General features: G+C 37.2%; 1 pseudogene; it reads right to left on the bottom strand.

Moving 5' to 3' along the window:
• Positions 1-97,860: 97,860 nt before the first annotated feature.
• Positions 97,861-99,408, bottom strand: LOC138807631 (protein enabled homolog; annotated as a pseudogene).
• Positions 99,409-144,179: the final 44,771 nt, after the last annotated feature.

The following is a 144,179-nucleotide window of genomic DNA, read 5'->3' as shown; positions in this document are numbered from 1 at the left end:
TGAAATTAATTTGGGTACATTTCATAAATACAGAACACAGATTGTCACAGAAACACAAATTTCACCTAAATCAGGAACTTTCAATGCTAACTCTTTAGTTTCCAGTACATGGTAGAAAAATGAGTCCCTTTAACTTGTAATTTCTAACAAAAATATGCAAGTTTTATATAACTTCTAAAATGATTATGTTAACTTAAAGGAAAGTCTCTAATTGCTTAGTACAACTGCTAATGAGAGGTACTGGCTTTTAAGAACATCTAAACAGCAAACAATCATTTGCCAAATCCTCTGGTATGAAGATTCAAAGCATAAAGATGTGCCAAATTTTCATCTTCCATCTAAACCCTGGTTAACATGTACTTTGAAGGAAGCAGTTAAAAATTCAGGGAGGACAGGATCCATAGGGTGAGCATAAAAGATCAACATCTGCTCCAAGAGTTCTTGTAAGCAGGCATCCAAGCAATTACACATATTGAGCAACTGAGAATTGATTTTCTAATTTTACCGCAAATGGGTAAAGAACTGTGGACTTCAGCTCTTTCATTTCATGGAACTCAAACTATGTTCATGTTACCAGGAGTCCAATGAATTCTACAGAGCTGATTTATTTTTCTAATGTTACATGTGCCTCAGGCAGTGTCCAGCTGTCCGTACTCTGCACACCTAAGGAGCTAATTGGTGGAACTGCTTTCTATAAAATATTCATACCAGGAACTACTTCTAAGTTTCATTGCAATATTATGTCTCTCTCCATTTTAATCTCAAATATTGCTGTGGAAATTTTATGTGGTATCTCTACTCACAGACAAACCCGAAAAGCATTGCAAGTTATGAACTTTCCTTAGAGGAAAAGAAGGCAGGAGTTTACTATCAGTACAGTACTTACTCCACCCAACCCCAGAAGACATGATGAAAAATTAGACATTCACTTTCTTTATAGGGCTTCAGTAATCCCAAGTAAAACACCTTATTTTATGGAAGAAAATAAATAAGATTTCTATAGGTATTAATATACCTGTTTAAATTTTCATATTAAGTTATAATGATCATATTCTGACAAAAATTTTACACACACTAATGTGACATTGTTCTTATATACTTTATTTTAAGTTTTAGTTAGTATTATTTTAGTAAAACAGGATAAAGCAGGGAGAAATGGAAATGAGAAACATTTCCAGCTCCCAACATAATAAATGGCTCTAATAAACCATCATAATAGGACATTTGAGAACCTGGCTGTAACAAGCTCTCTCATATAAGATTTCATAGAAAATAAATTTCCAAATTCTCTGTACAAGACAATCCATATACATATATAATGTTTCATACATTATTGGTCTTATAACATTATATTATTATTATTATTATTATTATCATTATTATTATTATTATTGGTACCTTTGAAGCCAACAGTTCATCTCTCATCTAAGCAACAACTCCATCATTCAGTATTTAAATAATTTTATCAACATAATACTAATAGTAAAATATTAGAATCATAATTGAATCAGGTTATATATTTAAGATTTCTCAAGAAATTCAAGTTCCAATAAATACTAACAATATGACATGTAGATTTTTATTACAAACTTCAATGATTTTATGTGCTTATGTATCAGTCAGAGTAGTTTTTAGTATAATAAATAACAATATTTCACATATCAACAAGATGAATGTAACAGAAGAAATTTAACATAGATATCATCTGTAATTTTCATCTCCTTAATGTTGTTTAACAGCTTTTGTGATGTGTAAGAAGTGTGTTTTTTGTGAACTAGACAAAGAAAATGACATTTAAAACTGAAGATGCTTAGGAAATTTACAGTTAAAGTTATGATTTGGACCTAATAGTTTTCATTAGGTATGCTATTTCTAATAAATAAAAATTTAAAAAATGCAACTTTAAATTGTTGAGTTATAGAAAATATTTTAAAAGAGGAAAATGTCATTTACAATTTAGGAAATAGAGAAATATCAAGAGATATTTTGATATTGTTTTATTCATTGTATTTGTATATACTTACAATAATGAAATTTCAAAAATTACCATTTAGAGCCACACATTGCTGGGACACACATGTAGTCACAGTGACACAGAAGAAGTCTGAGCTGTGAGTACTGAGGTTCAAAACCAGTTGGGGCAGATAAATCTGACGAACTCAGGTTTTACATTAACCAGCAAAAGTTGGAGTGTTTCTGAGGCTCAGTAGAGCTAGCTTTGAGCAAAAAAGCCAAAGGAGAGCATAAGACCCTGAGTTCAAGCTCCAGAATCAGTACACACACACACACACACACACACACACACACACACACACACACACACACACACACACACACACACAAGTCAGCACCATCACTACCAACAACAACTATTTGATCAATTATTTATTAAGAGAGTTTTGGTACAGGATGACCCATTATAACAATATACAAGAGATTATGTTGAAGACGAACTTTACAACTTTGCAGGGGGGCGGGGAGAGGGGAGGGATGAGTTAGGGAGGTGGGGAGGAAAGGGATGGTAGTGGAGGGTGTAACAATGCTCAATAGGAAATCCACTGATTGCCTTGCTAATGTAAGTGTAACGCCTCTGGACAATATATTTACAATAAAAATACATATTAAGAAAAAAAGAGAGAGTGTTTTGGAACAGAGAACTGACCATAAACACTTTTGGGAACAATTCAGCCTTTCTTATGAAATAATTTCCATTTTGAAAATTTAATTACTCTTTAAAATATTTAACTATTTTTATTAGTAACATCTTGCCTTACTTTTAAACTCTTGTCTGATAATTATACCATTTATCCTGTTTAAAAGTATGTCACGTGCATGATCGTGTACGGTGATTCTCTCTTGGAAACTCCCTGAACACATTTTTATTCTATAATCTGGGTCTTGCTCCTTTCTTGTGATATTATTCTTTTTACCTTTGTCACTACTAAATGCTTCTTCAAGCAGATCTCATTACCGGGAACATGGACCCTGTAAAAGCATACTATGATGGATGTAGAGAGGAACTGCCCAGTGCATCTCACTTCCTTCAATGAATCATGCATTAGCCCAGCTGTCAGAAATCAGCCTCCAACTGTAAACGCCTTCAAGCTGCATCTTAGTTTCAGAGAGCCACTTAAAGGGCATATGTTAATAGGGAAAGTTCACATCCAGTAGATTACTGAGGGTTTTAAAAACAAAACAAAAAGCAAAAACAACAACAAAAAAACCCCAAAACACTGCAGGTTGGCACAATATGAGTCTATTCTAATAGCCCCCTTTGCTCCTGATTCGCTAACATAACATTAACAAATTGATGAGCCTGCTTGAGAGCCTATCTTGTTTCTCTGTCCTAGGAAACATCTTAATTCCACAAGCTTTTTTTAAAATTTATAAACTTGTGTAATTTTATCTCTAGATCTAACTGTAAAACACAAGGAAGCAAATATGACATGGAAGAAATGAAAAGATAGGGGAAGAGCTGTGTTAGAACTTCATGCCAGGCATTACAACATTCTAGGTATTCTACCTGCAAGGATTTGATGTACTTACATTATCAGAAAACCTGATGGTGAATTTTCAATATTCAAACATTCTGTGTTAGTTATGTTGTAAATATGCTCTGCAAGAACCACAAAAATCTGAAAAAGACATGAAAACAAAGAATTGTATCAGCAAGGCAAAATTAACTTCGGTCCAAAAGGGTGCACCTTTCACATGCAGGCATACAGAGTAGGAGGGTTGCTTCTTATTTAACCCTAAGACAGCAAGCCAGGCCCCTCTGTTCTTATTGGCCGAGCTCAAGTTCTTACTCTGCTCATGATTGGTTAGTTTAAAAGGGTAGTCCGTATTTGCATAAAGTGACCATTTAATGACTTTGAGATGAGATTAGCAGTCTTAATTTCACATATCTGTATCTTTCTTGGACAATCTGATGTTAGATTTAACCACGGCACACCCTCTGCTACTTTCTTTACTAGCTGATATTGTCATAGTAGAATAGGATAATCTACAAGAGCCTAGCCACCAGAGCAAAGTATTGACTTTTAAACAACCCATGGACCTTGATAGGAAAGAGGGCATTTTAAATTATTTTTCTTGTTTTTTTTTACAGTTGAGCCTGATTGTGTCAAATGAGCTTGTTAATGTGGTGACTTGCTGGTTGTTGAAATGCTCAACTTCATATTCACTCATTATAAGAAACATGTCTGAGTACTAAATATGCCAAATGATAAGAAAAGCAAACTTTAAATGAAATTGATTTTGATATACATTGAATTGGATATATTTTCTTTCACTTAAGGATCGGTGAAAACATCAAAGTAAATAAAATATATTACTAATAAAAATATTAAATATTGCACTAATGAAATATTACATTTAAATGACAAATATAGCTTGACTGATGGTCTGTATTAGCCCTGACTTACTCACCCTTAACATATTTTCTCACAGTGAATAGAATCCATAGCCCTTCTACTTTATGAAGTTATTCACAAAATAATACAAATACTTAATATTTTCTTGGTATTCTTTTGTTTCACTAATTGACTAGGTGTATCACTAAATTGCCTAGGTGACTTTCAATTTCTAATCCTCCTGTCTCAGCCTCCCAATTGATGGGATTATAGATATAGCTATATTGTTCTTTGTTTTATATGTATATATATATACATATATGTATATATACATGCATATCTATACATATATGTATATATACATGCATATATATGTATATATACATATATGTACATATATATATATATTTTGTAGGTCTTGAGACCTGAAATCTGAGCCTGAGCTCTGTCCCTCAGCTCTTCAGCTCAAGGCTAGCACTCTACCACTTGAGCTACAGCACCACTTCCAGTTTTCTTGTGGTTTATTGGAGATAAGAGTATCACGGCCTTTCCTGCCCGGGCTGGCTTTGAATCTTGATCCTCAGATTTCACCCTCCTGAGTAGCTAGGATTACAGGCATGAGCCACCGGCACCTGGCTCTTTGTTAGAATTTTGACTTGCTTGGTACATAATATATAAGTTCTAGGAGAAAAGGGAACCCATAAATTAAATGTATGACGGTATCATCTTTTTTTATTTTTTGGTCAGTCATGGGGCCTAAATTCTGGGCCTGGGCACTGTCCATTAGCTCTTCAGCTCAAGGCTAGAGCTCTACCATGAGCCACGGTCCATTCCCAACTTTTTCTGCTTATGTGGTGCTGAGGAATCGAACCCAGGGCCTCATGCATGCAAAGCAAGCACCCTACCACTGAGCCACCTTCCCAGCCCTGACAGTACCATCTTGTAATCACAAGAAAAGTCCCAAGGCATACAAGTCTTTGAGCGCTCTAAATCCAAGGAGGAAATAAAGAAAAAAAGGCCAATGGAAGAGTAAAGTTCAAATAATAGATCATTTATCTAAAGATGCTTAATTTTATTAGTTAGCAAAAATTTTGTAAATTTCAAGAATTAAGCTTTAGATAATAAATATTAAGGAAAAGATATACAATAAGAAAGTTCTGCTGATGAAAGTATAAATAGGCCTGAACAGTTAGTAAGTAGTTTAACTTTACAAATGTAAATGAAAATTTTCTTTACTTCAAAATCAGAGGTCTTCCTGTTAGGCCTATACATTTTTGCATATCTGCTCCGGGAAACCAGTAGAGTCATATTCAGAGAACTGATAAATGTAATTATAAAAAAGGATAATTATGAGCGTGGACAACTCTGTTCACAGCTATAGAAATGGATGATAGACAATTATATCTATTTAGCAAGGTACCTCTGACAACTGTAAAATGACTAATTGAAAGAATATGATAGAATATATACTGCATGATTCAGTTCATATACTATTTATAATGTGCTGGAGTTTTCGAAGATGGTTTAGAGATCTATTTTCAATAGAGCATTGAGAAAGACATCCAGCACTTTAGAACAGTCTGCTTTTGGGCAATAAAGAGAAAGAATGCAATTGAAGAGAAGCACCCAAACGCCTCTATTAGTGGTAATATCTTCTTTTTAATCTGTGAATTTTTCTTTTTCTTTTTCTGAATGTACTAGAGATTATAGAATCGTATACTTTAATAGGTAAATTTATGGTATGTGAATTGTATCCGGGATAATAGTAATTATTATGACAATTACTAATATATTACTACATATAGCACACATTATATCGCTAATATATTATATTATTGTGATATATTATCACATTATTATATCATATTATGTTATTGTGGGATTTTTTTATTGTGAAAATACTGTAGAGAGGATTACAATTACATGGGCAAGGTAATGAGTTCATTTCTTATCAAGCATTGTTGTCTCCTCCTTTGTTTCCCCTTCCCATTCCTTCCCATCTCCCTCCATCCTTCCCCATACCAAAGCTGTAAAGTTTATTTTTGACATAACATCTTTTACATCTCATTGGTGCAATAGGTCCACCTGTATCCTGACATAACATCTTATAATTTTCATAACATCTTATAATTCTAGTCATACACATAATTTAAAAGAAAATGAACGTTTTTTCTCATAAAGGTGTTTATTCTCAGAATGACAAAATTACAAAAATGTGAATATGTCTTCAAGGTTATGAAGAAATATTTTTGTAAATAATTCTTATGTAATAAAAACTCATCTATAAGACCAATTGTAAATGTTGATGTCTCTTTATATGTATACCCTTCTTTCACAGAAATATTTGTAAAGTCCTGCATACAAATTTAAAACAAGTTACATAGATATAATATATTGTCATTAGTGGCATATAGAAATGATGTTCATAACACATCATTAAGAGTATAACAAATGCGTATGTTCAGTGTCTGAAAAGACACTCTCAATGTCTGCATGCAAACATTCAAGATAAAATTACAGAAGCGGATCAGAACACAACAGGATGGTGTGATGTCCTCTTTCAGGACCTCTATGTTAATTGGCTAGTAATTATTCTTACATTCTTGGGACAACCACAACAGATTAACACATTGTTTTTATCCTTAGAAAGAAGAATCAAAAAACTTCATGTTCCCCTGCAAAGGACAAATTATGCCCTAATCATCACATGCATGCCTGTATGAGCTCTTCACATGGGATATAAGCTTTATGAAGTTTCAGAGCTCTATCCTAGTGCATGTTTGCACAGCATCCTTAAAGCCAAGTGTGTATTATTGCTTCTTCCAAATTTACCATTGAGAGGGAATTACAATGTTGGGTGGCATAGAAGGCATTCATTCAAGTATGACTACTGACTACTGACATTGCTATTAGGCTCTATAGTTTGGACATATCTCTCAGGATCTCCAGTTTAAAATAAATAAGACAGGACCCTAAATTGTACATGGAGGCCAAGGCTGTCTGCAGCAAATATTATAGACTATTTGAGAAAAAAAGGCACCAAGCTATGAAAATTTATTGGATAATAAGGTTGGATAGGTCCTGAGGTAATCCAACATAAAATGTGAAAATACAAAGTGAAATACCCCCAATACCCCAAAGTGAAATAAACCCAAATTGGGTTTGACCAGAAAGTAAAAAAATAAATTTCATAGACAAGTGTCTAGGATTTTTTTCTTAAAATTAACTTACCAGTTCAGACGTCACAAGGCAAACTATGGAACAGAAATAAAATGCAAATTGCATTTTATAGAAGGATATGTAGTCCAATCAGAAACAATCTCCAATATGACAACCAGATATGACAAGACAACCAGATATGACAACCAGACTCAGAGTCCCTATCAGGGAAATCCTCCTCTTGTGCAATTCTGTAAGTAGTCTAGCAGTGCCAATAGTGCCTTAATTGTTAATTGGAATAAAAAAAAATTAAGCTTAGAAATTATGATCTGGAGAAGCATGAAAAATGCAATTGCATGACCATTTGCTTACTCAATTTGTTAAAATCATTGCTGCATTTGTGCACATCACAGAGTTCTACTTTATAATTCACTATTATAAATATTTAATGTTGGAATTGCTGCTTTAAAGGCATCTCATAGGACATGAATCTTATTCTCATTTATTTATGTACATTTGATCTAAATTTCCTTGGGAAAAGTCCTCTGTGACCTACGTATTATGTAAAAGTGGACTTTTAACTTCTACACATCTTCATCAAATTTTTCTACAACAATCCAATTATTATGTAAGGATGTCTTTTTATGATTTCTGTTCTTTTGAGGCTTGAGCCTTGTTGCATGGCTCAAAATATTCTTTCTTATGGAGAAATACACACATAAACATCGAAGGACATAGGTTCTGCTGTTATTGATATAGTTTTATGTAAATTTTGATTTGATTTAGTTGGTTTATATTTTTCTACACACTTAGTAATTTATCCTCCACTACTCTAAGCAATAGTGAAAAGAGTTGATTTTTCCCAACTTTAGATATGTATGTAGCATGGATTATATCAGTTACTATTCCATATATTTTGAAGTTCAGGTTTTCACTATAGATAATGTGTTTATTACACACACATGTAATAAGATAGCAAACTTTATTGTTGGAAATAATATATGTCTGATTGCTCTTTTTCTGACATTATTAAAGATACCTAGCTTACGTTTGCTATTAGTTACTTGAAATTTTTTAATCTGCATTTTTCCTGATCCCTAAATTTTTGTTTAAGGTATATTTAGCATATGGAGAACATGCCAGTATCTTCTGTTTTTGCATAAGTAGGTTCTGACTTTTCTAATTCCCTTGCGTATCCTCTGTGCTATCATTAATCACACTCCTTGACTACAACTTCATTAGGAGATGGCAGTTTTCTGGATGTCCAACAGGCATGCTGTAGAGAAGAAAATGCCAAGTTGGTCAATTAGACTTTCAGTTTACCTAAAGAGTCAGTGTTGAGGTTTTGAACAAGAGCTGGACAATTCAGTATTATTTTTTAGAAAATTATCAGGCATTGTTTTGCAACATTTCTTCTTAAATGGTGATCACATATACATTAGCACATATATCATTCCATATATGTTGAACACTCTACTTTTGTTCTAGACTAATAATAAGCATGAAGGTTCAAACTGTGATTTCTACAGACACTAAAAGTTGCACAGTGACTGAAAAGCACTTTATTAGTGTTTAATAAATCGACTTAAATAAGAACAGAGATTACCTCCTTTCTTCGTGTAAAATGGATGTGTTTTTCCTGTGTTTATTTGGCTATCAAGCTCTTCAATGAATTTACAAAGTTATAAACTGACTTCATTTTAAAAACCAAGATTTCTTTCAGATTTCCATATTCTAGAGAGGAAATTACTTACAGTGTCTCTTTAAATTCATATGCTATGATATAGGTAGTACATATGGAAATTGAATTATGGTAATAGGAAAATTTCCTAAATTATTTCATAAAATGATTATTATTGCTTATTTTCCTTCGGGAATTTCTCAATGTCATACATGTTGCACAGTAGTAAATTAAGAAGTTAAGAGATTAATAACAAAACAGTTACTTTTAATTAACAATTAAAAGTATTTGAAATGCAAATCAATTTTTAAATAGGAATTTAGGATACATCATTTTCATTTCAACAATTGAATGTGTTCTACTGCATCCTCTAGCCAATGAAATAATCTGAACATTTTGACTTTCATTCAGAATGTGATCAGCTAACTGGAATTATTGGTAAATGTATTTGGCTGATAATAATGTCCTAATTTTGAGTGTCTTTTTCTTTTTTGTAAATAAGTTTTGACTGTCATTGTAAATAAAAATTGCAGAATTATAATTAACTCAAAAATATTCATATATATACATATATTGCTAAGTAATAAAATCTCATTCAAAATGTATTCAAACCTTGTCACATAATATTAGACTATGACAAATGGAAATCACTGGCTTATAGTGACTTCCTTCAAAAAAAGAAATGTATGGAGGGGAAGGGCCAAAACAAACTGTTTAAATAGGGATACATATGGACCCATTGCAACAATGAGATGTACAGATTGTTATGTCGAAAAACGAACTTTACAACTTTGGCGGGGAGGGGGGGATTGGAATGGCTCAGAAGGGGAAACAAAGAGGAGGCCATAATGCTTGATAAGTAATGTATTCATTACCTTGCCCATGTAATTGTAACCCCTCTGTATGGTATTTTCACAATAAAAAATAAAAGAAAAGAAATGTAAAATCAAAGACAGTTTTCCTTTTCAATTACCTCTTAATTTTGTAATATATATATACTTAAATTTAATGATTCACTGTAAAAATAATATACACACATGTATTTCTATTAATACTATTAATAATAAGTATTATAGGACATATTGATTTGTAGCAGTGAATTTGTGTAAACTCTCTTATATTTGCATTACTACTTCATTCTTTTCTGGAAATTATGCCATAGCTGTTCTAGTATTAGCCCATGTGTTCAGGAATGGGAACGGTCTTTCTAGAGATCAAAGAACTAATTAACTGGAGAACTAGAGGGGATAATATAGGATTGAGTAGGCTAATATCTAATAGAGGTCTTACTGGTATAATTTAGGTATGCCTTATTATGATTATTGAGCTGGACTTTATGATGGCACCCACCCTTTGCAGTAGTATTGCAGAGGACACAGAATAAAGATACCTCAATTCTAGTATGCATTTGTTAAAAATCAGTGTTTGAAGTAACACAGACTGCTGGTTTAATCAATGGAAAAACAGCCACATCAAGTGTGCATGGAGGTCTCCTAGGTGTGCCACAACAAAATAGCACAAAGTAAGTGATACACCTCACATAAAACATACAGTGAGAGTCTGACTTTGGATTACAAACCAGGATCTTTTGTTCCAGTTAGAGATCCTTTGGTAACTGCTTACTACATTTTCCCAGTAATTATTTTCTTCATATTTGTGGAATAGGCATCATGGCTCTGGTTTGTATGTCTTCACAAACATACTCATGTGACTGACAATAAATGCTATATGTAACTAAGAGACTGTGAGAAACACAATTTGAGACCTGCCTGGGAAATGTTTGCAGAACTTTATCCTAATATGTGGTGGTTTCATCTTTCATCTCAACTGTATAAGAAGATCATGGTCTAGACTCACCCTGGTGAAATGGGAGACCTTATTTTGAACCATAACCAGAAAATAAAGGACTGGATGTGTGTCTCCCATGATACTGTGAAGGCCTGGCTAGAGTTAACATCTCAGATTTGGAGAAAAATAAACTGAAAGAGGTTGGGAAGATGAATGGAAGGATGTGGGGGAGAAGGGAGGAGGAGCAGCAGGAACTGAGTTGGTGGCTCATGCCTGTGAGGGATCTGTGGGTCACAGTTTGAAGCTAACCTGGGCAGGAAATTTTGAGCTGCTTTTCTTCAGTTAACCAACACAGAGGCAGGAGTGGAGCTGTGGTTCAACTGGAAGATCACCAGTATCTAGCAAGAAAGTTAAGAGACAGGTCCCCAAACTTGAATTCAAGCCTAAATTCAGGATGAGGACACACACACACACACACACACACACACACACACACACACACACACACACACACACACATACACACAATTGTTATAAAAATTTAATATAACTTCCCCAAAGAGGCTATTGACTATTAACCAGAGAAACTCCAGGTCATGATATTAAGACCTTGTCAACAATGTCTGCAGTATACTAATTCATAATAACTTTTTACACATTAAATTGGCATTTAGAGTATGTATAAGTTTTAAGTACAAAGTGGTATAATTTTCATCTACATGTGTTTGATGATCTACTGTAACTTATCTGCCTGTTTTAATCCTAATGTCATTGTATAGTTGAAATATATGTTTCCAACTTTCATAGAAGTCCCAGTTTTCATTGAGTAACTGATTTTTGCCATGGTAATATCAATTGAGTTTCAGTAGGTCCTAAGAACCAAAATGATTCATAAAGAGAAATGTTTTTTTTTAATTTGTATTAACTTAGATACAAAAGCCTCCATTCATGTATTAGAGATTCCACTTTAATTCCTTTCCACATTGCCAGCAAAATAACAATGGTTTATACCTAAATCAAAAGGAATCCCCTTATTGAAATGAATAAATATGTATATTAACAAATGTTTTGGATATAATGTACTTTGAGATGCTACTTATATGCATATAGGTAAACAGACACAAATAACTATCTGTACCACTTAGATTTTTGGATTGAACAAACACTTGGAATACTTACAATAATTCATGTTGTCAATAATTTTTTCAAATCCTGAGTGAGTGAATCAAGGAACTTTTGAACATTTCAATACCCACATAGGGAACAAAATTTTTGGGAGTTAGAAGTTCAATTTATACTCTAGGACACTGAAAGAATCTGAATGACAAAACTGAAGAGAACAGCTGAAAATAAATCTAGTCTGCCATTCACTAACCTATCCCTGCCAATGGAAGCTTGGTATGCTTATCAAATTTCTAACATCTAGAGCACATTGCATCTCATTTCTAGAATTTCAACAATTCAGGAACAGAGATAGGGAGGATTAAATTTTAAAGGAATCCCAGTCAAAAAATTAGTGAGACAACCTCTCTATCTCAGTCAGTAAGAGTGTGATTGTGTCCACATGTCATCATAATTATCCTGGAGACTCTAGGTAAGAGGATCATTTTCTGAGGCAATGCCGGTCAAAAGCATGAGAATTTGACTAATAAATAAAAAGCAAAACAATGGATAAGGGTACAGGCTCAGGTTGTAGAGCAGCTGTCTATCAAGTTTGAGATCCATAGTTCAAATCCCAGTACCATTAAGAAGAATGTACAAGAAAATAACCATAATCTAGTAGAAGTGGAATCTTTACATAGGGGATATAGTCCTGTCCTGAAAATCAATGAAGCTGAAGAAAGCACGGTGTTCTTCTCTGTAGTTTATTGCTTAATATTGCCCTACTGTGCCTCTCAAAATACAAATATAGAGCGAAGGGCACATCATTATTTTTCTTTGCCTCAAGCGACAATGGACATGATTCTAGATGCCTCTAATCAATTCACTCTTGCTGTCCATAGTCAGGATGCTTGACATAAGAATTCCAGTGAGGGGAATCATTATAAGACATTAGCATCTCACTTTCTCCTCTTAAACCTCACGCTGAGATCTAACTTTAGTAATAAGAATGAGGAAAATTAAGAGCTGTAAGTGTCGGGAGTTAAGGATTGTCTTTGTTAACAATTACAAAGTAATTTCCTTATATGCAGGAGTCACATCATCCTGTAATAAGATGGGATGATCTGTTTCCATTTTCATATTCTCAGTGTGCCTTGCTGTTTCACATGCTGTGAATGTATTTTTATAATCTATACGGGATCTTAAGACCTTTCTCTCTTATTCTATTTCCAATCTTTTCTTTAAGCACTTTCTCTGTACTATGAATTTGATAATGTTTTAATCCGGTCAACAGTAGAAGTATCTTTGTGAGCTTTTTTCAGTACTGCAGTTCTGGAAACAAGCATGATTTTTTACTAAATGTGCAGAAATCCTATTGAATTCATGCTGTAAGCCCAGATTTGTCCTGTAAGCTTGTCACACATTTAGTATACTGCCTAAGACGGCTAGATTTAGTCACCACATCTCATAATAAAATGCACCAATGAGCCCTAGAGAGAATAGTAAATGAAAAGTCAACTTTGAAAACATAAACAAAGTGTCAATCTCAACAAATATATGAGAAATACTTAATTTCAAAGCAAACAGAAAGATTCAAATGAAAGCTACAAACTAATGTTTAAAAGGGTAATATTTCTAAAAGCAGGATGGATATGGAATATTACATTTAGCCTTCTGGGTGGCCTGGCTTCCTGTTATTAATGTGCTTGCAAAATGCCATGTAAAATGAATGAAGGATGTCCTATCTAACCAGTACAGTGACATGCAAGTGATTTTGGTTCCCTTAAAGAAGACTGAAAGGGCATTTCAAATTTTTCTTTCAGTGGTTCAATGCATGGAAAAGCCACACCCCTATTTGAGAACACTGAAGAAATCCACGTGGACAGGACAACAAAGCTACCAGCCACTCTCAGTTTGCCTTCCACTGGCAAATGTCTCTAATTTACCTTCTGATCTTTCACATGCCAAGTGAATGAAACACCTTCGCAGAGGATTTTCCAATTTTTGGTACGGCTTTAAGAGTAAAACTCACAGGTAACATTTCACTGTACTTCAATGAGAAAATCTGGAGCGAGCAGTGCCCAGTTGAGCTTCTCCTCTGTTCTTACCCACAGAAAAAGTGAGGTGATAATTTTCTATTGCTTTGAGTTTTTCAGATTTAGGAAAATTTATATTCAGTGATAAGTTACCAGTAAGTGGTGGAATGACTACTTTCAGACATCTGGTTTGATTGACAATATAAGTTGGTGAAGACAGACTGAAACACTGATGAATAGTATCTAATAAAATTGAAAATATGCAAATCCATGGGGGCTGGGAAGGTGTCTCAGTGGTACAGTGCTTGCCTTGCATGCCTGAGGCCCTGGGTTCGATTCCTCAGCACCACATAAGCAAAAAAAAAGCCGGAAGTGGCGCTGTGGCTCAAGTGGTAGAGCGCTAGCCTTGAGCTGAGGGACACAGCCCAGGCCCAGCGTTCAGGCCCCACAACCGGACCCCCCCAAAAAAAAACAATAAGAAAATATGCAAATCCTTTCATGTAGCAGATCTAATTTTTTTCTGATAAACACATTTCATGTAACAAAAATATCACAGCCTTTTTAGTAAAATAGCAAGTTTCAGAAGACTAATAACAAGAGGACTAATAATATGTAGTATATTCATCAAAATAAAAATACACAGAGATATCTGTGATAAATTTTCCAGACCTAAGAAAAATCTAATGATATTAGGTCATGTTAATTTTAGAGATACATAAAATTGTATGGTTTAATGAGTATGTATGCAAGTAATTAAAAATAATAAGTTATAATAATAACAGAAAATAAACTTAAAACTGGGGATTCACACCTATACTCTTCAATACTAAAGAGTCTGAGATCTTAGGATTCAGGCTCAAAAATAGCCTGACAAATGACTGAGACTCTTATGCTTGATTAACCACATAATAATGTAACAACAAATGGGCCAAACGGAAGGGGTGGTTTGGAAGTAGAGGGTAAATGTCCAGACAAAAATATATTTTTTAAAAAGTATGCCAGGTGCCAGTGGCTCACAACTGTAATCTTAGCTACTCAGGAGGCTGAGAACCAACAATCACAGTTCAAACCCAGCTGGGCAAGAAAGTCCTTGAAATTGATCTTCAATTAATGCAGAAAACCAGAAATGGCACTGTGGCTCAGGTGGTAGAGCACTATCCTTGAGCTGAAGAGCTGAGGGACCAGGGCCCAGGCCCAAAGTTCAAACCCCACTACCTACCAAAAAAAAAAAAAAAAAAGAAGAAGAAAGAAAAGAAAGAAAAAGAAAGTGTTAGAAGTACTATCCCTGAACACAATAATTAAGCAAGAGCTCAAGTTTCTGAGTTCAAGCCCATTATAGTAGTATTAATTAATTAGCTAATACATGAATTAATAGCCAGTAGTTGAATAAGTGCCAGGAAATTTGTCAGGGAAAAAATGAATTTGCAATTCAGTTGTGTGTAGAAGCAACCACTGGGATCCTAGAAATGCTTTGTATTATTTGCTTTTTTTTTTGAGGTTAAATTATATGGCTACCTGGTGTGTGTGTGTGTGTGTGTGTGTGTGTGTGTTTGTGTGTGTGTGTGTGTGTGTGTGTGTTTGTGTGTGTGTGTGTGTGTGTGTGTGTTTATATATATTTGTGTGTGCTGACACTAGGTCTTGGACTGAGGACCTGAGCACTGTCCCTGAGCCATTTTTAATCTTAGATTGTGATCTACTACTTGAGCTGAGCTACCGCTTCACATGAAACTTTTTGATAGTAATTGGAATTCAGAGTCTCAGAGACTTTCCTTGTTGGGATTGCCTTGGAATTTCAATCCTCAGATCTCAGCATCCTATGTTGCTAGGATTATAGGACTGAGCTATTGATTCATTGCTTCAATTCTTATTTATTAAACTGAATTCTGTATAATTTCACTGTATAGACATGAACAGCTCAATGATGCAGTAACATTGTGAGAAATGCATTTTAGGTGATTTTGTCATTGTGTAAGAAACACAGAGTATACCTAACCAATGCTGGGTCGTATAGGTTGAACATCTGCTATGGCCTCTGTATATAATAAGAGACAATACACACCAGATGTACCAGACTGTGCAATATTGCACAGTGCTTTGTAGTATACTTTTTCATTAATGGTTTATAGAACACTAATTCACAAGAAGTATAATGTAGCAAATATTTAAGCCAGTTAGATAGTCATTTACTATCTTTTATTATCAACAAATAACATCAATAAATAATGGGCTACAACTCCATCCAACTACCCAAGCAATAGGTTTGGACACAGTAACATAACATGTATTAGTTACTGAGATCTCACAATGCAGCATAAAATGGGGTTTCATAATATAAATTTATTTAGCAATCACTACTTAGCACCCACTTTGTACCAACATTAATGGCTTTTTTCATAGCAGGAGTTTTCAGTATGGTAAGTATTTTTTATTACATGTAATTTACAAATTATAAAACAAACAGAGAGATATAAACTAAACATCTAACTAAATTATTGATAATTATGCAACTTTAGGGACTAGATTATTTGCGTTTGTCTTGAATTTGATTCTCTTGTTTCATTTATTGGTTGATTGGAATAATTTTTTTTGTTTAAAAACTAATGAGAAATTTATATTCTCATTTTGTGTAAGTGTATGTATGTTTGTGCAAGAGAGAGAGAAAGTGAGAGAGAGAGAGAGAGAACAGTACTATTAAATCTTCTACACTTCCAAGAGAAAATGACTTGTATGGCGAAATATGTGAGTAAGGGCTATAAGAAGATATAAATGGATGAGATCCCACACGTTTCAGAGCAACATTACCTGACTAGTTTCATAAGTGGTACTCCGTTATAAAATTATATGGAGAAAATCCATTTATATTTTAAAACCTTAGAAAATTTAGGGAGTCTTAGGAGTTTCTCTGTGTTACAAAAGAAGTCACCATTTCACCACTAAGTTCTCTTTCCTGAAATATCCTTTTACGTTATTTTTAACCACTGATTATCCTCAGGGCATTCAGATTCTTTTACTGGGCTTCAATATGAACTATATATATAAAAGCTTAAAATTATATATATATATATTTTTTTTCTGGTAGCACTGGTTTGAACTCAAGGCCTGAGTTTTTTATGCAAATCTGATGCTCTCTGTGACTTGAGCCAGAACTCAAATTCTAGGTTTTTGCTGGTTAATTCATTAATTGGTTAGTTGTAAATGAACTTTACAACTTCGGGGTGAGGGGAGCAGGGGTGGTCAGGGATGGAAGGGCTACTGGGAGAACAATGCTTATCAAGAAATGTACTCATTGCCTTACTCATGTAAATGTTACCGATCTGTACAGCATCATTACAATAAAATAAAATTTACACAAATGGTGCTACGGAAAATGAAAAAAAATAAAAGCATCTTCTGAACTCTGTACCCACGTTGGCTTTGAACAGTGATCCTTAGATCTCAGGCTCCTGAGTAGCTAGGATTTTAGAGTTGCACTACTTGCAGTGGCCAGCCTGATAAAGACATTTTAAATGAATATTTAAAAATTTAAGATTTCCTAGTAAAAATACTGAATTTGGGATACATAAACATTAGTGAAATAAGTTTATATGTTGTTATCTCCAAATTAAGTTAATAATAACTCTTTCTGTTTTGGAACTTTTGGGACAAACAGTCTTATCAACATCCTTTGGAAATGTTAACTCTCAAAAAGCAAAAGGGCAGCATTTATATCAAGACATAACAGAATTTCAGTAACAGATCTCTAAATAATGTTTGACATTTATAGAGACAAAAGCCTTTCCATCAGTATGCATAAATGTGTAAGAAAAGTTTACTCATCAATAGGTAGACAAAGGAGAAGTTTTTAATGTCAGAAATATACTTACTAAAGCAGCACACAAAATTAGAAATGTTGTGTAGATATCTCTGTGTATATTTGAATGTATTAGGCATGTTGAGATTTGATAGCATGTGACTCATATAAAATACATCTTTGCTAGAAGCTGCGCAAAATATACTTTTCTGGAATTTCTGAATTTCTCATTGCAAAGGAAATAAAACCACAAAGTAGATATGGACAATGTAGATGTATTTAAGTGATGTTATGCATCAAATTCTCAAAAACAATAGAGTATACAAATATATTCACTACAATATGGTAGATTCAAGAGAGACTGATTAGGGTAATTCCTAAGGAAGAAAAAACAGAATTCAGTAAAATTAAACACCAGGAAGCAGGGACTCAAAAGAGGTGGGGTGGAGTCAAGGCGAAAGGAGTAGACAAGATGACAAGAGGGACAGAATGGAGACAAGAATTCCACAGGGTAAGAAAGTGGGAAAGTGTGAATAGGGGAGAATACAAAAAATATTGAAAGGGTGACATTGATCACAATATATTGTATTCCTACACTCTTTGTTAAATGGCAATCAACAAACATATAAATGAATAATTCATGGACAAATTTTAAAAAAGAATATTTAACCAACCAAGCAATAGGTATAAATAGTCTTTCTAGCACCTCTCCAGAAAATAAAAAGTTCCTGCCACAAGAGGTGACCAAAGTCGGTGTCTCTCCAAAAAATAGTCAAGAAGGACCAGAGAAATATTGTGTTAAGACTTGGAAAAATTATATTAAGTTAAATAAGCCAGATCCAAAGAAACATAGGTCTCATGGTTTGCCTTAGTTAGAATAACTAATACACATCAAGGATAGTCATACCAGACAAGCAGAAAAGGTCAAAAGCTATCCATATATGACCATATAAGATGATGCTACGTGAAATGAACACCAAGATAGTGACCCAAGAGGTTTTATTTTTGTCGCTGTTGTTTTTAATGTACTATGTGATATTTTTGTTTCTTTTGTATGTTCTTCCCCCTTAGTATAACCTCTGTTGTCACTGTATTTGATTCTGGTGCCCTGCATCTTGTATATGCAATTTTCTAATTTGGGGAGTGGAGGGGAAATAACAAAATGCTGAAATCTGGATACAGGCTGATTCATTGTAACAATGAGATGTACAAGACACTATGTTGAAAAGGAACTTAAGACTTCCTAACTGGGTGAGTGGGTATATCAGTGTCGTTTTGATATGCATTTATTTTATGGCTAGAGAGGTTTAGCATTTCTTCATGTGTTTATTGGCCATTCTTATTTCCTCTTCAAAGAAGTTTCTTTGTAAGTCTTTAGCCCACTTATTATTTTTTTATTAAGGACTTTTTGTGTGTGAAAATACTGTACAGAATGGTTACAATTACATTGGCAAGATAATGAGTACATTTCTTATCAAGCATTGTAGTCTCCTCCTTTGTTTCCCCTTCCCATCTGATCCTCCCCCCAAGCCCTACCACCCAACCCTCCTCCCCCCCACCAAAGCTGTAAAGTTTGTTTTCGACATAACAACTTGTACGTCTCATTGTTGCAATGGGTCCACCCTTGTCCCTATTTAAACGATTTGTTTTTTCCCTTCCCCTCCACAAATTATAACAACATCAAATACAGTGAAAGCAGGAGTTATATAGTCGGGGACGGACATACAAAGCAACAAAGTAATAATCTTAGAAATGTGTTAGGGACAATCACATGAAAGAAAAAAAACATTTGAATACATATCTTTAGTTTTCATTTCCCTAACATCAACTTATCTGACCTTTTCTGCTTAACTCAGACATATACTAGTTATTGCAGATAAGGGAAACCATGGGACCTATGTTTCTTTGGGCCTGGCTTACTTCACTTAATATAATTTGACATTGCCCCATTTGTTAGGAAAGGGAAAGACTTGGAAAAAACTTATAGCCCACTTATTTATTGGTTAGTTGTTTCTTTGAGGATTTCTTGTTGGGGGATTCAATTTTTTGATTTCTAAGTATATTTTATATATGAGACCTTTGTACATTGTATGGCTAGTGAAGATCTTCTCCTAATCCGTGGGCTTTCTATTGATCTTGCTAGCTATGTCCTTTGCCATGCAGATGCTCTACAGCTTCATGCAATCCCATTTGTCCAACCTTTCTTTGATTTGTTGTGTTTCTGGGTCTCTATTAGGAAAATTTCAGCCTGTGCCAAGGAGACCTAGGGTTTCTCCTATTCCATGCTGTAATGTTTCAGAGTGTCTGCCTTGACCCAAAGGTCTTTGATCCATTTGGAGTTGATTCTGTTGGAGGGTGATATATAAGGAGCTAGATTTAGTTTTCTACAAGTAATAAACCAATTTTGCCAGCACCATTTACTGATGAGGCTGTTTTTTCTTCCATTCTATTTTTTAGGTCCCTTTTCGAAGATTAGGTGGCTATAGGTCTGTGGGTTCGTTTTTGAGTTTTCAAATCTATTCCATTGGTCCTGAGGTCTCATCACAGTTAGAATGGCTATACTCAAGAACTCTAATAACAATAAATGCTGGAGGGAATGTGGACAGAAGGGAATCCTACTGCATTGTTGGTGGCAGTGTAAACTGCTCAACCACTTTGGAAAGCAGTGTGGAGGTTCCTCAAAAGACTCCACATAGAGTTTCCCTATGACCCAGCAATCCTACTTTTTGGCATTTACCTGAATGATCACAAACAAGACCATACTAAAGCTACCACCACAACTATATGTATTGCAACATTATTTGTAATAGCTAAGACATGGAACCAACCCAGATGCCCCTCAGTACATGAATGGTTCAAGAAAATGTGATATATATATATATATATATATATATATATACATATACATATACATATATCATATATAAATATATGAATTCGATGCCTCCATCAGAAAGAATGACATTGCCCCTTTTGTTAGGAAATGGAAAGACTTGGAAAAAATTATATGAAGTGAAGCAAGCCAGGCCCAAAGAAACATAGGTCCCATGGTTTCCCTTATTTTCAATAACTAGTATTAAAATAAAAGCAGATGAACTGTTAGCAATGTAAAAAAAAGCCATATTGTCTGAAATTCAAGAGAATTTTCTTTAGGAAATAACATCAGGGGTGACTAACATAACAGGTGTAGCTCCATGTGCGACAACTGTGTGTGGAGACCATCTGGAACCTGCTGTTGTAAAGTATCTGATATTTTATTAATAATGAAAGAAATCTAGCTAACAGTCTTTATTAGGATGATTACGTTTCTTGGAGAATAGTGGTGATCACCTGCTTATCTACAATCTGTACTGCATGGAGAAAGGTTTTGCATGCCCAGGCCCATGTAAATAATCTTGGAGTTCTTCCATGAAAAGACACATAATTCAGTTAAGAAATTTTTTCCACAGAATTTTTTGAGAGATTTCCTCATCTGTAGTGAAGTCCCTGGCTCTCAGAAAATTTGTCTGTGCTAATTTTATTATAGATCATGTCAATACACTTGGAGCTAATTTCTCTCAGAATATAAACACTGACCATTTTGATCCTTATCCAAAATTTTTGGCTTTAACTTTTTCTAAAATGAAAAGCAACAGAAGGAAAAAGAAACCACCAACAACACAACAACAATTCCTCAAAGACCCTACTTGAAGATCACATTATATCTCTATGTAACTTCATTCAAAATTATTATCTCACCATCTCAAAGCAAATTTGAAAAGGAAGGAAACAATGTCTGTACTTCACATATTCACTATCCTCAACAACAATAATAACCTTTTGTAATAATGACCTTGGAGATATTCTGAAAGTTCATTTATGGGCATTGCATGTATGCTGAATGTGGTAGATTTTAGCATACTAGGGTGAGTCAAGAAAGCTTGCATACAAATAGACAATGTGATATATATCTGAAACAGTAATCAAACACAAAAACAACAAAAATGGACCATGTCTTAATAATCACAGAACTCAATAAATGAAAGAGGTATGAGCAGAAGGGGAATATTCCTAAATTGTATCTAAATTTTATTGCTAGTGCCTTTACTACAAATCTGGGTGACTTTATTCGTACATTCCGAAATTCTAACATTATCAGAGGCCTATTATGATACAATTGGAGAATCTTAGATAAAATCTCCAGGAACCATACTTATTATGGATGGCAAGTGAATGATATGTTTTAGAGTAGAAAATGTACTTGTCATATCAGGATAATACATGGAAATAAAATATCATGAGAATAAGAACAGCTCATATTTATTGAAATTTATTTTGTTGACCATATGATAAACAAAGCTAGTTAACTTATTTTCTGAAAATCCCAAGGAGTTCTCATAGGACAAACAAACATTATAGAAAGTCTTTCTTTCCACTTATTTGAGGATGTGCAGGACAAGAGTTAAGTCACATAAAGAACATCAAAAGAGAGGAAAAGGTGAAAAGGATTAGAAAGGGAGAAAAAAAGATCAGAAGTTCAGTAGAGCTAGACAAAAAAACAAAAAGATAGTTAAGAAAGAAAGAAAAAGAGAAAGAAGACAAGAAAAGAAAGGAAAACGCACATTCATGTATTCCTATAATAAAAATTATAAGAGGAAAAAAATGTTACTGGAAAACAATTATTTTTTCAAAAAAGGCAAAAATTAAAGACTAATAAAATTTTTAGAAAAGGAAAAAAAAATTATATATATATATATATATATATATATATATATATATATATATATATATATATAAGGTACCCAAAACCCCACAGTATAACCCCTGCTTTCACTATATTTGATGTCAGTATAACTTGAGGAGGAGATGGGGAAAAACCAGTTGTTTAAGGATACAGGTGGACCTGTTGCAACAATGAGAAGTTCAAGTTGTCATGTCCAAAACGAGCTTTACAACGTTGGTGCGCGGGGGGGGGGGGGGGGAGGGGGGGAAGGAGAAGGATTGGGATTGGGATTGGAGGGGAGGGGGGAGGCTGGGCAGGGATGTGAAGGGTAAACAAAGGAGGAGGCTGCAATGCTTGGTAGTAAATGTACACATTATCCTGCCCATGTAATTGTAACTCCTCTGTACAGTATGTCCACAAATAAAATAAAATTAAATTAAAAAAAAAGAAAAAAAAGAAAAAAAAAGAAAAGAAGAGGAAGAAAAAAACAAGTTCTTTGATTTTTTTGGGAGGGGTGGGAAAAATCCTGTATCTCCCTTTTGTCTGTAAACAGCCTCTTGTTGGAGTCTCTGGTCAGCTTGAGATCCTGTGGCTTGATTGGTTTAAGTCAGTTTGTTCGAACAGGCAGAAAAATGCTCTGCTTTACCCAAGATTTTGAGATCCCCCTCCCAGATTAGTTTACTTGGAGGGTGATCTGCTTTGAGAATCACAAAAGAGGGGGATGCAGTGGTGAGGCTAGGTTCTGGGTAAAGTTGAGGCCTTTCAACAATCAGTAGCTTTTTCCTGGGGCTATTTTGTGAAAAAAACTCACAGAGCCCAGCCTGGAGCCATTCTCAGGGTTTCTGTTTTTCAATTGATTGTTGAGGCTGCTAGAGGGAGGGGCAGCCTCTGGCTCTGGTTACCCAGTGAGGAAAGCCACTCCAATGGCTTTCGCCTGAGCTGGGTGACTTTTCCCTGGATGGAACCAAGTCTGGCAGGTCACTTCGCCGCCGTTAAGTTCTTGTGACCTGCTAAATGACTCGTTTTATTCCAAGGCCTGGGTTGGAGCTGGCAGCTCCTCCGAGCTTTGTTGGTATCCAAGATGGAGATCTCCGGTGCTGTGGGGGAGGGGTGGCCTTCCCTCCTCTGCTCCCTGAGAAGGAGTGAGGACGTCGGGCTTCTACTCAGGTTGAGTCTTGGATCCTGGGTCGTCTCTTGTCTGTACACTGCAGGATGAAGATGTCTGCTCCTTGTCGGTTCTTGCTGGTGTTGAGTAGAATCCGCTCGCCAGCTGCGTCTGGCTCCTTCGTCCCAGACTCTCTGTCTCTTTCCACTTATTTGAATTAAATCTGTCCATAATATTTTACCTTAAAATTCAAGGTCTTGCTAAAAAGAATTGTTTTCATTTAATTGAAATAATATATTTTCAAAACATAACATTTCTCATTAAAGTGTAAGAAAACCATTATGTATACTCTCTTGAAATCACATATTATTCAAAAAATGACTGTATGGAAATCAAAATATAGATGAAATAGGGATCTCTTGGAAGATAAAAAAATTAGATGGAACTTTTACAACTTTTTCTGACATAGGATTTGAAAAATAGAATAGTTTTCTGTCAGTTTTTGTTAATCATATGCATATCACAATATATAATATATCAATATAGAATAAGCCTTCTGTATATAATGTTAGTGTAGATTATAGAATTAGCATTCTTTATTCAATATTTATATAGCTTATTCTATATTCTATATTTATATATTACATATTATATAAAAGTATTATTACAATATATTATGCTATAATTATTTTATAATATATTATGTTAAATTTTCAATTCTATATATCCTATATTACATGTTTATATGCATAGGAGTGATACATCTATGTGAACTTTTACATAAGTTTTTATTAATCACGTATAATATATTCTATTTTATATTCTATGCAATAGTATAGTGTTCTGTAAATGGGGAGATATGGATATATATGTGAATAAATTACATATAGATATATAAATATACAAACAAATGTGCATATATATTCATTCTCTGGTACTGGCACTCACATGGCCCCTTAGCTTCTTTGCTCAAGGCTAGTACTCTATCACTTAGCCACACTTGCTGTTAACTAAGGATAGTCTTGTGACATTTCCCAACTGAGCTAGCTTTGAACTGCTACCCTCAGATTGCAGCCTCCTGAGTAGCTAAGAATACAGGTGTGAGAGAATAGCACCTTGCTTCATAAGGCATTAATTTATAGATATATTTTTAATGTATAGATTTTTATTAATTTATAGAATACTATTTTGAAGAGAGATGATATAATCATTGATGAAATCATAAGATTCTATTTATTGACAGCATCAGAAGGCTTATAATTCCTTTTTTTCCAAGGAAAATTATTTTATCTGACTTGCTCATTAGAGTAGATTTTTAATATTTGCATATTACTAATTTTCTGCGTTCTACTTTCATATCTTATCTCTGCATGCTAAAATGTTAATTCATCCTTTTAAGATGGGCTTTTGTTACTTCTGTTGAAGCTGCATTCTCTTCTGTGATAGGTTCTTAATCCTTCAAGAACAATCTTTTTCCATCTTGCAATTCATTTTTTTCATAATTTCATAGTTCAATATTCCTGAAATGAACCTTCTATCATGTCATGTTCTTGCTCAAATGTTTAGCTGTTTCCTATTACCTACAGGATAAATTGCACTTCCAGACTGATATTCAAAGTTCTCACAAATGAAGACTGATCTTTCCAGAATCCTTCAATTGTAAAATATCAACTGATGCTGAAACCTTTAGTCACTTCCATAGAAGGTATTTAAGTCTTCCATTTTCAAAAACTCACAGTGAATATCATTTTCTAATTAGTCAATATAAATCCAAAACTCATTTCAGGAACAATACAGAGTTCTTCTCTTGGTAGAACACAGTAAAGCCTTCTCTTACATTTCTCATATAGTAATATAGTCTATAGTACAGTCTCATATAGTCTGTAGTAATTAATTCTCATGAATTTAGATCAGGTAATTTAAAACAAATCTGACCTCTGCTATGTCTTTCCATTGTCATTTTAAATATATTAGTTTTATAAAATTCAGAATACCCACAGATGCCACAAATACATTAGATATTAATACTTTCAAAAATACCTATATATCTACAATAGATTGTGAGACATTGTAAATAATAAGTCAATTTACTGCAGAGAACTACACACACATACACACACACACACACACACATACTATAAGGCATAAAAGGAGGCATCTATATAGCATTACAGACTTGGAAGTAATAAATCAGTATTTATATTTTTTACAAAATAGCTTCAATAGTATCATGTCACATTGTCCAGTAAGCAAGATTATTCCCATCACTGGCTGAAATTCCACCTGTAATTACCAATGGAACAATTTCCTCTTCTTAATCTCATGTTCGTTTCTAGAAAAATAAAGAAATAGATGTTTTTGCTATCTCTAACCCAAGAACCTTGGCCTATAGTACTTGAACTCTTAATCCAACTGCAATATAGTTTCCTACTTATTTTGATTATGGGAGACACGCAACAACTTAGGAAATGAGAGGAAGAATGTAAACATAGCCAGGACCTATCATTGAACATGAGACCCATGTGAAATATAGTCTTGTTAAATTAGTCAAAGCATTGTTGAAATTTTCACATCTATGGAATTTCTTTGATGTAAGAAATGTTGTAAAATATTTTAGTGAAAATATTAGTAAACTTAGGAAGAACAAATCAAATGAATGAACATAGTGAGTATAATAATTTATCAGATTTAAAGTTTTAAAATCTAGTCTGTGTGGTTAAAAGTGTGGAAAAATAAAATCTGAGTAAAATAGGAGAAAGTTATATCACACAGCTGTTCAGTTTTTATAAGGGATATGATTAGAATCAAAGAAATACTAAATTAAAAGATGAATGTAATCATCACAGAAATAATGGATAACTTCTATATCAAATAGAAAACACATGAAATTAAACAAAAGAAACTAGGATCATTGAAATAGAAGCATTAATTGAATTTATCCGATGACACACAACCTGAAAGAGTTCAAAATCTTCGATTATTATGGAAAAAATGATTTTAAAAAGCTTGCAGCAGGAATGTAAATGTCTCACAAACTTCAATGAAGACAATTGCAATAAAGTTTACCGTTATAGTTTCCAACTTGATTTTTTTCTCCTAAAACACAGGCCAAAAAGAAACCAGAGTAAAAAGAACTTCTTAAACCTGCCAACCTTAGGTAAGGAAAGAATATTTAACAAGTGTTGCATTATATGTTTTGAAAAATAGTGATCTTCACTGGCGATCCAGCTGCATTTTCTCTTGTATTTTCTAATTCACTAAGAATTTAATTATGTGCACTTTGCTTAAGATATAAAGGCTACCCATTTGCCACATAGGCTACTCTCTAAATTTCCAACATTTTTATTATTTCTTTCTCCTTTTCTTGATTTTCCCTTTCTTCATCCTCTACCTCCTCCTTCAATTTTTCTCACCCTTCTTCCTCTTTGCTCTTCTACTCACTCCTTTTGCTTCAGCTGTCATTGTTCTTTCTGTCCCATAAACAATCTGTCTGACCTCCAACATGTTCTTCTTCTTTCCCTCTTTTTCCTTCTGCTCATCTTTGTCCTTCTTCTTCCCTTGCTTCTCTTGTGTCCCTTCCCCTCCTCTCCTCTCTTCTCCTCTCCTCTCTTCTCCTCTCTTCTCCTTTCCTCTCTTCTCCTCTCCTCTCCTCTCCTCTCCTCTCCTCTCCTCTCCTCTCCTCTTCTCTTCTCTTCTCTTCTCTTCTCTCCTCTTCTCTTCTCTTCTCTTCTCTTCTCTTCTCTTCTCTTCTCTTCTCTTCTCTTCCCCTCTCTTCTCTCTCCTCTTCTCCTCTCCTCTCTTCCCTTGTCTTCTATCTCTTCTTTTCTCTCCTTCTCTATTTTGTCTCCTTAACAGTAATCTTATTAAGATCATCTCTTTAAGAATAATCTTGTCTCCTGTGCCCTAGATTTCTCTATTAATTCTTTAATTCACTTAATGCCATTTGTTTGTGGCATAATTTTATTCAAACAAAAACCTATTTTAAATGTAACAGAAAAAATAGCAATACAGTAACCAAACTCCTAAAGAATGCTTTCCACTTTTTACATTTCTTCTACAACCATATCATCCTAGAGTTAGTACTATCAACAAACTCTAATATATATCACAATCTCACTGTTTGGATGAGAATAACTAGCATTCAGTAAGAACACATTTAATCATAGGTACTTCGCTAATAATTTTACAAATACTAAGTTGATTTACTCTTCGTAGCAATCATAGATATTATTGTTATAATCAGGTTAAAGACAAGAAAATTGAATGAAAGATTAATTAATATCATTACAGATAATTAAACTATTAATCCAGGCTATGAGAGTCATGAAAGTAGCACATCCTAAGATGCATTACATTGTCGTATAAAAATTAATCAGAATCTGTAGGATATTTTACTATTCTGAGATGTTAGGATGTTTATTGTAAGATTTTCATAGGTGGATTTTGAAGATAATATCTCCATGACAAGAAACAGAAGCTGGATGCTGGTGACTGGCAACTATAATTAGAGTTATTTGGGAAGCTGTGATCTAAGGACTATGGTTCAAAGCCAGACTGGGCAGTGAAACTCTTATCTAATTGACCAAAAAACTACTGAAATAGGGCTGTGATTCAAATAGAAGTACAGTGTCAGCCTCAAGTAAAAAAAAAACAAGCAAGATCCTAAAGCCCTGAGTTTAAGTCCCAGTCCTGAAACATACATACATACATACATACATACATACATGAATTAATTTATGTTATATATAGATATATATGTCATATGTACATAAATATGTTAATAAAGAAAGGAATAAGGAATTGTGGCATTAAAGTATCTTAACATGGAATTTAAGCACTAATTCTGCAAAATGAAATGAGCATGAAATTTCAACATTAATGCTAAATACAAAATGTTAGGTGATACGACAAAATTAACAGGACTTAAGAAACAAAGAACTCCCACTCATGTGGTTGACCCACTACTAAATATCCCCATGCTGCTGATCACATGTATGGTGTACACCATTATATGTTATAGACCGTGATAGACAATTTGCTCCAGGAAAGTTAGAATGAACGTGTGACTTTAAATGAGCATGTTTATTCCACAATGCTGTGAAATTTAGGAAATTATGTAATCACTTAATCACAATTAAAAAAAAGAACCTTGGGAAAAGTAGGGAGGGAAGGGATGGTAGGGGGAAAACAACGGAGGGGGTAACAATGCTCAATAGGAAGTGTACTCATTACCCTGCTCATGTAACTGTAACCTTGTGTATAGTATCTTTACAATAAAAAATTTAAAAAAAGAGTATATGTATATTTGAATTAGGGAAGGGAAGGGGAGTAACAAAATGGTGAGAGAAAAGACAAAGGGTGATACAATGCAACAGCGATATTCATAAGACAATATGTTGAAAATGTTTTACCAGTTGGTGGGGGACACTGGAGGCAAGGGATGGGCAAAAAATGAGGCAGGGGAAAACAATATTTGACAAGAAATATACTCATTACGGGAACTATGCAACTATAATCATTCTGTCCATGACCTTTACAATAAAATTAAATTAAAAAAAGAATTGAAGAATGAAGCTATAATTTGTATTGAGTAAAATACTCATGTTGAGTATTCACTAGGAATAGAATGGAACATTAATAGAAGACTTTATTGTTCTCTGCTTTTATGTATAATCAATGAATGACTGAGTTTATATAGTTTCACAATTTAGGAGAGCTAGTAAATTTCTTAACATTTAAAAAATCAGAAAATTATGTAAGCAGTGTATTTTTCACTGAAGAGTCATATTTAATATTGGAAGTCAATTAAATTTGCTGTTCCAAACTATTAAGCATTCTATCAACAATATTCTTAGAAGTCTATTTTATTTGGTTCCCAGAACATAATAGTGCTAGCCTGGAGCATGGAGAAAATAGGCTGAGTCCTCACTGAAGCCAGAGGGAGCAGAGATCTGTCACTGGTATCTGTATTTTTACTTCAAAATGTTGCCTAAAGAGGACAAATCAAGTTTATAGACTATTGAATGCTATTGATCTCCAATAAAATATTATCAGGCCATCAAAAAGAGAACAAAAACTATTCATTTCAAACATTGCGCTTAATTCTTAAAACTATAGCTCATATACTACAGTGAGTAAGAAAATATACTACAATTTTTTTCAAACTTTTTTTGGGGGGTCCGTTTGTGGGGCTTGAACAATCCGGGCCTGGCCTCAGCTCTTCAGCTCAAGGCTAGTGCTCTACCACTTCAGCCACAGCACCACTTCTGGCTTTTTTTTCTTTTTGCATATATGGTACTGAGGAATCGAACCCAGGGCCTCATGCATGAAAGACAAGCACTCTACCACTGAGCCACCTTCCCAGCCCTTTTTCAAACTTTTAATGCTGAAGAGCATAGATGTTTGTAGTATGTAAATAAATATACAAGGATATTTTAATTCATTTACATTTCTAGGTTTCCTAACACTGAACATATTTGTGTTTAAAACACTTAGTTGGATGCTGATAATTAATTATGGTAATCCTTGCAATTTAGGAGACTGAGATCTAAGGATCCTAGTTCAAAGCCAGCCTGGGGAGACAATTGAGAGACTCCAATTAACTAGTAAAATAATAGAAGTGGTGGCGTGGCTCAAGTTGTACAGCACCAGCCTTGAGTGGAAAGTGCTAAATAATACTGTAAGCCACTGAGTTCAAAACTCAGTACTGGCAAAAGAAGGAAAAGGAAATATTCACAAACCTGGAAAAATTGAGAAAATGGTGTATATTCCTATGTTTCACTTATAAGTCATAATTCAGTCCCTACTCACATAGATAAATTTCAGGGTAGAGTTTTTTTTTTGGTGTTCTGAAATGCATGATCATATTTCCTATTCATTCATTGAGACTGCTATTTAAATTTATTAAAATATTTAAACTAGAGTATTTTCTTCAATGCAGGGCTGGGCAATGTCCTTGAGCTTCTTATGCTCAAGTCTAGCACTCTAACACTTGAGCCACAGCTCCACTTCTGGCTTTTTCTGTTTAAGTGGTACTGAGGAATTGAACCCAGGGTTTCATGCATGCTAGACAAGTACTCTACCACTAACCCACTTTCTCGACCCTTGTACATCTTTAAGAATGAGAAGAAAACTAAAATTTTTTGAATAGATTCTAGAAAATCATGGTTCCTAGAAACATATTCATGAATGCCATTTTTGCCACACCACTATTTTCTTTACAATTCACAAAGAATTTGTATTACTTATCTTCACTTTATATATAGATATAGAATATATATATAGGTATATATATCTGAACTTTCATATATATATTTACATATATATGTAGATCATGTAGGTTTTAACATGTGAACTCAGGGAGTCGTGCTTACAAGGCAGGCAATATAACACTTGAGCTTATTTGGCTCTTTCTTACTTTATTTTCCAAATAAGGTTCTATTTTGGGTGCCTAGGGCTGCTGAGCCTACACCTCTTACCATAGCTGGAATCACAGTTGCATTCTACATTGTACAGCTATTTGGTGTGACAGGGCCTCACTAATTGCACAAGCTGGCTTCAAACTACTTCTTACAGTCTTGTCTTCCTAAGTAACTGGGATAGCAGGCAAGAACCACCACAGATGGCCCTGGATAAAAATTCTGATCTCTCCATCTCACCTCAGTGTTTCTTATCTGATTTTTTATTTATATAGTTCGTTCTCCATTTTTGGTGCTTGCTTTCCTCCAGAGACCGAGATCAGAGGATCATGGTAGGAAGCCAGCTTAAGAAGAAATGCCTGTAAGATCTCATTTCCAATTAACTAGTAAAAAGCTGATTTAGAGAGATGCCTGAGGTGTTAGAGTACTAGTTGTGGGCAAGACAGCCTAGCAACATCTGGATGCAGGGGCACATACACACACACACACACACACACACACACACACACACACACACACACACACACAACGAGGTTGAACCAAATTCAGGCTATATAGCAACAAAATGTCAGAAAGAATAAAAATTTTCTTGATTCATTCATCTACTGAGGGGATCAAGAAATTGTACACAATGGAATTCTATACCTCTATCAGAAAGAATTACATCACCCCATTGGTTAGGAAATAGAAAGACTTGGAAAAAAATTATATTAAGTGAAGTAAGCCAGGCCCAAAGAAACAAAGGTCCCATGGTTTCCCTTATTTGTAATAACAAATAAGTATATGCTGGAACAAGCAGAAATGGTCAGATAAGATGATGTTAAGCAAAATGAAACCCAAGATAAGGACACAAGTGTCTTTTTGGTTTCTTCCTTGCTATTGTTTCTAACATATTTAAAAGATATTTCTTTTTTGCTTTGTATGTCCCTCCCCCACAATATAACCCCTGTTTTCTCTGTATTTGATGTTGGTATAATTTGTGGAGGGGAAGGGAAAAAATGAATTGTTTAAATAGGGATACAAGTGGACCCATTGCAACAATGAGATGTACAAGACAGGAAAACGAACTGTACAATTTAGTCAGGGGTGGAGGGGTGGAGGGGTGAGATGGGGGATGTACCCTGGAGGTGGGAGAGAAGGGATGGTAGGGGAAAAACAAAGGAGGAGACAACAATGCTTGTTAGGAAATGTACTCATTACCTTGCTGATGTAACTGTAACCCCTCTATACAGTATTTTCACAATAAAAGAACTTAATTCAATAAAGAAAGAAAAAAGTTTCTTAATACTAGTAAACATTTTTCCCTTTTTAAAATTTTCACATTCTTATTGACATGTCTTTCTAAATGATCTTTACTTTTATGGGTATCTGATTAGATCCAGGAAGAGGGAGTTAAGGCCCTACATTAGTAACTCTGAATGTGAGCCAGAAACTTAACTTTCCACTAGTCCTACAGGCGTCCTTGCTTTCTTTCTGCTATACTACACTGATTCAGAGTATCATCACGAGGTGCTGACTCAAATCCATTCAAGCAATAGTTGATATATTCTAGACCTTTTGGAACTATGTGTAAATGGAAGCATTTTTCTTTATAACCAGCTTCAACTCTTTCATTATTACATTGTAAAATAGTACATGATGCTGTCCTAGCATCCAAAATATCTCATCTTCTATCTTGTTATTTTTCTGTAAACCCTATTGCTCATTGGTAGGATTGCATGTAAGATTCCAATTCCATTCCTCTCCCCCTGCTGATGGGACTGGGGTTTGAACTTGGGTACTTGTGCTTGTTAGGTGCTCTGGTACATGAATCATCCCATAGCCCATAAGACTATAAATCAAGTGACTCCTTTGAATTAATTTCTATTGGCTTCTACCACATATTTGTACCACGAGTAAAGAAATGAACTCTTTTTTTTCCATACTCTTAATCTGTGTCATCTCTAACTCTGATTTCTTGAACTCAGCTTTTTAAACTAAGATGTTAATAGGAAATTATTTTTTCTTGTTTATGTATTTTGAGCCTGAGAAAACCTGGATTCAAATATCAGACCTACAGTTTATTGGCAATATAATCATAGGAAAGGAACATAGTTTCATTACACTGCTTCCTTATCTGAAAATGGATACTATAATATCTCATGAGGTGCTCAGAGTATTGATAGAAAAAAATATTCTCAGCATAGTCCTTATTACTCAGTTGGCATTTAATTAGTTTTAGCATTATTATTGGCTTGAAAGCAAGAGAAAGCCATTCTTCTGTATCAAATGACCTAGAAAAAATACTATCCTTAAAAAAAAGTTAGACTATCACCAAGCAGAATGAGGAGTTAATTAATGTAACTCTTAAAATGAGAAAATTGAATCATAAAACATCAGTAATATTCCTTGAAACCAATTTTAGGTGCTCAATAAATGTTAACTTAAATGAGAAGAACCTACCCATCAACAATACAGTTTTAGTATATGAAGTAGAAAATGTCCTTGCAACATATTCCAACTAGTCAAATGCAATATTTTAGAAAAGATTTTATTTCTTAGAACCCCCCCCACCAGATTCACATTTTACTTCTTAAATCATGTGCTTAAGTAGCTACACCTAAAATATATATATATATATATATATATATATATATATATATATATATATATATATATATATATATATATATAACTTGTGCTAGGTGCTGGTGGCTGATGTCTACAAACTTAGTTATTCAGGAGGTTGAGTGGAACCTCAAAAGGTTGCCCTTTCAAACGCAACCCAGGCAGGAAAGTTCATGAGACACTCATACCCAGTTCATCACCCAAAATCAGAAGTGGATCTGTGGAACAAGTGGTATAGCCCTAGCCCCAAGCTAAAAATCCAGGCTCTGCATTATTTTAAATCCAATGACGATGGCATCTAGAGGAATTTTACTCAAGTCTGTTTATTTATTTTCTACTTGGGAAACTAGACCGTACAACAAACGCTAGTTTAGCAAAGAATATTCCAACTCAACTACTAGCACTCTCACTGACATATATCATTCAATGCAGAGGTAAAAAAAATAAGCCATTTCCTTGGTGTTAGGAAATCTAAAATTCCTCCGAACTTCACAGAACGTTAAGATTAATTTAAGAAGTTTTCTGCCAAATTCACCCATAAGAATAAATATTTCATAGCAGTAATATGGTTCTTAAAACTTACATCATCAAATTATTATTAAAATGTCCTTGGGGAAGAATCTCATTTTTGGAAAACCATCGCTCATGTTTGATTGATGAAACTCAGAATATTTTTCCGGGGTCTGGTGGTGGGGCCTGAACTCTGAGCCTGGGCGCTATCCCTTAGCTCTTCAGCTCAAAGCTAGTGCTCTACCACTAGAGCCACAGCACCATTTCCAGCTTTTTTCTTTTTGCTTATGTGGTGATGAGGAATCAAACCCAGAGCCTCAGGCATGCAAGCCAAGCGCTCTACCACTGAGCCACCTTCTCAGCCCAAAGCCACCTTCCCAGCCCTCTAATAACTTTTAAACATAAAATATTGAGCAATATGACTTTGAAGATGGCAAATAAGATAAACGAATGTATACATGACAAATTTAATACACTAATATTATTTGTAGCAGGCTAAGATTTGCTGATTCAAAAAGCAATTACTGGGGCTGGGAAGGTGGCTCAGTGGTAGAGCGCTTGTCTTGCATGCCTGAGACCCTTAGTTCGATTCCTCAGCACCACATAAGCAAAAACAAAAAAGCCGGAAGTGGCGCTGTGGCTCAAGTGGTAGAGCACTAGCCTTGAGCTGAAGAGCTGAGGGACAGCGCCCAGGCCCAGAGTACAGGCCCCATGACTGGACCCCCCAAAAAATGTTTAAAAAAAGCAATTACTGTTCTAATTAAATTTATTACCATACTCTTCTTGCAGCAAAATCTATTTTCTTATAATACTGACATTTATATTGATGTCTGACGGTTGGCTTAATTACAGCTAACGTGCTAATAGAACATCAGCTCTGCATTGTCTTTCTATATAAGTTGCCTTGTCCAAGTTTCTGGAGTTGGTCGATTCAACTAATTAAAAGACTGCCTGTTTCCAGAGAGGTTGCTGAATGGATACTCTAAGTCAGCCATTAAAAAGAAATGCATCCTTAAATCCCATAGATCTTTCTTTTATAATGACCAACTCAACTTTACTTTGAGGAAGTACATTAACTAGGAATTTATCCTAGTTAAGCCAGATAAAACAGTAACAAATCAAATAAGAATTACATGTTCCTTTACATAGAAGTTTCTAATGTATGCAGGTTGAAGACTGTACTGTAATTTCTAGGTTTCTCTTTTTTTGTGCTTGTCTCTGCTCTCAGAGGGTTAGCTAAACTGATTGTAATTCACAAAGCATGACGGAAGCAAGATCAAGCAGAAAGGGTCTAATAAACCTCAGTATTTGCTAGCTAAAGAACTTTTTCTATAAATTTTGCCCAGTAACTCCTTTTTTAATTGTATTGTATTGTAATAGCTTGTCCATTACTAAGAAGGTCCTGTGTGTGAGATAGAAATAACAGCTCTTCAGAGATGCAGACACATGTAAGTCCCACATACTTGTGAATTCCTTACAGTATGATGACAAATTTTCCTTGCCCGTGTGACAAAGGTTAAACATCTTGAAATGGGAAAGTTAACATGGACAACTGGGGTGAGCCTAGTCTACTTATAAATCTTTAATAGTTGAGAATCCAACCCTGGTGATTCAGAAAGAGATGTAACAATGAAACACAGGTGAGGCAGATGTGACATGCGAAGAAATGGGTGTGCACTTGTTATTTTTGAATTTGGAGGAAAATAACCAGGAGGGAAGTAATACCAGAGATAAACAGAAGGAGATAAGAATGGAGTCAAGGTCACTAACACTTTGAGATGTGCAATGTATGCCAAATTTTTCACTATAGGATTATAAGACAGTGAGTTAGTGCTATTCAAAAAGCCACTATTTTTGTGAGATATAATTCTCTGAGAAATATATTTAGCATGAGTGATGAGTTCCATTCAATAAAATCACCCCTGGTATAGAATATAAGGGAACACAAGATAGGAAATGCACTAATGTTGTCAATATCCCATCAATTTTCTCATCCCAACCTGTACTCTAAAAGAGAAAAAAAACACTATAAGATAGAGTTAGTTAATATCTCAGCCAACTTATGATATTACAATCCAAATACTTAAAAAAATAATTTCAGGCTTGGCACTGATGGCTCATTCCTGTAATCCTAGCAACTCAGGAGGTTGTGATGATTAGGTCGGGGTTCAAAGCCAGCCCAAACACGAAAGTCTGTGAGACTCTTATCACCAATTAACCACTCCCCAAAAATAGAAGTAAAACTGTGGCTTAAGGTGGTAAAGCACTATCCTTGAGCAAAAAAGCTCAAGGAGAGTGCCTAGGCCCTGAATTCAAGCCCCATCAATGAGAAAAACTATAATAATCAATCAAAATATTAATAGTCAAGGAAATAGTTCTGGATATTGCATGTCACATAGTAATAAGTACATCAACTCCAAAGGAACTTCTCAAGGTGAAGTGTGTGCCTGCAGAAAGGCTTGCTATGGACAGTAGCCAAATAAGAAAATAAATTGGGTGGGTGGGTACTCCTTAATGCATTATTGTCCATCATTCTGATTAGTCAGAAGTTAGGTTCACAAACTTGTGCTATTGGCTGACTTGAAAAATATTAAAAGTTTACCTGAGCAATCAACCTGAGCCAAAGTACTAACTTATCAGAAAAATAATTCTCACTCATCTGGCTCTCTGTCACTTTGGTCAGGCAGACCTTCAGGTCCTAGAGAGAATAATTCCTCTGACATGATTTGGCTTAACTTAATCAGTTTCTTGCAAGATGGTGGTGCTTACATTAAGCATCCATTTTGATAGGAAAAATGCAAGGAAGGATGGAATAGAATAAACTATTCCAAAAGAAGAGAGCAGCTACAATATCAGAGCAGGTCACCTTTCAGGCATTGGTGTATATCACTAATGTCATGCCAGTAACAATAGAAACTTCTCTACAATCTCCAAGAGTATGGAGAGATAATGTTCAACCGCCCATACTCATAACTGAGACCTTTAATTCATTACATCTGGCACTCTCTTATAAGCTCTTACCTCTTTGCCTATTTTAACCTATAGCTCTTGCTTATACCTCAGGTGGCCCAAGATTGGCTGAAGTGCATAATTGCTATTTTCCTGTGGATGCTTAGGCTGTGTAATACATTTTCTCTCCCTGCTTTTAGTAATTATCATCTCTATGCATGTATGTATGTATGTATGTATGTATGTATATGAGGGCAGGTGAGTAGACCACAGGTACAGAATCCTTGAGTTTGTGCCTAGAGCCTGACACTCCATTTTTAGAAGCCAGTGGTCTGTTAAGTTTAACCATGCATCCTAATTATGTTACTTAATAGTCACAATAATGTTAGGCCAGAAACAGAGCTTGAGAATAGGTGTCTGTTAAAAGGGACAAAAAGATAACCAAGTTAATTTTGGCTCTGATTGCATCAGCACATTTTTCTACATTCAAGCTAAACAGTGGGTGGGATCATCATGACATATATGGAGCCTTGAAAGAACTCAGTTGTGGATTACTGCATTGTCTATTGGGATTCCCAGATTTAAGCTCTTTTTGTAAGCCTCTAATAATGGAATCATATAACATTGAAGCATCAGAGTTCGAGCCACTGATCTAATTGTAATATGACTCACCTGTGTTTGAAACAGCTCATCAGTTCTCTAATTCCATTTTGTCCCTCTCTGGCTTCATTCAGTCTCTTCAATTTTTCCCCCTTTTAAGTCTTTTCTTCAATATTTCCCTTAGATTTCAGAAATGGCTGGAGTGATAGATAAATGTCTTTATGACAAATAACTGTCAGCAACCATAAAGTCCACAGAGCAAATCTTCCCATGATGAGATTTCTCCTCAAGGGAGAGCAATAACTCCAGGATAGAAACAGGTTTCATCCTCAGCAAAAACAATCATCTCCTGGGGCACAGATTACTCACCCAATCAAGTACTCATAGCAATACAGAGTTCTCTAAATCCAACCTTAATACTGAGACAATGGTCAGGCAGATCATAGCCTGACAACACAACATGTTCTCAAAGCTAATAGCTCTACAAAGTGCTAATTTTTATTTTTGGTTACTCTTTCACAATAAAAGGTCAAAATTATGAAAGCCCTTCATAGATAGGCCTGGGATAACTGAACACTTTGATCAGTTATTTCTAATGTTACTACATTAATTTCAGCTCTTTTCTCAACCCTTTCCTCATTGTTTTTGTCTTTGAGACAAATAGTCTAGCCTAATCTGTGGAGCTGCCTGTAGATAACACATTTGCTCTAGTGCTCTGGTGACATTTGTGAAGGTACCATTACATTAAATAGAAGCTTTGCATTGTATTAAAAAGAAGCTCTAAAGAGCACTTACTTAGTTAATTAATTTTCGTGTCAGTACTGATCCTTAAGCTCAGGACTTTGTACTCTGTCTAGCTTTATTTAGGCAAAACTAAAACTCTATTTGAGCTACACTTTCAGCTTCCTTTTAATTCATTGAAGAAAAGAATCTCAAAGACTTTTTTTAATTGGGCTGGCTTTGAACTACAGGGCTAATTTCTCAGTTTCTGCAGTAGCTAGGATTGTTGGGATAAACCACCAGTGCCCATTAGAGGAACAAAGGTGTGTGTGTGTGTGTGTGTGTGTGTGTGTGTGTGTGTGTGTGTGTGTGTGTGTGTGTGTGTGTGTTGCTGAGGCTTGAACTCCGGACCTGGGTGCTATCTCTGAGCTTCACTGTTCAAGGCTAGCTCTCTACCACTTGAGCCACAGCTCCATTTCAGACTGTTTGCTGTTTCATTGGGAATAGGAATCTCATAGATATTCCTACCGAGGCTGGGTTCTAGCTATTTTCCTCAGATCTCAGCCTCCTAAGTATCCAGAATTGTAGGTATAAGCATAGTAGGTCATAATTCTGTTATATCTTTAATATGTGTGCATGTGGAAATACACACAGACACACAGAGTCACACACAGACACACACACACACAAACATATATATATGTATACATATATATATATATGTATACATATATATATACATATATATATATATATGTATACATATATATATATATATATATATATATATATATACAACTTAAATTTCTCTGGACAAGTATATTTGGAAGTTGAGGATGACTCATTTCATCTATCAGAGACTAAGATATCCTTTTCACATCTTCAGCCATTCATTATGTAAATATATACTGAATAGAAATGTTTATATATGTGCACATATGTAACAACATTCTTACAAACATATAGACACAAATGCAAGTCTGCAAAATAACAAGTATATAAATTCTACAAAATGGGCACATTTTTAAAATCTATTTTGCTCAGTTTTGATAGCAAAGAAAAAGCAGATCAGCAATTAATCCATGATTATCTTAAAATTGTACAGCAATTGACTATTGATCTAAAATGAAGAACAAGCATTCAGATAGTTCTATGAGACCTATACATTGAACAAGTCACTTCACCGTTCTTTGGTTGATGGATGGCACTAAGTAAAGCTGCCACTTGGTGGGAGGTAATGTCCCACAAATCATAAATTTGGAAACAATTCTCGTGTTTATTGATTGTGCCTAAACAATAAAGTTAAATGCCCAGAAATTATTTTGATTTTATGGAACACAATATAACTAGAGGAGAAATGCAACCCAATTCTGCTTACAGTCAGAGTGCTGAAATCACTAAGTCTCAGAGGCTTTGTTTATGCTCTTCCTGTGAGTGTTGGAAAATCAGCCTTCTGAATTTGATACAATTATGCCTTTTTGTCTTGCATCTATCCACTCTTCTAGACCTGTGCTGTGTACAGCAAATCCCTCCAAAAGATAAAAAACCTAGAAAATAGAAAATGGTATGAACATAAATGGAAACATTTATGTCCAAGTTCACAAGAGACCCATATCTTTCCCAAACGTGTTCCACAGTCCAGAATGAGTCACATAGTTATAATTATATACAGCAATTGTTACAAATGCAGTCAAATTTTTAGTGAAGAGAAAGAGAAGTAAATTGGTTCCACAACTAACCAGCTATGGTACATTCTGTCAAAGCAAGGACTCTGATATGTCTGTTATAGACTGATCCAGGATCATAGAAGTAATTCAAATAGAGGTAAATTTAACATGGTAACCTTTTAGGGACAATCTCCACAAATGATGCAAAAATATAAAAGAAAATCCAAATGGAGTTGCTTTCCTGATTTCAGCCACGCTTTTCTCTTTGTTGGCATACAGAAAAGCCATTGACTTTGGAGGGTTAATCTTATACCCTGCTAATTTGTCAAAGTTTTGAAAAAAAAAAGCTAGAAGTATGGCTCAAGGAGTATATATAGATATATACCACTAGCCTTGATTGGAAAAAGAAAAAAAAGCAATGAGGCATAAACTCCACATTCTCCACAAAGATGGACCAGGCAGAGAATGCTCACTGAACATTACAAGCAAATAAAAACTTAAATAGCAAAAAAAAAAAAAAAAAAAAGAAAATTCAGATTATATAGCAGGTAGATTTCCCTGACAAAAGTGGTAAGTTTACATTGTTGAGGGTTCAATTCATCCTATTATTCATTCCATTTTGCCTCCAATCTCATTACTATGGGAAGAACAAGGAATCATTGGACTCAAAAGAGTCCTCAAAAAATATCTCCCAGAAGAGTTGTCCAACAAGTGGGAGAACTGGATACCAAATTGTTGATGTACAATATGGCCAAAAAATATATCACTACATTAAACAACCAAAGGTATAGGAGAAAAATTGTACATAAATAGGAACAGCAAATTTTTAGGGTAGACAAGGTGAATTGAACATTGATTCTACTGACTCCAAAGTTCATTCTTCACTGCCTTAAACATTACCTCATTTACTTTGAAATTAGTAACTAAAATTAAAGTCTCCTAAGATTTAATATTAAATATCTGAATACACCTTACAGTTCTAGAAGTCTAGGAGAAGATTTCATGCATGAGTACTTTTTCTGGTATTGGGGGACAGAGGGAGGATGAAATCCCCCTTTCATACTGCCCTTGATCTTTTCTTTGCTTGGTTTTAGTGAAGTTCTCTGTGAAGAGATGTGTAATCATTGCTTTTCTCCTCTGTTACTGATGTTGCTTAATATTTGACACATAGTAGCCAGGTATGAACTGGGATGTACTTGTGTAGGTATATATTGTTAGGTTCTTAAAGTGCCCTAACTTTCCCAGTGTTCTAATTCAGAGGATTATAACAGCGTAACTGCCATTTTCTTTTTTTCTTTTTTTCCTTTTTTCTAAAATTTGTAAAGGTTATAGTTACTTTAGTAAGGAAGTAAGTATATTTCTTTTGAATAGTGTTACACCTTCCCTTGTTTCTCCCACTTTCCCTTCCCCCAACTCCCCTACTGCCCAAGTTGTAAAGATCCATTGTAGTGTCTTGTGAGTATCACTGTTGCGTTGGTTTACCCTTTATCCTTTGTCTCATCATTTTCATATTCACCTTTCTCCTCCCTGAATCAGATAAATTATATACAAGGCAAAGGGTACCAAAATTAAAAACAGTGACCACAGGGAATAAGCCAAAGGAAAAAGTGAAAGAAAAAAAGAATAAATGCAAACAGTACACTAAATGAAATAAAACATCTTTTACCATATCTTGCAGCTCATTTTGATTAGCATCATTTTATATGGTCATATGTACATAGCCATTGAGCTATTGTGATCTTCTGCTAGGAATATCCTACACACATACTAATTATTACAAATGAGTGAGGCCATGGAACCTGTGTTTCTTTGGGTCTGGCTTCCTTCACTAACATGATATTTCCCGAAGTCTTTCCATTCCTTTCTGAATGGGATGATGTGATTCTTTCTGATGGAAGCATAAAATTCTATTGTGTATATCATATTTTCTAGATCCAATCACCCATTGAAGGGCATCTGGATAGATTCCATATCTTGCCTATGGTAAACAATGCTTCAATGAAAGTAATTGTGCTGGTAGCTTTAGTGTGGCTTTGGTTGTGGTATTTTGAGAAGGGGGTGTGCATCTAGATTCCAGACTACGTGATTAAACAATTACAAAAAGGCTCTGTAATGCCTCCCTCAAGTGTGGTTTCACTTAATTAAGTTATTTGTTCGAACATGATCAAGCAGACTAATGACTCACATCAAAGTGAAATAAGAAAATGAAACTAACTTTTTCTGAGTCCCGCAAGTTTGAAGATGAAATAAAACTTATCATTCTAAAAACTAAGACATTTAACCTCACAAGTGGATAAGGTGGGGATGGGAAGGTGGCTCAGTGGTAGAGGGCTTGCCTTGCATGCCTGAGGCCCTGGGTTCGATGCCTCAGCACCACATTAGCAAAAAGAAAAAAGCCGAAAGAGGCGCTGTGGATCAAGTGGTAGAGCGCTAGCCTTGAGATGAAGAGCTGAGGGACAGCACCCAGGCCCAGAGTTCAGGCCCCACGACCGACCCTGCCCCCCCAAAAAAGTGGATGAGGTCCAAAGGCCTATAACACAGTGGAAAATGAGAGCCAGATGGGATTGAATACAAAGCAGACAAACTAACAAGACAGCAAGCGCGGGCAAACCAAATAAAATGAGTTATCTTGAGGGGCAATTGAAAAATTAAGGCCATTTTTGTTCTCTCCCCACAGCCCCAATAGTAAACAAGCATATTAGATCTGGTATATTCAAGTTTAAACACCCGTGTCATTTAGGCAATTCATTTAAATCCTCATTTCCAAATAATTAGACTTGATTTGACTCACTCTTAAACTGTTTTTTGTAGACAACATATATGGTGTCAGCCTACTGAGGCGTGAAAGTATGAAATGAAAAAATCTAGAACTAAACAGTGTTTTGATTTTTTAAAATTACCTTTATGTGGTTGTACAAGGAGTTTCACTTTAACATGTCAATTTGAGAGTATGATGCTGTTTGATCAATGCCACTCCATCTCTCTCAATTCTATTCATCCCCTCTCATAAGTATTACACTGCATGATGTTCTAGTTAAAATGATGAAATCTCACACTAACCTGCTTCATACAACCACACTGTTCCTGCTGTGTACCTGTCAGTCAGTGAAGACATGTATCAGTTAACCGATTACTGGTTGATATCACGAGGCTTGGGTTTACTTATTCATATTTCTGAAGTGATGTAGAAGTTTAAAAATACCATAATAGTGATGGAGTAAGTTAGAAATTTTCAGAATGTAGATATATCAAAGAAAAGTCATGATTTGCTTCCTGTGAGGAAAAAACATGATTATTAATCTAGGGCATAAGTATAGAGTGAAAACCATAACATACAGAGAGTCCAATGTCCTTCAGTATCAAACATTCACTAGTGTTCTTAGAAAGTAGCTCCCAGGCAAGAGGTATTATTTTTTTTATCGCCTATATCTTTTGTTCTTTCTTTCTGCTAAATAACCTTCATGATCTTGAAGACTCAGTGTCTCTTTTTTTTTTTTTTGGTCTGGTCATGGGGCCTGAACTCTGGGCTTGGGCACTGTCCCTCAGCTCTTCAGCTCAAGGCTAGCGCTCTACCACTTGAGCCACAGTGCTACTTCCTGCTCTTTTCTTTTTTTGCTTATGTGGTGCTGAGGAATCGAACCCAGGGCCTTGTGCATGCAAGGCAAGTGCTCTACCACTGAGCCACCTTCCCAGCCCCAACTCAGTGTCTCTTATTGCAACAAAATAAGAAGAAAAGTTTCCAAATCACTACTTGGAAAAATATACACAAAAATCTATAACCTAAAAGACAAAACACATTGTTTGGGGATAATCCCATGAATATTTTGTTACTTTACCATAGAAATTAGCCATGTTCTACTTAATGGAAAATAAAAAAGACCTGGGGGTATCTTCAGCATAACTCTGGAATATAGTGTCTGAGAAACCATGATGACGGGAACATTTGTGAAAAAAGGAATACAATTATTTTCATGTTATTCAAGAATGCTATGAGTTCTTGGGCTTCTGGTATTTTTATTTCTTTTTTGTGGTACTAGGATTAGAACTAAAGGCCTCATGAACTCTTGGATTGTTTGTTTGTAGCACTCCACTACTCGACCATCATATTTTTTTGAGAAAGATATTTTATTAATAAATTATTATTTTATTAATAAATTATTATTTTATTAATAAATTATTTTTATTGTGAAAATACTGTACAGAGGGGTTAACATTACATGGGCAAGGTAATGAATTCATTTCTTATCAAGTATTGTTGCCTCCTCCTTTGTTTTTTCTGTACCATCCCTGCCCTCCCACTTCAATGACTACAATCCCAATATCCCCCACAACGTCCCACTTGCCAAAGTTGTAAAGTTTGTTTTTGACATAGCATTTTGTACATCTTATTGTTGCAATGGCTCCAGGTGGAGTTAAACAATCCCTAGTTAAACAATTTTTTGTTCCCTTCCCCTCCACAAATTATGTCAACATCAAATACAGTGAAAACAGGGGTTATATCGTGTGTTGGCCTTCATATTTATTTCTGCTTTATGCTGTGTGTTTTGGAAGGAGAACCTCACAGATTACCCAAGCAGTCTCAAATTGTATACCTTAAAGTCTCCACCCACTGTGTTGCTAGAATTACAGGATTGTGCCATTAGCAGCTGGATCTTTTAGGAAATATTAATTTTGTATTTTAAGCAGTAACTCTCAAACATACCTGTTAATTAGAATTATAGGAGTATAACACATTAACCTACATATTATAAAGTTATTTAAACGATTTTAATATCACTAGCTGGGACTTAATCAATGGACTAGTGGTATAAATTACTATATTAAATGACTTCAGCTTTTTGTTAACAGTTATATTTTTATATAAAACATAACAGGTAATCATACTAAATTGTATTTTTTCAGAATGCTACAATTTTAAGTAGGGCAGTAGTTTCTGTGTCTTTATTCATTAACATCTTTCCCCACTTCATATTTTGTGTGTTATTTAGTAAAACAACATTTTATCAACTTCTATTTTATATCTCATTCATTGGTCATTGAAATGTTTCTTTACACAAATACTTGTGCATTAAAATTAAATGTCATCCACTCAGGTGGATTTACAAATCCTCCCTCCAGGATGAAATTATTATATTGTCATGTAATAAAACCCCTGATGTAGGCATCATTATATACAAAGTGATGGATTTATAAGCTCATAATTCTAGAAATACAATGTCCAAAGTACAAAGGGAAATCTCTCCTGTGCTCCCACGTACAATAGGGAACTGTGTATATTTTAGTATCCATGTGTTCTTCAAGACACAGTTACAGATCCATTATAGTGAAATAATCTAATCTAATTATTACTTAATGCTTCATTGGTAAGCATTACTCTTCATGCCACTGAAATAAGACTTGAGTTAATTCTTCCATGAATTTGGAAGTTCAATACATAATCAAATAATAATATATGTAAGATCAAATAGTACAGTAATTTGGTCTGGTTTACAAAATAATAAAACTCCTGTATTCTTATCTTTTTCAATAAATTTATTGTAGTTATTGGGGTTTAAATTCAACTATTATCTCCATTGGTACTCTTCTTCAGCCACAGCTTCAGGCCTGCTTTTTAGTTGGGCATAGTGTACAATCTCCCAGGAGTCATTGGCTAGGTCAGTTCAAAACAGTAATCCTCAAAATCTCAGCTTTCAAAATAGATTATGAACCTAATTCTCTGCAGTCCAGAATTAATAATTTTTTCTTCTTCATTTGGAAATTAACATCTTATGGGGGTAGAAGTAAAAACAAGCACGTGTGTTGTGGGTGAGGGAGTTAGGAAATGGTAATACTAGTGACAATTGAGGCAAAGAAAAATAATTAAAACAAGCTTAAAATAGAAAGACTTTTTAGATGAAGGAAAATGAATTTTAGTGGGGATTTGTACTACCAGGGAAAAAATGTTTGAGCTGAGATCTTCAGTAGAAACACAGTTTGCATGAATTATATGAGGAAAGGACCCCAGGCAATGAGAATAGAAATAGGGCTATGTCAAGGGCCTGTTATGCATTACTAAGAATGAGCCAGAGATAGCAAATAGTTGGAAATTAGGTAGGCTAGTATTGAAGGGCTAGTATTGAATGCTAACTCACTTTAAAGTTTGTATTCATCTCTGGATGATATGAGACATAAACTTCTAGCAAGTGAGCATTAAAATTGGGAAAATATTCATTGTGGTTTTAGTAAACCTAGGCAATGTGCTTCACAAAGAGGTAATTTTGGATATAATAAAACATGTCATGTTCTGGCTATATTTTGAAAATTGTTAAATGACCAGCAGTTGAAAAAAATACTATTTGAAAACACTAGTAAAATATTTATGACATTTCCATGGAAGAACTGTAAGTGACTTCTGTATGTGTAGTTTTCCTTCTAATATTTAAAACTATGCATAAACAAAGGAGGTAAATGACATAAATTGCTAATGTGTTTTATGAAATTCTTAGTATCTACCTAAACAGACTAGATACATAGGGATATATATACCAAAATGTATTAAAACACATATGTTTAAAAACTGGTGTATAATAATACAATATGTATACGTTGAAAAAAACCAAATTCATTTTACCATCTTTCTGAAATTTGACTTTTCTTAACATTCATCTATAAGATACAGACTTTATTTCTCATGAGTGAATTGAATAACCATCAAGTTTGATATGCTTAAACGTATATTCAAATAAATTTTCTCACTTGAAAAAAATGTAAATAAACACTAATCTTTTATCTTCACCAAGAAGAGTTACTGAAAATAAAAGAAATACATGGCTGTGATTTCTAGACTTTATTTCATGTCTTCTAGAATTAGTACTAATCTGTACTTCAAAATATTACCATAAGAAAAATGACATAAGCTTTAATGGGATTGCATGAAGTTGCAGAGCTTCTGCAAGGCAAAGGACATAGCTAGTAAGATCAATAGAAATCCCATGGATTGGGAGAAGACCTTAACTAGCCATACAGCGGACAAGTGTCTCATATCTAAAATATACTTGGAACTCAAAAAATTAAATCCCCAAACAAGAAATCCTCAAAGAAACAACTGCCCAATAAATAACTGGGCTAAAGACTTAAAGAGAAACTTCTCTGAAGAAGAAAGAAGGATGGCCAATAGACACATGAAGAAATGCTCAACCTCCCTAGCCATAAAAGAAATGCAAATCAAAACAAGTTTAAGATACCACCTCACCCCAGTTAGAATGGCAAAAATCAAGAACTCTAATAACAACAGATGCTGGAGGGGAGGTGGACAGATGGGAACCTTACTTCATTGATGGTGGGAGTGTAAACTTGTTCAACCACTTTGGAAAGTAGTATGGAGGTTCCTCAAAAGACTCCACATAGAGCTCCCCTATGACCCTGCAATCCTACTTTTGGGCATTTACCCAAATGATCACAAGCTAGACCACACTAAAGCTACCAGCAAAACTATGTTTATTGCAGCATTATTTAATATAGCTAAGATATGGAACCAACCCAGGTGTCCCTCAGTAGATGAATGGATCAAGAAAATGTGGTATATATACACAATGGAATTCTATGCCTCCATCAGAAAGAATGACATTGCCCCATTGGTTAGGAAATGGAAAGACTTGGAAAAATTATATTAAGTGAAGTAAGCCAAGCCCAAAGAAACATATGTCCCATGATTTCCCTCATTTGCAATAGTTAGTATATGTATGAGTCAAGCAGAAATGGTCAGATGAAGTGATGTTAGGAAAATGAACCCTAAGATATGTATTTTAAATGTTTTTTTTTCTTTCATGCATTTGTTTCTAACGCATTTGTATGAGTATTTCTTTGTTGCTTTGTATGTCCCTCCCCCACAGTATAACCCCTGATTTCACTGTATTTGATGTCAGTATAAATTGTGGAGGGGAAGGGTAAAAACAAGTCATTTAAATAATGATACAGGTGGACCCGTTGCAAAAATGAGAAGTACAAGTTGTCATGTCGAAAATGAATTTTACAACTTTGGTGGGGGTGTTGGGGGAGGATTAGGTGGAGGGGGGAGGCTTGGAAGTAATGGGAAGGGTAAACAAAGGAGGAGACTACAATGCTTGATAAGAAATGTACTCATTATCTTGCCCATGTTATTGTAACCCGTCTGTACAGTTTTTTCACAATAAAAAAAGACACAGAAATAAAGGACTCAAAATCTCCAGAGTACATTTAAGTAACATATAAATGAAGAATGGACTTTCTCTAAGTTGAAGATTAAAGTATCTTGTGATACCCAGGAGTAAAATGACCAGATTTTAAAATACCCGATTCTTTAATATCAAATGATTTTCACATGGGTAGCTCACACATGTAATCCTAGCTAATCAGGAGGCTGAAATCTGAAGACAGCCATTCAATACCAGCCAGACTAAAAAGGCTCTGAGTCTCCTATATCCAATTAACCAATAGAGACTTAGGTATAGCTCAAGTGGTAGGGTGTCAGCCTTTATCACAAAACCAAGCGTGAGCACAGGGATATGAGTTCAAGCCACAATACTGTCAAAAATGTGTGTGTGTATGTGTATATATATATATATATATATATATATATATATATATATAGATAGATAGATAGATATATATATATATATAATATATATATATATATATATATATATATGAAAATAGATAAAATATTTTTCAGGCTAATAAAGTTATACCACATAAACAATTATATTACAGAATTGCTTGTATATTAGTGTAAATATAAAGAGTATAGATTATAATACCTCAAAATTACAGTCAGCAGTTGTTACAAAATTAGACTATTCTAAAGAGTCGTTAATTACACCAAGCACCTGAGGCTAAATCCTGTAATCCTAGCTGCACAGAAGTCTGAGATCCCAGAATCACAGTTTGAAGCCTCCCGTTGTATTTCTTCTCTCTTGAGCCCTCCATTTATTCACTAGATTTTTTTAAATCCCTCCTGGGCTTGGCTTCTTTCCAAGAACTTAAAAATCTTCTTGCTACAATACAACTTTGATGGTGTACGTACTTTTCCCAGCAATTTTTTTTTTCCCTTAGATATATGACTTGCTTTGCATCTCATTTTTGTGGCCATCTTCTACTCACAACATGAAGTCTTCCCTCTCTTTCTATGGGCAACCTTTCTTCACATCGTGTTAGTTTTCTTACACCTATCACTATATGTGAGTTCTATTTGTTTCAATTATTCTTTATCTTCCACGAGAGGAGCAGTGACCTTTTGCTTTCCTGTTGAGTTTCATCTTCTCACCCTCTCCCACTGTTGGCCACTCTGTAAGTGCTTAGTATATACCTGCTGAAATGAACTGGAATGAACTGGATTAGTAAAGTGGTTTCATTGAGATTACAGGGACAGACTCCATGAACAGTGACAGCCAATATCTGTGTTTTCTAAAAATGCTTTAAATAAGTGCTCTAAACTTGAGTGTTGTAGAGAAACAATAGTGACTAAATGGAAATTGGTGTTATTTGACACTAAAATCAAGAGTGACTGAGATACAGACGCCTTTAAAAGTTTCAATTATTACTATGAAGTTATGTTTTTTGCTAACTAAACCAGAACAATACTAAGTGGAAAGTGTATTGTTGGTATGCTTCTCTATGGCCATTTCAATAAATTTTCAGTTCACACATAATTTTCATTTTACTTCTGGTCCTCCTTCCCCTCCTGTTTTACTTTTTTATTAAAATTATTGCAATTATATCATTAGAAATCTTCAAATTGATAGTTTCATTTCGATAGGTTAATGAAAACCTCTTCTTAATGTCATATGGTGGATAGTTGCATATACTTCTGACATCAAATTAATGCAAAACTGTCCTAATTCAAATAAAATATGTTTCCTTTTTCCTCTGGGTTGATGTTAAAATGCTGGAGTATATTAATAAGACATTAAATAGAGCCATTATGTTCTGGCTAAATACAGAAATCTTATTCATTCTCTACCTATAATTTCTACTGCCTGTCAAAACACTATACTAAGCAAGTTTTTGAAAATGGCTTTTGGAACAAATAAATGAACTCATAATTTTTCAGATATTGAATGTAATTCCTGATGTCTTTCCCTCTCATTTTCTCATGTACATATGATCTCAGTCCTTGAAGACTTCTGGACCTCCTCAGACAGGAGGTGGATACTGCCAATAATCACCCTGCACCAATGCCCTTGAGTTGCACTATTGAATGGACCATTCAAAACACAGAAAGAAATTTGATTTTTTAAACTATCCTTGATTGTATATAGTGTAACCTAATCTCCATAGAAAAATAAAAAAGATCCACTGGTAGATTCATCTTTAGGCACATTTACATGACCCTCTAATAAACTCAAAACAGGTGGACTCTGGGACCAAACACAGCCTTTGAGAGGTAAAGTGTGCCTTAATCTAGATGAATACTGACCCAAATATATAAATACATAATAAAAAATGGTTGAAATCAATGCATCGTCCATATGTTTTCTTAGTGATGATTCACAAAATTTAAATTGGCCATGTCCTGGAAATGTTTTCACCTAAAAATAGATCTGAATTTAATTTACTGAAGAACTAATCTAGTGGTACAAATAGACATTCTTTCTTCTTCATAAAAATGTGACTTTTGAACTCCAAGTACAGTTTGATTTCATGTTCTACATAGAAGAAGAAAGTCTAAAGGAGACTTATTTTTCTCATTTGACTCCACTGTAGGAATTAATATATATGAATTTATAACATATAATTATGTACATAAATAAGAGGCAAGATTATATACAATAAAATAAATAGATATTAAGTCAGATAGAAGCAGGGAATGACCACAAAGGGAGCAAATATTTTCTTATATTAGTGCAATATATTTTTTTTGATAGTGATGATGGTTTCCTGGAATACAAATCTTTCAAAATTCCATGATATATAACAATTACACATAATTATGTATATACCAATTTTAATTTATGCACCAATAAAAATGTGTATTTTTTCTAGTGATAAAAATCATATGTTCCTTATTATCCTATCTATTATACATAGTATACTAAAGATGATAAAATTTATGCAGAAACAGCATCCATTTTATATAAATTTTATATTTTTCTGCTATGCATACACATTCACTAAAGTACTACTTTTTATGTCCCAGCTAATTTTGTTTATATGCACAATTTTAAAGAACAGCTGTAAATACTATATAAGCCTCTTGAAATCACAAATGTTTAAAGAAAAAGCACCCAAAATCACTCATTGCAAAGATATTCTCTTGAACAAAACATTTAAAGATGGGCAATATTCAAATATTAAAATTAATTTTGACAAATAGTCAATGTATATTCTAGTAGTATAAGCTTACAAAAATCAAACACATACAAATAGAAAAAATTTCTTTTTAATGGCACTTGTCTATATTTAACAAAAGCCATAAAAATTCATTCTCTTTTTACAACAATGTCTAATGACCAAAAGAGTTTATTTTTATAATTAATTAATTTATTTATTTTTATTGTGAGAATACCATACAGAGGAATTACAATTACATGGGCAAGATGACGAGTACATTTCTTATCAAGCATTGTTGCCTCCTCGTTTTTTCTCCTTCCCATCCCTTCCCATACTCCTCCTCTCCCTCAAACCCCCACCAAAGTTGTCAAGTTCGTTTTTCGACATAACGACTTGTACATCTCATTGTTGCAATGGATCCACATGTATCCTTAGTTAAACAATTTGTTTTTCTTTCCTTTCCCATCCACAAATTATACTAACATCAAATACTGTGAAAGTATGGGTTATATTGTGGGGGAGGGAGATATAAAGCAACATAGAAATCATCTTATAAATATAATAGAAACAATTGCATTAAAGGAAAAAAAAACATTCGAATACTTAATTTAGGGTTCATTCCCCTAGCATCAACAGACATTTCTGCTTGTCTTAGATATATACTAGTAATTGCAAATAAGGGAAACCATGAGACCTATGTTTCTTTGGGCTTGGCTTACTTCACTTAATATAATTTTTTCCAAGTCTTTCCATTTCCTAACAAATGAGGCAATGTCATTCTTTCTGATTGAGGCATAGAATTCCATTTTGTATATATACCACATTTTCTTGATCCATTTATCTGCTGAGGGTCATCTCGGTTGGTTCCATATCTTAGGTATGGTAAATAATGCTGCAATAAATAGAGTCATGCTGGTAACTTTAGTGTGCTCTTGTTTGTGATCTTTTGGGTAAATGCCCAAAATTGGGATTGCCGGGTCATAGGGGAGCTCTATGAGGAGTCTGTTGAGGAATCTCCATACTACTTTCCAAAGTGGTTGAGCAAGTTTACACTCCCACCAACAATGCAGTGAGGTCCCCTTCTGTCCGCATCCCCTCCAGCATCTGTTGTTATTAGAGTTGATTATTGACATTCTAACTGGGGTGAGGTGGTATCTCAATGTTTTCTTGATTGGCATTTCTTCTGTGGCAAGAGAAGTTGAACATTTCTTCATGTGGCCATTTAGCCATTTTTATTTCTTCTTCAGAGAAGTTTGTCTTTAAGTCTTTAGACGACTTATTTATTGGGCAGTTCTTTCTTTGACTATTTGTTTTTGGGGGATTTAATTTTTTGATTTCCAAGTATCTTTTAGATTTGAGACCCTTGTCTGTTGTATGCTAATGAAGGTCTTCTCCCAATCCATGGGCTTTCTATTGATCTTGGGAGCCATGTCCTTTGCCAAACTCTACTACAAAGCCCTAGTAATCATAACAGCTTGGTACTGACACAAGAACAGACCCCAGGACCAATGGAATAGACTTGAAAATCCAGAAATGAACCTAAAGACCTATAGCCATCTAATCTTCGATAAGGGAGCTAACAAAATAGAATGGAAGAAAGATAGCCTATTCATTAAATGGTGCTGGCAAAATTGCTTAACTACTTGTAAAAAACTAAAGCTAGATCCTTATATATCAACTTACACCAGAATCAACTCCAAATGGATCAAAGACCTTGGAGTCAAAGCAGACACTCTGAACACATTACAGGATGGAATAGGAGAAACCCTAGGTCTCCTTGGCACAGGCCGAAATTTTCTTAATAGAGATCCAGAAACACAACAAATCAAAGAAAGGTTGGACAAATGGGATTGCATAAAATTGCAGATCTTCTCCATGGTAAAGGACATAGCTCCCAAGATCAACAAAATTCATTCTTTTATTCAATTGTCTGTAACTATTGTCCAATTACTTTTAAGGAGTAATAATCTTAAAAAGTATGTAATTGTAATGTTTTGACTACTTTAAATATATACATAAATTATTTGTAAATTCGTGGCAAATTAAGAACAAAAAAGAAGCCTAGAGTACAATACAGGGTTTTTGAAAGAGGTGGGTATTTCTGTTTATGCATTGCTGAGGTGCTGATTCAATTGGTTTCTTGTTGTCTCTATTTTGAATTATTTTTATAGCCCACACCAAAGATTAAGTAATAGGGACTGGGAAGGTGGCTCAGTGGTAGCGTGCTTGCTTTGCATGCTTGAGGCCCTGGGTTTGATTCCTCAGCTCCACATAAGCAAAAAGAAAAATGCCGGAGGTGGCACTGTGGCTCAAGTGGTAGAGTGCTAGCTTTGAGCTGAAGAGTGGAGGGACAGCGCCTAGGCCCAGAGTTCAGGCCCATGATTGGACTCAAAAAAATTAGGTAATATTTAATGTCTTCTTGTCTTTTGCAAATACTATTCCTCAATTACTTCTCCAAGTTGAGATTCCATTTCTCCTTTCAATTATGAACCATGCAGATTAAGTTTTTTGTTCAATGGCTTGGTCCTTTAACATAGAGTTTGAAAGTTGTGCAAGAGCATATCTAACATTGTAAGATATTTCATAAATCAGTGGAGAGATCATTAAACGAATTCAAAACAACATGGAAACATCTAGAGTCATTAAAATGCTTTAATGGTGTGGTGGTTATACACATAAAATATATATAGACAGGGTGGATTGATAACATTTTAAGCATGATGAGTTGTGAAAGATGCATTTAACTTTACTGTTAAAAAAATAGCGTAATGCAACAGTTAAGCACACTATGCTAAGAAATGCCTTCTTACAGTCACAGTAATCATTTGTTTAATCTGATACTCATTTTTCAATTTGACTGAAATATATAGTTAAAGATGTTCAATATAAAGAGTCAGTATACTGTCAAGTCTCTGAGCAACACTCGTGTTATTAGGGTAGCACTGATTTCTTAAGGAGGCCTGAGAAATTTGAACAACTTCAATCAGAGAACAAAGCCAGCTCATTATTTCAGGAAAAAATCTATTACCAGGTCATTGTGGTAATTGTGCCAGTATACAAGGTGAGTAAAGAATGTTTGAAGATACTAGGGAGGAATCCATTGCAAAATCTTACATGGAAGGTGATGGAGACTAGCCTGAGATGCCCATGGAATAAATAAGGACAAATAGTGAAAACTGCAGGAAAAAGAGTTCACATGAATGAAATGCTCATTAGGCCCATGTATTGTTTGTGCATGGGTATAGTGAATAAATATCCATGTGTAATGTATCTGAATTCAAAATATAAGAATGCATATGTATGTTCATATGGGTATGTGTGAATGCATAGGCATGTGTATGTATATATATATGCACATATGCATTATATATGCACATACACATATATAAACACACATACATTACACAGACATACGTATTTACTTATTTAATCTTCATTAATACTTATTTAATCTGCATTAACTACTATTATTCTTTGTGATATATGGTTGAGAACACTTCAACATGGATATGTTGAATAATTTTTTCAAGAACTCATAGCAATCTAGGTTTACAAGAGTGACTTAAGCCTACTGCTGTTGACTCATACTTATAATCCTAGCTACTCAAGGTGCAGAGATCTGAGGATTGTGATTTAAGCCAGCATAGTCAGGAAAATCCATGAGACTTTTATTTCATTTTTTAAATTTAATTTTATTGTCAAGGTGATGTCCAGAGGGGTTACAGTTACATATGTAAGGTAGTGAGTACATTTCTTGTTGAACTTGTTACTTCCTCCCTCATTTTTCTGCCACTTTCCATTCCCCTGTATTCCCCCATCTCCAACATATTGTCTTATGAGTATCACTGTTGCATTGATTTACCCTTTGTCCTTTGTCTCACCCTTTTGTTGTTCCCCTTCCCTTCCCTAATTCACATAAACGTGTATCTCCAATAAATCTCTCAGAAAAGTCAAGAAGTAGCACTGGCTCAAGTGGTAGCATGTTAGCCTTGAACAAAATAGAAGCTCGGGAGAGCACTCAGGCCCTGAGTTCAAGCCCCAGGTTTGGCAATAAAAACAAACAATACCACAAAAGAATGATTTAAAAGCAATTTTGTTCCAAAGTTCATGCTCAGAACTAGTCTGCATATGTACTTGCTTCATAGAAGAGATACACAAAAAAGACATCTCATTGTTTGGTGTGGATTCTCAAGACAGGCCACAATTTATCACATGCATTTAGTTGTCAACAAAATCTATAATATTATTTAAGTCCGTATGTGCAGGGAAATTCTGTCAAGTTAAGGGTCATAAGGCATAACCTTGATCTGAATCCATCTAGCAGTGATCTATTCCAACTCTGAAAGAGGATTTCTGATTTAAAAAGGAGTAATTGCTGTACAAATTAAAGCCTATAAATGGTTGTAAATGTCATTGATATTAGACAAGTGCACTTTTATCTAGACTATAAAAATGACTCATTCCTTTGACCTCTTAATTTTCACTGGTTCCTAGGGTTATGGCTCAAAAATGCAAAACAGATGTCATATCTTTCACCTCTCTCATTTTCTAGTTACCAGATAAGGAATAGAGACTAGTACTCAATATTTTACCCAATATTCCTATAGCTGGATTCATCTGTTAGATAAATAACTAGGAAAAATTAGAACAAGAATGATAGGCTGCATTTAAAACTAATGATTTCATCGCTGATGTACACATAGCTTTTTATTACAGCCTAAGCTGCTAGCATTACACAATCCTGACATCACCACTTGGGAGAAAAAGCCACACATACAGTTAACTTCACAAAAGAACAGAATTGCTTGTCATAAAATAGCTGTAGCAAGAGTGGGGAAGGAAATGTCCCAATCTTTAAAGTAAGTTCAGAACAAACAAGGCTTTATTTGTACAAACTGTCATCTTTGCTGTGTACAATGTTATCATAACCTGTTTCCAAAGGCATTGTGATTAAATGGTACCCGAGCGGTGGCCTAGATTTCCTTAGAGCCTCTTCCCCTTCCTGTCTCACCTTTCCGCTCCTGGCCAGAGCTTCAGAGCTGTTTTTTCTGTGCACTTCCCTACCTGATTACATGTAATTTTATCTTCCCACTTGGATACTTTTCAGACTGCTGAATTGGAGTCACACATGTACACCAATACTATGCAGATTGCTGCAGTGCCCTCTTCATTCCAACTAGTAGCAACTGTTTGCCATTTAATTTAAAATCTACCTTCTGGCCTTTAGGACCCATGTAAGCGTGTCTGCCACAAAGAACACGGTATTATCATCTCTTCACAGCCTTCATCATGGTCAGGTGCTGGAGGCTATGTGGATGTTCTATTCTTGCAGCCTGTCTCCTCCAAGCATATGCTGTCTTACTTGTTGCTATTTTATTTTTTCTAGTTATTTATCGATCAGATTAATGCTGCTTGGGATGGAGTTTGTGAGAGATGAAGCCTGGGGCTCCAATCAGGAAGAGTTGAATGAAACTAATACCCTGAAAACTTCAATCTGTCTCCTATTAACATCTTACGTTCCAACGGTATACATTGTGGAATAGGTAAGGTGCCTACAGTGGAAACTAAAGAAGAGATTTGTTTAGTCATTGTTGGTGTGTAAGCTAGGTAAATTCTACCACTCCCCTGAGAGCTACACAGATCTGTATAATGCGATATGGCTTCACTCAGCCATATCACAATTACCAAATCTTTGACTCTACTTCTTTCTTCCATTACTAGATTCAAATATGTTATATAATGAAGTATGAAAAAAGTAAGAACACTTAGTGGCTGAAGCAACACCTTTAAAACAATAGCAACCTTCTGTTTATGAAATGAAAACTAAGGGAAAGTTAAATGAATTTTTATTGTCATACTCTGACTATACATTAACATACACAAACCAAGACAGTTTGTTATTTTGATTTTGATTTTTTTCACTATCTTTTGTTCAGATGACTTTTATTTCTTGCTTTTACATTGTTTCCAAATTATATGTAGTTACAGTGATTGTAGCAAAATATCTGCTAAAAATCCGTGGGAAAATAATGTTGTTTTGCAAAATTAATGTGTGTGTGTGTGTGTGTGTGTGTGTGTGTGTGTGTGTGTGTCTGTAAATACAGAATCATTTATGTTAAGAAATTGGTCCTCATAATTGGAAAGGCTTGGTAAGAGGAAACCTGCAAGGTACACAGCATTTCAGAGACCCCAGGAAAAGCCACATGTGTAGTTTATTGAGGAAAAGAAAATACTCTTATGGAAAAAGAAAATGTCAAGGACCTAGTGATCGTCTGTGTTCTGTAGAGGTTTTCTATTAAACATGGGAAGTCCAAAGAACTGTTCTAAAATTCTGCTGCTTTAATCGTTAAACACTTCCTCAGAAACAAATTTATAAGTATATCCAGAAGGATGTTTGTCAAAATATCTAGTCACCATTTTCCAGCCAATTCATCAATATGAATTTCAAAAATGAAAATAGTCCATACCTTTTTAATGCTGTATCGCTATCATGTTTATTAAATTATTTGTTATAGTTTCCAACTGAACTCCTAGTATGTTTTTCTTTGGCTGAAACATGTTTAATTACTTCATATTTTGTGGCTATTTCAGTTTAATGTAACTAAATTATACACACACCCACAGCAATATAAAAGGAAATATGAGTTAACTTCTGTTTATTAAGGAGATGTCTTTTTCTTATAAGTTTCTACAATATTCTGAATTATTAAACGCATCAAAAATTCTGAGATATGTGTTAGTCCTCAATTCATTTAAATCTACTAACTTTACCCAGATCTAAATTAAGCAAGGTGAAGTACATTCCTGAATTAATTCACATTCCCACCAATAATGTAAAAGAGCTCTTTTTTCAACCCACATTCTAATCTAAATTTGTTACTTTTTTGATGCTTAAATGAGATGTGATGGGATTTCAAGGTAGCTTTCATTTGCCTATTTTTTCTTTTATTTCCTTTTTTATTGAGAAAATAGTATACAGAGGGTTTACAATTACATGGGCAAGATAGTGAGTACATTTCTTATCAAGCATTGTAGCCTCCTCCTTTGTTTACCCTTCCCATCCTTTCTCAGCCTCCCCCCCCACCTAATCCTCCCCCCCCCACCAAATTTGTAAAGTTCATTTTTGACATGACAACTTGTACTTCTCATTGTTGCATCTGGTCCAACTGTATCCTTATTTAAACAACTTGTTTTTCCCTTTCCCCTCCACAAATTACACAGACATCAAATACAGTGAAATCCGGGGTTATACTGTGGGAGAGGGACATACAAAGCAACAAAGAAATAATCTTATAAATGCGTTAGAAGCAAATGTATGAAAGAAAGAAAAAACCATTTAAATACATATCTTATGGTTAATTTTCCTAACATCACTTCATCTGATCTTTTCTGCTTGACTCATACATATACTAGATAGTGCAAATAAGGGAAAGGATGGGACCTATGTTTCTTTGGGCTTGGCTTACTTCACTTAATATAATTTTTCCAAGTCTTTCCATTTCCTAACAAATGGGGCAATGTCATTTACCCAAATGTTTGCAAACAAGACCATACTAAAGCTTCCAGCACAACTATATTTATTGAAGCATTATTTATCATAGCTAAGTTATGGAACCAACCCAGATGCCCCTCTGTAGATGATTGGATCAAGAAAATGTGGTCTATATACTCAATGGAATTCTATGCCTCCATCAGAAATAATGATTTGCCTATTTTTTCTGATGGCTAATTACATTATACATTTCTTTGTGAATTTACTGGCCATTTGTATTTTTTTTCAATTGAAAGTACATTGATTATTTGCCCATTTATAATTTTTGGTATTTAATTTTTTGGTTCTTTATATATGCAGGATGTTAAATTGCCCTTCACCTTTTTCAGTCACTTATGAACTATCATCTCTCTTCTTCTTTATTCAATAACACAGCAATTATATTTTTTCTCCTCAGGTATTATTGTCATTTAATTTTTTTGTTGATTATAATATCTTAATATTTCCAATTCTGTCTACCTTCTTAGTTTAGAGTATTAATAAAATGCCAAATAATATGATCTGCTTGGATGTTTATTTTGTTGATCTTTAACAACTTCTCATTGACTTCTATTTTCCCATGATTTTTCACACACATTACTTGGTTTGTATTGGCTTATACTAAATGAATTACCTTTTTATGGAGCAGAAATGTATTCATAATTTTTATTAGCAAAACTAATGTGCAGACTTGTTTAATTGTGATATTTACAACATAAATGTAGCGTACTTCAAATAGTTGGGAGGTTATTACTACTTTTTATCCATAACGGTTACAACAATAAACCTATCACTCTAGCTAGCTCATAGATTCTTTCAAGCTTCCAAGTTAGTCGACCTGATTCAAAACTTTGGCAAAGTAGCAGGATACAACATTAACCCTCAAAAATTAATGGCTTTCCTATATGCCAATAATGAGAAGAGCATGGCTGAAATCAGGAAAGCAAATCCTTTTGTAATAGCCCCACAAAAAATAAAATACCTAGGAGTTAATTTAGAGAAGTGAAGGAACTCGATGATGAAAACTTTAAAAACTTAAGAAACAAAATTAAAGCAGAACTAAGGAAGTGGGAAAACCTTCCATGCTCCTGGATTGGAACGATTAGCATCATGAAAATTGCAATACTGCCAAAGACTATCGACAAATTCAATTATATACCTATCAATATTCCAACCTCATTCTTCAAGGAAATAGAAGAAATAATCCAAAAATTAATATGGAACAGTAAAAGACCCCAAATAGCAGAAAAAATCTTAGTAGAAATAACAGTGCTGGACGAATATCAATACCAAATCTCAAACTCTACTACAAAGCTATAGTAATCAAAACAGCTTGGTACTGGCAAAAGAACAGACCTCAGGACCAGTGGAATAGAACTGAAGACCCACAAATGAACCCACAGACCAATAACCACCTCATCCTCAATAAGGGAGCTAAAACCAGAGAATGGAAGAAAGACAGCCTCTTCAGTAAATGTTGCTGGCACAATTGGTTTAACACCTGTAGAAAACTAAAGCTAGATCCCTATATAGCACCCTCACTAAAATCAACTCCAAATGTATCAAAGATCTCAAAGTCAAAGTAGACACCCTGAAAACATTACAGAAAGGAATAGAAGAAATTGTAGGACTCCTTCGCATGAGCCAAAATTTTCTTAATAATGACCCAGAAACAAAACAAATCAAAGAAAAGTTGGACAAATGCGAATGAACAAAATTGCAGAGTTTCTGCATGTCAAAGGACGTAGCTAGCAAGATAAATAGAAAGCCCACAGATTGGTAGAAGATTTTCACTAGCCATACAACAGACAAGGGCTTCAAATTTAAAATATACTGAGAACTCAAAAAATTAAATCCTCCAACTATAAATCCTCAAAGAAAAAACTGCCCCCTTAATAAGTGGGCTAAAGACTTAATAGAGAAACTTCTCTAAAGAGGAAATAAAAATGGCCAAATGGCCACATGAAGAAATGTTCAACTTCTCTAGCCACAGAAGAAATGCCAATCAAGACAACATTGAAATTCCACGTCACCCCAATTAGAATGGTGATAATCAAGGAATATAATAACAACAGATGCTGGACTGTATGTGGTCAAAAGGGAATCCTACTGCATCATTAGTGGGAGTGTAAACTTGTTCAACCACTTTAGAAAGCAGTATGGAGGTTCCTCAAAAGACTCCACATAGAAAAAAGCAAAATAAAACAAAACAAAAAACAACAACAAAAAAGACTCTACATACAGCTCCCCTATAAGCCAGCAATCCCACTTTTGGGCATTCACCCAAATGATCACAAACAAGGCTATATTAAAGCTACCAGAATAACTATGTTTATTGCAGCATTGTTTACCATACCTAAGATTTGGAACCAACCCAGATGCCCCTCAGTAGATGAATGGATCAAGAAAATGTGGAATATAAATATATATATATATATATATATATATATACACACATATATATATATATATATATATATATATATATATATATATAATGGAATTCTATGCCTCCATCAAAAAGAATGACATCACCCAATTTGTTAGGAAATGGAAATACTTGGAAAAAATTATATTAAGTGAAGTACGTTAGGCCCAAAGAAACAGAGGTCCCATGGTTTCCCTTATTTGCAATAAGTAGTATATGTCTAGGACAAGCAGAAAAGGTCAAAAGCTATGTACATTTGATCATATAAGATGATTCTAAGTGAAATGAACCCCAAGATAGGGACACAAGAGGTTTTATCTTTCTCGCTGTTTGTTTTAATATACTTATAATGTGCTATTTGATTTTTTCTGTTTCTTGTATTTTCTTCCCCCATGGTATAACCCCTGTTGTCACTGTATTTAATTGTGGTGTCCTGTTTCTTGTATATACATTTTTCTAACTTGGGGAGGAGAAGGGAAATAACAAAATCCTGAAATAATGATACAGGATGATCCATTGTAACAATGAGGTATACAAAACACTATGTTGAAAATGTAGTTTACAACTTTGTGGGGGGGAGGAGGAGGGAGAAGGTGGGGAGGAAAGGAATGGTAGGTGAAAAACAAATTAGAGGGTAACAATGCTTGATTGGAAATGCACTGATTACGTTACTCATGTAACTGTAACCCCTCTGTACAATATCTTTGCATAAAAATTAAATCCCCCAAAAACAAATCCTCAAAGAAACAACTGCCCAATAAATAAGTGGGCTAATGACTTAAAGAGAATCTTGTCTAAAGAAGAAAGAAGGATGGCCAATAGACACATGAAGAAATGTTCAACCTCCCTAGCCATAAAAGAAATGCAAATCAAAACAACATTGAGATACCACCTCACTCCAGTTAGAATGGCTAAAATCAAGAACTCTAAAAACAACAGATGCTGCAGGGGAGGTGGACAGAAGAGAACCTTACTGCATTGTTGGTGGGAGTGTAAATTTGTTCAACCACTTTGGAAAGTAGTGTGGAGGTTCCTCAAAAGACTCCACATAGAGCTCCCCTCTGACCCAGCAATCCCAATTTTGGGCACTTACCCAAATGATCACAAACAAGACCACACTAAAGCTACCAGCACAACTATGTTTATTGCAGCATTATTTACCATAGCTAAGATCTGGAACCAACCAAGATGCCCCTCAGTAGATGAATGGATCAAGAAAATGTGGTATATATACACAATGGAATTCTATGCCTCCATCAGAAAGAATGACGTTGCCCCATTGGTTAGGAAATGGAAAAACTTGGAAAAAATTATATTAAGTGAAGTAAGCCAAGCCCAAAGAAACATATGTCCCATGATTTCCCTCATTTGCAACAGTTAGTATATGTATGTGTCAAGCAGAAAAGTTCAGATAAGGTGATGTTAGGAAAATGAACCCTAAGATACGTATTTTAAATGTTTTTATTTCTTTCATGCATTTGTTTCTAACGCAATTATAAGATTATTTCTTTGTTGCTTTGTATGTCCCTCGCCCACAGTATAACCCCTGTTCACTGTATTTGATGTAGGTATAATTTGTGGAGGGGAAGGGGAAAAACAAGCCGTTTAAACAAGGATACAGTTGGACCAGTTGCAACATTGAGAAGTACAAGTTGTCATGTCGAAAATGAACTTTACAACTTGTGGGGGGGGAGGATTGGTAGGGGGGTAGGGAGGATGGGAAGGGATGGGAAGAATAAACAAAGGAGGATGCTACAATGCTTGATAATTAATGTACTCACTATCTTGCCCATGTAATTGTAACCCCTCTGTACAGTATTTTCACAATAAAAATATATTTTAAAAAATGAAGAGGTACTCATTTCCTTAATGTGCAACTGTAACTCCTCTGTACATCACCTTCACAATAAAATTTTAAAAAATGAAGAAGTAGGTATAAGTTTTTAACTTTGTTGCCTATTAACAATTTATGGTGATAATCACTGATGTTAAGTATTCTCTTGTTGAAGCCTAACAAAACGACTGCTTTTATCCAGCCAGAGAATCTTCCTAATCCCTATTTTGTACTTCCTCCTCCTCAGACATCATATTATTGTCCTTACTTCTCAGACAAGGTGATAATGATGATGATGATAATGCTGCTGATGATGATGATGAGGAGGAGGAGGAGGGAGGAGGAGGGGGAGGAGGAGCAGGAGAAGAGGGAGGAGGAGGAGGAGGAGGATTTTTATTATTATTGTCCATACTGGTGCTAAGCTCAGGACCTTACACCCTTGCTTTGATTTTTCCTCACACCTTGCACTCTCCCACTCTCCCACTCTTCCACCTTTTTTCTGTTTATTCCAAGATAAGAGTCCCATCCATGTATTTATCTGCCTTGGCTTGCTCTGAACCAGAGTTCGCAAATCACAGCCTCCCAATTAGCTAGAGTTTTAGGTGTAAACTACTGGTGCCCAATAAAACATTCAGCATTCTCACCAGGAAAACTATCAACTGCCCCACATCTGGAATACCATATTGATCAAAAAAGTAAGGGTTAAAACAAGTGCCAGCACATCTGTGTGTAGCCATGTCTGCTCCTGGACACTGGGTACACTTTCCTATCATCTGCTCATTAACTCTACCTTCAATTGTCTGTCCTGCTTCTCAGGATATTAATTAGTCTCTTGCTGTCATCACCATGCACTTAAGGAGGTTCTTATCTCATATTTCACATTATTTTCAGTATCTCACAAATGCCTTTCACAGAGTTTTCATATTAAAATAAATAGTTTGCTATATATTTTATTAAGTAGTTTAATCTAAACAAATTAATCTATCTTCATATCCCAAATTCGTAGCACCCTATAGAATGATGACTGCAATTCTGCCTACTGTCCATACCCCCAATTCAGACCTATCTCTGCAAGATTTCACATCCAAAATACAAGCAAATACCATTGATAGTTGTTCACCAGTCTCTCTCCTACCTACCAACTTCCATCCAAAAATTCATTTCAATCAGATAATTGTGTTAATCTATCTTCAAAAATTCTCTCAAGGAAATATGTCTTAATCTGCACTAGACACTGGGTCTTAAACTTGGGACTTGGTTCTTGTCCTGGAGTTTCATCTACTACTTGAGCCACTGACCCACACCTGACTTTTACCTAGTTACCTCAAGTATCTTGTGGACTTGCATTTTAATTTTTTGCAGAGCTAATTTTTAACCTCAGACCTCAGACCTGACTCAGCCTCTTGAGTGGCTATGTTTACATCAGATATGAGCCACCATGTATAATTCTGCTTTAGATTTTGACATTCTTCTCTTTCAGACATTCTAATGGTTTCTCTTTCACGTAAACTACAATAAAACTCTATGGGAAGCTACCTAATGCTTCTTTATCACTTTACAGTTGTTGTGTTTTTATCCCCTCTAATTGGATTGATCTTCTTTCCAATAGAACCTTAACTCACTTTATTTACTAACACATGTAAATTAGTACCCTACTCTCCACATACAATCTTACTCTGATTATTTTTATTCATCTCCCATTATCACTGCATGAACTAATAAATGTGAATTAATGTGTGTGAGTACTGATCACCTGTTGTTCTTTATCTGAAAATAATAGTTTGATTTTCCTATTATGAAACTAGCTCTGATTCATACTAACGTTTCAGTATGTATCTCATTGTATAAATCAAAGCACTCATTCATGAACCTATTGAAGAACATGCTAATGTTACATTATAATTTAACAGAAAAGTGGGAATTGGTTAGAAATATTTGTCAACTATAACTTATGTTAGAGAGAGGAAGGTTGACACTTTGAAGATTCTACTTAAAAAAGTAGTTAATCCAGGTATACTGCAAGATCATTTCAGTTGTGTTATTTACTGCAGCCTGTGTTAGAGATTTCATGCTGATTTGTCTACATAAGTGGAGAATAAAGAGAAAGGTGAGAAAAGAGTTTGAAGGTGTAAAACAGATCCAGTTCACACAAAGCTGTGTAAATTGGATCATGTTCTATGTCAATGGCTTTAAGCCATCTGAGGCCATCTAATTCTCACTTTGCAGGAAGCAATTCATAATGCCAAATTCTTTGACTAATTAGAAGGAATAGAATTATTTTTTAATATGTTTAATGCTTCTATAAGTGTTTCCCCAGTGAACTCTCAGAATTTGCTCTCTAATATTGTCATGAAAAACTACCAAGCTACTAATTTTTCTGATGAGAGTACCTAAGCTTTCTATTCTCATAATTAACAACCATAACATTCTTAGCAATGTGCTTTCATGATTGTGGATATTTGCATCCATCTTTTGATTTTTAACGAACTTGAAGGCATGTATGCAGAAATTAATTGGCAATAAAACACATAAATATATTAGTTTAATTCAATTCAACTCTATTAACTAAATGAGTTTACTGTGCAAATATATTTAAAACATAGTGATGATTGCTATTTTACCTACAGGTAGGTTCATTCACCTTCATATTTCAAAGTAATATAGCCAAGGATATATTTAATTAATGGTTATTAATTGTAGTCTACATAGCATGTAACAACAAGAGCAATAAGTAAATTAAATAGGCCATTTAGAAATGTAATGTTATACTATTCACATAGTGTGTAATGAGGAGAAGGAAATATATAGCACCATTTTATAGAAATGTGAAGTGGTTCATTTCATCAAATATGCTATACAGAGGAGAGAACTGGAGGTCACCTGATGATCTACCTAGGGAGATAATGCTTTTGTTGTTCTTTTTTTGTTTTGTTTTTGTTTTTCCTCTGGGACATTGGTTTTGATTTAGGAACCCCCCTTCTCTTTTTTGTGGAATTACCGTACTGAGGGCTTACAATTACATGGGCAAGGTAATGAGTGCATTACTTATCAAGCATTGTTGCCTCCTCCTTTGTTGCCCCTAACTATCCCTTCCCATCTCACACCCCACCCCAAAGTTGTAAAGTTCATTTTCGACATAACATCCTGTACATCTCATTTTTGCCAGTGAACAGTCCTAAGCCAGAGAATCACACCAAGTGTGCCATCACAGGACAGAGAGTTAGGCAAGAGAGGGGAAGCCAAGGCAAGGAGACACATCTGAGCGCTTGCCAGCCGTGGTGGCTGCAGGGCACCATACCTGAGCAACAGAGAGTCCAGGACGAAGGAGCCAGATGCAGCGGGCAAGCGGATTCTACTCAACACCAGCAAGAACCGACAAGGAGCAGACATCTTCATCCTGCAGTTTGCAGACCAGAGACGACCCAGGAACCAAGAATCGCCGTGAGTAGAAGCCCGACATACTCACTCCTTCTCAGGGAGCAGAGGAGGGAAGGCCACCCTTTCCCCCCCCCAGTACCGGAGATCTCCATCTTGGATACCGACAAAGCTTGGAGGAGCTGCTAGCTCCAACTCAGGCCTTGGAATAAAACGAGTCATTTAGCAGGTCACAAGAACTTAACGGTGGCATGACCTGCCAGACTCAACTCCATCCAGGGAAAAGTCACCCAGCTTGGGCGCCAGCCATAGGAGTGGCTTTCCTCACTGGGTAATCAGAGCCAGAGGCTGCCCCTCCCTCTAGCAGCCTTGGCAATCAATTGAAAAACAGAAACCCTGAGAATGGCTCCATGCTGGGCTCTGTGAGTTTTTCACAAAATAGCCCCAGGGAAAAACTACTGTTTGTTGATAGGCCTCAACTCTACCCAGAAAGTAGCCTCATGACTGCATCCCCCTCTTTTGTGATTCTCAAAGCAGATCACCTTCCCATTAAACTAACCTGGGAGGGGGATCTCAAAATTTTGGGTAAAGCAGAGCATTTTTCTGCCTGTTCGAACAAAATGACTTAAGAAACCAATCAAGCGACAGGACCTCAAGCAGACCAGAGACTCCAACAAGAGGTTGGTTACAGACACAAGGGAGATACAGGATTTTCCCACCCCTCCCAAAAAAAAAAAAAAAAAAATCAAAGAACTTTTTTTTTCTTCTTCTTCTTTTTCTTTATTTTTTTGGTACCTTATATATGAAAAAAATTTTTTTTTTCTAAAATTTTATTAATCTTTAATTTTTGCCTTTTTGAAAAAAAATTTTCCAGTAACTTTTTTTTCCTCTTATAATTTTTATTTTAGGGATACGTGAATGTGCGTTTTTCTTTCTTTTCTTGTATTCTTTCTCTTTTTTTTATTTTAATTATTTTTTTGTTTTTTGTTTAGCTCTACTGAACTTCTGATCTTTTTTTCTCCCTTTCTTATCCTTTTCACCTTTTCCTCTCATTTGTTCTTCTTTATGGAACTTAACTCTTGTCCTGCACATCCTCAGATAAACCCGTAGGTAACTAGAAGAACCTATACCCCATTGTGTACACACTTCATCCACAAATTGATTACTCAATTCAAAACCTCTGAGACTTAAATTCCTTAATAGCAGTACTACCTCATTATACCTATATAATATTTTAAGTGTTTTTATTTTTAAATTTTTCACATCTCCTCTATCTCCCTCCCCTTCTCTCAATATATTCACGTTCTTCTCTAACTAGATTGTTTTCGAAACGCCATATTATTATTGATTTTTACTTTTCTATTTTTTTCTGGTCTCTTTTCTTTTCCCTTTCCCTTTCTTCATTTTTTCTCTCTCTCTACTTTCATCCTACCCAACCTATTTCGTTCATTATGATTAAGACTTGGTTAACTCTCCCTGTGCCTCCCCACACCAATCTATTCCTATTTTTTACCCACATCTCTCCCTAACCGTAATATTTTCTGGTTTTCCAAATTCTTCTCTGGGGTTCGAAGCCCATTAACATATAGTTGTATGATTTTGAATAGATATATCTGTTGAACTAGATTGTATCTGAAGACTATTGACTGTACAAATTCAGACTTTGGTTGATGGTTGCCTTAAGATAGTGTTCGAGCACAAAACTGGTGCTATTTTCATCTCAAATGGGCAGAGTAAGCCGGAAAAACACAAGAAAAATGGCAAATCCGGGTATCTCATTTCCCAATCTTGATAATCAGGGGACAGAACAGATAATGAATAAACCAGAGGAGAGTTCCCAAAAACTCTACAAACACTGCTGGCAAACATGATAAATAAAAAGATAGAAAACATACAAAGGACTCTGTATGAGAGTGATAGGGAGAGAGAGGAGGCAATTCAAAATTTTATACAGGAATATCATAGTGTGAGGAAGCTACTCAAAAACTGATACAGGATTTGCATGAGCAGCCTGAGAACACTCAAAGAGAAAGGCAGGAATGGCGTGAGCAGGCTTAGAACACTCAAAGAGAACTACAGGAATCCCACAACGGGAGGAAACTAATCAAAGAGTAATACAGGAATTGAGAGAGCAGGAAGATAATACACAAAGATCACTAAAGGCATTCATGGAATCCATTAACAAAGAACTAAAGGAAGTCAGGGAGACCACAAAGGGAATGCTGAATGGAACCCAACAGAAGGAATGGGAGTCCAAAGAAACCACAACCAATCAACTAAGTGATATGAGAATAAACACTGAACACCAAATTAAGGAAGTAAAGAAATTCATACAAGTTCTAAAACAGAGCTTCCACAAAGAATTTGAAGCAATTAAATCTGGATAACATGGCAGGAACTCCCAAATACCTCTCAGTACTATCTCTTAATGTTAAGGGACTGAACTCCCCAATTAAGCGACATAGACTGTCTAGTTGGATTAAAAAACAAGACCCTTCTATCTGCTGCCTTCAGGAGTCACATCTTGCCCGTAAAAACAAACACATTTTCAATCTTAAAGGCTGGAACAAAATCTACCAAGTAAACGGCCCCCATAAACAGGCAGGAGTTGCAATCCTAATATCAGATAAAATAGACTTCAAATTAAAATTTGTGAAAAGAGATAAAGAAGGTTGCTACATAGTAATTAAGGGATATCTCCTTCAGGAGGATATTACAATTCTAAGTGTCTATTCGCCAAAAAATAGAGCACCCAAATTTCTCAAAGCAATCCTACTTTCCCTCAATTCCCATATAGATCCAAGACATTAATTGTTGGGGATTTTAACACACCACTCTCCCCACTATATAGATCAACACGGCAAAAACTCAACAGAGAAATCGCAGATCTAAACAGCTGCATAGATCTACTAGACTTAACAGACATCTACTGAACATTTCACCCAGCAGCATCAAAATACAAGTTTTTCTCAGCAGCACATGAAACATTTTCTAAAATAGACCACATTTTAGGCCACAAAGCAAACTTGTCTAATTTCAGAAACATTGAAGTTATACCTTGCTTTCTCTGTCACCACAAGGGAATAAAATTAGAACTCAACACCAAAAGTCACCAAAGAAAGTCCGGTATCACATGGAGGCTGAACAACACACTGCTGAATCATGAGTGGATCATGGAAGAGATTAGAAAGGAAATTCAAATGTTCATGCTATTCAACAAAATGAACATACAAAATTTCAGCTCCTCTGGGACACAGCAAAGGCAGTACTCAGAGTCAAGTTTATAGCTCTGAGCTCCTACATCAACAAATTGGAGAGATCTGAAACCAACAATTTAATGACACTTATAAACCTCCTTGAAAAAGAGCAGCAAAATAAACCCCAATCCAGTATACGCAAAGAAATAATTATAATTAAATCAGAATTAAATGAATTAGAATCCAAACAAAAAACTATAGAAAGAATCAACAAAACAAAGAGTTAGTTCTTCGAAAAACTTAACAAAATTGACATACCCTTAGCAAATCTTATCAGAAAAAGAAGAGAACACACCCAAATTAATAAACTCAGAGATGAGAATGGAAACATCACCATGGAAACAACCAAGATTCAGAACATTATAAGAGAATACTTCTCAAAACTTTATGCTAATAAGTTTGAGAACTTGACAGAAATGGACCTTTTCCTAGCAAATATTGACATGCCAAAACTAAACCAAGATGAGTTAAACCATCTTAACAGGCCCATATCAATCATTGAAATAGAAACAGCAAGAAGAGAACTCCCAGCGAAGAAAAATCCAGCACCAGATGGTTTTACAGCGGAATTTTACAAGGCCTTCAAAGCAGAGCTCACACAAATATTCCTCCAACTCTTTAATAAAATTGAAAGAGAAAGTTCACTACCGAATACATTCTATGAAGCCATCATAACCCTCATCCCAAAACCAGGCAGGGACTCACAAAGAAAGAGAACTATAGACCCATTTCTTTGATGAACATTGATGCAAAACTTCTCAACAAAATTTTGGCCAATCGACTTCAACAATTCATCCAAAAAATCATACACCACGATCAAACAGGATTCATTTCAGGGATGCAAAGCTGGTCCAATATATGCAAATCAATTAATATTATTCATCACATCAAGGGCAGCAAGAATAAGAATCACATAGTTATCTCAATAGATGCAGAAAAAGCATTCGACAAGATCCAACACCCCTTTATGATGAAGTTTTGGGAAAACTAGGAATCCATGGAACATTCCTCAATAAAATAAAGGCTGTATATGACAAACCTACAGCCAGCATTATACTTAATGGTGAAAAACTAAAGCCATTTCCTCTTAACACAGGAACAAGAAAAGGTTGTACACTCTCTCCACTTCTCTTCAATCTAGTATTATAATGCCTAGATACAGAAATGAGACAAGATGCTGCCGGGCACTGGTGGCTCATGCCTGTAATCCTAGCTGCTCACGAGGCTGAGATCTGAGGATCGCCGTTCAAAGCCAGCCCGGGCAGGAAAGACCATGAGACTCCTATCCCCAATAAAGCACCAGAAAACTGGAAGTGGCGCTGTACTTGTGTTGTAGAGCTCTCGACTTGAGCTGAATAGCTGAGGGACAGCGCCCAGGCCCAGATTTCAAGCCCCACGACTGACAAAAAAAAAAAAAAAAGACAAGATGCAGACATAAAGGGGATCCAAATACGAAAAGAATAAATAAAACTCTCCCTCTTTGCAGACGACAGGATCTTGTATTTAAAGAAACCCTTAGACTCCACTCCCAAATTACTCAAGGTGATTCAAAACTTTGGCAAAGTAGCAGGTTATAAAATTAACCCCCAAGAATCAATGGCTTTTCTGTATGCCAACAATGAGAAAAGTGTGGCTGAAATTAGGAAAGCAACTCCGTTTGTAATAGCCCCACAAAAAATTAAAAACCTAGGAATTAACCAAAGAAGTGAAGGACTTCTATGATGAAAACTTTAAAATCTTAAAAAAGGAAATCAACACAGAACTTAAAAAATGGCAAAACCTCCCATGCTCCTAGATTGGAAAGATTAACATCGTGAAAATGGCAATACTTCCCAAGGCTATCTACAAATTCAACGCGATACCTTTCAAAACTCCAACGTCATTCTTCAAGGAAATAGAAAAGGCAATCCAAAAATTCATATTGGACAATAAAAGAACTCGGATTGTAAAAACGTTCCTCAATGGAAAGAACACTACCAGAGGAATATCAATACCAAATTTCAAACTCTACTATAAAGCCATAGTAATCAAAACAGCTTGGTATTGGCATAAGAACAGACCTCAGTACCAATGGAATAGAATTGAAAACCCAGAAATGAACCTACAGACCTATAGCCATCTAATCTTCGATAAGGGAGCTAAAAAAATAGAATGGAAGAAAGACAGCCTCTTCAGTAAATGGTGCTGGCAAAATTGGTTAACTACTTGTAGAAAACTAAAGCTAGATCCTTATCTATCACCCTGCACCAGAATCAACGCCAAATTTATTAAAGACCTCAAAGTCAAAGCAGACACTCTGAAAACATTACAGGATGGAATAGGAGAAACCCTAGGTCTCCTTGGCTCAGGCCGAAATTTTCTGAATAGAGACCCGGAAACACAACAAATCAAAGAAAGGTTGGACAAATGGGATTGCATGAAGTTGCACAGCTTCTGCATGGCAAAGGTCATAGCTAGCAAGATCAATAGAAAGCTCACGGATTGGGAGAAGATCTTCACTAGCCAAATAACGGACAAGGGTCTCATACCTAAAATATACTTGGAACTCAAAAAATTAAATCCCCCAACAACAAATCCTCAAAGAAACAACTGTCCAATAAATAAGTGGGCTGAAAACTTGAAGAGAAAATTATCTGAAGAAGAAAAAAGGATAGCCAATATACACATGAAGAAATGCTCAACATCCCTACCCATAAAAGCAATGCAAATAAAAACAACATTGAGATTCCACCTCCCTCCAGTTAGAATGGCAAAAATCAAGAACTCTAACAACAACAGATGCTGGAGGGGATGTGGACAGAAGGGAATCTTACTGCATTGTTGGTGGGAATGTAAACTTGTTCAACCACTTTGGAAAGCAGTATGGAGGTTCCACAAAAGACTTCACATAGAGCTCCCCTACGACCCAGCAATCCCACTTTCGGGCATTTACCCAAATGTTTACAAACAAACCACACTAAAGCTACAAGCACAACTTTGTTTATTGCAGCATTATTTACCATAGCTAAGATCTAGAACCAACCCAGATGCCCCTCAGTATATGAATCGATCAAGAAAATATGTTATATATACACATGGAAATCTATGCCTCCATCAGAAAGAATGACATTGCCACATTTGTCAGGAAATGGAAAAACTTGGAAAAAATTATATTAAGTGAAGTAATCCAGGCCCACAGAAATATAGGTCCCATGGTTTCCCTTATTTGCAATATCTAGTATATGTATGAGTCAAGTGGAAAAGGTCAGATAATGTGATTTGAGGAAAATGAACCCTTAGGTATGTATTTTAATGTTTTTTTTCTTTCATGCATGTGTTTGTAATGCATTTATAAGATTATTTCTTTGTTGCCTTGTATGTCCCTCCCCCACAGTATAACCCCTGCTTTCACTACATTCGATATCAGTATAACTTGTGGAGGAGATGGGGAAAAACAAGTCATTTAAGGATACAGGTAGACCTGTTGCAACCATGAGAAGTACAAGTTGTCATGTCAAAAACGAGCTTTACAATGTCGGTGTGGGAGGGGGGAAGGTTTGGGTGGGGTGGGAAGGCGGAGGCTGGCAAGGGATGTGAAGGGTAAACAAAGGAGGAGGCTGCAATGCTTGGTAAGAAATGTATGCATTATCCTGCCCATATAATCGTAACCCCTCTGTAAAGTATGTTCATAAATAAAATAAAATAAAATTAAATTTTAAAAAAAGAAAAGAAATCTGAGGTGATTCTGATTGGTTTCCCTTTATAGATGGTTATTTTCTTCTCTTTTTGTTGGTCTGAATTGATCTTGTATGGATTATAATGTGACAGTGGTATGGCCTCTTCTGGTCTGGTTTACCTGGAGTTCTACAAGCTCGTCGTATCTGAATAGGCCTATCTTTTTGCATATTTGGGAAGTTCTTTGCTCGGATCCTGTTAAAAAAATTTCCTAGACCATTAATTTCTGTCTCTAGGTGCTCCTCTACAACCATTATGCTTCTGGTGGTGTCTTCCAAATATTGAATAGATCTATCATATATCTTTTATTGGTCTTCGATGGTTGTAGGTTCTTACTCTATAATATCTAGGCTGTCTTCAATCCCCAAGATTCGATCTTCTGGATGGTCTCACCTACAGTCAAAAATTTCTACTTTTTTTTTTTGTCTATTCCTTCTAATTGGTCGCCTTTGATGGCTTCAAGTTCTTTGTTGGTGCTTTGTTATAGAACTTGTATGAACTATTTTACTTCCTTAATTTGGTGTTCAGTGTTTATTCTCAAATCACTTAATTGATTGGTTATGGTTTCCTTGGACTCCTATTCATTCTGTTGGATTCCATTCAGCATTCCCTTTGTAGTCTACCTGACTTCTTTGAGCTCTCTGTTTATGGATTCCATGAATGCATTTAGTGATCTTTGTGTATTCTCTTTGTCTATTGATCTTCGTCTATTCTCGTCCCACTCTCTCAATTCCTGTATTACTCTGATTAGCTTCCTCACATGCGCCCAATTCCTGTAGTTCTCTTTAAGTGTTCTCAGCATGCTCACTCCATTCCTGATTTTCTCTTTGTCTGTTCTCAGCCTGCTCACACAATTCCTTTATTTCTCTTTTATCTTCTCAATCTGCTCATGTAATTCCTGCATCAGTCTTTGAGTAACATCCTAACGCTAATGAGATTCCTGTACTGATCTTTGGCTTGCCTTCTCTTTCTCCGTATCATGGTTTCACTGAGTCCTTTGCAGGTTTTCAATCTTTTCATTTACCATGTTTACCAGTAGTATTTGTAGAGCTTTTTGTGAACTCTTCTCTGGATTATTCATTATCTGTTCTGCCCCCTGATTATAATGAGTGGGAGTTGAGCTCCCCGGACTTGTCATTTTTCTTGTGTTTTTTCCAGCTTGTTCTGCCCATTTGGGATGAGAGTAACACCAGCTTTGTGGTAGAACACTATTTTAAGGCAACCATAAACCAATCTCCTTAGTTGCACAGTCAAAAGTCTGCAGATACAATCTATTTCAACAGATATAATCTATTCAATATCAAACAGTTATGTATTAATGGTCCACACACAGCAAAGAAGAATTTGGCAGAAATTAGGGAGAAATGTGGGTAAAAATAGGATTAGAGATGTGGAAAGGTAAAGGGGGAGTGAAATTAACCAAGTACTTATTCTCAAAGAGGAAAATGGATTGGACAGGATGATAGTAGAGAGAAAGCAAGAAGAAAAAGAAAAAAAAGACAAGAAAAAATGGAAAAACAAAAATTTATAATTAAAAAGTGAAACACTTAAAATTATGCAAGTTTAAAGAAGTAGTATTCTGAGAACGGGGATAGGAAGAGAGGAGGTGAGGGATAGAAAGGAAACATGAAAAACTAAAAAATAGAAAATGCTTAAAATATTTTATAGGTATAAAGAGGTAATACTGCTACTAAGGAATTTAAATCTAAGAGGTTTTGAATTGAGTAATAAATTTTTGGATTAAGTGTGTACACAACATGGTATAGGGTCTAATAATCAATGTCGGGTATATCTGGGGATGAGCAGAACAGCAATTAAGTCACACAAAAAAGAATGAAAGAGAAGAAAAAATGAAAACAATGAGAAAGAAAGAAAAAAGGATAAATAATTCAGTAGAGATAAAAATAGCACACACAGATATACACCTAGAGTCTAAAATAAAAATTATAAGAGGAAGAAAAAAGAGATTAATAGAGAACAATTTTTTCAAAAAATTAAAAAGTAAATTTTTTTAAAAAATTTAAAAAGTTAAAAAAAGGTACAAAAGATTTCTTTTATTTTTTGGGGGGGATGGGAAGATCCTATATCCCCTTGTGTCTGTAGCCAGTATACTGTTGGAGTCTCTGATCTGCTTGTGGTGTTTGGTTTTCCTGTGGCTTGATTGGTTACTTAAGTCAGTTTGTTTGGACAGGCAGAAAAATGCACTGCTTTATCCAGGATTTTGTGATCCTCATCCCAGGCTAGTTCAGTGGGAGGGAGATCTGCTTTGAGTATCACAAAAGAGGGTGATGGCTGTTTCCTCTAGTTTGGAGATACTGTGATGAGGCTATGTTCTGGGTAGAGTTGAGGCCTTTCAGCAAACAGTAGCTTTTCCCTGAGGGGCTAACTTCTGAGACACTCACAGAGCCTAGCCTGAAGCCTTTCTCAAGGTTTATTTTTACTGAATTTCAATTGGTTGTCTGTAGGGAGTGGCAGCCTCTGGCTCTGTTTACCCAGTGAAGAAAGTCCCTCCCACAGGGACATAGTTTTCTCTGCTTGGTCTGGGTGAATTTTTCCTGGGTGGAGCTGAGCCTGGCAGGTATGGTTAGGTTCCTGTGACCTGCTAAATGACTCTTTTGTTTTCTTCCAAGGCTGAGTTGGACCTAGCTGCTCAGCCAGGCCTTTGTCAGTATCAAAGATGGAGATCTCCAGTAGTGGGGGGCAGAGAGTGGCCTTCCCTCCTCGGTTCCCTGAGAAGGAGTGAGAATGTCAGTGTTCTACTCAAGACAGTCTTGGTTCCTGGGTCGTCTCTGGTCTACAATCTGCAGGATGAAGGTATCTGCCCCTTGTCAGGTCTTGCTGGTGTTGAATAGAATTGACTCACCTGCTGCCTCTGGCACCTTTGTCCCGGACTCTTTGTGTTGTAGGTATGGCGGCTACAGCCGTCGCTGCAGCTGCCGCCACAGCAGCAGCCATGGCCTCTGGCAAGTGTTCAGATCTGTCTCCTTGCCTGGATTTTCGCTCTCTGGCCAAACTCTCTGTACTGTAATGGCCCACTTGGTGAAACTCTCTGGCCTAAGAGTGTTCACTGGAACACTACAACTGCTTCCTATATGAGAGCTTGTTTATCCTCCAGCTTCTCCTCCTCCATCTTCCGAGAACTCCTTAAATGTGTTTCTTAAAAATAGAAATATTTTTAAATTCTCATTCACACTTCTCATTAGGCAGTTCAGATGTTAACTGAATTGTTGTCAGATTTATTTGTGTATATGTAAGATTGTCTTTGAATATGAAGTTTGGCCCTGGATGCTGTCCTCTGTCCCCACCTTTCCTTTTGTTTTTGCTTGCTCAAGGTTGGCACCTTCTCACTTTCACCACATCTTCCAGCTTTTTGGTTTTCAGTTGGAGGTAAGAGTGTCTTTTTTGCCTGCCTGACCTGGTTTTCAACCATGATCCTCAGATTTCAGCCTTCAGGTGATCTATTGAGTGTTTTCCTGTACTCTTTTGTGAAAATATACACCCCCCTGGCATTAAAGGTAAAAGAACAACTTAAAAGTTGTTATGATACTCCCAACCCAAAGAAGATACCTGATATACTTGATTTAAGTGTTAAGATATAAAATTTGGATTTGTGGAAAGACTGAGAATCTTTAGTGTCATTTTGGGAAAAGTAAATCAAATATTCAGAGCATTCCTAAATAAAGGGAATAAAGTAAAACTCTTTTCATGAGGAGTATTAATGAGAAGAACAGTAGTTTTAGTCATTACTGTAGCCTACTTGAAACAGTTTCAAAGAACAGATGGTCAAGTATATTTTCTGTGTAATAATCACTGAATTCTAAAATTATTTGTTTTCCTTAGCATTTTCTGTTTGTCCTCATCCGCTATCTCATTTGAGACATACACCTTGTACAAGGGCCTTCTGTAGTCAGTTTACATTTTATAGATAAATAATTTTAGGTTTTTAAAATTATATATAATTTTAGGTTTTTTAAGAATCAGAAAAGTTAATAATAATAATAATAATTTTCTGATGTCCTTCACATTTCTCCACATTTTATTATATTTGTTTCATATGCTATCAGTATATTTATAGGCTATGAAGTATGATTTTGGTTTCAGTTTTTGTGCTGATATTGGGGATTGAAATCAGTACATTGGTCTGTCACTAATGCCAGCATTGATGGCACACATTCCTGTGATTCAGGCTAATCAGGAGGCTGAGATCTGAGAATAAAGGTTCAAATCCATCGTGGTCAGGACAGATTATGTTGCTCTTGTCTTCAATTAATGACTAAAAAGCCAAAAGTGGAGTGGCTCAAGTGGTAGAGCACCAGGATTGAGCAAAGAAGCTAAAGTGTAGTAATGTATAGTTCCTAAAGGATAGTTCCCAAGGCCTGATTTTAAGTACCAGTACCAAAACACAAGCACACACAAGCACAAGCACACGCACACACAAGCACACACACACACACACACACACACACACACACACACACACACACACACACACACACACACACACACACACATGTTTTCTTTGTCCCCAAAGCACTATGGTTCTCTTTATGTGCTCCTGAAATCTACTTTGCTTTATTTTTCATTCGGTTGGTGATGTTTCCACAGGGAGAGCAAAGAAATGGCTGTTACCTGAGTCTTGGCTGTCTGTGCTTTTGCTGGGATGACTGAGGTCTGCCTTATTGAGCATTGAGTCCCAGAGAAAACTCCATGAAGCACATGGAGGGAAATATATGAGAAGACATACATTCAGGTAATTCTTCAGTCTATCTTTCTCCTGCCAAGGGTTTTTCTCTCTCTGTAGGGTGAGTTCCTTTTCTTTCCACGTAAAGCTGAACATTGTATAGCTTTCTGTGTGTGCCCACATGCAAATAAGGCTTTTGTAAAATATCAGCCATTGAAAACTTGCTCTTTTTTCTCCTCTCACCATTACTGAGTTTCTTGCCAGCCTTCATTGTTCTGAGAAAAATGGAATGATCTAGAAATTGTCATAGGATGTTTATAGATGTAAGTCAGAATTTATAGTTCTTTTGCTCTAGTGAATTGAGCATCATCTATGTGAATTTATAGACAGCCTTTAGGGAACTTATTTATATGGTATAGATGAAGTTTTGGATATGATATCTCTATGGAAGTCCAAAGATATCTTTAAGTACTTTGTCCAAATTAAACAGAAACTGAAAACACTTTAAAGTTTTTTGTTTTAATCAGAGTCTTCTATTAATTTGGGATGTAGGATTTTTAAGTGCTGGAATCAATTAATTTTCATTTGTAGGAAAAGTGGCAGAAAGGAATATACCTGAAGATACAGTATATGTTTTCCCTTTTGATGAGTTATGAAGTTTAAGTTTGATTTCAGAAAAACTATTGTGAGAAGTATCAATATACAAATCCAGTTTCTGAGATTAATTAGATTAAATTAGTAGGAAAGGTATTTTGTTTGCAGTAACAATTACAATATGCTACATTGAAAAGTGTGTGACATGTTTGTGTACTTGTGTAGTTAGATAACATTAAGGTGGTGTTATAGATTTTAATAAATTTCTGTAAGCACAAGAAAAAGTGTCAGAGATGTTAGAGTTTTACACAGAGCAGAGAAAATACCAGATGGTCTTCAATAAATGCTCTCATTTTTCCATTCTTTTTTGTGTATGTGCTGGTATTGGAGTTTCAACTTAGGGTCTTGTGTTTTAATTAGCTTTTCCTTTAAGGCTGGTGCCATACTACTTAATCCATACTACCATTTCCAGTATTTTTGCTATTTATTGGCAATATGAATATCACAGATATTGCTGCTTGCTGCTTGAGATCTCTTCGAATCTGGATCCTCAGATCTCTGCCTCCTATGTAGCTGGGATTACAGGTGTGAGGCACCAGTACTCTGAGAGATGCATTCATTTAGTCATGTTATGTGGCAAATTACCACAAATATATTTGTTTGTCCATTAAATACCAACAATAGTAGGATATAAGTTTGGTAGTTTGGGTGTAATTTGTCTCTAGCAGCTGCTCACTTTCTACCAGGGGCCACCAGGCTATAGTCTCTCATGGAATGTAGGGATCTCTTCCAAGCTTAAGGGATGCCTGGTATGCTTTAGGTTCTGTGGTTGTGAGACTGTGTTTCTGGTCCCCTATCATACAACCACTTTTGTCAACTCCTAGCCACCTCCATACATTATTGACAAACATATTCTCCTTACTGTTTGATTCATTCTGTTGGCATCACTGACTTCTAGAAAGGCCTTATTTTGCACTCACTCCTTGGAAGTAACTCACACCCAAATCTTGTGGGAACTAATTACATTTGTAGAATCTCTTTAATTTTGTTGTCTAGCAGAGCATATTGTGGGGTTAGATCCTTCCCAGACTGGAAGATACAAGATATCTCAAGGTTCTGATTTGTTGTGTATCACCTGATACACATAAAAAGCTATTTATTAGCTGGAGGGCGGTGGCTCATTCCTGTTATCCTAGCTATTCTGGAGGATGTGATCTGAGGCTCCCGGTTCAAAGCCAGCCATGGCAGGAAAGGCTGAGAGACTATTATCTCCCATAAACCACTTAGAAAACTGGAAATGGCACTGTGACTCAAGTGGTGGAGCACTCGTCTTGAGCTGAAGAGCTGATGGACAGCGCCCAGGCCCAGAGTTGAAGCCCCGCAGCTTAAAACCTAAGTAGAAAAAGCTATTTACTCTTCTAAGTGTCCTCAATTTCAGACACTGGTAATGTTTTGTTATTCTTTGATTTTTAGCCAATGAAGTGTGAAATTTAAGAAAAGGAAAGATACTTCCTTTGGTGGAGTGGAAAACAATTCAGCAGTTATAGGGAATGAAAGGCAGTTAGGAGTAAAACTGAGGATAGATTCAAGAGCAGTGGCAGTGGTTTCAGAGATGGGACAGAGGTAAACATGACAGATATATTTTAAAAAGAGATTATGTGGCTGAGAATGTGGTTTAGTGGTAGAGTGTTTGTCCAGCATGCATGAAGCTCTGGGTTTAATTACTCAGTACCACATAAAAAGAAAAAGCCATAAGTGGCAATGTGGCTCAAGTCAAAGGGCGCTAGCCTTGTGCAAAAAAGAAGCTCAGTGACAGTGCCCAGGCCCTGAGTTCCTGCCCCAGATTGTCAAAAATAAAAAGAGAGAACATGTTAATAATGGATGAGAGAGGGATGCAGAGAACAAATTCATCACTGAATGTTTCCTCTATTTCAAAATCAAGACATCATTGCAGAGACAAAAATGGGGCATAAAGATGGTCCAGAGAGAACATATCTTATGAAGAAATACAAGAATTTTACTGCAACTGTCCTGTACAGATAATCCATTAGACATAATTGTGACTTTAAATAGCACAAGAGCTCATTTTAATAGCATAAGTGTTATCTGTAGATTTTGTATGGGTGCTGGTCCTCAAACTTGATAATACCCTAGGTGCTATTCCTATTTTTTCCTCGAGAATATTACTCTATTACTTAAGCCACAGATCCACTTCTGACATATTTGGTGATTAAGTGGACATAAGCGTGTCATGGACTTTTCTTGACTCACCTGACTTAACAGTGTTATCTCAAAATCTCAGCATTCTGAAGAGCTAGGATTACAGTTGTGAGCCACTAGCACGCAGAGAAGCATTTCTTTTTCTGTGAAAGGAATTAAAATGTAGAATCATCAGGAAGATTCACCCTCAGTACAAAATAAATCATCAAGACCAGTTCACGAATACACACACACACACAAGCACACAAACAATCACACATAAGCTTCTCAGGTGTCTGTATCTCTTTCCCCAAAGGAATAGTATATTCTAAGAGGTAAATTGTGGTGTCACAGGCTCTAATCCCAGATATTGAGAGTTAGAGGTATAGAAGGATGGAGTAATGAGGGTGGCTTGAGTGAAGTTAACACAAGACTGTATGAAAAGCCAACTGAAAAAGAAAAAAAAAATGGTTGAGGGAATGCAGGCACAAATGGTAACGTATTTGCCTAGTAAGTGTAAGGCTTTCAGTTTATTCCTCAGTTCCATGAAAAAGACAAAAAGAATAGCATCTCAGTCCATTTTGTCATGGTTTAACAAAATCCTTGAAGCTGTATACTTCATACGGAAAAAAAGGTCTATTTCAATCACAATAATAGTGGATGCAATGTCTAAATAGCAGGCTAGCACATGGGCTATGGCCCCCTAGGTGCATCATATCACAGAGGATCTTGGCATCATGGCATGTGCTAGAATGACGATGATGTTAGTCCCTTCCGAGTTGATGAGATGGCATTAATCTATTTATGACTGAAACCTCTCTTAAAGGTTCCTCCTCCTGACACTGCTACATTGAGAAGTTAAGCTTCAGTGTGAGCTTTGATGGTGACAGACCATCAACAGGCTTCTGACAGAAGCAGGTGTGACCATTGGAAGCCGAAGTCATTCATAAACTAGGCACCTTGGACAACTGCTTCAATCTCTTTGATTCTGATATTTTCTGTATTTGGGGCCATCTCACAGCTAGGATCCATCGAGTTCATGTCTGTTCCATGTGCCAGCTTGTTATGCTGAGTGTGATATAAGCTGTTAAACAATAGGGAGAACAAGGACGGAGATGGACACAAAAATGGAGGTTTGTCATTCTTCATGACACTTAATTAACATTAATAGATTTTATAGGTAAGTCATTAGAAAGCTCTATGTCATTATACAATACTTACATAGAGCCATGTAATACCTACTGTATGACATGGAAAGATACCTTGTAGAGCAGCCTGTTTACACATAATACAGAAAATCCTATGAACACAAAGGATGGGGAAAAAATAAGTTCTGGCCTACAAAATTAATTGTCAACCTCAGAGTCAAAGCACACACCCTGAAAACATTACTGGAAGGAATAGGAGAAACCCTAGTTCTCCTTGGCAAAGGCTGAAATTTTCTTAATAGAGACCCAGAAACAGAACAAATCAAAGAAAGGTTGCACAAATGGGGATTACATGAAAGTGCAGAGCTTGTGCATGGCATAAGACATAGCTGGCAAAATCAATAGAAATCCTGTGGATTAGGAGAAAATCTTCACTAGCCATACAACAAACAAAGGTCCCATATCTAAAATATGCTTGGAACTCAAAAAATTAAATACCCCTACAACAAATCCTCAAATAAACAACTGCCTGATAAATAAGTGGGCTAAAGACTTAAAGAGAAAATTCTCTGAAGAGGAAATAACAATGGCCAATAGCCACATGAAGAAATGTTCAACTTCTCTAGCCATAAAAGAAATGCAAATCAAAACAACATTGAGATTCCACCTTTCCCCTGTTAGAATAGAAATATAATAATAGATGCTGGAAGGGATGTGGCCAAAAGGGAACTCTACTGTATTGTTTGTGGGAGTATAAATTTGTTCGACCACTTTCGAAAATAGTATGGAGGTTCCTCAAAAGATTCCACATAGAGCTCCCCTATGACCCAGCCATCCCACTTTTGGTCATTTACCCATACTAAGGCTACCAGCACAGCTATGTTTATTGCAACATTATTTATCATAGTTAAGATATGGAACCAACCCAGATGCTTTTCAGTAGAGGAATGGATCAAGAAAATGTCATATATATATATATATATATATATATATATATATATATATATATATGTAAATTCTATGCCTCCATCAGAAAAAATGACATCGCCCAATTTGTTAGGAAATGGAAAGACTTGAGATAAAAATATATTAAGTGAAGTAAGGCATGTCCAATGAAACATAGGTCCCATGGTTTCCCTTATTTGCAGTAACTAGTACATGTCTTGGACAAGCAGAAAAGTTCAAAATCTATGTACATATGACCAGATAAGATGAAGTTAAGCGAAATAAACCTCAAGATAGAGACGCAAGTAGTTTTTCCTTTCTTGCTATTGTTTTTAAACTATTTATAATGTACCATGTGATTTTTGGTTGCTTTGTATATTCCTCCCCTATGGTATAAACCCTGTTTTCACTATATTTGATTCTGGTAACCTGCATCTTGTTCATATACTTCTCTAATTCGGGGATGGTAAGGACAAACACAACATAGTTAATTAAGGATACAGGATGACCCATTGTAAAAATTTGATGTACAAGACATTACCTTGAAAATGAACTTTACAACTTTGGGGGGGGTAGTTGTTTAGGTGGGAGGGAATGGATGGTAGGGGAAAAAAAGGAGGAGGCAACAATGCTTGATAGGAAATGTACTCATTACCTTGCTCATGTAACTAAAACACCTCTGTACATTATTTTTGTAATAAAACACCTAGAAAATTAATTTTATATATGGTTATGGGTCAGTACTAGCACTTGAATTTATGGTCCTTCCACTTACTTTCACACTTCCACCTGGGATCTGTATCTGTGTTTATGTTTTTATTAATCTTTTTGTAAACGATAAATCTAGTAAACACTGTCCCCTAATATATGTATGAAATAAGTTTTGGAAATTTTAAAAGGACTTAAATCTTTAATGTTACATTCATCATTCTACTATCTTTCAGTTTCTAATGTTTGTTGGAAGTTAAAGACAGGCTCTCTGTTGCATTTATTAGGAAATATTTTGCCTGGCCCCAGTCTATAATCCTAGCACCTAAAGAGGCTCAGATGAGGAGAATGTTGGCTTGAAGCAAAAGCAGAGAATTCCATGAAACTCCATCTCCAAAACTATGTATATTTACGCATATATAATTATATATAACATATTTAATATGTAATATATTTGTGAAATATATACATATATACATACTATATATCTGCAGAAGATGGGCACACTGAAACAATTGAAGGCACTGATTTAATTTCACTGCTGTCATTCTACTTTAATGATTTCATTGAATGTCCTGTCCAATATATATTTGTACATATCAGGCAAGCTGTACCCCATGTCACATATGAGTGTAAGAATAATAGGGTTTAGCTTATTATATAGTAGCTCATCAGGACAGAGGAAATATTCCTCAACTTGCTTGAGCCAATCTTTATTGTTTGTTCCATACTGTGCCTCTCCTTTGGGTCTGCAGTTTTCAGTTTCAAGATGATATTTTGTTCTTTTAGAGACAAGTGAATGGAGAAATGTATGTGACCTCCAAGACAATTACCTCTATCTGGCTAAAATTCATATATTCAAATGGGAAATGTGCCATCCCCATAGAATACAAACGAGGACTCCCAAGCACCAGATGTCTACATTGCAACAATTGTAATTTCCATGCAGGAATATTTTATAGGGACAAAATTAAGGTACCAAATATGTCCTTCAGCAACTACCCTTGGGAAATCCTCATGCTCATGCTAAAGTCATTGACCTTCACATTGCCTTTGTTATGCAACACGATGTTATTGGGTTTAATGTCTCAGTGTTCATTTATATATTCATTAAAGTAATGCACAGTACTCACAATCTGAACAATCTCGTGACTTCATTCTTGAATAGGTGTTATGATTTTCACATATATGTCAGGAGGTCTCTGGATGGCCAGTTCCACTACCAGGTATTGCTGCTGATCCTTTTCCCTCACCAGGTATGACCTAATCATGTGTGAGTGATGGAAAAACTTAATAATATCCATCTAATTTTTTAATTTTTTTGTGGGTCCTAGGGCTTGTAGTCTGGGCCTAGGCACTGTGGCCGATCTCCTCAGCTTAAGGCTAGTGCTCTACCACTTGAGCGACAGCACCACTTCCAGCTTTTTTTGTTCTTGTGATGCTAAGGAATTGAACCCAGGGCCTCCTGAGTTCAAACATCTACTACTGATCCACAATCCTGGCCTGTCCATCTCATATTTGATCTGACAATTGTTGAACTCTCCCTTTAGGATTATTTTCATTACCACCTTAGTGTCTATGAGGTGGTGCTAGGTCAACTTTACATATCCATAGCTACCATAGTCAATGATCTCCTCCTTCACACTGTATTGTTCAGGGAAAATCTCCTGCCATGGCCAATAATCTCCTTCATACTGTCTTGTTCAGTGAAAATCTCCTTTTCCTAAGAGCTTGAGGATAATTCACTGTGTTCCCCCATCTTTTGCTAGGATAGCAAGAAGTAAATCTACCTAAATTTAGCTAAGCAAATAACAACCCCAGAGCAATAACCAAACGGAAATACTCAAACCCAAACAAAACATAGCCCCCCTCCAAATAAAAAAAAAAACTACCACACACTCAAAATTGTCAATGTAGAACTGAGTCCAGCAGGTCACCAGGAAATCCCAGCACTTTAATGGACTGCAGAGACCACTCACAATGGCTGCAATGGACCAATCACAGGTTGGCATAAACCCACTGGCTCTTTTAGTCTTGAGCCTGTAGGACTGTTGCCAAGGATTCTACAGGTATGCGAGGCGCACAGAATGATGCCATGCTACAGCCATGGCAGTGTTGCAGGAACTACCAGGGCATCAGCCAATGCCTTCTGTCCTTGGTGGCTGCAGGTCCTAGTGTTTGATCCTATAATTTTTTCCTTCAGTACCATCCATGTCCTCATGTCTGATCCAGTTAGAACGCTGGCCATGTGCAGGAGCCAAACATACACCAGTGGCTTCCATTCAACATATGTGCAGGTCTTGGAACTTGCTCCAACAATTTAAAAACAAAGTGAATTCTTATGTATTTTAGGTGCAGAGGGTACATGACAAAGGGTCCAATTGGAAATTTTCACTAAAGTGGATCCAGATTTTTTTTTAACTTGATAATAAAGAGAAAATTCAAAGAAGTAGTGAAGGCATATGAGGTGTCCATATTTGTTGAATTATAACCCCCTTACACAACTGCTTAAAATAACATTAAAGTCTTTATTTGTTATGGACTTTATGTATTGTTGGAAACATACAATAGATCATTTTTGGTCTTTAAAAATCGTAATATCAGAGCCGGGCACTTTTGGCTCACGTCTGTAATCCTAGTTACTCAGGATGCTGACACCTGAAAATCACAGTTCAAAGCCAGAACATGCAGGAAAGTCTGTGAGACTCTTTTCTCCAATAACCCACAAAAAACCGGAAGTGGCACTGTGGATCAAGTGGTAGAGTGTTCGCCTTGAGCTGAAGAGCTGAGGGATAGCTCCCAAGCCCAGAGTTCAAGCCCCATGACCAACAAAATAAATAAATAAATAAAAAGTTATAATATCAGTATGAACTTTGGTGTTTTCTTAATGGAATCCAAGATTAGCTGCGTAGCTCTTGAGAGGAACTAAAAGAATAACACACGTTTGAATAATAACATATAACAATAACATGCGTTTGAAAGAAGGCAGGAAGTATCAGCCTACTGCAAAGTGACTATTGCCAGGATGAATCCCCTATAGAAATACTTTTTTTCCTTTTCAGTATTTACTAATAAAATCCATCCTTGTATTAATGGCAATACATTACTACTTTAATATAAATTAAGCACGTTCTCTATTCAACTCAGTAAATTTTGACAACTATTTAATTATGTAATCTTGAGTCCCTTATAAAGTCAATAAGTTGGCACTTTTGTCATTTACCTTAAAATGCAACGTAACTAAGACCAAGAAAGTTTTATAGTTAGGTGGGTCATGAAAGCAGCTGTTTTCTCACTTAAAAATTAAATCCAGTAGGATACTTCATGGAATCCAAAATCTGAACAGCTGCTCTAACTTTTGGATTTTAAAGACCTCATCAATTTACTCAAGATATTCAAGGTCTTTTTCTTTAAATCTAGAATGATTGATGTTAAAATAATAGTGGTATCACTTCAGAATCATCTGATACTGTAGCAAAATGCCTTATGCCATACAGCTCCATGAAACGGGTTATTAACATCTATAAGAGTGAGAGAAAAGAGAGTATTATCCTTTCCAAAGACAGTTTCTTAACAGATAGTTTACATCAGCATTCTTGAAATCCATAAGGCAGTGTGTTGATATGCTCAAAGTGAAGAACAAAGGTTGGAGTAGGGGACTTATGTAATAGAACCCCTGCCTAGAATATTGGAGGTCATCAGCTTGAACTCTCCTATGGCCAAATCCATCAATATTCCTTTAGAGAAAGAGTTATAGCTGTGTATTTCAATTTCATTGTGATGTTATAAAAAATTCCTTAACCCGTAAGAAAGCCCCCATTTGACCACAGGTGTGCATTGTAGGAAAAAAGATAAATCAATAAAAGCAAATTCAAATAGTCTGAGACACTTACACAAGTTCTGGACATCATTTTCTCTTGGGCTGCTGCTGTGCAGGCCCAATATTTGATCTGAAGTGAAACTTGGAATTACAACAGTTAAAACCCAAAGTCTAGTAACCTCTAAATGGCCTGTGTAACTCCTTAGTTCTGATACCTGACACTGTGACTTAGTGGGAAAGGCAGAGGGCAGATTCCCAGCTATTGCAGACTTCTGCCATAGTGAACAATGAGCTACCAACTTCAGTCATGTGTTTCCAGTACAGACTTGGTTCAGGTCTTTGAACCTGAGTGTAGAAGTTTGACTCTCCATAGTGTGAATTGGAAATTTGGCCTCTTAGTAAGATAGGTTTGGAGGACATTGGGTAACTGTGGGCTAGTCTATTTTAATAGCTTCTCCTTTATGCACATTTGGTTTAGATGCAGAGATACATAACTAACTAGTAGGAGTGGTCACCTAGGGTAGAGCAAGAGAGCCACAGGAGAGGGACAGAGATCAAACTCATGCCATCTGCCATTTTATGCTGCTTGAATTGACAAGTTCTGCATGAATTTTAGTAATTCAAGAATAAAAACTATGGGTTGGGAAGGTGGCTCAGTGGTAGATCACTTGCCTTGTATGCATGAGGCCCTGGGTTCCATTCCTCAGCACCATATAAGCAGAAAAGTGCCCGAAAGTGGCGCTGTGGCTCAAGTGGTATAGCTCTAGCCTTGAAGTGAAGAGCTGAGGGACATCGTCCAGGCCCGGAGTTCAAGCCCACGACTTCCCCCTCCAAGAAAAGAATAAAAATTAACATTACATATAGATTTTTTAATTGCCTCTTTGCTTCTGACAAAAATTTAAAGTAAAAATGAATTTAAATGGAAAGGCAGTATGGTAAGGCAGGGAAAAGTAATGGAGCACTGATTGTGGACAGCTTCTGAAGTCCAATCAGGAGGCTTTATTTACCAACAATGGGAAATAATATGAAACTATGTAACAAGAGAGGGCCTGCCTGCCTTTTCTCAGCAACAATGCAGCCCTGTCTGCTTTCCTTAGCAACAGCCCTGCCTGTCTTTCCTCATTTATGCCAGAGCCAAAGGGCTCAGTATACCATGACTACGGGAGGATGTTAGAGCTGTCTTTGTAAGATGAAAAAGAAGAAGCCCTGGATCCCTGGATATGTCTGGAAACCTAGAAAGCCTCTGGAGCCTTAAACTTTTAGGCTTTTAGATACCAGTCTTCCACAGAAATTAAACATTTAGAGAGAAAGCCAAGATGTGCTCTGAGGTATGTAGATTCCCTTACTCAAAGAACATAAAGACCTCCTAATGACACAATCCTCCCTGCAAACAACAGCCCTTCCTAGTGAGGCTCGGATTAGAAGGCACATTAATCTTTTCTACCTGCCAGAAACCAGCCCACACCCTGAGGGCACCAGGACAGCAGGGAGGGGGGCTCATCCTTGTCACAAACCAAGGATGAAGCTCAGAGGAACACACATAATCTAATAATTTACTCAGACCTCCTAAAATTCCAACACCTTCCAGAAGGTGTTGGATCAAAAAGATCAAGCTGTCATGCCCAGCTCTAAAGCCCAAATTCCCCACCCAGTGTGAGCCCAATTGAGTGACATACAAGCCAAGTACGGCTCTCTGATAAATTTCCTAAAACCATTAGACTCCATGCCAGCATGATGTCACTTGTCTTCTGGTGACAAAGCCTCGGGATCTTTCAAGAGAGAAGCTGTCAGGACCTTAACTCCACCTGCCATGGGCAGTTCAGAAGCTTTACTATTTTGCTCCCTCAGCGACTAGTTTAATTTTGGGATAATCTCACCAACACAGTCTCCTAATATTACTGTCCCAAGGGGAGACCCTCCATCCAACCAAGCAGTCAAACAAACTGGAGGTGTTCTCTTTGGGCAGGACAGACCAGCCTTTCCATGAGTCTATTTCCAGGGGCTCCCTTTCCCCCCAGATGCCTTGGAAGGGACATCTGCTCCCTCCAGCAGCAGGCCTGCCATTCCTCCCAGACCTGCACTGACCACAGCAGCTTCTAGACAGCTGGACACTGCATGTCCAAGTTAGGAGAAGTGTTGTCTCCAAGTTGTATGATTCAGGAGATGCTAGGCAGTTTTTTGTGCTGGCAGGTGTGCCAGGTTGAGGACTCTGCAAAGCCAACCAGCAAGGGTTCACCTACCAGCCTGCCCAGTGTGCAGCTGGCCAAGCCTGGTGTCTGCTTGGGCTCTTGTTTCTCTAGATCTGCAGAGTTAAGGAACCTTCAGATTCCCTCTGCCAGAGCCAGCACTGAATTGCCCACAAAGAGTGCCAACTGCTCCTGGTCCATCTACTGCTGTCTTTAGCAATTTCCCCCCACTAGCATGGAACTCTCTGGTGCAACCAGTCTTAGTGGGATATGTCTGGGTAGCAAGCACGCACCTGTTTTCATTTGTAAGCCAGCAGACTACTAATACAGGCTCATCATCTGCCTCGTGCCAACCTGGACAGCCCTGCCCCTCCCAGCTTCAAAGCCCACCCTGTGTTTAGGGGTCCCCTGAGCTCAGGTTCTGCTCCCGAACCTGCCCATATATTCTGAAAAAAGCCCAGAGAAATACTTGGACTTTTTTGTGCCCCAGAAGTCAGGCCACAGTGAGGCTTATTCAACCCCTGCCTTGCTCCAAGCATATCTTCCAACAGAACACCCCCAGGCTCCACTGCAGACTTCTGATAGGTAAAACAAGAGGCTGTGCTTGTGCTGTCCACAGTCACTAGCCAGCAGTCCTGTCAAAGGGGCATCTGCTAAGGCCTCCCAAGTAGATACAGGGGCTCTGACATGAAGACAGAGGCAGGCAGGTGCATCCGTGCAGGCTGACTTTGGAGCAGCTCCTCTTCCAGGTGCAGACCTCCTGCCTTTGAATCAGATCATGACATTGCAAAGATCACAGCACACACTAGAAGAACCCAATAAGCAATGACCCTGTGCTCAAAAACCTGACAGAGGCGGGAAATCAGAGAGAGAGAGAGAGAGAGAGAGAGAGAGAGAGAGAGAGAGAGAGAGAGAGAGAGAGAGAGAGAGAGAGAAAGGCTAGCTGTGCTTTGATGCTGTTTCAATATCCTTGCCAAGAAAAGCATATTTTTATCTAGAAATAAAGAGGAAAACTTCGAACTCTAATATAGATCAATCTAAACTTCCTACCATAAACAATCACAAAAGTGGAAGCTGTTTGATAATAAATATATGTATATAAATGTACATGTAATATAAATATGTAGGTATGTATATGTATATTCAAATATACAATTTGAATATATATGTATAATGTATAGATGTTTAAAGTACAGAGGGAAAAAAGTAATACATACTATTTGAAGGAATAATAACAAATACCTTCCAAATTTTGATTGAAAGCATGAACCCTTCTATGCAGGAATCTAGCAGCTCAAAAAGTCAATTAACATAATTACCCAGGACCACACTAAGACACATTCTAATTAAATAAAGACAGAAAACCTCCCAAAGCACAGAGACAACTCATCACACCCAAGTGATCTTCAATGTTATTATGAAAAATTTCTCATGAGAAAATAGGTTAACTATTGGACAGCAAGGGCAACAAATTTAAAGAGCTAAAAGGACATATCTAAAACCCACCTTTCTAACAAATATACTTCTTCCAAATGTAAGAGATGAGCTAAGTACCCACTGATGGCTAAGGCCTATAATCCTAACTACTCAGGAAGGTGAATTGTGAGGATTGTGGCTCAAATCCAGCCTGGAACTTGTCTCTCAGGAGGAAGTTGTAGCACACAGGTGTCCTTGAGAAGAAGGGAGGCCTTTGTGCAGGGCCATTGCTGGAACAAGACATAGGATAAGGTGGCCATCAAGAATGGAGGCTATTAGCTAGTGTCTCCACTGAAGCAATTTATAATATGCAGTAGTCCTCTAGAAAATCACAGGATTTTGACCACTGTCCTAGTGGTTTCAGAAATGCCATGATAAAGACCAGAGCAACTTCAAACCCACCTGGAGTCCTTAGCAACAGTCTTTGAGTGTCAATTTTGGCAGGCTATGATTGCTCCACTATTTCTCTGACCTCACTGGCCCAGACTCTGATTGGTCCATTTACTCCATGATATCACTATGCCTGGTTGTGATTGCTCCAAGGTGTGAGGCCCTGTAGAATATATAGGAAGCCACCATGTTCCAACCTATGTCAGTTAACAGATCTGGGAGCTCTTGCTTGATGAACTGCTGGACTGACTCAAAGCTGATTGTTTTGGTTGTGGGGACTGGTTGTTGTTTGGATTTTGGTATTTCTTTTTACTTTTTCTGGGTTTTCCAATATTTTATTTAGTTTATTTTAGGTAGGATTGCTACCTAAATAGCAGAAGGATGGAAGAACACAAGAATCAAGCTCAAGCTCCTTGAAGGAAGAGATCACCAAACAATACCAGATGAAAGAGCTCATCCACAAAGGTACCTATGGACAAGTGAAGCTGGCACATCCCCAACTCACAGACAAGGATGTGGCATTTAAAATACTCTAGAAGTGAGAGTCCTCATCATTGGATAAAGAATGAGGTGGACATTTTTAAGAAGGTATGGCACAAACACATCATTAGGTTGTACTAAGTGAAGGAGAAGGAAGAGTATGTATATCTCATCATGGAACTGGCCATTAGGGGATACCTCTTGGGGTGGATCTGAAAATCCTGCCATCAATATGAGGATGAAACCAGGAGGCTCATCATACAAATTGTAAGTGTTGTTCACCACCTATACCAAAACAGAATCACACGGACCTTAAATCCAACAACATCCTATTGGACACCAAAGGCAATATCAAGGTCAGTGGTTTGAGTCTGAGCATCTGGTTCACCCCGGGGCAATTCCTAACACATGTATGTGGTGCTGTGCTATTCTATCCCCCTGAAATATTCCTGGAAGGAAGAAATGATGCCAGGTGCAAGGGAGACTGAGATCTGAGGATCAGGGTTCAAAGCCAGCTCAGGTTGGCTCTACCATCTGAACAGATTCATACTGATACCAAAGACTAATTTGAGGAGGAGAAGGCAGAGGACAGAGTTGGCTAGCAAAATAGCTGCCACTCTTCTCAGAACAAGCTGCTGAATTTGGGCCTAGGAACAGAGCAATTCCAGCCAAGAGATATCAAAGATAACCTCACTTGAAAGCCAGCAGACTGTTATTGGGATGGAAGAGATTTGTAGGGGGTCTACTAAAAAAATATTTGTATGTGGGACCCAAGAATGGAGATCAAAATATTGTTTGCCCAGCAATGCCCTCAGTCCATCCCAGAAGACAGGTGCACCAACTGCCTTAGGAGGAATTCCAGACAAGGGGCACCTTGTACTGCACTGATAAACTGACATTGTAGTTATTAAAGCATATAATTTTTGTGCATTATATCAGTTCCTTGCACATGCAAAACGATTTGAATTATATTTAAACTACACCTTAGTCTTTAAAAATGTAGTTTGATTTATTTTATTCTATGTTATTCAAGATGAGTCTCATTATGTAGCCAAGACTGTTCTCAACTTCATAATTCTACTGCCTAGGTACAGGTGTGTACCTCCATGTCATCCATCATACTATAATATGCACCTTTTCTTAAGTTTTAATATTTTATTTATCCCTTGGCAGTACTGGGGTTTTGATTCAGAGGCTGCTAGGCAAGCAAGTGCTCTATTCCTGCCCCAGTCCTTGCTCTTCATTTTACTTTAGATAATCTCTTATTGTGTTATTTTGCCTGGGTCTTTATCAGACTGTGATTGTAATGTATTTTTCTGCTGGGAAGCTGACATCTACCTCAGATAGTTCAAACCCTTTTTGTCTTTTTATAGTTTTAGTAAATATATTTTTTCTTATAATAAAGATGGTACACAGAGTCATTACAATATATGTCATTTTAAAATTCAAAACCTTATTTTAAAAGAGTTAACGTGCATATAATCACTAAAATTTATCTCTAGAAAAAATGACTACCAGAATAAATGTTTTTGGAGGCTGGGTCAGTGGCATTTGGTATTGTTCTCACTTCAGCTCTAGACAATGCTACATAGTTCCAGACCTGCATGGCCTAAATAAAACCAAGTAAAAAGTAAAAAAAAATTATCCTTGAGGGCACAGCTGTGGAAGATTTGAAATACTTTTGTACATTTTATTGACCATTTGTACATTTCTGTGGTGATGAAAGTGATATAGCAATAATGTTAGAATTTGACACATTCTTCTAACATAGCATAGCATTACCACATGTCCCAGCAATTCCGTTGCTCATTGTATACCCAAAAGAACTGAAAACAAAACCAATAGCTCACATGCCAACGATAACATCAGCAATGTTTACAATAGTCAGGAGTTGTAAACACCTGGAGTGTCTATCAGATGAATAGGTTTATAAAACGTGAGGTATGCATAAATGATGACTCATCCACAAAAGGCTGCAATTAATATATATCTGTCATGGAAGGACACAAAAATAATCTATTATGTGAAATATATTGACTAAACCATTTCATAAGAGAAAAATGGAAGATTAAAAGTTTCTGGGGCAGGTCATTGGGGGTGATTAATACTCAATGATTGTGTGGATTCCATCAGTATTGAAAAGAAAGTTCGCGAACAGAGGTAATGGTTACAAAGTAGTGTGGATATAATTAATATCACTGAATTGTATTCCTTCCTCCTAGCAATCATAAGGCCCTGTTTTCAACCCCCTGCACATCCAAAAAAAGAAATGCTAAATCTTCCTTCTGTTACCTGCCTTGAATGGTCGGTGCTCTTCTACTGTTATGATTGTATTCCTCAGAGGATCTCTGGTGGATCTCTGATGTTTATTCGTACATTTACATATGATCCATCATTTGAATATTGAGTTTGAATTTTAAAGGATTTGTGAATTAAAATGAGGGCAGTGGCTGTAGTTTAACTCGAGGCTAAGGAAGGAAGATCCCTATTCAGACAAGGCTGCATAGAAAGATCATTTCCAAATCACCATACTAGTGCTGAAATTGGAGGGACAATTGCTTGTAAGTAATTACAAGTGAGAGAAAAGTAAGAGATAAGTTTCTGATCACATTAGATTTTGGTCATGTCAGTTTAGATTTAATATTTGCATGAATTTTAAAAATTTTCCTTTCCCCTTACTTTCAGTATGTTATTTTGAAATTTTGTAGTGTGTTCTTGTTTGCTGCATTTAAAAGAAACATAGTTTTCCTTTGCATTATATTAACATTTTTTGTACTACATTGTGTTTTTACTTTTGAAAGATTTTATGGTTTTTTTTCTCAATCTAGAGAATGGCCACTGCCTCAGAGATTTTGCTCAGTTCTGCCAACTGAGTCACAGCGCAACTTCCAGCTTCTTCCTTTTTGAAAAGTCTCAGGCAAAGCCCAGCATGACTAAGGAAGTTGAAATCTGAGGCTCTTGGTTTGAAGCCAGTCTGAGCAGCAAAGTCTGAGGTTCTTTTATTTTCCATTGGTTGTGGGGCCTGAACTCTAGGCCTAGGCGCTGTCCCTCAGCATTCCAGCTTAAGGTTAGCGCTCTATCAATTGAGCTGCAGCACCATTTCCGGCTTTTTTTTTTATATGTGGTTCTGAGGAAACAAATCCAGGGTCTCATGCATGCAAGGCAAGCACTCAACCACTGAGCCAACTTCCCAGCCGGAGTCTGAGATTCTTAACTCCAATTAATCACCAAGAAGCTGGAGTGGTAGGACTTTAGCCTTGAGTAAAACAGGGCAAGTTCAATTCTTCGTACTGGTAATTACATGCACAAGTCTCATGGACATTTTTGGTAGGTCTGGCTTTGCACTGCAGCCCTTAGATTTCAGCATCCTGGGTAGCTAGGATTTACAGGCATAAGCAACCAGCCTCTGTCTTATTTTACTATTTTTATCCAGCTCTTCCCTTCAACCTCAATGCTTTTTTATTGCGGTCAATAGACCTAATCTCTGGGCCTCATTGCTGTTTCTTAACTATTTTTACGGAGGGTAGGGTTTGAACTCTAGGCCTGAGTGCTGTCTTTGAGCTCTTCAGCTTAAGGTGAATGCTCGAGTTATTCACCCACAGTGTCACTTAAGGTTTTCTGGTGGTTAATTGGACATAAGAGTCTCATGAACTTTCCTTCCCAGGAAGGCTTTGAACCGTGATTTTCATACCTCAGCCTCCTGAGTAGCTAGGAATACAAGACAGAACCACCAGTGTCCTTGTGTTTCTTAGCTTTTTGGCTCAAGGATGATGTTTTACAACTTCCACAGCTCAGCTTTTAGCTTTTTTCTGGCTTATGGACATAAGATTCTAATGTACTTTTCTGTGTAGTCTGGCTACAAACTGATCCTCAGATTTCAGATTCCTGAGGTGCTCCAATTATACACATGAAACACATAACCATTGCCCATTTTAAAATGTTAATATGTTCTTTTTTCCACTTAAAATTTTTTTTCATTTTTTAAAAATTTTTTATTGTATATGTGCTAGTCCTGGGGCTACAAATCAGAGACTGGATACAATGCCAGAACTTTTCCTTCAAGACTAGTGGCTTACTAAATGAGCCAAAGGAAAGCTTGTAGATATACTTGTTTTGTCTTGGTGCTTGAACTAAGGCCCCAGGTGCTGTCCTAAAAAGTGATTAAAAAGTGATTGCCTAGTTTGCCATTTAAGTCACAGCTCAACTCCTTTTTTAATTCTTGGTAGCTAATAGGAGATGAGCCTTATGAAAAGCCCCGCATGAATCAGTTGCCTGAAATCTGAGGATCATGGTTCAAAGCCACCCAGGGCAGGAAAGTCCATGGGACTTTTAGCTCCAATTTATCAATGAAAAGTTGGGAGTGGTGGAGCTCTATCCTTGAACAAAACATTCTCAAGCCATAGGATAGCACACAGATGCACACAGAGAGAAAGCCTTATGGACTTTCTTGTATGGGCTAACTTGGACCTATGCTCCTCAGATTTCATCCTCTCTTCATCCTCTCTCCGTTTAAAATGTTATTGGTCCTGCGGCTTCACCTCTGACTCTGGGACCTATATCTTAGCTTTCACAATCAATGCTGGTGTTTTTAACATCTCTGCCACAGCTCAAGGTTTTGTGCTGTGTAACTGGAGATAAGAGTCAAAAGCAGGTTCCTGCCCTGGCTGACTTGACACTGCAATCCTCAGATGTCAGCCTCTTGTGTAGTAAGGATTACACACATGACCAGCAACATTTGGGTCATTTTAAAACTTTAATATGTGCTTGCTTCCACCTCCTTTTATTTTTATTATTTTTTTTTATTTTTGCTTGTCCTGGGAGTAGAAATTGAATTTCAGATGCTCTCTCAGTGCATACATGGGACTAACCATAACATTTGGCATTTGTGGGGAAGTTAATTGGAGAGAAGAGCTATGCCAGATTCAGGAGGCTGAAAATTGAAGAAAGTCCTTAATGCTCTCTTCTATAATTAACCACTAAAGGCTAACTTGGACTTCCTATCACTCTACAATCCCTCATGACGGACCTGGTCATCTACAGACACTTTCTTGTAAATGTCATCCTTTGAAAACATAATTCTATTTGTTCCTCATCTTAAGATCTAAACCTACATAGCGCTGATCTCAATTAGTCATGGAATACCAAATATGATAGGAAGACAAACCTGAGAGAGACACATGCAATACAAAAGCAGAGCTTGCTCAGTTCCTCAGCACTCAAAGAGGGGAGGATTTGGAAGGGGGAGGAGAACTTCATGAGCCTTTCTACTCTTTATTTTAGCAGTAGGTTGTGGGAAATGTGTGGTTTTATTTCAACATGAAAATATCTCAATGCATGGCGATCTTGCCTGATGGGTTTATATTTTCTGCATAAATGTTATGGAAACTCATACATAACTCTCTTTTCATCCTGCAGTAAAGGTCAAAGCAGCAGGAAATGGAGATGATAACAGATGATCGCCAGAGTCACAACTTAAGAAGGTTTCAGAGGATGGGGATTTTCCCTTGACTCCTTTTCCACTTCCTTCTTATAGCTTGTAACTGTAGGGTTGATGTTGACAGTTGTTTGTGGGAATTTTTGTTTTTCTCCATATCCAAGTCTTATCTCTGCTTAGTTTGCTTCTCTATGCAGTATTTGACTTGCTCAACTCCTGCCTGATTGCATCAACGAACTCCTCTTTCAGCTTGGTTAGTTCTTTTCTGATCTCATCTAAAATATCCTGCTTTAGTCTGTCACAGTCAAGGCTTTCTGTCTGGACCCCGTCGGCACTGGGCTGGGACAAGGGTGTGGACTTATAATGGCTCATAGGACCTGTAGTCAAAAACAATCTGATTTTTCCTTGGAGAATCTCATCTGGAGATGACGGGTGACTTGCTGCCATTCATTGTATTTGTTCTTTCCCAAGGTTTCCTGGTTGGTTCAGGTGTACTTGTTGATGAGACCTTAGAAGTTACAGGTTCTGATTCTTCATTTTTTGCTTCTATTATTGATCCCTTTTCGGCCATTCTCCTTCTGGCCATCAGGGGACTCATTTCCTCCATTAAGCTGCTACCTGCCAAGAGAACGGGTCCATTTCCACCACCCATGTCTGTTTTAGCTGACACGGAGTTCACATCTGTGAACATCGGGCAAAGAGACATCTTCCACCCATGACAATTTCCTAAGCTTGGCTCCAGCAATCGCAGCTGCAAGTCCAGTTAAAGGACGATTGTCTTCTGAAAAGGATCCCAGAAAAAAAAATACGGATGCTGGAAGGGAGGGGCAGGAGGTGGTACAGGAGAGGGGCTTGATTAGGAAGAGGGGGTGGGGGAAGAGGGCCAGAGGCTAGCAGTGGGGGTTAAGGAGGAGAGAATACAGAGGCCTGGGCTGGACCTGGTGGGAGTGTGGAGCAGATGGAGATGCAGGTGGTCCCAAGATAACACCCTGCTGGGCTGGAGCCTCCGACAACTGAGAGGCTTCCTGAAAGCCTGGCTCAGAAGCAGAGGGTTCTCCCCTCTCAGAGTTTACAGGGGTCTCCACAAAGGCAGAGGTGGCAGTACTCGGCACTCTGCTCTCTTGATCCCATTCCTCTTGCTCCAGCTGCTCCATCTGCTCCCGCTCCAGCTGCTCCACCTCTCTCTTTCCAACTTCTCTCCAGCCTCTCTCTCTCTACTTTTCTCTCTCTGGTCTTTCCCTCTCCATTTTTTCTCTCTCCAGCTTGTCCCTCTCCAGCTCCTTCTGACATTTCTGTTCTTGCAGTTGTCTTCTTTGGATGTCCAACTCTTCTTCGTATGGGCCATTTTGAATTTGATCAGGCAGTTGTGAATTTTGTCTAGGCAATGTTGGTCCTGCCTCCTGTGAATTCAGCACTTCTAAGGCAATGCATGCCTTAGATGCCTATGATTCACATAGCACTTGTGAAGACATTAGCATCCTCTTTGCTGCCATAGTTAAGACTGTACATCTGCTTGGCATCTCACCACTGGTGGAAGGTCTGTGTTGCTTGATTATACTTTAATCCTTTGGGGATGGCACAGTTGATCACCAATTGATGATCCTGGATCTTCCTGCCCAGCACTCTGAATGTGTTGTTGCCTGTATGATGATGGATATGAACTCTGCTGAACCACAGCTGGCATCCACTTTTATTGGCATCATCACAAGCCAATGCAGCAGCTCTTGCCTGACTCATTGAGCCAGCAGGCCTGATGCATGCGGCACGGGAGTGGGCTCCTCTGGGACCTCAGGGTTGGCTCATTCAGTGCTTCTCTGCTATACTGGTGGCCAGCTACTCCATCACCTGCTGTCGCGCCGGCCAGGCCTGGGTTGCAGGGTAGGTGGGCCGCTTTGGCTGCCTGCTGCTGCTGCTGCTGCTGCACAGGCCCCTGAGGACCGCGAGGACCAAGAGGACTGCAGCCGTCCCAGCCGTTGGAGGATAGTGGGGCATGCCAGGAGGCGCTGGTGCGGGGCGTGTGGAACACTCAGGCTCTTCCCTCGCCCCTGCCCTCCCCTACCGCTGTTGCCCTCCCCGTCTCTTCCCCCGTATAAGTAAACTTTTATATCTTACAAAAATAACTTTTACCTGGGGACTGGTGGTTCATGCCTGTAATCCTACTCAAGAGGCTGACATCGAGGATCACAGTTTGAAGCCAACATAGGTAGAAAAGTCTGTGAAATTCTTATCTCCACTACACTACCAAATATACTAGAAGTGTGGCTATGACTCAAGTAGTAAAGTGCTAGCCTTCATCAAATTATCTCAGAGCCCAGGCCACGAGTTCAATCCCCTGTACTGGTAAAAAAAAGAAAAGTTTCATTAGTTTATATTATACTAGGATTATGGTGTGTGACACCAGTGCTGGGATTCAGAAACAACTTTTGTAGTAGCTGCCACTTTTGATCTTTTCCCTAGGAGTTTTTATGTTTTTTTTTATCCATGCCTTATATTTACATTCCACTAATGGAATCATTTTTTTGGTTGGAGGCACATTTCAATAATTCAATAACATATCAAAAAGACATTTTTCGTTATTTTAAATAGAGAAGGGAAACATATGCTGAGTCTGAGCCCAGCAGAGAATGAATGATGGTTTGATTGCAGATATGTGGAATGTATTCCAAGATGTGGGAACCTACCAATTTGGGTGCCTCAGTTATCAGGTCTTCCTGAAGCTTCACAATAAACTTCTATGATGTCATAGCCACCTTTGCTATCACAACCGATAGATGTCAGGCACTGATCTCACCCTTAGGTGGACTTAGATACACAGGGAGGAAAAAATAATATTTAGAAGAAATGACGATTGACCACAAGACCACAGTTTGATGAGCTTTCCTGATTGAACTTTGAGATTTCATGAGCAGAACAGGCTCATCTCCACACAAGACTACTAAGCACTGAGGACCAGGCATTATTGTAGGCAACTAGAGAGACAGATGTGAATACAGATGTGAATGGCCTGCCTCCATGCACATGTCAAGCTGTTGGAGAAAACCATAAATCAAAATGATAATGTCAATAAATCAGAAGGATGGCCATGCGGGGAGACAGCTTCACTTTGAGGATTGGAGAAAAAGACATGATATAATAGTAGGAGGCATCATCCATGCAATGATTGCTTTTCCAGGCTGGCTCCAATCTCAATCACAGATCTTGTCCTCCTGAGTTGCACAGTATAGGTGTCAGGCACCTGCAGTGGGCTCTTTAATATAAATATCTATAACCAATGTGTGTTAAGTTTCTTGGAAGTTTTTTGTGAGAAAGGTTAAAAATTAAACATATCATGCACCCTAAACTTTCTTTTCACTATCTTCTAACTATTTCAATATGAACCGTCTTACTCACTTTTTGGAAAAGTCAAGACTTTTTTTTTTCATTGTTTAAATCCTAGGGAGGGAATAAAAATGACAGCTTCTTTGCCAAAGTACTAGAATGTACTAGTCATTTTAACTGACCAGTTTTGCCAAATAATATGTCTTGCCCTTCATGGATTTTTCATCTTCAATAATGTTAGATGAATAAAACTATAAATAGGAGAAAACCAACCACATAGTAGCAAATTTATCACAATTACATATATAAGCTGTCCACTTTTTACCCAATGAAAACAGTTGCCACAAGCATTAAAAATTTGAATAAAAACTTGGAGATTCTTCCTCTTCATAAAGTTGTTTTTTTTTTCTTTTTTTCTTCTTGCTTTGTTTGTTTTGGTTGGTTGTTGGCCTTGACCTTTTGGTCTGGGGGCAGTCCCTCAGCTATTCAGCTCAAGGAGAGCGCTCTACCACTTGAACCACAGCACCACTTCTGGTTTTCTGGTGGTTTTCTGGAAGTAGGTCTCACAGAGTTTCCTGACCAGACTGTCTTTGAACTGCAATCCTCAGATCTCAGCTTCCTCAGTAGTAGGATTGCAGATGTTAACCACCAGCAAATGGTCAAAATAGTATTTTTTTCAATTTGGCTAGCTTGAATGATTGCCACGGAAATAAGTAGAATGTAAAATTGTTAACTTGTGCTAAAATTTGCAATAGTTTTATCTTGAAGAATAGTGAAACATTTAGAATTACATATTTTGAGAAAATGTAGCTGATTAGCTTTTATTGATTTAAAATACTAATATACGTCTCTTTTTATTTAAAATACTAAAATATATCTCTCTTTGAGGACACTGAAGTCTGAGTTCAAAACTTGTACTTGTTGGCAGTCACTCAGAGTTAATTCTGTAAGCTCATTTTTAAATCAATCATAGATTAAATAACTTGAAGCTTACAAGGTGTCTTTTGTTAAGAATAAGTGAAATAAACCTAAACTCCTGCCTTTCAAGTATCAGAAGGAATCTTAACGTCTAGAATGTATAGACTCAAAATATGAAACACACAAAGAACATTAAGGGAAAAGAACAAATAATCTTATCAATAAATAGGTAAGTGAATTGACTAGATAGGTCCCAAATCAAATATAGATGTCTATGGAATACACGAAAAATATTCAATGTCTTTAGCAATCAAGGAAACACAAATCAAATCTATGTTCAAGTTCCATCTCTGCCTAATGAGAATGCCTATTATCAAAGAAAACACAAATACTGGCAAAGAGGTGGGGAAAGACACTCTACACAGTGTTGACAATTAAATGAATCAATGTATCCACAACAGAAATCAGTGTGGAAATTCCACCCAGGAAATCCTACATATACACCTGAAGAAATTTAAGTCAGCGTTATAGTAGAGCTGTGTGCACACACATTTTTTACAGCAGGATTCAAAATAGTCATGTTTTAGAATAAGCCACCACAGGCAGGAAAGTATGTACTACTGTAATCTCCAATTAACAATAAAAACAAATCTTGGAATAGAGCTGTAGATCAAGTGGCAGAATACCAGCCTTGATGTATAAAAAGCCAAGCAAGAGATGAAGACCCTAGGGTCAAGACTCAGGACTGCCAAATGTGCATGTATGCACGCATTGCCCCCCACCCCCGCACAATGCTGCTTATATTTTTTAGCCAAGCTTCTTATTCCCCTATGATTCATGCACCTATGACAGAGCTAAATATAATGGGAAAGTGATATTTAAAATGGTAAACTTATACTGAATACCCAGGTATATTTCTCATTTTTTTTGTGGTCACTGGGCTTGATCTCACAACCTGAGTGCTTTCCTTGAGCTTTTTCACTGAAGGTTGGCTCTCTACAACTTGGAGCTACAGTTCAACTTCCGGTTTTGTGATGGTTCATTATAGATAAAGAGTCTTAAGGACTCAGTCCTCCACACACTTTCTAACGGCATTTCTCAGATTTCAGCTTCTTGAATTGATAGAATTACAGGCTTGATTCACCAACACTGGGCTAGAACCTGAGTATTTTCACCACTGTTCATTGGAAGAATTCAATTCTTTTTCCTCCGGAATGCTTGCCATGCACATTTCTCTCTGGAAAGCAATTGAGCAAAGAGAGAGTTTCCAGTAGCTCTCACCTATACATCCTATCTATGGAACAGTCTGATATCTGAGGATAGTCGTTCAAAGCCAGCCCAGACAGCAAAATCTGGGAGACTTTTCATCCCAATTAACCACAAAAAAGCTGTATGCTGAGCTGTCCCTCAATCAGTAGAGCTCTATGTTGAACAAATACCTCAGGGATAGACCTCAGGCACTGAGTTCAAACCCCAAGATCAGTGAACACGGGTACACACATGATGTGCATACACACACATACACACACACACACACACACACACACACACACACACACACACACACACACACACACACACACACACACACACACACAATTTTATAACAGAGTTCTCAAACCTAAGAAAGTGCCATTCTAATCCCTTAATGTCATGCTTTGCCTGGGCTGCAATCCATGCTGGTAAACAGCATCTACAGGGATTAAGAAGCTCAGAGCCAATCTGGACCCACCCAGACGGGAAGCAGGAGTGAGGTAGCACAAGCATGAGGCCCCCACTCACTCACACTGAAAGGAGGAGTGAGGTGACACAGGCATGCAGCCCCCACTCATCCAGAGTGGACATAGGAGTAAGGTGACACAGACAATGGCAACTACCCAGCCAGACCAGAAGCAGGAGTGTTGTGGTGAAAGCCCACAGCCCCCACTCTCCCAGACCAGAAGCAGGAGTGAGGTGGTGCTGTCAAATGGCCTTACCCACCCAGACAGGAAGTGGGAGTGAAGTGACACAGGCATGTGGTCAGACTTATCCTGCCAGGAAGCAGAAGTGAGGTGACGGTAGCATGCCACACCAAAGGAGCCTCACTAACCATGGTGGCCCCCTGAGAAGGAAGGTATGCTTCTATGTCAATCCAGCCTTTTCTCCTGGCCTTTTGTGAAGGGCTGCTGGGTTCAGTGGTGCACTCAGTAGGTCATAGGGCTCAAGCTATGGACCCTACTGTCCTCTCCCAACTGGTACTGCACCTGCTGAAGCTTTGGCAGCAAACTTAATAAGTTGTAATTCACAGAATGTATACCATGAACCATTAGTGTCTTTAGGTACCATGTGACACTTGCTAGTCACTTAATATTACAGTTGCCAATGTCTTAAGTGCTTTCTGAAGAGAAGGGGAAGGGGTCATAGATCCAACTGTTCAAAAATGCCTTTGGATGACACTGTATTGGCCCAAGAATGAGTCGACACAGCTGGTATCCAGGTATTTTGGGAAAGTCTTTTTGGCCATGCTTTCTGTTTGGCCTTGGAGAGTCTCAGAATATTCTTTGTTGACACAGAAGATGGGAAAGTAATTGCTAAGGCTTATATAGTCAGGAGCCATTTCCTTTCTGCCCTTCTGAGATGGCATCTCACTACATAGCCAAGACAGCCTTGAACTTAATGTGTTTTTTGCCTCAGCCTCCCAAGTGATGGAATTACAGGCTTACACCACCATGCCCAACTATCTGTCATGGGCCATTTGAAATAGAAAAATCATGACATGTGTTCTATATCTACTAACAATCTTGTGCAAAGATCAAATAAATTACAGGCTGGTTGTTAAGAATAGAGACTCAGATTCAACTGAATTTCAAATAAAATTCTGGTTTCTTACCTGCTTTTGGTTAAAGAGGAAAACACTATATCACTGAGCTTTATTCACTTGTATACAAATGTGAATGGAGCCAAGAACAGGTGGCTCATGCCTACAATCTTAATCAGGAAGCTGAGATGGAAGCATTGTGTTTCAAAGCCAGCCCAGGCAGAAAAGGCCATATGAGATTCTTAGTTCCAATTAATCCTTCAAAAACCATAAGTGGGCTGGGAAGGTGGCTCAGTAGAAGCGTGCTTTCCTTGCATGCATGAGGCCCTCGGTTGGAATCCTCAGAATCACATAAGAAGAAAAAGCTGGAAGTACACTATGGCTCAAATGGTAGAATGCTAGCCTTAACCTGAAGAAATGAGACACAGAACCCAGTCCCAGAGTTCAGGCCCCATGACTAGCAAGAATAACAACAACAACAAAATAAAACAGAAATGGAGCTGTGGCTCAAGTGGTAGAGTGCTAGAAAGTGGATCAGGGAGAGCACACAGGCCCTGACTTCAAGCACCATGACCAACTAAACAAAAACAAAAACAGAAATGGAGCTGTGGTTCAAGAAGTAGAGTTCTAGAAAGTGAATCAGGAACAGGCCCTGAGTTCAAGCACCACAATATACAATTGGATACTGGTATTTCCCATCTCCTAAGGTTGTCATGTTTATTCAATGAACAGAATTTTTTGAGCATTTCCTATTGAAAAGAGGGATTTTTAATGACCAGCAAGTGATTTATGATGCTGCAGAGCATTCAATGTATAACCTCTACTTGAATGTTAATTTTGTGAGTCCAGAAGCCAAACTGATGAGCCAGATACTCTTTTGGAAAATGGTTTCATATGGTAGATTCAGTTTCCCACATGTCAGTTTGCTCTTCTGCTTCTAGTCAGAAGATCTCTAAGACTCAGGAAAGGATTCAAGCTCTCTGTTAAACCATGCTGTAGCCATTTTACTTTTATTAAAGGAATAAGTAATCTAGATATTGGTGGCTCATGCCTATTATCCTCGCTGCTTAGGAACCTGAGATCTGAGGATCATGATTTCAGACCAGCCCACGCAACAAAGTCCATGAGACTTGTCTCCAATTAAGCAGAAGAACAGGTATGGCTGAATAGAGTATCTTTACTAAGAAAAAGCTCTATTTAAGCTGTCCCATATGTTGGGACATTGCCACCTACAATACTTCTGGACCATTTCTTCCTTTGGTGTATTGGCCTATGGCCTGGCTTTCACTCCTGTGTATATAGGCTGGTTGGCCATCCACCTTGGGGGTGGAATGATCTGTTTATCGAAAATACTGCCCAGAAAAAACAACTATGATGTAAACAATGTTTGATAAGTTGTTAAGTCCAAAGTTAAAGTGGTAAGGATGATTATTGTTTAGCTTTTTTTCATTAAATAGTAATTACTTTTTAAAGTTTATCTGCTTATTTAATGTGATGTAGGAAACCAAAAGTTAATATTTGGGTTTTTTGGTGAAATTTGAAACTAGGCAAGTAAAAGCACTCATTGTCCCCAAACTCAACATTTAAAAATATTAAAACATTGTTCATATGTTTTAGTCACCAGAAATTTGGGACAGGCATGGTAGCTCACACTTGAATTGCTAGATACAGAGAGGATTATTAGGATTTGAGGCTAGCCCAGGCAAACATTCACTTTATTGGATCTCAATCAATATCTGAACCAAATTCATTGTGCTTTTAATTTCATCTACTCACAAAGGGTAAAGAGAAGGATTGTGATCCATTCTGTCCTGCTCATAAACAGAAAACCCTGCCATAAAAATGGCTAAAGCAGAGCTGGGCACAGGTGATTAATGCCTATACTTTTATTTACTCAGGAGGCTGAGGTCTGAAGATCACAGCTCAAAGCCAGTCTAGGCAGGAAAGTTTGTGAGACTCCTGCCTCCAATAAACCAATAGAAAACTAGAAGTGGAATTGTGGCTCAAACAGTATTGCACTCGCCTTTAGCTGAAGAGTGCAGGTACAGTGTCCTGGCCCAGAGTTCAAGCCACATGACTAACAAAACAGAAGTAACTAAAGCAAAAAGCGCAGGTGTATGGTTCACCTTGTAGAGCACCTACCTAAAATGCATGAAGCCCTGAGTTTAATTGCTAAGATAGAAAGGAGGAAAGCATGTGAAGGAATGGAATGAAGAAAAGAAAGAAGGGAGGAGTTATGATATAATCAAACACTAGAATGATGTGAAGTATTAAAGGGATTACAAGTATTTTATATAAAAATATACTGATTGTTTACAAAAAAGCAAATTTTAAAATGTGGAATTCAGGTTAAAATACATGTACAACTTTTGTTTTTCTATAAAATGATACTTATGTGCTCCTTTAGTTTAAAAGTAGTAAATGAGTTTAAAACAATACAAGAGTGGTTAGAATGAATAATTATTTCTTATCACTTTTTCTGCTATATCCACCACTTATAAAATCAAAACAATGTTGATCATTTTAATTATTAATTCATTCGTATAATCTTTCATCTTTAGTGTATAGTCTATTGTACACATCATTTAAATGTTTGAACTCTTTTTGTTGTTTGTTTTTGTGGGTCATGGCTCCTAAACTCTTGGCTTGGGCACTGTCCCAAGTTCAAAGCTAGCACTCTACCACTTAAGCCACAGTGCCACTTCTGGCTTTTTCTGCTCATGTGGTACTGAGGAATCAAACCCAAAGGCTCATACATGCAAGTCAAGAACTTTACCACTGAGCCACCTTCCCAGCACTGAACTCTTTTTTTTTTTCCTTCAGATATGGGACTTGAATACAGGGCATGGGTGCTGTCCCAGAGCTACTTTGCTCAAGGTTAGCAATATAGCATACCAGTTTAAACCACAGTGCCATTTCTTGTTTTTTAGGGGTTAATTGGTAATAGGAGTCTCATGGGAACTTTTCTGCCCAGGCTGGCTTTGAACCACCATCCTCATTTCTCAGCCTCCTAAGAAGGTAGGATTACAGGCATGAGCCTCCTGCACACAGCTGCTCATTTTTTTCTTTTAACAGTTATACAAGTTTAGTTCCACCCCAAATACATGCAAACTGAGATGCAAATTGGCTTTAAATAAACCACGAATTGAGGATGTTGAGATCACAAGTGATTGCAAATTCGTTTTTACTTTTTTTTTATGTGGAGCTTGAACTCAGGGCCTGGTTGCAGTCCCTGTTCTTTTGTGCTCAAGGCTATCACTCCACCAGTTTGAATCACAGTGCCCCCTCTGGTTTCTTGCTAACCAGTTAATGAGATAATAGTCTCACAGACTTTCTTTTTTTTTTTTTTTTGGTCGGCCGTGGGGCTTGAACTCTGGGCCTGGGCGCTGTCCCTCAGCTCTTCAGCTCAAGGCGAGCGCTCTACCACTTGAGCTACAGCGCCACTTCCTCACAGACTTTCTTAACCAGGTTGTCTTTAAACCTAGATTATCAGATCTCAGCCACCTGAGTTGCTAAGATTACAGGCATGAGCCACTGGCACCAACTTGTTAAAAAAAGAACGACAATTCATAAGCCAGGTACCTTGGCTCATGTCTGTAATCCCAGAGGCTGAGATCTGAAGATAATGATTTGAATCTAATGATGATAAAACATCTCTGTGATTCTTTTATCTCCAATAAACTCCACAAGAAAATCCAGAAGTGAAGATTTGGCTCAAGTGGTAGAGTGCACTCGAGCAAAAATAAAGCTCAGGAACAGCACTTAGATCCTGAGTTCAAGCTCCATTTCTGGCACACACACACAAACACACACACACACACAAAACAAAAAGTAAATAGAAAATGTGAAGAAATCAAGGGAAAAAATTGAATATTGTAAGGACTTTTGGGTTTAGAGGTATGACTCAGTTGGTAGGAAAAAAGCTAATGATTGAAACTATCAGGTACCAAGGACTTACAAAAACATAATTATCTTCTCTTTATTTCACTTTTCTCATATGTTCTCATTTGGGAGCTCTCTTCTTTTTGAAAAAATAGTGTTGTTTTAGCGGTGATATACAGCAATGTTATCTTTCTGTATGTCAGGTAACTAGTATATTTCCTTCCTTTTACATAGTCTAATCTGTTCCCCCATTCTGTTCCATTCCCTCCCTCCCATGTCGATCCGCAAGTTGCATGGTTCACTTTCATCAATATCCAGTACAGCCAGTGGGCTCTGCGGCTGGAATTTTTCTTCCAGTTTCCACTGATTCTGTGCCCTTTTCCCATCTTACGTCAGATATGCATGCATATATAGTGTATATTGGGTAAAGAATACAGAGTCATCAGAAAATGAAAAGAGCAATTAAGAAAAGTTCCTTGTTTCTTTATCTTTACAATTCAATTCAGTATATATATATATATATATATATATATATGCATATGCATATATATATATATGTATATATAGTTTTATATACATAAGAAGAGATGCTTGTGTATTATAACTTGGTGATTTTCTACAAAGGCTTTTCCCTACTGTATTCACGGTACATGATGCCTAGAATCCTGTACAGTTTTCATATCCCATTGTGTTTTAAATCTAACTTCCACATATCAGGAAGAAAATGTGCCATTTGTCTCTTTAATCTTGGGTTAACTTTATTAACATGGTTTATTCTAGTTCCTTCCATTTCCCTGCAAATGACATTATTTTATTCTTTCTAATGGACCTGTCTGTAAAATTTCATTGTATATAGATAGCATAATTATTGGATCCATTCATTTATTGTGGGGCATCTGGGTGTGTACATATCTTGTCACTGTGAATTGAGCAGCAAGGAACATGGTTGTGCAAGTGTCCTTGCCATATTCTGGTTCATGATGCTCAGGGTAGATGCCTAGAAGTGGTATGGCTGTAGGGAGGGTATTAGGGAAGGTCTGTGTTGCGATTTTTGAGCAACTTTCAGATTGCTTTCCAGAGTTGCTGTATTAGTATACATTCCCACCAGCAGTGTAGTAGGATTCCTTTTTTCTCCACTTTCTGATCAGCATTTGTTGTCAGAATTCAGAATATTTGGGTAAGATTGTATCTCAGTATTGCTTTGATTTACATTTTCTTTATGGCGAGGGATAATGAAACTTTCCTAATATGTTTCTTTCCCATTCTTTACTTTTTCTTCTGAGAAGTCTCTTCTTGGCTCCCCTGCCCATTTAGTAATTGGTTTATGAGGTTTTGGAGGGGTACTTTCCAGAGATCCATTTATACATTGAATATTAGCCCTATGTCTGATGTGTTGCAGGTAAATATCTTTTGCCAATTCCTTGGCTGTCTTTTTAGTTTAGTGGCTATGTCCTAGCCTGTGCAGAATTTTTTTCCCTTTGATGTAGTCCCATTTGTTGGATCTATCTCCTATCTGTTCTGCCCCAGGAACTCTATTCAGGAAGTTCCTGACTGTACCTATAAGTTTTAATATCATTCCTATTATGTCTTACAGTAGTTTGGCTGATTTTAAGGTAGTTAATCCATTTTGAGTTGATGTTAGTGAAAGCACAGATCCACTTCTAGTTTTCTGCATATGGCTGCCAAGTTGTCCCAACAGGAATATTTGAAGAAGCTGTGATTTGTGTGTGTGTGTGTGTGTGTGTGTGTGTGTGTGTGTGTGTGTGTGTGTGTGTGTGTGTGTGTGTGGTCGGTCATGGGGCTTGAACTCTGGGTCTCGGCGCTGTCCCTCAGCTATTCACCTGAAGGCTAGTGCTTGCGCCAAAGTTCCAGTTTCCATTTTCTTGTGGTTTATTGGAGATAAGAGTCTCATGGACTTCCCTGTCCCTGCTGGCTTTGAACAATTATCCTCAGATCTCAGCAGTTACATAAGCTAGGTAATGAGTATATTTCTTATCATCATTGTTACTTCCTCCTTTGTTTTTCCCTACCATCCCTTTCCTCCCCTAACCAAAACTACACTCTCACCCCACCCCCGGCCTAAATTGTAAAACTCATTTTTCTGCATAGTGTATTGTGCATCTCATTATTACAATGGGTCAACCTATATCTCTATTTAAGCATTTTGTTTTTCCCTTCCCATCCCCAAATTAGAAAAGTGTATATAAAAGTTGCAAGGCACCAATATCAAATACAGTGAAAACAGGGGTTTTACGATGGGGGAGGAACATACAAAGAAAAAAAAATTACGTGGTATATTGTGAATACGTTAGAATACGTTAGAAACAATAGATAGAAAGAAAAAAAACACTTCTGTCCCTAGCTTGAGGTTCATTTCTCTTAACATCATCTTATTGGGTCATATGTACATAGCTTTTGAACTTTTCTGCTTGTCCCTCAGATCTCTGCTTGATGTATACTAGTTATTACAAATGAGGGACACCATGAAACCTATGTTTCTTTAGGCCTGACTCACTTCACTTAATATAATCTTTTCCATTGGTCTTCGGATTTTTTTTGTATTTTTCTTTTTTTATTGTGAAAATACCGTAAAGAGGAGTTACAATTACATGGACAAGATAATGAATACATTTATTAACAAGCATTGTTGCCTGTTCTTTGTATCCCCTTCCCATTCCTTCCCATTGTCCATCCCACCCACTACTACCCCCCCACCAAAGTTGTAAAGTTTGTTTTTTGACATAACTACGTGTACATCTCATTGTTGCAATGGTTATGCCTGTATCCCTAGTTAAATGATTTGTTTTTGCCCTTCCCCTCCACAAATTATAGCACTATCAAATACAGTGAAAGCAGGAGTTTTATCATTGGGGAAGGACATACAAAGCAACATAGAAATCATCTTATAAATATGTTAGAAACAATTTTTATACCAATAACAAGCTGTTTTTGTTATTGTGGCTCTTTAGTAGAACTTGAAGTCTCCTATAGTGGTACTGCCTGAATGGCTTATTTTGCCAAGAATTGCTTTGTCTCTTCTTGGTCTGTTTTTTTTTTTTTTTTTCCATATGAACTTTTGGATTCTTTCATTTATCTGAGTAAAGTACATCATTGGGATTTTGATGCAGATTGCCTTGAATTTTATATCATTTTTTTGCATTATGGCCATTTTCACAATATTCTACCTATCCATGAACATGGAAGGTCTTTGCATATTCTGATATACTCTTTGATTTTTTTCTTTAGATTTTTGCAATTTTTACATCTTTGGTTAGGTTAATTACTATTTTTTGAAGCTTTTGCAAATGGTGTCAGTTTCATTATTTTCCTTTCTGCTTGTATATTCTTTGCCCAACAAATGGTTCAGTAACCATTTGTTGTTGTTTTGGGTCGTAGTGCTTGAACTTTGAGCTGGGCGCTGTGGGCGCTGTCCTTCATCTCTTCACCTCAAGGCGAGCAAAAGCGCCACTTCCAGTTTTTTGGTGGTTAATTGGAGACTCATGGACTTCCCTGCCTGGACTGGCTTTGAACAACGATCCTCAGATATCAGCCTCCTGATTAGCTAGAATTACAGGCATGAGCCACTGGTGCCTGGCCAAGGCTACTGAATTTTATGGATTGATTTTGCATTCTGATACTTTGCTAAAAGGATTAATTAGCTGTAGGAGTTTTGGAGTTGAGCTTTTGGGTCCTCAAGTATAAGAAATGGTCATCAGCAAATACCGTTAGTTTAATTTTTGCGTACTCTGTGTGGCTCCTTTAATGTCCTTTTCTTTCCTTATTGGTCTGGCTAAAAATTCCAGTATAGATTGAAGAGGAGGGGAGTGAAGGGGCATCTTTGCCTTGTTCCTTATTTTAAGGAAAATAGTTTTAGTTTTTCCCCATTTAGTATGGCCTGTTGTCTATGGCTCTTATTGTTTTAAGGAATGTTCCTTCTATTCCTTGTTTCTCCAGAGCTTTTAATGTCAATGTGTGGTCTTTTGTCGAAGTTTTGTTCTGCATCTACTGAGATGAGTTTGTGGTTCTTGATATTGGCTCTACTGATGTGAATTATTGATTTGTATATATTAAATCAACTTTGCATCTGTGGAATGAAGCCTACTTGATCATATTTTTATGACTTGTATTTGTTTCTGGGTTCTGTTGGCTAATATTTTATTGAGGAGTTTTGCATCTATGTTCATCAGAGAAATTGATCATTCATTCACATGTTTTGTTGGATCCTTACCTAGTTTTGGGATGAGTGTAATATTGGATTCATAGAATGAGTTTGGGTTTGCTCCATATTGTGTCTATTTCACAGAAAAGCTTGAGGAAGATTAGTATTACTTCATCTTTAAAAGCCTTATAGTGGGCTTAGAAGATGGGTTAGTGGTAGAATGCTTGCCTAGTATACATGAAGCTGTGTGTTCCATTCCTCAATGCCACATACACAGAAAAGCCAGAAGTGGCATGGTTGCTCAAGTGATATAGCACTAGTACTAAAACTAGCCTTGAGCAAAAACAGCTCTGGGACAGGTTCAGAACCTGAGTTCAAGCCCTAAGACTGGACAAAATAAAATGTCTTATAGAATTGAGTAATGAATCCATCTGGGCTTGGACTTTTTCTTGTTGGAAGACTTCTGATTACTTGTATGTTATTCCTTTGTTTAGTTTGTTGATATTTTCTTGGTTCAGTATAGGAAGTTTGTATGGGAAACTCTATTTATGGTCATGGGTCACTGTCCCTCAGCTCTTCAGCTCAAGGCTAGTGCTCTACCACTTGAGCCATAGTGCCACTTCCAGCTTTTTCTGCTTATGTGGTGCTGAGGAAGCGAACCCAGGGGCTCATGCGTGCAAGGCAAACACGCTTCCACTGAGCCACCTTCCCAGCCCAGAAATTCCATTCTAGGTGCTGACACCCAGACAAAGAGGCTTGTTGGGCTTTTTGAACTGATGATGGAAAAGGGGATTGTATGACAACTATTTCAACAAGTAAGAACTTGATAATGCTTACTTATTACTCAAATGACTGAGGAAAATATCAGCATGAATTCAATTTTGAGTTAATAAATGTATATGCACATCATTATTATCTGAAAGACTTTCAAAAAATCTACCATGCTGACTAAGATTCAAAACTCAAAAATAAATAAATTTACTTATTTATTTTGGTGCCAATCCTACGACTGGAACTGAGGGTACAATGGTAAGCACTTACTACTTGAGCAACCACTCCCATTCCAGGTTTTCCTGGATAATTGGAAATAAAGATTATTAACAAATGTTCTGGCCCAGGATGATTTTGAAAATCTGCGCCCAGGTCTTAGCCTCCTAAGTAGCTAGGGTTATAGGTAATTGGTCAGAGATATTTATTTATTTATTTATTTATTTATTTATTTATTTATTTATTTATTTATTTATTTATTTATTTATGTATTTATTAATTTATTCAACCAGACTTGGGACTTGAACTCATGTTCTGGGTCATTACCTGGACTTTTGTGCTCTAATACTTGAGACAGAGCTACAATTCCTGTTTTTTTTTAAATAATTAATTGGATATAATTGTCTCCCTGAGTTTTCTTCTGGGTCTGGTTTTAAACCTAGATTATATGATCTCAGCCTTCTTGATAGCTAGTATCACAGGCCTTAGCCACTGCTGCCTTGCTCAGAAATTTATTTTTAAAGTATCTTTTCACTGGGTTTTAGGGGGAAACAGAGAAATGTATACATTTCCTGAATTGTGAACACCTTACAGTACTTTAATAATAACAATAAATTATGTTTTTTTTCCATTTTGTAGTAATTTGGCATTTGCAAACCACCAAAATGAACTCATTCTCTTTCAAAAACTATCATGTCTTTATGAAGTTGAAAATCACATATTAAGTTAGGTGATGGTGGCTCAAATCTGTTATCCTAGCTATTCAGGAGGCTGTGTTCAAAGCTAGCCCAAACAAGAAATTCTGTGAATTTGTAGGCAGGGGCTAGGTATTCCTCCTTTCTGATCATAGTGAGCACAGTCCTTCACGTACTTGGTTCTTAAAAATCATACTTAGGCCAGGCATTTGGTCACTCATGCTTGTAATTGTCACTGGCCAGGATACTGAGATCTGAAGATAAAGTTTCAAAGCCAGACCCGGCAAGAGTGAGAGTCTTATATTGAGCTAAGCATAAAAAGTTTGAAACAGAGTTGTGTTTCAGATAATAGAGTGCTATCCTTGAGTGACAAAACCAAGCAGGAGCAAGAAGACCTGAATTCAAGACCCAATACTGGTAAAAAATATATATAAATATATATAATAAAATAAAATAAAACCACCAAAAAAGTGCCTTTGTTCTTTTTAAAATTTTTGACATTTTTTTCCTTACTTTTTTATCTGTATGTTACTATATAAACACACAGAAAGTTATGGAACAAAGTTAAATTTTAAGAATATTCTTCCATTATCGACCATTATACCTTCATTATACTTAAGAAAATTAATGATATTTTCATAATACTCTTATTATATCAAATACAGATACACATTTCCTTGTTTGAGACAGATATTATTCTTGCTATTTTTCAAAATAAATTTTCAAATTAAATTTTCAAATTAATTTTTCAAATTAATTTTTCATTAGGGTTCATTTCATGTTGTTATGTCTCTTTTGTTTTTAGTTCTCTAAAATATCATCCCAGCCAGGCATTGGTGGCTCATGCCTATAATCCTAGCTACTCAGGAGCTTACATTGAGGATCGTGATTCAAAGCCAGCCCAGGTAGGAAAGTTCGTAAGACTTTTTTCTCCAATAAACCACCAGAAAAGCAGAAGTGGGGTTTGGGTCAAGTGGTCGAGCACTAGACTTGAGCATAATAGCTGAGGCACAGTGCCCAGCCCAGATTTCAAGCCCTATTCTACTCCCAAAATAAATAAGTAAAATAAAATAAAATAACATGCAACCCCAGTCTTTCCTTTTCATGATACTGCCCTTTAAGTCAAAATATTCTAAATTAGTTTTTTAAATAAGATATTCTTTATATTTTACTCGCCTAGCTATTTCGTTAAGGTGGATTCTCATTCATTTTCCTTTTTTGTTGGTTGTGGGGTTTGTACTCAGGTCCTGGATCCTGTCCCTGAACTTTTGTGCTCAAGGCTAGTGCTCTACCACTTTGAGTTACATTGCCACTTATGGTTTTCAGTGGTTAATTGGAAATAAGAATCTCATAGATTTTCTACCCAGTCTGGTATTGAACCTTGATCCTCAGATCTCAGACTTCTGACAAGCTAGAATTACAGATGTAAGCCATTGGCTATGGGCGCCGATTTGTTTTTCTTTTATTTAATTTTTTGTCAGTCTTAGTGCTGTCCCTGAGCTCTTCAGCTCAAATCAAGTGCTCTATCATTTGAACCAATGCCCACTTTTGGTTTTCTGGTGGTTAATTGGAGATAAGAATCTCATTAGCTTTCCTACCTGGGGTAGCTCTGAACTGCAATTCTCAGATATCAGCCTCACTAGTAGCTAGGATTACATGTGTGAGCCACCTGTACCCAGCTTCCTCATTTATTGTCTTATGGTGAGTTTTATCTGATTTCTCTACTTCTTGTATTTCCTAGCAACTACAAAGTAGGCCTAGAGTTCCTCATTCATTACAGTAGTTCTTAGGTCCAAGTGATGGCTGACTGCAGGAATGGAGATGAGTCCAATATAAAATAAAATGCTGTCTTGGTATTGAAGAAAACTAACAATCACATGCTAGTGGTTCACATCTGTAATCCTAGCTACTCAGAATGCTGATCTGAGGATTATGGTTTAAATACAAGATAATTTATGCTGAATTTCGATAAAAGCTCCCTTGGTGTTTTTAAATGTAGGCTTTTATTTATTTCTTATTTTAGTTTTTCTTATTGTGACTACCAAAAAGGTGAGTGACTTCAATGGCTTCTATTGATGGCTGACTTTTGAGGTGCTTTAGAGACTTCATTAGAAGCCAGACATGTTGTAATCAATTGAGTAGCCAGCCACAAAGCTGTGACAATACTTAAAGTAAGCAAAATTACATAAAACCAAACATTCACTCAGTTTCAATAGCCATATTTCAAATAAAAATAAAATTCAAGTTTCAGGGAATGTTAGTAATGTTTTAATGCATTCATTCTATCTGTGTCCTCTGTCATACTGCTACAGCAGAATGAAATACTGACAGCATACCATGTGGCTCCCAAAGTCTGGACATACTTACTCTGATCTTTACAGAAAATGTTTGCCTGACCTTTTTCCCTAGTGAACATCATTTATTATGCAGAGCTACCCTCTTTTCTATATGCAGTTATCTCTCTCCTTTCCTCCCTCCTTCTCTATTCCCTCCCCCAATCACTTCCACAATCCCTCCCTTCCCTTGTTTTAGGGATCAAAACTCATGCATGTTAAGCTGCTAAGCTGAATCCCAGCCCTGTGTATGATTTTGTTTTTGGTGAGGGTATAGCTTTCCAGGGGCTTAAACTTTGGTCCTGGACACTTTCTTTGACCTATTGTCCTCAAGGTTAGTGCTCTGCCACTTCAACCACAGCTTCACTTTTGTGTTTTTGATGGTTAATTGGAGATAAGAGTCTCACTGGCTTTCCTTCTTGGGCTGTGTTGGAACCACGATATTATAAGCTTGTGATTACAGGAATGAGAATTGGCATCCACCTTACATCTTTTTAAGTTTTCAAGTAGAACGTATATCCAAACAAATTCTATACCTTCTTTTAATTTAAAAAAGGACAAGTGTGGGAACCATTCCAGAGAAGTAAACAACTTTAAACTGTGTAAATTTAAATAATTCTGTAAATATGTTAGAAAGAATGGCAAGAAAGAAAAAAAATTTGAATACTTATCTTGGGGTTCATTTCACCTAACATCAACTTATCTGACGTTTTCTTCATATGTCTCAGACATATCTTCATTATGGCAAATAAGGGAAACCATGGGACCTATGTTTCTTTGCACCTGGACTACTTCACTTAATATAATTTTTTCAAAGTCTTTCCATTTCCTAACAAATGGGGCAATGTCATTGTTTCTGATGCAGGCATAGAACTCCATTGTGTATATACACCACATTTTTTTGATCCATTCATCAAATAATTCTGTATCATCACAAAATTGCTAAATAATTTTATTACTAACATATTATAAGGTGAATTTTCAGGACTAACACTAATAAAGGTATGTAAATGGGGAAATGATATTGCTTTATTTTTAGGCATCCAATCCAGATACTTTATTCTATGTCTTAGCTAAAGAAAATCTGGGTCATTGTATACAATGATTCCTAGCAATTTTGTGAGGTACATAAAAATAATGACAGAGCTGGTTTAGTCATTGATTTTAGAGTTCTAAAATGATACCTACAAGATACTCTGTATTTTAAGTCATATAGTATAGCGATTTTGTCTAAAGCATGCTTTACTGACACACATCACTAGAAAAAATTTCCTTAAAAAGATAGTCAATTTGGAAAATCAGTCTATACTCAAATCTTGTCAAATTAAGAATATATTTGAATAGTGATGATATATGGCTAAGCAATAACTTAAAATAATTATCACTGTCCTGACAGGTAGGATTAGTAGCTTCTTAAATTTCTAGTTGTCATAGTATTTATACTTCAGTAATGCTACAGCTGTATTAGAATACTTGACAATTTTGAAATAGGCTGCCTCCAGGGACAGATAAGCCAGACACCAGTGGCTCACACCTATAATCCTAGCTACTCAGGAGGCTGAGATGTGAGGATCCCCATTCAAATCCAGCTCAGGCAGGGAAGTTTGTGAGACTGTTATCTCCAACAGACCACTAAGAAAATAAGAAGTAAACCAGAAGTGGTGTTGTGGTTCAAGTGGTAGAGCATTAGCCTTAAGCTGAAGAGCTGAGGGACAGCACCCAGGCCTAGAGTCCAAGTCCCTTGACCGATAAAACAAACCAAAACAATACAAAACAAAACAAGCCCACACAGGTTGAGAACTGACTATGATTTCTAGATAAGGTATATTTAGGGCTAGTTTTTCTATATTTTGGCTTATTTCATATATTAAATATTTTTTCCAATCAACTGAAGAAGGTTCTGAAATGATTTTTAAATGAATAACTGAGTTTGTAGTAAAATCATTTTCGTAAAACATTGTTTATTTTCACTATTGCTTTTTAACTTTTAAATCTTCCTCTCTTCTGCACCACCTTCCACTCCAAAGAAGTCCACAGATTTCCAGGGTGTACCATAAGAAGTCTGTGTACACTTTAGCCTGGGGTTCACCAGTGCCTTACACTTCATTTGGTAAGGCTATGCAACATTCTTTAACAAATATGTAGGGTGTTTCTTTCCCTTTAATCCGAATGCATTTAAATTAGAAGTTAAAAAAGTTCTAAATCAGTGACTGCACTTGTGTTTTGCTGTGTACCCAGAGATCGATGTAAGCAGTAGTAGCATGTGATAATGGAGCATCTAGGAGTTACTATTTACCTGTAAGCTCCACTAACCTCTAAAGCACTGATAGTGCAGATATTTTTCATTTTACACATGTTTCTTTTCAGTGTCCTGACCTTTGATTAATACATTTGGTTGCTTTTTCTCTTCTAGCCAGTGTAAACATTGTCTTTGTTATTTTTTTATTGTGAAAATACTGTACAGAGGATTTACAATTGTATAGGCAAGGTAATGAGTACATATCAAACATTGTTACCTCTTCCTTTGTTTTCCCCTTCCCATTCCTTCCCATCTCCCCATTCCGCCCTACACTCCCGCATTCACCCCTTCTCCCGCCAAAGTTGTAAAGTTCGGTTTTTGACATAACGTCTTGTACATATCCAAGAAATAAGTCAAACAGAGCATCAGTAGCTCATGCCTATAATCCTACCAACTCAGGAAGCTAAGATCTGAGCATCATGGATCATGGTTTAAAACCAGCCTAGGTAAGAAAGTCTATGTGCTTCTTATTTCCAGTAAAATTATGGTATTTCTTTATTACAATGAAATATCTTAAACATCTATAGTTCTTTCCTTAGATAGAAGAGCAAGATTATTAAGTCATCAAAACTTAATCAGATTTTTCCAGCAATATAAGAATTGCTGTATATATGAGGGAAATACATGCTTTAGAAATGTTATAGTTGCTAGGCACTGGTGGCTCATGCCTCTAACGCTAGCCACTCAGGAGGGTGAAATCTGAGGATCATGTTTCAAAGCTAGCTTTGGCAGTAAAGTCCATGAGACTTTTATCTCTAGTTTACCACAAGATACCTGGAAGTGGTATTGTGGCTTACATAGTAGAGCACTAGTCTTGGGCTGAAGAGCTGAGGGACAACGCCTAGGCCCAGAGGTGAAGTCCTATAACCAACAAAAAAATCTTATTGTTTAGTCATAGCAATTCTCGCAGTTCTGTAAATTAAAATACCCAAAAGGTAGAATACTTATTTGTGTGTGTGTGTGTGTGTGTGTGTGTGTGTGTGTGTGTGTGTGTGTGTGTGTGTGGCCTTAGCGGAACTTGACCTCAGTGGGCTCCCTAATTTTTTTCCAACCAAGCCTGGTACTCTACCCCTAGAGCTACACTTCCACTTCTGGTGTTTTTGTTGCTTAATTGGAGATGAGTCTCAGGATTGAGTTTCCTGCCCATGCTAGCTTTAAACTTCTATCCTCAGATGTCAGCCTTCTGAGTAGTAAGGATCACAGGCATGGATTTCTGGTTCTCAGCTTAGAATGCTGATTGGTTTACTTGTAAATTAGAAAATTAAAGATTGGTTTGCTAAAATTTTAGATTTTTTATGAAAATTGAAATAACTATTTTAGAAAGTCTTAAAAGTTTTAAAACATACTTTTAAATAAAGGGAGTGCGCAAAGACTGGTTAATTTATGAGCAATTAATTTTATTTGGCTTAAGGTATTAGAAATTTCAAGAGCATGGTGTTCACATATGTGACTGAGGTATTTTTTCTGTCTCTCCCCATGAAGGAAGGTAGAAAGAAAAAAGAGCATAAATGAGAGGCTGAGAGGATAAGATGGAACTGATTTTGCAACAGGATCATTTTCATAATGAAGTCATCTGTCTATGAGGGCAGCATTCTCCTTCATGATCATCTCTTAAAGATTCTACCCCTTTTTTTCTGTTCTTTTCTTTTTTCTAGATATAGGGCGAGAATTCAGGGCCTGGATGTTGTCCCTGAGCTCTTTTGCTCAAAGCTAGTACTCTACAACTTAGAGCCACAGTCCACTTCTGAGAATGCCTGGGTACCCATGTCTCACACCTATAATCCACGAGACTCTTATCTCCAATTAATCACAGAAAAATCTGGAAGTGGCACTGTGATTCAAGTGGTGGAGGACAAACTTTGAATAAAAGCAGCTCAAAACCCAGGACCAGAAAAAAAGAAGAGAATGCTAGACAGATACCTTGAAGGAAAATATAGGAATGTCTAGAAATAAAGCAAGGCTTTCCAAAAGCAGTGATGATTAGGCTATGACCTAATATATTAGATAAGAATTATCTGACTTAATACTGAAGCTGTCTAAAATCCTAGACTCTTTTCCCAAAATAACAAACAAAATTGAAATAAAAAAGCTTTTGATATCAAATATGATATGATTTTAAAAGTATGAGTCTTTATATATTGGCTGATAAACCTGCATGACCAAAATAATTAATTTCAGGGGATGTGGAGTATGGGTTACAATTCACAATTTTTGCTTTAGGAACAATGTCTTTTCAGATTCCAGCTTTGATGTCCCAGAAAAGATGTTTAAAGTAATCATTTTCTGTCATAGAAATTATCACTGAATTAAGAATATCTCTTTTAATCTCCCTCCAACTGTGCACAGCATCGTAAGGATAGTTTATTCCAGTGTATTAGATTACTTCAAATTTTTATTTTTTGATTTTCCTAGTGTTATAGTTATACTCTAAAATCAAATCGTTAAGATGTTGTAAGCATTTCTTGTGCTACAGGAGTAGGAGACAGAATTTGCTTCACTTTATACAGCTGTGGAGGGGAAGGGATTGTCCTACAGCATAACTTTGAAAGCTTAGTGGTGAGGTCTTTGACATCAACATTCACATCAGGGACACCAATTCAACCAAAGTGAGTTGCTGTGATCTGAATTCTCCCCTCCCCTTTCTCTGTTGCCATTTTGCAAGCTACATTTCCCCATGTGATACCCCCCATGCTAGCCAGACTACTTAAGTTTTGTTGAAAGGCTATGCGTGAATGAAGGTGTTATCTTATGGTACTTTATCATTGAGTGACATGAACAAATTAAACACAATAGAAATCAGTCCTCAACTGCAGTGATTTATGAAGAGATTTCGTATCTTAAAAATAAAGGTTTCTTTTATGCCAAGTACTTTAACTTGAGCCAAAATGATGTCATGGCAAGTAGAAACTATAACAGGGTTTTAAAATCCAACCAATAAGTTTCTGCACATGAAAACATACAGTGAGCTAGCCTCATTTCCAGATTTAATAAATGATTGACCATATGAAAATTCTTCATTATGACTAAAATTTTAATCTATTTTTAAAAATAAAAAATATTTTAAATTCCCATATTTGCATCCCATTGGGAAGTTGAGGTGAGGCCCAGAAACACTCAGAACTGAAATTATGTCACTTAGATTTCTTTATGTGTGCTAGTCTTCTTTTTGTTGGTTTTGTTTTGGTTTTACTTTAGGCTAGTGCTCTACCACTTGCCATAGATCTATATTCAAATGTCATTTTTTCTAGTGGAGGTATAGAATTCCATTGTGGATATATACCACATTTTCGTCATCCATTCATCTACTGAGGGGCACCTGGGTTGGTTCCATATCTTAGCTATGGTAAATAATGCTGCAATAAACACAGTTGTCCTGGTAGCTTTAGTATGGTCTTGTTTGTTTTAATTTGGTTAAATGCCCCAAAGTGGGATTGCTGGGTCATAGGGGAGCTCTATGTGGAGTCTCTTGAGGAACTTCCATACTACTTCCCAAAGTGATTGAACAAGTTTATACTCCGACCAACAATGCAGTAGGGTTCCCTCCTGGTCACATCCCCTCCAGCATTTGTTGCTATTAGAGTTCTTGATTATAGCCATTCTAACTTAGGTGATGTGGTATCTAAATGTTATTCTGATTTGCATTTCTTTTTATGGCTAGAGAGGTTGAGCATATCTTCATGAGTCTATTGGCCATTTGTATTTCCTCTTCAGAGAAGTTTCTCTTTTTAAGTGTTTAGCCCACTAATTTATTGGGCAGTTGTTTCTTTGATGATTTGTTGTAAAATGAAACTTACTGTTATGAAATGGTAGCCATTCTATACAACACATTAACAATATCATAAAATTATTATTATTATTAGGAGGAGAAGTAGTAGTAGTTTGTATGGGGCTTCAACTCTGGGCCTGGACATTGTCCCTGCACTCAAGGCAAGTGGTCTTCCATTTGAGTCACAGCGTCACTTCTGGTTTTCCAATGGTTAATTGGAGATAAGGATCTCATGTAGTTATGGGAAGTTGGCACAGTGGTAGTGTTTGCCTGGCATGCATGAGGCCCTGGGTTCGAGTTCTCAGCACCACATAAGCAGAAAAAGCCGGAAGCGGCACTATGGCTCAAGTGGTAGGTCTGTAGCCTTGAGTTGAGGAGCTGAGGGACAGAGCCCAGGCCCCGGAATTCAAGCCCAGGTCTGGCAAAAAATAGTTTCATGGATTTTCTTGCCAGTTCTGGCTTTGAACTATGATCTTTAGATCTTACCTTCTTAGTAGCTTTGATTACAGCCATGAGAGACCAGTGCCAAGCTAAAATTATTTTTAAACTATAATTAAAATTTCTTTTATCATAATGTGGAAATTGCTGTCTATAATGCTTGTTGTGGAGCCTGATGGATGGTCTCTTGTTCCAAAAAAGCAGTTGTTTCTGTGCCCAATCTAAAAACTTTCTTTCATCCTGGATTCAGTCACTTCCCATTCTGAGATTTGGTTTTTAGTTCTTTTAGGCATTATTATTTCAAAAATTCCATTTGTTTTACTTTAAAATTCACGCATGCCAAAATGGATAATGTAGAAACTAGTTTCTAGTCACCAGTGGCTCATGTTTTTTATCCTAGCTGCAAGGGATACTGAAATTTGTAGGTTCTCATTTAAAGCTTGCTGGTCAAAAATTTTGAGACACAATTATATCTGAATAACCAACCAAAATCTAAAAATAGAGATGTGACTCAAGGGGTAGAGTAATAACCTTGAACAAAAACACTAAAATTACTGAGAGGACTAGTTCAATCTCCATTTCTCACTTATGGCAAAGTGCATGCACACACACACACACACACACAACACATTTCTCTTATAATCTCATCCTTTAGTAGTAATCAATGGTATAAACAACACCAATTTTCTGCAACTTTTTCAGATATTAACCTAAATATATATATATATATATATATATATATATATATATATATATATATATGATAATATGTAGTTTTGCATTTCTGTGTACTAATGTAAGAGAACATTCTGCTTCATTTGATGTTGAAGTCAAGGAATTGTTTTGTCCTTAACCTGTCCTTAACCCTGAGGGTTCTCTCCTATACATTCAAACCTAAAAACTAAGGAAACATCAAATTCTATCTCCCTTTGGCCAGTTATGAACATGTTCTCCCTCCCTTCATGTCATCAGGTCTGAGCTCTAGAAGCCATTTTGCTTCTTCCAAACCCTTAAGGTAAGTCTGGATTTTATACTTAGAAAAAAAAGAAAGGTTGTGATAACTATAGCATCCCTGTAAATCATCTTAAAATAAAAAAAAATTAAAAAGGATGCCAGAGCTGGAATTTCAATAAAAATCTGATAACTGCTAAAGCTAAGAGGATAAACATTGTAATTTATGGCTATTCAATATGGACGCAGAGGACTTTTATTCATCTACAAGGAGATATCAATCAATTTTTCAGTATGTTGATAATATTGTATAGGTTCACACACCACTATTGGGTATGCATGCTCCAAATCACTTGGATATATAAACTTTAATTGTTTCTTTTTTCATCTTCTCATAAAAAAGAAACATAGTGATAAAATATTTTTACATATTTCATTCTGATTTTCTTTTTTGCCAGTGTAGGGGCTTGAAGTTAAGGTCTGTGTACTGTCCTTGAGCTTCTTTCGCTGAAGGCTACCACTCTATGACTTGAGCCCCAGCTTGGTTTCCAGCTTTTTTAGTTTATGTGTTACTGAGGAATCATACCCATGACTTCAGGGTAGAGCCCCAGTGGGAGCAAAGCAGGAATGGAAAACAAAAGCTACATCCAAGAGATGCTGGAAGCAATGACTCAAGAATTAAAGCAAGAAATAGACCAGAAATGTAAAGAACGCATGGTCAAAATATTGAAAGAGATGCAGGATATCAAACAGGAGATGCATGCAAAAATAGAGGCATCACTCACCTCACTAAGAGCTGAGATTAGTGTAAAAATAGAGGCAGTACACACCTCATTAAGAGGGGAGATTAGTAGTTTGAGACCAAACATCGAATGCATAAATGAGTCCATTTCCTCCATGTAAACCACAATGGAAGCCATAGATAACAGAGTGAACGAATTGGAATTTAGTGTCAGATACAAAAGACAGAATACACCAACTAGACCAAAAAATGACAGATATGGAAAAATCACTTAAATTATGCCAAAGGAAATCCAAGAGCAAGTGGATAGTGCCAAGAAATTTAACCTTTGTATAATTGGAGTGGACAAAGGTGGGGAATATCAAAGCAAGGGACTGCAACAAATATTCACCAAGATAATCGGTGAAAATTTCCACCATCTCAAAAAAGAATATCATACCAACATAACAGAAGCATATAGAACACCAAAGATGCAAGATCCCAGGAGAAACACTCCTAGACATATTATAGTAAAAATGATAGATCTGAATAATAAGAAAACAATTTTGCATGCAGCAAAAATGTAGAAGGAGCTATACTAGAATGGGGAAAAATTAGAATCACTGTAGATCTCTCCACAAAGACACTGAATGAAAGAAAGGCCTGGCAAAATACCATGGGCCCTGAAAGCCAATAACTGCCAACCCAGGCTGATATACCCGGCAAAGCTATCATTCACATTTGATGGAGAACAGAAAAATGTTAATCGCAAAGAAAAACTAAATGAATACATAAACATTAAGCCAGCATTACAAAGAATACTAATGAAGGGAAACACAACCTAAAGAAAGCAACCAGGAACAGGTACCCGCACCCAGACAGGCATTAATAGAAGTCTAACTGAGCAAGCACAGGAGGAAAGGTAAGAAGAAAAACTGAGGAAAACAGGAATGACAGGGACCACAGTGCATCTCTCCAAACTATCTCTTAATATTAACGGTCTTAATTCACCAATCAAAAGAAAAAGAACTGCAGATTGGATAAAAAAAAATGACCCATCCACCTTTTGCCTTCAGGAGACCCACTTCTCAGCCAAACATACAAAGAAACTCAGAGTGAAGGGTTGGAAAAGGATCTACCAATCAAATGCCCCCAGTAAGAAAGCAGGTGTAGCAATCCTGATATCGGACAAAATAAACTTTTCACTAAAATCAATAGAAAAAGACAAGGAAGGACACTACATATTAAAACAGGGAACAATCCAAGAGGAGGATATTACCATTATTAACTTATATTCCCCAAACATTGGCACACCCAAATATGTTAAGCAAATACTCTCAAATTTACAGAATAAAGTAGATCCTAACACGATAATACTAGGAGACTTTAACACCCCATTTTCACCAAAGGACAAGTCTACCAACCAGAGGATTGGCATAGAAGCTACCGAATTAAATGTGGCCATACTTCAAGCAGAACTGACATCTATCGAGTATTTCCCCTAAAACAAGACAGTACACATTCTTCTCAGCAGCTCTGGGAACTTTATCCAAAATAGAACATAACATAATTCATGCAAGGAACTCAAGCAAATACAAGGGGATTGAAATAATCCCCTGTATCATATCTGACCACAGTGGAATCAATCTAGTTCATAAAAACAAAGCATACCACAGAAATTACTCAAATACATGGAAATTGAACAGCACACTTCTAAGCAATACCTGGGTAACAGTAGAGATTAAAGAAATAATTAAAACATTCTTACAACTCAGTGACAATGAAAACACATCACAAAGAAACTTGTGGGACACAGCAAAAGCAGTCCTAGGGGCAAATTTATTACCCTCAGCACCCCCATCAAGAAAATACAGTCAGACCAAGTATATAATCTCATGTTGCAATTAAAACAGCTAGAAAAACTTGAAAAAAATGGAATCTAAAGTTACGAGACAGAGCCATGTGGAGCACATGGGCAGCAAAGATGGCGCTGGGAGGGGGTTGAGTGGGCAGAGCCTAATTTACTGTAGAGCACATGGCCAGCCAAGATGGCTCTGGGAGAGAGTAGAGTGGGAAGACCCCAATTGATCTTCTGATCAGTACCTAACCAGCCCATGAAGGTTCAGGTGAATTATAGGGTGTGACCTTGACAGTGATTGGTTCGTCTTCCTCCCTTACCATACCACCCACCCTTTTTATTTTTAAAAGGGGCTACTCTCTGTTAATAAATGAGTTTTTTTTTTTTTTTTTTTTTGCCAGTCATGGTGCCTGAACTCTGGGCCTGGGCACTGTCCCTCAGCTCTTCAGCTCAAAGCTAGTGCTTTACCACTTGAGCCACAGCACCACTTCCAGCTTTTTCTGCTTATGTGGTGCTGAGGAATCGCACCCAGGGCCTCATGCATGCAAGGCAAGCACTCTACCACTGAGCCACCTTCCCAGCCCCAAATTGGATTTGGCTCCCCGCTGTGTCTGATTGTCTCCTGGGCTGAGGGAGGCTGGGGAATGGGTGAGCGCCGCACTTACCTTTCCTCGGACCCCGCCCATCTTTCGTGGGATGGACGAAGACCCAACATCTGGCACCCAACGTAGGGCATGAAAGGAAAAGATACCGGCCGAGGCTAAGCGGTCTTTTGGGGTAAGTGAAACCCTAAATATGGGTAATGCTATATCACAGAAGAGGGAGGAAGAGGCAACATTAGGCCTAAAAGGAGTACAGGAGGACTTGGGAAATGAGAAGGAAAAGGAAAGGGTCAAATCAGATCGAGAATGCACTGAGACCTGCACAGTAGAAGTCAAAACGAGGGTAAAAATTACCCCCTCTGACCCAGCTGATACTGACGGTCCTAGGATCCCTCCCTATTCCCCCAATTGGAGGGGAGGTACGGCTCCCTACAAGACCTGTGAGAGGGACTTGCCAGACCCAGACCCCTACCAACCTTCATTGGAGGGGCCGAGGGTCGGGAAAGTAACCTACTCAGAGACCTCCTCCGGAAAGGAAGGGCCACTCGAGACTCTAGGCCACAGGATTTGCTTCCCCAAGCATATCCGGTCAATCTGGCTCCAGGAGCTAACAGGCCCTTGGAATGGTATCCATGGGAAGCTGAGGATCTTAAAGAGCTCCACAAGGTGGTGGTGGAGGATGGCCCAAGCTCTCCCTGGGCCCAGACCGTATTACAAGACATTGCCTATCACCCGTGTGCCCCTAAGGACTGGATGGATGTGGCCAAAGCCATTCTTACTAGTTCTCAGTTTATTAAATGGTGTGCTTTCTTTAAGGAGGAATGCAGAGTGTGAGCAGAGAGTAACCGGCAGGCTCAACCCACGATATCTATTACTTATGCCATGCTAACAGGGACGGGGGAAGGGTACTCCACTGGCGTCCAACAGGCTGCAATACCTGGCCCGTACCATGACCAGGTGAGGCAGGCAGGACTTGCCGCATGGTACAAACTGGATGATGGGCCTACTGAGTCCCCCATAGCAGGAGTGAGACAAAAACCAGGTGAGCCTCTACCTGATTTCATAGACCGAGTTCAATAGAGTGTTCACGGCAAGCTGCTGACAGGGAACCTCCGAGATCAGTTTGTGAATGCAGACCACCACATGGCCTGGGTGGGATTGAGAGAGAGTTCCCTGAGCAGATGGGTGGTGGCCTCACAGGATGTGGGAACGCAACAGCACCAGTCCCAATCACTAGCTTTAGCTTTACAGGCTCAGGCATCTGCAATGACTGAGGCTATTACTCAGGAGCTGGCATCCCAGGACCAAGGAACCCCAAGACTATCGGGAAGAGGGACTTGTTTTAAATGCAGGCAGGAGGGGCACTTTAAGAGGGACTGTTTACAACAATCACCCGCCAACTGGCCTGAGGGCAAACCGCCCCCTACATCCTGCCCCAGGGGCATGGAGGGATACAAGTTTGATTTAGAGGGGAAGTCTTTAAACTTGGTGAGGGGCATCCCCTAGCCCCTTTAACTCAAGGAGGAACCCCCTCTGCTGTGAGGCCCAGGCAGCCTCATGGCAGGGCAGCCCAGGTCCATTCGACCATCCCCCTAGTGGATGGACTCCACCCTAAAATGAGTATTCTCATAGGCAGAAAGAGGTTTCACTGCTTAATTGACACTGGGGCAGACCGAACCATACTCAGGGAGGAGGAAGTGCCCTTGGACTGGAAGCTTGCACCTGGTCCCCCAATATTGGGGGTAGGGGGCAATTCCCAGACCAAAGAGATGGTTGCCCTTATGACATGGACTAGCCCAGATGGAGAACAGGGAAAGATACGCCCTTTAGTGGCAAAGAACCTCACTGCCAATTTACTAGGGCAAGATATGCTAAGACAAATGGATGCCGTGGTCACTACAGACCATCGAGCATCATATGATGATATTCTGGATGGGGAAGAAGCACAAAGTCTTAAACAGGATCGAGAGGGAGTTAAGGAAAGGGATTTTTTTTAACTTTCATAAGAAGAAGAACATAGGGGATCCACTCGGGGCCACTGCCCCCCCAGTACCTCCCATTAGGTGGAAGCCAGGAAGCCCAATCTGGGTGGAGCAGTGGCTAACTAAACTTGAAGCCCTCCACCTTCTGGTGGAGGAACAGATAAGCCTTGGGCATATCCACCCTTCTGTAAGTCCTTGGAACACACCCGTATTTGTTATTCAAAAAGCCTCGGGGGCTTGGCCGATGCTCCAAGACCCACGTAAGGTAAATGAAAGGATGGAGCTGGTAGGAACGCCCCTAAGAGGCATGCCCTGGACTCCTGCTAAGTCTTCAGAATATACTTTGGTTGTGATTGATATTAAAGATTGTTGTTTTTCTATTCCTCTGCATCCAGATGACTGCGAGAAGTTTGCTTTCTCTATACCTTCTCTTAATTTTTCCCAGCCTGATCGGAGGTTTGAATGGATGATGCTGCCACAGGGTATGGCCAATAGTCCGGCCTTCTGCCAACAATACTTGACTACACTTTTAGGGCCTGTGCTGGGTTCAGATAACTCCCTTGTCTATGCCTACATGGATGATATGATTCTGGGGCACCAAGACCCAAGCTGCCTGGAGGGCCTTCTGACCCAGGTTCTCGACATATTAAAAAAAGGGGGGGGGTTACTATAGCCCTTAATAAAATTCAAAAGGTAGCTCCTTTTAAGGTCCTCGGGACCCACCTTACATTGACTCAGGCCAGCTCCCTTAAGCCTTTGCTGGATATTCCAGCCTCTCTGACCTTAACCCAAATTCAGAGTCTTTTAGGGGAAATCAATTGGATGTTGCCATGGGTTTCTGTCCCTAAAGATAGTCTTGTGCCCTTATTTGCCCTGCTAAAAGACAGGATGCCACAAGAAGTTATTACAATTACAGACAGCCATAGGGCAATATTTTTGCAGTTCCAAAGAGCCCTGGATGAAGTTTCCCTGAATAGGTTTTCTATTAGTGAGCCCATTTCCCTTTGGTTGTTTGCAGGGGTCACATTAATATCTGCAGTTTTAACTCAAAGTGCGGAGCCATAAGAGTGGGTTCACACTCCCCTGGGGGGCACACCTCGGGTGTACTCTCAAGAAGACCAACTTGCAGATGCTATTGTCAAGGGAAGGACGCAAGCCCAAAGGCATTATGGCCTCGACCCTCATTCCATTGTTTTTCCTTTTTGGATGGCAGATGTTGAGTGGCTCACTCGAGCCAATGCTCGTCTTGCTCTCTCCTTGGAGGGGTTTCTAGGCCAAACTGACTCCCATTATGGGCCATCCAAATGGACTGTCATGTTATGGCGACTTCCGCTCAAAATAATATCTCTATTTTCTCCTACGCCTATTCCTGGTGCCCTCCATGTTTTTACTGACGGAGGTAAAGCAGGCTCTGCATATGCACCCTTTGAGGAGCAACAAAAGACCCCGAGCCAACAAAGATTTCAACCTTGTCAAGGGTCAGCACAATATAAGGAAATGCTGGCCGTAATTATGGCTCTTCCGAACATTCAAAAACTCTTTAATTTGTATTCTGATAGCCTATATATGATTAACTTGTTCCCTCATATTTCCCAGGCACATATTAAGCTTTATGAAAACCTTATTTCCCCCCTTATGGTTACCCTTAAGGGCCTATTAGAAGGGCGGGGAGCCCCTATTCATATTCAACATTTGAGAGGGCATTCAAATCTTCCTGGGTTTTTCTCCCTAGGCAATAAGTGGGAGGACCAGTTAACTACTGGCCCACAAGCATTAACATTACAAGAGGCTACCTGTTTGCATGATTTAACCCATATTAATTGGAGAGGTCTTCAGCATAGATTTCCTCAGATTCCTGTAAAAGACCTTAAAAGGATAGTACATACCTGGAAAACATGCCAGCCTTTCTTAAAAGTACCCCTGTTACAACCCCCGGGGGTAAATACCAGAGGCCTTAATCCTAACGTCTTCTGGCAAACGAATGTCACTCATTTCCTGGCCTTTGGTAAGTTTAAATATATCTTTGTCTCTATAGATACCTACTCAGGAGCATGCTGGGCCACAGCACATACAGGAGAAAGAACTAAACATTCACAAGCACATTTTCTTCAATGCTTTGCCACCTTGGGTCTATCAGCACAAGTTAAAACCGATAATGGACCCTGTTTTATTAGCAAAGCAATGTCAGAGTTTTTTGCAAATGGCATATTAATCATACTACAGGAATTCCCTATAATCCCAAAGGCCAAGCAATTATAGAAAGAAATCATCAATGTCTTAAAGAGCAATTATTAAAACAAAAAATGAGAGTTAGCCCCCATGTACAGTTACCGATAGCTTTGTTTATTAACATCTTAAATTTTTCAAAAGGGGCAACTGAATCCAGATTTCAGAAGCACTGGGAACAACTAAGCCCTAAGCCCCAAGTGAAAGTCAGGTGGAAGGACCCCCTGACACAGCAATGGAGAGGACCTGACCCCCTAGTTACTATGGGAAGGGGATTTGGATGCGTTTTCCCTATAGGGGAGTCCGCTCCCATTTGGATCCCTGCCAGGAACCTTAAGTTTTTACCCATTACCTCTATACAGGAGGATGCCCAAGAATAAGCTAACCAAAAAAAAAAAAAAAAAAAAAGGCCATGGCCGAGGCTTGTGTTTTAAAGATAAAAGCCAGAAAGACAATCATTAACAATCCCCGAGAAGCTCTTGTGTTCTCTAACAATTGCAGATGGCGATACTCCAGCTGTTGGCTGTCCTGACACTCCAGCTGTTGGCTGTCCTGACTCTCCCAATCCTGTGAACGGCCCTATGGAATCTGTATCAACCTCAACGAGTGACCTGGGCAGTGATCAATGCTGGCAATGCAGAAATCGTCAGGAGCACCACAAGAGAAGCTGTCCCTTCGACCTGGTGGCCTGACCTTCATTTTGATCACCACCCTATGGACTGTTTAATATTATTTTAATGTTACCTGCTTTAATTGTTCTTTTACTAGTTGCTTGTATAGCAGCATTGAACCCATACTTATTGTTAAACAACCACATTTTGTTATGCTTCCAGCTTAGATTTTGTCCAATCCCACAGGCAAATAGCTGGATTAGAACAATCCCCACCTCTGGACTATGAAGTGGCAAAGACTGCTATCCCATCCTTCACTAAGGTTAAAGGACTAGTAGTGACATTTCCTGGCCTGGGAATGCTATTGCTGATGGTTTTTCTATGCCTTCCTTGCTTTATACGTGCACTGCAAAACTCTTATGAGCTTAGCCAGCCAGTTATCAAGCTCCAAATGAATGAATTTCCACCCCCCCGAGAGGAATCGGAGCCAGAGACGGGTAAGAGGGGGTGTCAGTCTGACCAACCTAAGACAGGGTCTTCAGCTTCACTCTGAAGAAGTTCCTGATGACGGCTAAGGCAGACAAGGCGATCCACCCAACCTAAGACAGGCGGGTTCACTTCTTTAAGCAAAGACGGGGGGGGGGGGAGGAGATGATGTTTGGAGAAATTGGGAGCTGATAGTAAAGCTCAAAGTTCATCTTGACCCCTGTGCTAGCTTAAAGGCATGTACAAGGAACTGGCTTACTTAAAAGACACCAGGTACCCAGGAATTAATTGAACTGCTTTGGACATTTCTAACTGTGGTGGGACTGATGTTTATTACTGTGCTAGGTGTGTCTGCCATTAAAACAAAAAAGGGGGAATCTGTGGAGCACATGGGCAGCAAAGATGGCTCTGGGAGAGAGTAGAGTGGGAAGACCCCAATTGATCTTCTGATCAGTACCTAACCAGCCCGTGAAAGCTCAGGTGAATTATAGGGTGTGACCTTGACAGTGATTGGTTCCTCTTCCTCCCTTACCATACCACCCACCCTTTTTGTCTTTAAAAGGGGCTGCTCTCTGTTAGTAAAGGAGTTTTTCTACCTGCTGGATTTGGCTCCCCGCTGTGTCTGATTGTCTCCTGGGCTGAGGGAGGCTGGGGAACGGGCGAGCACCGCACTTACCTTTCCTCGGACCCCATCCGTCTTTCGTGGGACGGATGAAGACCCAACAGAGCCAGATAACCAAATTAAGAGTGGAAACTAATGAAATAGTAAGAGAATCATAGCTAAAATTAACAAAACAAAAAGCTGGTTCTTTGAAAAAATAAATCAATTTGATGGACCATTGGCAAGATTAATTAAGAAAAGAAGAGAGGAATCCCATATTAACAAGATAAGTGGTGCCACTCGGAAAATCACAACAAGTACCCAAGATATCCAAACAATTTTAATGGACTGCTTTCAAAAGTTATACTCTCTAAAGAAAGAAAACCTGTCAGAAATTGATGCATTTTTAGAGAAATACAAGTTGCCCAAACTGAGCAAAGAAGAAATAAATCAATTAAATAAGCCAATATCTTACAACGATATACAGGAAGCAATCAGAAGTCTTCTAACAAAGAAAAGCTCAGGACCAGATGGATTCACAAGGGAATTCTATAAGACCTTGAAAGAAGAACTAATATCCATACTCCTTAAGCGCTTCAGAGAAACAGAGAAACAGGAAACTAACTCAAACTCATTCTATGATGACAATATCACACTCATCCCCAAACCAGGCAAAGACCCAACGATAAAAGAGAACTACAGGCCAATTTCCTTGAACACAGATGCAAAGATCTTTAACAAAATGCTAGCTAACAGAAGCCAGAAACCTATAAAAAAAAATCATACACTACGACCACGTAGGCTTCATCCCAGAGATGCAGGGATGGTTTAACATACGTAAGTCAATCCAACACATCAACAGAACCAAGGTCAAGAATAACATGCTTACCTCTACAGATGCAGACAAAGCCTTTGATAAAATTCAACATTCATTCATGCTAAAATCTCTGGAGGAGATAGGAATAGAATTTTAAATAATGAGATTCATCTACTCACTCTTATCTGCTCAGTTTCCAAATAAGGAAGCTGAAGTTCTCACAAATATGGTGAAAAAGTATAATCAAAGTGAAGAAAGTTCCATTGGATCCTAATTGCATGAATGTGAATTATCTGAGCTTTGTGTCTTATAGAATTCAGTCATCACTCACCGAGTTTCTCTGTCTTTATTTTTTGTCGGTCGTGGGGCTTGAACTCTGGGCCTGAGGGCTGTCCCTCAGCTCGCTCAAAGCTAGAGCTTTTCTGTCTTATAAAATTCATTCATCACTCACATAGATTGACAGCTGGGACGAAAGGGGCGGAGATAAACACAAGCTGCTTAAGATACAGAGAATTGCTCCCTGAAGGTGAGGGTTGAGCATGAATTTTTGTATAGTTAGTAGACAGCAAAATGTGAAGAATCCTGTAGGTATAAAAATAATGTTTGTATTTCAATATTTCAAACAGGTGCTTAGTTTATCAAAATGGAGAAAAGTCAGAGAGGTGAATTCTATAAATATACAAATAAATATAGAAAATTTGCTACATTCTATTCCATGATAGGGCCTGGAATGAACTTTGATTCTTTGAACATACTCGGTAAATATGCACACACTAAAAAACAGAAATCCTTTATTACTGTTAAGATGCATAGAATATCTTCTTAAAATATATTTGTGGATGTATTTTTCCCTTAATTTCTTCCACACCTGCATTAAGAAATGGGTGTAAGAGAAAAGTTTCTAGATGTGTAATATTTGAACTCCATCACTTTGTTTTGTTGAATTGTACTCTAGATAGGATTGAAGTCCCTATTTCAACTTAAGGCTTAGAACTAGAAAAAGAATAAGTATTCTCAATAAATTGTCATGCCTCATTTTTAAAGAGAGCTATGTATTTAATAGGAGAAATATGTATTGGTCTTGGTAGCTAGGAACCTTCAAGAAACAAAAGAAAAAGAAAAATTCCATGGCAGTCTCAAGTACTTGCATATCTAGAAGTGAACACTAACTCTCTATATTCTATAATACATTTTCAAGAATATTTTTACAAGCTATTTCTCAGATATTGTCATCCTCCAATGTAAAGTTCAGGCATGCCTATTGCTCATTATATAGATCATAGTTGCTCAAAGTCAGAATCCATTGTTTGTATAGGTTTCACATCGCTATCTTTACTTAATGGCACTGAGGGCTGGGAGATTCACTTCAAATATATAAATACACATACAGACACAAATATACACACATCATAAGTCGTCTAGCATCTTTAAAAATGTGACAAGTTCATTACTTCAAGTAGCTTAGATCTCTAGCTTCACAAAATTCTAAATACTCATATGAAGAAAAATATATACCTAGAATTTTGGTGTAATTCTATATTATGAAGCTCTTATTTTTCATTTTTTTTGCCCAGAGGAGGCAACAATGCTCCATAGGAAATGTACTCATTACCTTGCTTATGTAACTGTAACTCCTCTGTATTCTTACAATCAAAAACGTACAAAAAGGAAAAAAATGTAATTGAAAGTGACATATTTCCCATTAGAACTAACTAAATTTTAGGGCTGTAACGTTCTACATGATTTTAAGTACCTAATAATTTGTAGATATTCCCCAAGGCCTTTACTAAAAGCTGAAGGAGAGAGATCCAAAAGTGGAAGTAGATTGGCGACCAGAGCATAATTATGTAGCTTTAGTTCACTGTTACAATAACAGAAGTGTAAATCAATATGATGGTTCATAGTTAGAGGACCAGAAGCCATACATTAAACTGACATCAGAAAAGGATTATTCATTGTAGGAAAACACAAATAAGAATGCACCAAAGGATGCAATCAACAGTGTCCCAAAAAGAATTTATGTTGTGACAGATGATATATTATGGATGAATCTTTGGGACACTCAGCTAAGTGAAATAAGCTAGTCATAAAAAGTTCAAATATTGGGGCTGGGAAGGTGGCTCAGTGGTAGAGCGCTTGCCTTGCATGCCTGAGGCCCTGGGTTCAATTCCTCAGCACCACATAAGCAAAAAGAAAAAAGCCGGAAGTGACGCTGTGGCTCAAGAGGTAGAGCACTAGCCTTGAGCTGAAGAGCTGAGGGACAGTGCCCAGGCCCAGAGTTCAGGCCTCATGACCGGACCCCAAAAAAAAAAAAAAAGTTCAAATATTACATGATTCTACTTATATCATTTACACAGAACAGTAAAATTCATAGAGACAGGAAGCAAAATCGAACTTGATGCATATCTTGAAGCAGAGGAGAGTGGAAAATTGTTTTAATGAATATAGAATTTGCATCGTGGAATATGAAAATAGTGTGGACCTTGAACTTGTGCAATATTGTACATTTACTTACAACTATGCAGTATTCTTAAAATGATTAAGATAATAAAACCTGGGAGAGGAGAATGAGAATGATGAAGGGGTTAGTATAATCAAGGCACATTGTATGCCTATGTGGATATATCAAAATGAAATCCACTTATTTATCTAGCTAATGCTAATACAGTGTTTATAAAAGATAATAAATTCTAAGTTGTTTGCGTTAAAACACAAATATGGTTAAAAAGGAAAAAAAAAAAACAACCACAAGCTGGGAAAACAATTAAAATTGCCATCATTCACGAAACCTGAGTTCAAAATTATATCTTACTTAAGTGTGTAAGACCATTTGTTTAAACATGTTTTTATTTTTATTATCTTTAAGTAGTTGCATAAACAAGTTCCCATTCTACAAAACAGCCTATGAATACAAGGGGCCTGACAATATTATCACCCATCCTTCTTAAACCAACCTTTCTCCCACTGTTTTTTTTTTAATTAAGATAAGTAATTACATTTTACTCATATATTTCACAGTATTGTGGAAGCATGGTAGTTAGTTAAAGTCATAAACATGTTTTAAACTACACAAGGAAAATTATCATTTTCATGCTCAATAAAGTTTGTGAATTCTATGAGCTTTGACAATACAAATTATTATTCCACATCAGGTAATGTTTACATTTCTTGCCTTATGCAAGAAACTTAGGCTATTCCTTCTTTCACTCTTATTCTTCCCTTCCTTTCAGTGTTTTTGGATTGCTTAGTTCTTTTCCTTCTTTGAGCAGTGCAGCTGATGGGCCTGTTGGTGGTATATTCTGTTTCCCACTCATCCCTCCTCCTGGCTTCCCTCCATACAGTGCGGTGAGACTGTTTTTTAATGTAATGAGAGTAGGCTCAGGGGAAAAAAAACACCTTTTGTCAAAATACATTGTAAATTTGCTGTAATTTGGATGTTATAATACACATTTTCAATATATTATAGCATATGTAACATAAAAGGTACCTTCTTATTTTTCTTATACTTGAAAGTAGTTTCTAATTGCAAATAAAATGCACCATCTATTCCCTATGAAAAATAGTAAAATATTACACGTGAGGTCTAGAGCCCTCGATATACATAGCAAAGCATCTCAGGTGCCTACCATAATATCCACTCTTCTTTTCGGAATCAATAGAAATACCTTGATTGATATCACTCCTTTTATCATTTTTCTTTCATTTGTTCATCAAAATGTCATTACCAGTTATATATTGAACATACTGTTCTGCTACTAAGAACTTGCTTCATCTGCAGTTTAGACTCCTAGGTATATGCTTTCAGATGCACAAATATGATCTTTGGCCTGACTGCAGCTCAGAATGTACCTTCTGGAGAAATTACTTCCCACATCAAAATATAGGACTATGAATATAATACATGCACTCTGGGAAGGTGGCTCCTACTTTAACTGACTTTAGAAATACAGTCCATTTATTTCTCTGCCCTAGCTTTGCTAAAGTTATCTTACTATGTTGGCTCAAACCAGAACTGAATTTGCCTTCTGCAAGTAGAAATCAAATTGCATTCAGGGTAAGTGTGCAATTTTAAGTCAGAGGGCTTTTCTGCTTCAAAACAGCAATGTAGACAGCCAATCTCTTTGTCATCATAGTGTTTCATGGGACACCACAAGGTACAGTGCCCTGTGAGTGACAAGTGGAGATGTGCCACTCAGAGGGAGTTAAATCACTTCAGCTAGGTAGTTATGGATAAAAGATGATGGTTAGAACAGGTTCCAACCAGGCGTGGCTGAATGGCACAGCAAAAAATACACACCTTCCTTCCATCAAGCTTTAAGAGCTAACACATGCACTGTTTCTGACTATGGTCTGGGGAGTGTCCCTCTACTTCCCATCTAATCAAAAGTGTTTTACGCACTTGTGCTCTGAGATGGGGCATCCAATAAGGAAAATTCCATCCTTATGCTCTGAGACTGGGAAACCAAATATGAGACGCCATGTAGCACAAGCCCACCCATTGACCAGTCAATCCAGGAACACGCCGTAAGGAGCAGAGACAAAGTGCTCTACATATACCTGAGGGATGTGGGCCCCTTCCAACCAGCTCTTGTTCCTCTTTTCCCTGAGGTGTCTGTTTCACTGCTCTGTTTTCACTTTGATGAGGAGTCTGTTTCACTGCTCTGTTTTCTGTTTGAATTAGACGGGCTTTAAAAACTTTTCTGCTCTCGAATTCTTTAAAGAAAACAAAGGCAAGACATAGACAATACTGCTATTCTGAAGATGTTGGTTGGAGGGAAGCCTTGGTCTTCAGCTTTGAGACTAGATTTAGAATTTGATAACTTAGATGGTGTGGTTTCAAATTAATCTGAACCAAGCTAATGTCTGCATTGGCTCAAGTCTTCTTACTAGAATCTCTAAAAGAATTAGCAATGAGATGTACAAGATGTTATGTCAAAAAAAGAACTTTACAATTTTGGCACAGCAGGAGGGGGGAGGAGGGAAGGTGGGAGATGGAGGTAGATGGGAAGGGATGGGAAGGGGAAACAAAGAGGAGGCACAAAAAATAACATTAAAAACAATTAGGAAAAAAAAACAAAACGAAAACAACAAGAACCCAGTACTAGGGTAGCAAAGGGTCCAGAAATTATCAGCATTTCTTTTTTTTCTTCTATGAATCTAACAATGAAATCTTAATGCAGAGGCTAGTATGTTTAAGAAGTTAAATTCTGTAGAATGTGATTTCTTTTCTTCCTCTTGTTCTGACATAGAATTTTATCTATTCTAAAGCCAAAAGCTATGCTTTCCTCACCAACTAGATCAGGTTCGCTGACATTTTTCTGTCTTAGAAACTGCTTAACTCCTGTAAGAGCAAATTGAAGTCTGCCGAGCAGGAGGGATTGAGTGTAAGTTGTGGGCAGTGTTCTCATCCTCTGCAACTAGAGGGCTAGAAAACATGTTGATTTGCTAGCTACCTCAAGAATTAGAAAGTGGCTTGCATTTTCTAAAATCTAATTCCAAACTTTCACCTTCTCCTTCCCACCAAGAATTCTCCCTCAGGCCTCTTCCTACCATAGTGTCTTAGCAGCTTAGAACTGCTTTGCCTCAGAAATGTGGCATCAGAATTGTGCCTTGTGGTCAGCCAAGCAGCTGGGATCTGACTGATTCATCCATGTCTCTGAAAATGCTGCAGCCCAATCTGTGCTCAGGGTTCAATATGTGTCCTCCAGCTGCGTGCCTCCAGAAAGAGCAGGCTTTCCTCTTTCTATTAGCAGTAAGAGCAGAGGTACAAGACCGTTTCTTTGTGATGAAGCAGCCACACACAGCTGTTGGTTTCATAACCACTTGCGAGGTGATATATATATTGCCAAGGCAATATATGAATAAGTTGTTTTTACCTAGAAGCTCGTAAGCCTCCATTCCAAAGAGGGAGCTGGAGATAATAAATTCTGTCTGAAAATGGACTGTGTAGGAGAATCTATTTTCTCTGAATGTGATTGCTTGAGGGAAAGCATTAACTAAGGGTAGCCATCATCTTACAAAAAGCTATTTTAAGTAAAGTTTATCCTGTAACTAAAATCGTTCTAGGGACTTGAGGCATAGTTTAATCCATAGTGTACAAGCTGAACAAGAACTTTCTAACAATTTCTGGTCTGGTTGTCCTGGTTTAGTGGAGTGCTCTGAAACTGTTGACCCCTTTCAAACTGGCCAGCTGAACTACAAAAGAGACAATTGAGCAAGTTTGTGAACACAACTTATGATCAATACCAGAATTAGTAACTCAATATGGGTAAAACCTGGACAGAATTACTACTAAGAGTGGTTGTTTAAATGGCTTCCTGTCAATAACAAGCCCTTGAACAGAACTAAACAATGCCGTGCTAAGTTCCTTTCAAGTTGGTGATCTTTCTTGGGATATTGGGTTACACTGTGAGAGTAGTCGACCAATTTGGGGAGTTGTCATGCAAGGGGAATGCGGGGAGCCCCTCAGGAGGAAACTCATTTTGCCTTGTTGAAGTAACTCAAGGTTTGGTTAAACACCATCCATTATGGTTAATGATGGAAAGCATATCAGCAATGTCAAGCAAGGGCCCAAGGAAGAACACAAATAACAAGCAACCTCATGCATTGGCTATTTAGAGGAAAAATTGGACTGGAGCATATTACCTTATTGTTTGGGATTTTCATGGGCTGAGTGAGTCTTAAGCACAAATAGAACATGAGTCTTGATTTGTGTTTTCATTCTCTGACCCAAGAATAAAAATTTGGGAGCTGGAGGAAGCCATTTTTTAGAAATCTCCAGTATGGGGAGAGTTGAGTATTAGAGGGGTGCACAAGAAACGTACAATAGGGAGGATTAAGTGCATCAAAAAATCACAAGAGACTTGCTAAAATGGGGAATAAGAATTCGTGGCCTAAAGAACCCAAGAAAAATGATCCAAGGACAGGATTCTGTTAATCCATTGGGAGAATGGTCAAAAAGTTCTGAGAACACTATTTATTATTTAATGGATGATTTTCATTATTGAGCTCCATAATGTGCACTTGTCTAAATGAAAACTTGTTATTCATATGTGCTTGCATGTGTGTGTTTTTAAATCTTATATCCTGAAAGGGGAACTCAAAATGTTCTACTCACTAAACTCCTTCAGCTGCCCACTTTGACTCTGAAGCCTGGATTGATCCTCTAGCTGATCCAAGGATATATGGCATTTCAACCTCAGTTTCAGAAGCAGACTCTCTGGGTAGACTTGCAATTCAAGTCCAAAGTCAGGAGCCAGTGACTTGCACCTGAATTCCTAGCTACTCAGGATCTGAGGATTGGGGTTCAAAGTCAGCCGGGCAGAATAGTCCTTGAGACTTTTACCTCCAATTGACCGCCAGAAAACTGGAAGTGGCGCTGTGGCTGAAGGAGTAGGGCTTTCACTTTGAGCTGAAGTGCTCAGGAACAGCTCCCAGGCCCAGATTTCAAGTCCCATGACTAACAAAAATTAATGCTTGTGTGAAATGGATTAAATATTCTGCCCACCATTACTGTTAAGATTGTGTGGCACAGAGACCAGAAAAACAAGTGGTCCACTTCCCAGGGAAAATATCTGATGGTATTGTGGAGCACCAGTGCTGGAGACCTTCCTGGCCAACTAGAGTAGATCCTGTGCTTTGGTTCAATTTGTCATCACTTACATCCTAGCATTTCATCCACCTGTCCATTCTCAAACATTTTATACTAGTTAGGAGAGACCCCTTCCCTAAAGGGTCATTCGTATTTCATATTTACATAGGTACTATTCAGGATCCTCCCCCAAAAGTTTCCAAAAATTCAAGCCAGGCCCCAGATAGCAGCTTATGAATCAGTATAATTAGTATAAATAAATTAGTATAATTAGTATAAATAAAATGTAGTTTGGAGGCTAGGAATATGACTTAGTTTAAATTGTTTGCCTAGCATGCATGAAGCCCTGGGTTTTATTCCTCAGCACCACATAAACAGAAAATGTTGGAAGTGGCACTGGGTCTCAACTGGTAGAGTGCTAGCTTTGAGCAAAAGAAGCTCAAGGAGCAACAGGACTGGCCAAAATAAAATGTAGAGTAGAACAAGATCAAGAGAGATTTGTTAAATATACTAAAAGATTTTTTAAACCCATAAATTAAAAGCTCTAGTCGGATGGCATTGGAAAATTAATTCTAGAAACCTTATCTGTAAAGGGTAGAGTTTGTGTGGTGATTGGAGGCAAAGCTGCACAAAGGCCTTAGAAGAATTCCACATTGGCAAGTGAGTGAAATAAAAACTCAGATAAAGGGCTGAGAAAGTGGCTCAGCGGTAGTGTTTGCCTTGCATGCTTGAGCCTCTGGGTTCGATTCCTCAGCACCACATAAGCAGAAAAAGCCAGAAGCAATGCTGTGGCTCAAGTCGTAGAGCGCTATCCTTGAGCTGAAGAGCTGAGGAACGGTGTCCAGGCCCAGAGTTCAGTCCCAAGACTGACCAAAAAAGAAAAAAAGGCAAGCTACACATAAAGGGTTTCCTACCAAGAGAAACGGAGGGTTTCCTACCAAGAAGGAAGGAGTTTGGTAGATTTCTATCTAGTAGGAATGCAAGTTCCCCTTCTAGTGGGAGAGGGATTGTCTTCTAATAAGGAGGGTGTTAATTATCAAATTGGTCAAAATCATCATTCAGTTTCATAATGCCCAGATAAGTGTCTAATGTTTGTCAGGTATTGACTTGTGATAACACCCTGCTTAGGGAACTCCAAACAGTCTTAATGCCCTTAATGTGACCTTGCTTAGTTCCAGGGCCTCAATGGACCCTCTAGTTAATGCTACAATATGATTGCAAATTCAGTCATGGAGCAGACACTCTGTATGACTTCCAATTTTCAGTCTAGCCAGATTGAAATTGTTACTGGATAAGCGAGGTAAATATTGTGGTGATTCTGTCCACATACTGAGTACTGCTATGACTGTGTGGCACGGAGGCCACACAAAAGGTCCTCTTTGTGGTGTCATGGAGCTCAGATAGATGGGCATGAAATTCATGATAGGTCAGCAAAATATGATATGAGACAACTTGGAATTCACTGTTGCTCTTATCAAAAGAAAGTGTCTATTTCAAAAACCCTGAAACTGACCAGCTCCATTCTTTCAAGGTCAAATATATCTAGGGAAAATTTGACATTTCTGGGAAATTTACCTGGATGTAGTGAAGGCCAACCCTTTGAGATGAGCAATAAGTACCAATAGCCAGGGGAAATGTCTGGTGGTATTTCAGAAGACCACTATTGGAGAGGTTACTGGCCAAGTGGAATGGAATCTGTGCTTTGGGTCAATTGGCCAACCCACACCTGACCATTCTCAAACACCTTAAATTAAGTAAGGAGAGACTTCAGAGTTAGGTGGTCATTCAAACTTCATATTTACAACTGTGTTATTTAAGGGCCCCTGAAAATTTCCCAAAGAGCTGAAAACTAGAAACCAGAAATAGCAGCTCAAATTAATTTTATTTTGTTGATCTCCACAATCTATGATCTCCACAATCGAATTATGCCCATATGTGCTTTTATTTATCATCAGGGTTTGTTAGTTGGAAATTCCACCATGGAAAACTAAATAGGAATCACTGGGAGGATTGAATAGAAAAAATTAGGTCAGATAAGATGATGGTATGAGAAATGAACCCCAAGATATGGAAACGAGTGGTTTTTTTCATTCTTGCTATTGTTTCTAACATATTTATAATGTTCCCTGTGATTTTTGTTTCTTTGTATTCCCCATCACCACCACCACGGTATAACCCCTCTTTCCATTGTGATTGATGTTGGTGCCCTGCATCTTGTATATACACTTCTCTAATTTGGGGAGGAAAAGGGGGGAAAAAACAAAATGCTTAAATAGGGATATTGGTTGACCTATTGTAAAATGAGATGCACAAGACACTGTTGAAAAACAAACTTTACAATTTAGGAATGGGTGGTGGGGTCTGTATAGTGTAGTTGTGGAGCTGGGAGGTTAGGGATGGTAGGGGGAAAACAAAGGAGGGTGTAACAATGCTTGATAGGAAATGTACACTTTACCTTGCTCATGTCATT

This window comes from Dipodomys merriami, unplaced genomic scaffold (genome assembly GCF_024711535.1).
Source record: "Dipodomys merriami isolate MVZ:Mamm:240054 unplaced genomic scaffold, mDipMer1.0.p SCAF_424, whole genome shotgun sequence".
NCBI lineage: Eukaryota > Metazoa > Chordata > Mammalia > Rodentia > Heteromyidae > Dipodomys > Dipodomys merriami.
This window is presented reverse-complemented; position numbering and strand designations above follow the sequence as displayed.